Source organism: Misgurnus anguillicaudatus, unplaced genomic scaffold, assembly GCF_027580225.2.
Source record: "Misgurnus anguillicaudatus unplaced genomic scaffold, ASM2758022v2 HiC_scaffold_33, whole genome shotgun sequence".
Taxonomy (NCBI): domain Eukaryota; kingdom Metazoa; phylum Chordata; class Actinopteri; order Cypriniformes; family Cobitidae; genus Misgurnus; species Misgurnus anguillicaudatus.
In genome coordinates this window covers 8,320,306-8,464,484 of record NW_027395283.1, presented here as the reverse complement: position 1 = coordinate 8,464,484, position 144,179 = coordinate 8,320,306, and the positions used below count along the sequence as shown (strand labels likewise).

Here is a 144,179-nt window from a genome sequence, read left to right as displayed (position 1 = left end):
GGACACTGCTACTGTGACAACCATAACATGTCAACACCGTCATCTCTGTATAAAAATATTAGATTAGATCATGAAATAAATGTATAATTTTTCACTATCTAGCTTGCTAAGCAATTACAAGTAGATCAGTAATTTTTATTTTTCTTACAGTATGTAACATTATATACTACAATAATTTAGGGTCACGTTGATTTATATTTTCTCCACATATGACTATAATAGCAAATTGAACAAGACTTACACAGATGGAACTATGAAAGTCAATACTGTGACTGAATAAATCCATAATATATCAAAACAGAAACACAACCCGGTGGCAAAAAATACTTAATAGTTTATAAATGTAAAATAAATAATTGTGTTTTTTAATGTTAAATAGCTCTTCATCCCATCTATGAGATGTCAATCTCAGAAATGTCCCCAAGCCTGTTTGAGTTTGAGACGCCTGCATTACAGCATTTAACACTGACTGACATTCAGGGTCCACTTATATTATTATTAAACTGAGCCTGAAAGTTTGTTTTACTGGACAGTGATATCACTTTTTTGTATGAAAGATAAACACAAATTAAAGGTGAACATTAATATCGTCGCTGCCTGATGAAACTCAAGTATGTCCAAAACGGTAACTTTTCAGAAAGTGAAAAAACATTGTATATCAAAAGCAGTTGAATGTAGCGTTGTCATACTTGGTACGGCATCTTTACATGTAACCATATTCTTGCCAGTGTCATGATATAATCCACATTTGACCAAAATTGAGTTTAAATGGACATGCGTGCATATTTTACAGTAACGGTGGTCGATACGCGTTCTTCCGATCATTAATTAGAATGGCCAAGTCGCGTTTCGTATTGACAGATGAATACGCTCAGTTTATTAAATAGCCTACGTCTTAGTTAAATACGCTTACTTTATTTAATATTAATTATACATTTATTAAATGTCTCTTGCAAACTATGAAGGGACAATGAATCAATACACTGACATGGTAATGCTACACAACAGGGGCGTCAGTTTGTGTTGAAAAGTGGTGGGGACAAAAGATCTGATAAAAACATTACTGCAGGACGGGAAAAACATTGAATAACGGCGCATCAAAAATGGGCATAGCGTAGGCCAGTCAACAACAAGAAAATACTCAGCATAAATTTATAAACCCTCAACAATGACGACTGCACACATGTAACAGTTCCTGCAACACCAGCTCAACCGAACAATGCCAAAGCACCATACCGTAGAAAACAGCAGCTCGTTTAATAAATGATTACAATGAATTTCATTACATATGTACAAGAAAACACACCATAAGCATACAACACAATATATGTGACCCTGGACCACAAAACCAGTCTTAAGCATCGCTTGATTTTTCAGAACATTTTAACCAAATGCTTTCAAAAAGTGGTGGGGAAATCCCCATCGTAAATATCACCAATGCTAGACAGATACTTTGTTTGCACAGTCCTACCGTAATTAAGTCACTCATAGATGTAAGTCTGGCGTCCGGGGGAAAAGTTTACCTCGATGAAGGAAAGTCATTGTCATGTTTATTCGGCTATATCCAGTGCATAGGTTCGATGAAACTTTACGAGACCGTCGAGATGCTTCACAGGCGGAAGATATGCGGCGTGATTGACAGCTTTGACACCAAACGGGTACGTGAAAATCAGATGACATGATTTCACAAGTTTTCATTGGCTATTTAGGTATGTGACGCATACTGTATATGGATATGAACCTGGACATTCAATCTGTCGAAAAATCTCAAAATCGGCAAAATGAACATACGTGAGTTTCATCGGACAGCGACGATATATTTATCCCTTTTTTATTTTAAATATGATATAGTTTTATAGGAGAAGGTTTCATTGGCCAATTTTTTTTAGAGGTTTGTTTTTGGTTCAGAAATCCATTGAAGGCATTCTTGGCAGTTTTTACCGAGGCTTTTTTAATATGCATACCGTTATCGGATTTATACGGTATCGGCCGAAATGGAGAAGTATATCGTGCAAAAAATGTTGGCCATATCGTCCAGCCATATGATAGAGAAACATTGCATTTTATTATTTTAAAATATATAGGGGTGGTTTCCCAGACAGGGATTAGACTAGTCCTAGACTAAAGTAAATGTAATAGCTGTCCAAACTGAAAACAACTTGCACTGACATATTTTAAAATACATCAATGCCATTTGTTTTGCCTTAAAATGCACACAAGTAATGTTTTTAGTAAGGTGTGTTTGTTAAAACAATTTATATTTCATAATTAAACTAAGGCCTAGTCCTGGCTTAAGCTAATCCCTATCTGGGAAACCACCCCATAAAACATTATTTCTGAATGTTCTGTAAAAATATTGCTGTAGAAAACACAATTAACTTATTAGGTTTAGATGTTGATGATTTGTGTCATTTAAAGTCACCATGGTGTTGATTAGTGTTTGTTTTAGTTAGACTCTTGACCCTTGACTTTTTGTTTGCTAGTTATTCCCTGGTTGTGTTAACTTTGTATATAAAGCACATTTGTTATGTTAATGTAAAGTTAGTGTAATTCTGTAGCAGTTGGTATATAAGTTGTTGTTTTAAACATTGTGTGAAAATTAAAACATGAAATTGTCATAACGTTTGAAAATGGTAGAATGTAACATTCATCTAACGTTCAGACAACACAGAAACGTTCTTAGAACGTCAAGAAAACTGGACACTTTTTATATTAGCAGAATGTTGGGAACTTTTTTGAGATTGACTGCTGATTTATGTACAACATTAAGAAAATGAATTTTGTTAGAAAAGATTCTTCCAAAGTAAGAGTTCAAAATAAAATCATAAAATAATTAAATTAATTGTATTAAAGCAACACAATTGCACTGTTGTGCTTTTCAACCTCATGGGGGAGCCGTAAGCCAATCTAACATGGAAAACTACATAGTGTTGCTTTAATATGTAGACAGTCATGTGATTGTTGTTAGTTTTACTTACTGAAGTTTTTTGGTTTCTTTAATCACAAGCTGCAGTCTCACAAGAACTTCATCTGCTGTATTTGCATCTCCAATAAATTTATTTAGATTAAGTTCATCCAAATTCTGCTCAGACGTCAACAACACAAAAACTAAAGCTGCCCACTGTGAAGAGGAGAGTTTGGTCTTTCCTACTGATGAAGATGTCACATAATGTTGAATCTCCTGCAGCAGTGAATCATCACCCAGTTCATTCAGACAGTGAATCAGATTGATGGATTTCTCTGGAGACAGATTCTCATTCATCTTCTCTTTAATGTACTTAACAGTTTTCTCTTTCTTGTAGGAGCATCTTCTCATCTGTGTCAGTAGATCCTGTAAGAGAATCTGATTGGACTCCAGTGAAAGACCCAGAAGAAAACGCAGGAAGAGATCCAGATGTCCATTATTACTCTGTAAAGATTCATATACAGCTCGATGATGTAACTCAAATAATGAATCCTGTTTTAAAGTTATAGAAAACCAAACTGATTTAAACACATTTGTGTTGTTCTTTGTGAAGGAGATGTGAGCATAAAGAGCTGCTAGATGTTCCTGGATGCTGAGATGAACAAAGAGGTAAACTTTCCCCTGATACAAACCAAACTCCTCTCTGAAGATCTGAGTACACAATCCTGAGTACACTGATGCTTCTGCTACATCAATGCCACACTCTCTCAGGTCTTCATCATAGAAGATCAGATTGCCTTTCACAAGCTGCTCAAAAGCCAGTTTCCCCAGTTTGAAGATCATGTCTTCATCTTTCTTCTCATAGTCCTTCTGATGTTTGATGTTTGTCTGAATGATCAGGAAGTGTGTGTACATTTGAGTGAGAGTCTTGGGGATCTCTCTTCTCTCTGCTTCACTCAACATTCTCTCTAGAACAGTGACTGAAATCCAGCAGAAGACTGGGATGTGACACATGATGTAGAGACTCCTGGATGACTTCAGGTGTGAGATGATTTGATCAGACAGACTCTCATCACTGATTCTCTTCCTGAAGTATTCCTCCTTCTGTGGATCAGTGAATCCTCGTACCTCTGTGACTCGATCAACACACTCAGAGGGGATGAGATCAGCTGCTGCTGGTCTGGAGGTGATCCAGATGAGAGCAGAGGGAAACAGATTCCCCTTGATGAGGTTTGTCAGCATCACGTCCACTGAGGTTGATTCACTTACATCACACAACCTCACACTGCTGTGAAAATCCAGAGACAGACGACACTCATCCAAACCATCAAAGATGAACAACACTTTATATTCATCACTGAAGATTTCCATTTCTTTTGTTTGTGGGAAGAAAAGATGAAGAAGATCTAAAAGACTGAGTGTTTTGTTCTTCATCAAATTGATCTCTCTGAAAGGAAGTGGAAATATGAGGTGGACGTCCTGATTCTCTTTCTCTTCAGCCCAGTCCAGAATGAACTTCTGTACAGAGACTGTTTTTCCAATGCCAGCGACTCCCTTTGTCAGCACACTTCTGATGTGTTTGTCTTGTTCAGGTAAAGGTTTAAAGATGTCATTACATTTGATTGGTGTCTCCTCTGTTGTTGTTCTTCTGGATTGTGTCTCAATCTGTCTCACCTCATGTTCATTACTGATCTCTCCACTTTCACTCTCTGTGATGTAGAGCTCTGTGTAGATATCATTCAGTAGTGTTGGGTTTCTCTTATTTGATGTTACCTCATACAAACACTCAAACTTCTTCCTCAGATTTGATCTGAATGTGTTCAGGACTTCAGTAAGATTAGACTCATGACTGTAGATAAAAACATAACTTTGAATAAAAATGTATAGAGCAAAATGTTGTTTTTGCATCACAAAATATGGGACATAAATATGGATGGAAAATGTTTTTTTTTTTAAGTATCATGTGGTCAACCTGTTTTAGTCTCTAAAAATAAATTAAAATCCTATTATTTACCTGAAATGAGGACTCATGTTTTTATTGAAGTCTTGTAGTTTATTCCCAAATTGCTCAATCTTCCTCCCCTTACAGTCGGGTTCTGTTATGATTCGTCTGGATTGTAAGAATGAAAATGAAGAATCACTTAAAGGGCGGTTTATGGAAGTAAAACAGTGCCGTTGGATTTTGAATTCTAATTCTTAGCACTGAATTTTTTTACATCGAATTTTTAACACTGAATTTTATTTTGCATCTAAATCAGACTTTGAATTTTAAAAGCCATCGAATTTCTAGCACTGTTTTTTTGCCTATGACATTTTTTTCAATGTTTTAAAAAAAATTCGGTGAGAAAAAAAATTCAATGTCTAAAAAAATTCAGTGTAAAAAAATTCAATGTCTCAAAAGATTCAGTGTAGAAACATTCAATGTTTCAAAAGATTCGGTGTAAAAAATTCAATGTCTCAGAAAATTCAGTGCAAAATAATTCAACGTCTCAAAAAATTCAGTGTAAAAATATTCAGAGTCAACATCCGGGGAAGCAAGGAGAAGCAATCGATCCCTGTATCAAATCATTCAACATTCAGCCAATCATTTACGCTCCATTGGTCATGTGACGCTGAAACGGGAAGTCGGTGAAGTTCAGGCAAAGGGTTTATTTGCATTAACATAGTAGGAAATCTCACATTTTTCACATCTGGCAGATCGTATCATCAGTATATCAGGACACTGCCCGTTTACATTTATCAGCATCAAAGTGGCTTCTGTATCTGGATGTGTGATCGATCCCGTGCGGGGAGACGCGCTGGATGAATAGCTGTCAATCACAAATGGCTACAACTGGCTTTAACCATATGATTTAGGGTTGTCGCGGTAACCGCACTCCCGTATTGTACAGTTCTACTGAGAAGCAAACAGCAGAAAATAACTAGCAACCCCAACAACCTAAGCTTTATATTTTAAGCTTTAAAGGTTTTATCTTTGTTTATCTGCAGCGTCCGCACCGCAGACTTTAGCTGAACTTGACTTTCACCCACATGCTTTTTATTAACAACAAAATCCAATGTTTTAGTCTGCCTTAATAACGGGCTTTAGGCTCTGTCTGAACTTATACGTTTTTGTTCTGTAGCCTACTTTGTTCACTTACATATTTCTATATCACCCATAAACTGTTGTTACCTATGTTTCCTGATAAGTTTAATATGATTTAAATAAAAGAGCTAACAATTTCCTAAATTTCCTGTTCATGTCTCCCTCTAGTCTAGTGCGTAAGAAGTGAAGTAATGTAATTTACAAACACATTTACTTTGCATAACCAACACTGAACAAATGTATTTGGCCAATGTTATTATGGTTTGTACGTGTTTAACCCAGTCTCCTGAGGTTGCGTATAAATAACACGAAGTGTAAAACTCGTGCAAATTCCACTTTGGCGTGCATATGATACGCAAGTCATTCCCATTCACTTAACCGGGGCATCTTTTTTTGTCATTTTATTTATTGGTTTCTCAAATTTTTTCTGTTTTTTAAACCATTTTCGCTTGGGTTTAGGGTTAGATTTTAGATTTGCTTAATGAGGTTATTTAATATACAGGTTTCTCAATGTAATTTTGTCCATATTTAAGCCATGGTCGCTTGGAGTTGGTGTTAGAGTTGGGATTTGGGTTAGGATGTCATTTTTATATATATAAAAAATTGTTCTAACCCTAAACCCAAGCGAAAATGGTAAAAAATAGCAAAAAAATTAATTCAGAAACCAATAAATAAAACGACAAAAAAGATGCCCCGTTTAAGTGAATGGGAAGGACTTGCGTATCATATGCACGCCAAAGTTAGTGCTATTTATACGCAGTTTCAGGAGACTGGGTGACAAGCGCAACATTCACGTAATGACCCTTGATATGTCGCCATGGAAACTCAAACATTAAAACATTCATTAAATTCTGCTACTAATTATTAATCTCTACAGGAAGAGTTGGAACATAATAAACATGTCCCTGAATAACTTAAAAATACAAGCAGTGTTAAAATGCTTTTGCATATCGATTTATTTCAAGACTTTCAAGCTTAGCTAGCATTGCTCCACAAATATGAATTTATAGAATACATAGGATTTAAATTGCATTTCATTATCTAACTTTTGCGAGTTTGTCCATGGTTTATATTGTTGTAGTTTTATATTGATTAAATTAAACAAATGATTGGTTTGCTTTTTTTAAATCTAAGGATCTTTAGATGTATTTATGTAATAAGGCAGGTAAAATGTTTTCCATTTATTCGTTTTTGTTAAACCTTCTCCTAATATAAGCGAGTCATTTTAGTAATTTGTTGTTGTTCTGTTTTAATAAAAAATAATAATAAACAAATACTAAGCATTCGTAGTAATGGAAAAATATGTCTTTCATTTATTTGTGTTAGAACGCAGATACCATCCGTCGAATTAGTTTTATTAATAAACAAGCTGTTTAGCGAGTTTGTCATTGAACTATTTTATTGGTTTTAAGTTTTTCGTTCATAATAATAATAAAGAAACATTTAAAAAACTATTAAATTCAAGAAATGGAAATATTTAATAATCTGACTTTAAAAGCAAAAGTAATCTAGTACAAATATAGGCTATTTCCTATAAAATATGCGGTTTGTTTAATTCAGAAGGTGAAAAAATCCTTACCTGCATTTCCATAATAATACAAATACAACACATCTATGTAAGAACCTAAATCTCCGTGTTATTTTTACATTATGACTTAAAAGAACAATTTGGAAAATGAGATCAGAAGCGCGTGAATCCGCAATACACTTGCTTTGAAGACAGATTATTTTGCCAGAGAAAGATATGGTAACATTTCTTCAGAAGAATTGCTGAAACCTATTAATTTACTGATGTTTTTATTAGTACTCCAGCTGTTTTATCGGCCTTTGAGATGGGACGTGGCAGTCAAATTCATGCTGAAAGCGGGGTGAATTCCAAATGGCGTTAGCGCCCTTGAAGGGCACTTCAGGAAGGGGATGTCACACAGTCTATCCAAATAAAGAGAAACTGATGTGCGTATTTCATTGCTCTATTCGCCAAGTGTATTTGAATTGACCACACTATGAGACAATTGTGCAACTTTCTCTAGAGTTTATACATCAAGTGTGTTCTGATCTTCGAAGGGAATAGGGATAATAATATTCTATTGGAATACGCCCTTTATCTTTTCGCGGCAGTCGCGTAGGCTTTAACCAATCATTGAACTGATTATTAACCACAAATCATAGAACATTTTACTGACCCTAGTGTTAAAAAGATTGCGGGAAAATGTCTTGGAATTTCTATTAATTCACACATTAAAAATCTCATACTACATATAATTAAGAAATTAAGAACACAGGGCTTTACATAAAATAATAACTAGTAAAAATTGTATATTTTAACGAGTTGTGTATAATGTGTGAATAATATAGATTTAATGGTTTAATATTTTATTACTGGTGGCCATCTACTTTATACTTATCTTTTTTATATATTACGAGTAACACTAGGGGGCAACAGCGACAAGCTAAATGCCTTATAAGAAAGTCACACTGCTTCACAATGCTGCTATGTGTTTCATTGTGTTTGTTAAGTAATACGAGTGATGTATCCTCGAAAATCATGTATAATTATATTAAAATTTAATGTGTACTATAAATACAATTAAATATGAATTTAGTGTGTCTCTGTTATGCTTCACTGTTACAAATAACCGCGTTGGCGATCTTTTTTGTGATTTTAATATAGTAAAAGTGTAGGAATTATGTTTTTAGCAGATTGATAGCCATTTATATAGCCATATTTTTGCTACAAAAATAAAAGATAAACTGTGTTGCTTTAGTTGGTATAGATAACCACAGTTATCTTTGAGTCACCATTCACTGTTTATCTTTATTAACTGATTTACTGTATTTCCATCACTCCCTAGTAAAAAAAAAAACGTTATAAACATAGTAAGTATAGTGATCAATTCACATTCCAAGCTAATATTTACCTAAAATAGCTGAAAACCTATGCAAACAGATTGACAACCCTGCTTGGTTTGGAACTGTAGAACGTTACATGAATCACGTGACCGCGCGGCGGCGAGATCAAAGCGTTTCGTAACTCTATTATTATACGACTCTGCATATGGTTAAAGCCAGTTGTAGCCATTTGTGATTGACAGCTATTCATCCAGCGCGTCTCCCCGCACGGGATCGATCACACATCCAGATACAGAAGCCACTTTGATGCTGATAAATGTAAACGGGCAGTGTCCTGATATACTGATGATACGATCTGCCAGATGTGAAAAATGTGAGATTTCGTACTATGTTAATGCAAATAAACCCTTTGCCTGAACTTCACCGACTTCCCGTTTCAGCGTCACATGACCAATGGAGCGTAAATGATTGGCTGAATGTTGAATGATTTGATACAGGGATCGATTGCTTCTCCTTGCTTCCCCGGATGTTGACTCTGAATATTTTTACACTGAATTTTTTGAGACGTTGAATTATTTTGCACTGAATTTTCTGAGACATTGAATTTTTTACACCGAATCTTTTGAAACATTGAATGTTTCTACACTGAATCTTTTGAGACATTGAATTTTTTTACACTGAATTTTTTTAGACATTGAATTTTTTTTCTCACTGAATTTTTTTTAAAACATTGAAAAAAATGTCATAGGCAAAAAAACAGTGCTAGAAATTCGATGGCTTTTAAAATTCAAAGTCTGATTTAGATGCAAAATAAAATTCAGTGTTAAAAATTCGATGTAAAAAAATTCAGTGCTAAGAATTAGAATTCAAAGTCCAACGGCACTGTTTTACTTCCATAGCGGTTCCCATTATAACTATAAAAAATATAGTTTTAAAAATCTTTTGATTTTAAAGAGAATAGTGGAGTTCACACCACAACTATAACGATAAAGATACAAGTAAAAGTATCGTTGTGATCACTTGCGGAGCGATTTTTTTCTAACCGATGAACAATAAACCAATGACAGCCAATCAAATCTACTTGAATCTAAAGTGAACGCACATTCGAAATGGCACTGTGGGTGTTGAGGATATCTGCTGGCTATAGCCAGTTATAGCAGCATATTTATACATTTCAATGTAAACAATTACAGCAAGTGGAGAGATTTTAATACAAAAACTGTACATTTTATGTGTCTCTTTGCATGAATATGTCTGATAATGAAGAATAATTTCTCATCTCTTTGACAAAATACAGGATTATTGTAGCCCTGAGTGTTTAAATTAGGCAGGTTCTTATTGCCCCCCTCTTTAAATTTTAAACTTGTTATCTCTGTGTGTGAACAGTTTCAGGTTTGTGACATGCTGTATGGTGATTTTGCACTGTTCTAAATGTAGTTGCTCTTGCTGAACTCAGGCTTGTCAGCAGGGGGCGCTCTCACAGACACATGACTGAATCACTCAATGAGGCTCATAGAAGCAGTGTGTTAGTATCAGTGCATGAGCTTCAGTACACGTGAGACGGGGAGTGCTCCTTATTAAATGTGTTTTTTCCTGTATTTTTACAGGTAAGCTGACAAAAACATTAATCTGCTAATGCTAAACAATATGGTGATGTGAAACATTGGTAGTTTTAAGCCGGGGGCATGAAAATGTATAAAGTTTGGCCTTGATTAAGAGTGCTGCATCTAAAATGGCGGATGACAGTGTTAAGGGAAAGTTTGTAACTTTTAGCATGTAAAGATGAATAAGTAGTGCTTAAAATACACGAAATAAGTGTTAATGGATATATTTATCTGAGATGAGACTGGTAAACAAGGGAATTGATGTTAAATAGATGTGGATGAACATGGATTAGTGTTGTGTTGGGTTAAAAGCAGGGCTGTTAACAGGCCTGTGATTGCATGTGAACACATTAAAACATTGAGCAGCAATATTCCTTCATATTTTCAGTTTAAAAGGGCATTTCACAGAATCACAGCTAGACTTTGTGGTTACAATGCTTTAATATGGTACATTGATTGAGATTGTCATGTTAAAAAACAGCATATGAGGTTCAGTACATTTAAATTGTTCATTTGAATGTCAGATTATTTGAGTTATCTTTAGAGGATTACAAAAAGGGATTTAAACATGGAATAACAATTACACTGTGATTTAAAAATATATAAATATAACTGAATACATAAAAATGAATACAAATAGTTAACAATACTGGAGTAAAATGCATACAAAGTGCAGCGGTCATGGCTATGACTATGGAATTTATGTATTACTCACCTGTTTTTGTGTTTAGAGCGTTCTTGTGAGTCTTTAAAGAGGTTTTGTTATAATAACCTTACATATTGGCATTATGATTGTGAGGGCAGAGTGTTTAGTTTTATACAGTAGCAATAATTATTATAATGAGTGAGCACATGTACTATGTGATGTGAAGTGAACTGACTATGACATAAGAGGTAATGTGTTTGGTGCTATGTATATTTTCAGGTGTTTGCACTATGTGACATGTTATTGTTTTATATGATATACTGAATCACTCAATGAGGCTCATAGAAGCAGTGTGTTAGTATCAGTGCATGAGCTTCAGTACACGTGAGACGGGGAGTGCTCCTTATAAAATGTGTTTTTTCCTGTACTTTTACAGAATTAAATGTGTTGCATTGGAATGGACTCCGCTTCGTTCTTAAAAGTGTAACATATTTTGGCGAGCCAGCCAGGAGGGGGCGATAGAGTGACCAATACCATCAACTTCCCTCCCTCTTAACGAGTCGAGCCTTCAGCAAAGCGCAGTGAGATGGACCCGCGTGATAAAGTGAGTGAAACTCTGTGGCAGCAAGGGGGGGAGGCTCTCATGGATGTCTGCAGGCAACTGAAATGTAAAGGCCTGGACAGCGAAGAGTCCCACAGCAAACCACGGAGGGCGCTCATCAAAATGGCGGAAAGTGCACTGGACGAAATTGAGGAAGGTAACGAAAGTGATGTAGTCCGTGAGTACTGCGACAACCTACTAAGTTTCATAACGAGACAAACCAAAGAAAACAGTCAGGATGACAGAGAACCTCAATAAGTAGAGCCACCTCTGAAAAAGAGATCTGATAAATGTTCGGCGCCATACATCCCTCTTATTGAAGCTGCAGATTTCTCACCTAGAAGCCGACCAGTGCCAACCCACCCACTGTCTGAAGTAACATTAAGAAGGGAGTTTAAAATCTGTGGACAAATTGGAGAGAGCGGTCAGAGAGATAAATTATCGTACCTCAGTTTAGTCCGTCAGATTGAGATGGGGCTAGAAAAAGGGCACACAGAGACTGAAGTGGTGGAAGCTGTAATCAGAGCTGTCAGTCCAGGGCTGCCATTGAGGGACATGTTAGAGATTAAACGGGGGCTAACCCTCAGCACACTCCTTACCATCCTTAAAGGTCACTTCAGGGTAGATAGCTCCACAGATCTCTATCACCAGCTGCTTAACATCTCCCAAGATCCCAAAGAAACTGCTCTGAACTTTGTATTCCGTGCAATAGAACTTAGAGAGAAACTGTTATGGAAAACAGCGGATGAAGATACAGATGAGCAATACAGCAAAGCTGTAATCCAACGCAAGTTTCTCCGCTCCATAGAGACTGGACTGCTTAGTGATTCTGTGAAGTTCCAAATCTTACCCTACCTCAGCAATGTGAACATACGAGATGAAGAACTAATTGCGAGGGTGGATGAAGCGGCAAAGGTTGAAAGTGAGAGACAAGAGAAACGGAAGAGGTCCACGGCGGGTAAGACTCCCAAGGTGCAGGAGCTCCAGCTGGACGCTCAAATTAAATCCACACCTACCCAGAGCCACTCTAAACCTAAGGAGTCAGACTCAACAACGACAATCAAAGCAGTAAAAGGGAACGAAACTAAGCCAGACAACATGAATGCACAGCAGATTTTGGAGGAACTTCGCAAGAAGATGAAACAAATGTTTCTGGCCGCAATGGAAGCGAGTCCACGGCCTCATGGACAAAGACAAAGGGGAAAAGGCTGCAAAAAATGCAGGGATGAAGGAACTGGTGAGGACTGTTCACACTGTTTCAAATGCGGCCAAGAAGGACACTTCTCTCGTGGATGCAGAATCACATCGGGAAATGGGCAGGGACTACTGAGGGGGGACCACTAGTAGTCCAAGGCGAAGCGTCCCAAAACGAGCAGCCGTCACCGTCCCTGTTAACACCAATGACCACTAAAGAAAAAGCATCAGACGCCTCAACATTTGGAACTGTGATCAATTACCTACCTTCACAACGACAGCCTCAGTTAGTAAGCCTTGTAGGAAATAGATGTTTGATGGACTGTTTTATCGACGATCACCCAGTCAAAGCCTTGTGGGATACTGGAGCACAGTCCAGCATAGTGAATGACCCCTGGCGAAGGAGCCATCTTCCCCACACCGTTGTCAGGCCAATATCAGAGTTGTTGCAGGATGAGACACTGACAGTTTATGCTGCGAATGACACGCTCATCCCATATATTGGTTGGATTGAAGTCCGCTTTAGACTAGGTAGTGACCCCATCACATTGGATGACCTACAGGTGCCAGTACTTGTGTCGAGCGACCCAGCAGTTGCCAGTGACCCCATAATCGGCTATAACGTCATTGAAGCGCTCATCAATAGAAACGAAGGAAAAACCAAATGTGAAAAAAGACAGTTGGCACACCAAGTGAGTAAAGCCTTCGCCATAACTGTAAAAACTGCTCATTGTGTAGTTAAGTTAGTGCAAAATGATGACACCGATTCGGAGGCTGGTGTGGTTCATACTGGTAAAAATAGAGTTTCCTTACCAGCTAGCCAAGTCACCACTGTTTACTTAAGGGCACATGTGAGTTCACGAGCCAGAGGTCAACACATGTTCTTTTCGCATGACCTGCTCAACCCTCAACCAGAAGGTCTGATCTACAGTGATGTACTGGTGAAGATCCCAGAGAGAAGAGTGCCATACATACCGTTATCTGTGACCAACACAACTAGCCACACCATCTACCTGGACCGTCATCAGATAATTGGACACCTGGAACCTGTCAAAACAGTGTATTCAGCCCCCATTCAGCCTAAACGAAAGGTATCAACATCTGAAATGAAGGAGAGTATACATCTCAAATCTAACATGGCAAGTTGCACACCACAGCCAAACAACAAGCAAAATAGACCTACCTCATGGGACCCACCTGTGGATCTCTGCCATCTCTCAGAGGGACAGCAAGAGGCGGTAAGGAGAGTTCTGCGAGAGGAATGTGAGGCATTTGCTTATGACAGTGATGATGTGGGTTATATACCATCTCTCAAGATGCACATCACCCTCCATGATACAAGCCCAGTGCAAAAGACCTACATGTCCATCCCAAAGCCTCTTCACAATGAAGTTAAAGAATACCTGCAAGACCTGTTGAGTAAAGGGTGGATCACACCTTCACGATCCCCTTATTCATCGCCTGTAGTGTGTGTCCGCAAGAAGGACGGAACCCTCCGCCTCTGTGTTGACTTCAGAGAGCTTAACCGCAAGTCTGTCCCCGACCGCCATCCGATACCGAGGATTCAGGATATGTTGGATGCACTTGGTGGAAGATCGTGGTTTTCAGTCTTAGATCAGGGCAAAGCGTACCACCAGGGTGTCCTGGATGAAGAGAGCCGCCCTCTTACAGCTTTCATCACACCCTGGGGACTCTATGAATGGGTTCGCATACCCTTTGGTCTTAGTTCGGCACCTGCCGAGTTTCAAAGGAGCATGGAACACTGTTTGGCTGGCCTAAGAGACACCATCTGCCTCCCATACCTGGATGACAACCTCGTCCACAGTAGCAACTTTGAGGATCATCTGGAACATATCCGTCTTGTCCTCCAACGATATAAGGAACATGGTGTAAAGTTGACCCCTAAGAAATGTGAACTGTTTAAGTCAAGTGTGAGATTTCTGGGCAAGTTGGTGACTGGAGACGGTTACACAATGGATCCTGCAGAGATGGCTCCAGTAATGGCTCTAAAAGAGAAGATACCTACCACCATTGGTGATGTACGTCAAATGCTGGGGTTCCTCTCCTATTACAGACCCTTCATCCCCAACTTCTCCCATGTGGCATACCCGTTGTACCACCTACTCACTGTACAGAACTCTGAAAATCACCAATTAGACTCAACTGAGAAGAAGCCAAGGAAAGCAGTGAAGAAGAACAAAGGTCACTTACCATCACGCATGCCTGTACAGTGGACCAGCTCTCACCAGGAGGTGTTAAATCAGCTAATTGATGCCCTGATGAAGCCCCCTGTTCTTGGATATCCAGACTTCACCCAGCCTTTTGTTTTACACTGTGACGCATCTTAAATTGGTCTGGGCGCGGTGTTGTATCAGCGACAGCAAGGGAAAATGAGAGTGATAGCTTATGGCTCCCGGACCCTAAGTCCAACAGAGAAGAGGTACCATCTTCACTCGGGAAAACTTGAGTTTTTGGCGTTGAAGTGGGCCATCTGTGAACGGTTCCGTGACTACTTGTATCATGCTCCATCGTTCATAGTGTACACGGACAACAACCCGCTGACATATGTCCTAACCACTGCCAGACTCAATGCCACAGGACACAGATGGGTAGCCGAGCTGGCTGATTACAACTTCACAATACGATACCGCCCCGGCAAGAACAACTCCGATGCAGATGGATTGTCACGGATGCCGCTGGATATTGAAGAGTACATGCACAGCTGTACGGCAGAGACTAGTCAAGAAGTAACCAGGGCATCCCTGGAGGGGATTACTGTAGAGAAAAGGAACTCTAGTCAGGGTGTTGGGTTGATCCAGGTCAGTGCTTTGAGCCTGGTGGCAGACAGTGAGACCAGCCAACCCCTCACGCTGGATCAAATTCGCAAGGCTCAGGAAAACGATGAAATCCTGTCAAGAGTACTTAAGTACAAGTCACAGAACCAGAGGCCAAGCAGAACAGAGATGAAAGCTGAAAAACCTGAGGTTGCTATACTCATGAAACAGTGGCAGAAGATTCATGTGGGCCAAGATGGTGTTCTGCGCCGTAGAACCACCCAAAGAGAACAGTTGTTGCTTCCCAAAACCTACCATCCGCTGGTCTTCAAAGAGCTGCATCAGGACATGGGCCACTTGGGTGTGGAAAGGACTCTTGACTTGATTCGAGATGAGATGAGTAAGGATGTCGAACATTTTGTAACAAGAGTGTGTGAATGCCTTAAGAAGAAGAAGCCAAGTAGGCAAACCTGTGCACCACTGGTACCGATCCAGACCACTTACCCATTCCAGCTTGTCTCGATAGACTTCCTGCATTTGGAGAAATGCAAGCATGGATACGAGTACATATTAGTGGTCATGGACCACTTCACAAGGTTTGCCCAAGCATACGCAACGAGGAATAAGTCGGCGAAAACTGTAGCAGACAAGCTCTTCAATGACTTTGCACTCAAGTTCGGCTTCCCAAGCAGATTGCATCACGATATGGGCAAAGAATTTGAAAACAGATTGATGGCCAGCTTAAAGAAACTCTCTGGCATCCAGGGCTCCCACACAACACCATACCACCCCCAGGGTAATGGGCAGGTGGAGCGGTTCAACCGCACCCTGTTGTCAATGCTGCGTACCCTGGAGGACAAGGAGAAGGAAGACTGGAAAGAATCTCTGGCAAAAGTTGTCCACGCGTACAACTGCACAAAGAATGAGGCCACGGGATACACACCATATTACCTCATCTTTGGACGTTCCCCTCGCCTGCCTATAGACCTGTTATTCAGTCTTGGAAAAGATGAGTCCCATGACACCTATGACGCCTACGTAAGTCACTGGAGAAAAAGGATGCAAGAAGCATATCAAATTGCAGCCAAAACTGCCTCAAAGGGAGCTGCTCGAGGAAAAGCTTTCTATGATAGAAAGATACAGGGAAGAGACCTTCACCCAGGCGACAGAGTTCTCCTCAGGAACCTCACCCCAAGAGGGGGCCCGGGAAAGATCCAGTCTTACTGGGAGGACCAAGTTTATAAGGTGAAAGAGAGGAAAGCTGATGGCAGCCCTGTGTATGAGATCAGTCCAGAGAATGGCAAAGGCAGAGACAGAGTTGTGCACAGAAATCTTTTGCTGCCCTGTGACTCCCTACCCCTTGAACAGCCGCCAACCAAGCCTCTTCAGTCACAGAAAGACTCCCTGAGCTCCCCAAAAGAAAGAGCCAGACCACGACGTCAGCAACAACAACTGCCAGAACAAAGTGATACTTCCAGTGATGAATACAGTGGCACTTACCGGGGACATCTGAGATATAACAGGAAGGAGCAGCAGGAACAGAGTTTGTTGAATCCAATGGCAGAGCCCTTCCAGCCTCAGCAGCATGTACAGCATCACGAAGAGGATGTGCCACTACAAAGCGAAGAGGATGTGCCACTACAAAGCGAAGAGGATGTGCCACTACAAAGCGAAGAGGATGTGCCACTACAAAGCGAAGAGGATGTGCCACTACAAAGCGAAGAGGATGTGCCACTACAATCTCAGAGACCTGATTTAAGCTTTAATAGGCCTGAGAAAGGTGATTTAGAGGTAAACCCTCTGGTCCAAATGCAAGGAAACAGAGAGACTGTAATTCAACGACCCCAAAGACTAAAACGTCAACCTGTTGTACTGAGCTATGATACACTGGGTCAGCCGTCTTTGGTTCAAAGAAACTGTAATGTAACAGAAATTCAGGTAACACAGACTAGGGATTACTGGAGGCCTTGGATGTGTAAAGTGTTCTAAAATTGCACTTATTTACAGAAATGTCAGGAGACATTTAATTTTGTGGGGGAGAGTGTAGCCCTGAGTGTTTAAATTAGGCAGGTTCTTATTGTCCCCCTCTTTAAATTTTAAACTTGTTATCTCTGTGTGTGAACAGTTTCAGGTTTGTGACATGCTGTATGGTGATTTTGCACTGTTCTAAATGTAGTTGCTCTTGCTGAACTCAGGCTTGTCAGCAGGGGGCGCTCTCACAGACACATGACTGAATCACTCAATGAGGCTCATAGAAGCAGTGTGTTAGTATCAGTGCATGAGCTTCAGTACACGTGAGACGGGGAGTGCTCCTTATTAAATGTGTTTTTTCCTGTATTTTTACAGGTAAGCTGACAAAAACATTAATCTGCTAATGCTAAACAATATGGTGATGTGAAACATTGGTAGTTTTAAGCCGGGGGCATGAAAATGTATAAAGTTTGGCCTTGATTAAGAGTGCTGCATCTAAAATGGCGGATGACAGTGTTAAAGTGACACCATGTAATTTTTCAACCTTCATAATACATTTTCAAGACCCTTGTGATAGTACATCGACTTTAAATAGGTTGAATGACATGTCTACCATAGCCTGACGGGGTCTGTATCACTTTTACTCGTATTTTAAAACTTAGGGTTTGTGGTAGTAACCAGAGCACAAAAAAAAAACTACAAAATTCGACTGCTTTACGGCATACGTCACTTCCTCCACACAATTTGTTTTTAACGTGAATTTTGCTGGAGGCTACTTAAGGAGTGTAGAGAGCAGTTTCTATTATGTGACTCTGTGGCACAGTCTTTAGTGTCACGGACCTATGACACGGGCGACCCGGGTTCGATTCCCCTTTAAGGCAATTTTTTATATAAACTGTTGATTCATACATAAATGCGATGTTCTTTATAAATTACGGCGATTATATTGCATATAGTTCCCTGTATTCAGATGCTGTGTTCACGTATTTACCTTTCTTTTTACTGTGTCTATGATATTTACATTACAATCCAGGATGCTATAGCACTCAAACTTGCTCACAGTGTAAAACCAAACCCTATTCATTCACCAATCAGATCCGAGCGTTTCTCTCTTCTCTTTTCCTCATTTGCTGCGTTCCGCTGTCACTCGCGTGACGTATTACAAAGCGGCAGACCTAAACGCATCGGTTTACTTGGATTTGGAGCGATTTTCACACAAAAAAGAGGAATAACGAGCGCCATTGCGGAAAATCCTGGTGGCGAGGGAGAGAGAGAGGATGCAACAATATTTGTTTGGAAAAAGGCAAGGAAATACGTCTGGTCGTTTCTGAATTGGAAGGCTGCAGCCTCCGGAGGTCAAATATGCAGGCTGCACACGTCATCAAGCCTGGGTTATTAAGGTAAACTGAGCATTACATTCGCAAGTCATAAGCATACTGCCACAATTTACGATTAACTAAGTATAATAGTCAACTTTGTAATTGTTAATATTGTGAAATAAGACAGTCTTGATGACGTATTAGAAATACGACATCCGGAGGCTGCAACCTTCAGATTGAGAAATGGCTTCTGCCACGACGAGTTCCTCATCAGAAAGTTGTAACATGACTGCGTTTCTCCCTGTTGTCTCAAAATGTTGATCGTTTAGCATTTTAAATGTTTAGTTTTTAGTTTAGTTTTAAGGTTGGCCAGTTCCTTTCCTTTGCGACAGTGCTGCGGCGCTTGTGGGCTCTAGGGGCGCTAGAAGTGAAAAATACGTGTCTAGCACCCCCTAGTGGCCAAAAGTTTCATGGTGTCCCTTTAAGGGAAAGTTTGTAACTTTTAGCATGTAAAGATGAATAAGTAGTGCTTAAAATACACGAAATAAGTGTTAATGGATATATTTATCTGAGATGAGACTGGTAAACAAGGGAATTGATGTTAAATAGATGTGGATGAACATGGATTAGTATTGTGTTGGGTTAAAAGCAGGGCTGTTAACAGGCCTGTGATTGCATGTGAACACATTAAAACATTGAGCAGCAATATTCCTTCATATTTTCAGTTTAAAAGGGCATTTCACAGAATCACAGCTAGACTTTGTGGTTACAATGCTTTAATATGGTACATTGATTGAGATTGTCATGTTAAAAAACAGCATATGAGGTTCAGTACATTTAAATTGTTCATTTGAATGTCAGATTATTTGAGTTATCTTTAGAGGATTACAAAAAGGGATTTAAACATGGAATAACAATTACACTGTGATTTAAAAATATATAAATATAACTGAATACATAAAAATGAATACAAATAGTTAACAATACTGGAGTAAAATGCATACAAAGTGCAGCGGTCATGGCTATGACTATGGAATTTATGTATTACTCACCTGTTTTTGTGTTTAGAGCGTTCTTGTGAGTCTTTAAAGAGGTTTTGTTATAATAACCTTACATATTGGCATTATGATTGTGAGGGCAGAGTGTTTAGTTTTATACAGTAGCAATAATTATTATAATGAGTGAGCACATGTACTATGTGATGTGAAGTGAACTGACTATGACATAAGAGGTAATGTGTTTGGTGCTATGTATATTTTCAGGTGTTTGCACTATGTGACATGTTATTGTTTTATATGATATACTGAATCACTCAATGAGGCTCATAGAAGCAGTGTGTTAGTATCAGTGCATGAGCTTCAGTACACGTGAGACGGGGAGTGCTCCTTATTAAATGTGTTTTTTCCTGTATTTTTACAGAATTAAATGTGTTGCATTGGAATGGACTCCGCTTCGTTCTTAAAAGTGTAACATTATAAAAAAAAGTTAAACTACAATCATAGTTTTCAAGATATTGTATACCTTTGTGCAGGCTGTGTTTCTTCACTCTTAAATGTTATTGGCAGCTCCATAGACCAATCACTCTTCATAGACACACAGCTGAACTCTGAATCTGATCTCTTCTGATGATCTGAACTATAACACACACCAGATTACAGTTAATCATCTGAACTGATGTACAAAACAAGTTGTAACAGTGCTAAGGATCTGTTCCATGTTCTAAGCTGTAATGTTTCTCCCATCCTCTGGGGGGAGGTAGACAGCTCTCTAAAGGAAGTGGTATCCTTTTTAAGAGAGACAAGTTAGAGTGTTTGGTAGAGGTGCCAGCATGGCTTTGGGTGTTTGCTCAACATGGCCTTATGCCTGAAACTCTATTTTGAGGAACATCATTGTTCTACAACTCAATGTAAGTCTAAGATTGTGTTATTCTATGTTGCTATTTGGTGAAGTGCATATTGTGATTTGTGTGTTTTTGTATATTTGTTCAGAGGGTTTTTGTTTGACCTCATTCATCATCTTATAAGGACTCTTCATTGGACTATGATTTGATCTAATTCTACACCTTTAATTATAACCTGGATGAACTCTTGGATACGGCTTGAGACAATTTATGTTTCACTGTCATTCCTGAACTTCAATTATCAACTGATATTATCTGGACTATTTGGATCACTGGGACATTGCCTATGTCTCTGCATTTAAGCAGGAAGACTGAATTATGCTAATGGACGGTTGTAACTGTTTTCTGTTTATTTTTGTGTAATTGCTTTACCATTGTCATCACTGTTTGTGTATATACATATATTGTTTGGGTTTCACTCTTAAAAACTTTAATACATCACTCTACTCTTAGAAGCAAGAATCTCCTCTTTATTTAATATGTGACCCAAATCTGAGGTGTTACATAAAATGGCGCCCAAACAGGGACCTTCTTGACTTTTGACAATTTTGGGAAGAAGAGTATGAGTTAAGTGCAGTATATTAATTGATTTGTATAACTTGTTTGTGAATTTTATTCACCTGAGCTTAGTTTAAATGATGGATGCATTTCATGCTGGAGATGACAGGAGTGCGGAGCTAGACTTCTCGGCTGAACCTTTTACAATTCGTCGAGAACCGATTCAGGAGATAATACGGTCCTTTGGTAGCCTTTTTTGGAGTCTGAAAAGGAAGCTGCTGTGCAAGAGGAGAAATAAGCTTGGATGATTTACCACCACCACCCCCGGTGGAAGAGGAAGATGAAAGTCTCATCAGTCTTGCTATAGCAGCAAAGGTAAATCAGTTAAGCATGAGAATGGAAAAAATGGAAGAAGACATTATGGAGTGTGTTGGGAGAGTGGAGCGAAATACTCGTGAGCATCTTCAACGACACGACCATAGTTTGAGAACTATAGAAGAACAAGTTAGAGAATTGACCAAACAGATGACAACTCAAGCCCAGTTGGTTGAACAAAACCAGCGGAGTATTGAAGAAAAGCTTACAAACACAATGGAGAAACAATGTAGCCACGTGAAGCAACTATTAGAAGGACAGATGCAAGATATGGGTAAGGCCATGATGGATTGTATGAAGAGGAGAGACATTCAGTTTAAGTCTATGGTTCGTTCTACCCCAAATGCCGTGTCTACTCCCATTGCTTCACAAACCTTCACAACTTCATTACCAGTTGGTCAAACAACATCTACATATAGCACGATTCCTTATAAAGCAGCAGTCAGGCTGGAGTTCCCCATCTTTGGACGCACAGAGGGTGAGGATCCGATGACCTACTTAGAAAGGTGTGAGGAGTATTTATCAGTGCGATCGATGAATGATGGCGAGATCTTGGTGATACTTCCATCCGTATTGATGCATACAGCAAAAGACTGGTGGATGGCTGAAAAAACCCATGTCAAATCTTGGAACCAATTCAAGGCTGCATTTCTGCGTTCCTTTCTACCTGATGACCATGAAGTGGAGGCAGAGAGAAAAATTAGAGAGAGAAAGCAAGGAATAGGTGAAAGCATCCGGACATTTGCTTTTCAGTATAGAGCCATGTGTCTGAGATTAAAGCCAACGATGACAGAAAGGGAAATACTTCAAGCTACATTAAGAAACTGCAATCCTCGAATCGCTAGTATTTTGAGAAGCACAGTCAATACATTTGATGAATTAGTTCGTGTTGGAGTGTTGGTGGAACGAGATATGGCAGAGGAAAGAGCTTATTGGAAACAACGTAATGCTGCCAACCGAAGAGGAGGAACCGACAGATCCGGTAAAGGCAAGAGCGGAAGCCATAACATCGCCATGATATCTGAAGGTAACATTCAGCTATTAACCTTTCCTGTAGTAGTGCAGAAACATACTTGTGATGCTGTTATAGACACTGGTAGCTCGTATTCTCTTATCCAAGAATCTTTGTGGAGAAAATGGAAGGAAGATGCCGAGACTTGGAAATCTAGCAAAGGACTTTCATTTGCTCTTGCCAATGGACAAATACAACAAGCATTAGGAGAAGTGACATGGGAATGTACATTACAAGAAATCACATACCCGGTGAGATTGTTTATAATGAGGAATCAGGACCTTTCATTTCCACTCATTCTCGGACTTGATTTCCTTATGTCAACTGGTTTAAAGCTCGACTTTAACAGTTCTTCTTATTCATTGGCTGGACAAGAGGAATCACCACAATAATTCTCCTGCTATCTTCAACCTACCACCATTAACATTCATTGTGCGCTATCAACAATACAGGTGTCTGAGAGTACAATAACTATCATCAAGAATTTAGTAACCCAAGCTGATATTTCACGCAATGAGAAAAGGCAACTGGAAGGTCTTTTATTAAACTGGCCTACTGTATGTACAGATGACCTAGGACAAACCTCCGTTATCAAGCATCAGATATCCACAAGCGATTCCATCCCGGTGCGCAAAAGACCATATCCTGTGCCAATACACAAACAAAAGTTCATTGATGATGAAGTTGAAATTATGCTGAGCAAAGGCATAATACGACCATCTACTTCACCATGGGCAGCCCCAGTTGTCTTAGTGCCAAAGAAAGATGGGAGTGTACGTTTCTGTGTAGATTATTGACCTCTAAATAGCAAAACCCCATTGGATGGATTCCCAATGCCTCAAATACAAGACATCTTAGAGTCAATGTACGGAGCCTCAGTATTCAGTACTCTAGATCTGAAGAGTGGATACTGGCAAGTTATGATGGATGACTGCAGCATCCAGAAAACTGCATTCATTACCCACAACAACCAATATGAATTCCTTCGTCTAACTTTTGGATTGAAAAATGCAGGAGCAACTTTCCAAAGACTGATGAACCGAGTACTGAAGAATATACTTGGTAAGTGTTGCTTTGTGTACATTGATGACATTGTGGTATACTCCAAAAACATCCAACAACACAGCAAAGATCTCAAAGCAGTGTTTTGCGAAATGGAAGCAAGTAATCTAACTTTAAATCTTAAGAAGTGTAACCTGTGTAGGAAATCAATATCTTTCCTAGGACATGTGATTTCTGAAGAAGGCATCAAAACAGAGGAAGCTAAGGTAGAAGCAGTGAAGAACTTCCCTATTCGAAGGAACTTAAAGGAGGTTCAGCGGTTCCTTGGCCTTGCTGGATGGTACCATCGTTTTATTTCAGGATTTTCAGAGCTTGCCGCGCCTTTACATGCTCTCAAGCGGAAGGATGCAACATGGAATTGGACCGAAGAATGTCAGAATGCTTTTGAGAGGCTGAAGGATGCTTTACAAAAGGCCCCAGTTCTCGTTCCACCAGACCCTAGCAGACCGTTTAAAGTACAGACAGATGCAAGCAACATTGGTCTAGGTGCTGTTCTTACTCAAGAATCGGACCAAGGTGAATGTGTTGTGGCATACGCTTCAAGATTGCTTCATGGAGCGGAGAAATCATACTCTGTATCAAAGAAAGAATGTCTTGCTGTGGTATGGGCGGTGGAGAAGTGGCAGAAGTATTTGGAAGGAAGACGATTTCAAATTATTACAGATCATGCAGCTCTAGTTTGGGTATTCAACCATCCCAAACCGACATCGAAGCTCATGAGATGGGCCATTCGACTTCAGGGATTGGACTTCACTGTGCAATACAGAAAAGGTCGGTGTAATGTTGTTCCTGATTCGTTATCTCGTGCCCTACCTGGAGAAGATATCCCAAGTCCAATAGCAGTCTGTCATGCACAAGATATGGGTAAAGATGTGCCCATAGACTGGGAAGAATTAGGAAGATTCCAGAAGGCTGACCCAGCACTGCAAGAACTATGGGACAAAGCAAAACATTCTACACAAGACACCGATCACATACACTATGTGGTGCAAAACCAAATTTTATTCCGATGTATTCCCGATTCATTGGAAGGAAGTAGTTTACAGGTGATCATTCCCTCAAGCCTTCGACAGAAATTCCTCGAATTTGCCCATGATAACCCATTGAGTGGACATATGGGACGTATGAAGACGTTGCGTCGGTTACTCAATGTGGTGTACTGGCCAGAAATACAACGGGATGTATGGGATCATTGTAAACAATGTCAAGTTTGCCAAAAATATAAGCCTCGCATATCCAAACTCTCTGGACAGTTACAGTCTACGCCCATCAAGGAGCCTGGATATATGTTGGGCTTGGACCTTATGGGACCTTTCCCTAAAAGTTCAAAGTTGAATGAATACCTTTTAGTTATTGTGGATTACTGTAGAAAGTGGGTGGAAGTTTTCCCCTTATGTTCAGCAAAGACCCATGTGATCGCGGACATACTTGTAAAGGAGATTTTTACTCGCTGGGGAACACCAACTTACTTAGTATCAGATCGTGGACCTCAATTCACGTCCCAGCTACTCAATGCCACATGCAAACAATGGGGAGTAGTTCAAAAGCTTACCACAGCGTACCATCCGCAAGCCAACTTGACAGAAAGAGTGAATCGCACTCTCAAGACTATGATCGCATTGTATGTCAAAGACAACCATCGACAATGGGATAGATGGGTTCATGAGTTTCGCTTTGCGATTAATTCGGCGTGGCAAGAGAGCACATCATATACACCAGCTGAGATCGCCATAGGGCGCAAACTGAAAGGACCCATGGATCAGTTCCAACATCGTCATCCAGATCCTGACCACTCAGCCTACAATGTCATTGAACGCCAGCAATCCCTCCTGAGCAAGTTAAAGGAGAATGTCACAAAAGCCCAGGAGCGACAAGGGAAGTACTATAACCAGAAGAGAAGACCGGAGACTTTTGAAGAGGGAAGTCTTGTCTGGGTTCGCACTCATCCGTTGTCTCGAGCAGGGGATGCATTCATGGCAAAGTTAGCGCCTAAGTGGCAAGGACCTGCTAAGGTAATTAAACAAGTGAGTAAAGTCAATTACAAAGTTGAAGTGTCTAAAGACCCTGTGCAGACCGAAACTTATCATGTTGAAAATTTGAAAAGGTTTTACGGTGATGTACAACCTTTCTCTTAAAGGGGGGGGGGGGTGTAACAGTGCTAAGGATCTGTTCCATATTCTAAGCTGTAATGTTTCTCCCAGCCTCCGGGGGGAGGTAGAGAGCTCTCTAAAGGAAGTGGTATTCTTTTTAAGAGAGACAAGTTAGAGTGTTTGGTAGAGGTGCCAGCATGGCTTTGGGTGTTTGCTCAACATGGCCTTATGCCTGAAACCCTATTTTGAGGAACATCATTGTTCTACAACTCAATGTAAGTCTAAGATTGTGTTATTCTATGTTGTTATTTGGTGAAGTGCATATTGTGATTTGTGTGTTTTTGTATATTTGTTCAGAGGGTTTTTGTTTGACCTCATTCATCATCTTATAAGGACTCTTCATTGGACTATGATTTGATCTAATTCTACACCTTTAATTATAACCTGGATGAACTCTTGGATACGGCTTGAGACAATTTATGTTTCACTGTCATTCCTGAACTTCAATTATCAACTGATATTATCTGGACTATTTGGATCACTGGGACATTGCCTATGTGTCTGCATTTAAGCAGGAAGACTGAATTATGCTAATGGACGGTTGTAACTGTTTTCTGTTTATTTTTGTGTAATTGCTTAACCATTGTCATCACTGTTTGTGTATATACATATATTGTTTGGGTTTCACTCTTAAAAACTTTAATACATCACTCTACTCTTAGAAGCAAGAATCTCCTCTTTATTTAATATGTGACCCAAATCTGAGGTGTTACAAAGTAGGTCTAAATGAGTTCATCAGTAGTATAGATACGCATATTTATAAAACTCATTTGTTATTAAAAAGCAAATAATGATCTTTTTATTGGCACTGTTAATACAAAAACTGAGTGCTTGCCTTGCACAGATGTGTCTCTTTGTGTGAATATGTACTGTATAATAATGAAGATAACCAGGGCTTGACATTAACACCCGCCAATCTGCCAAGTGAGGGTAGATTTCTGATACCCCACAAGCCACTTTGGCAGGTCGAATATTTTTTTTAAATGTAGTATGCGAAATTCTAAACGATACACAATGCGATCCTGGGAAACTACAACTCCCATGAGCACTCCCTGCAGCCAACACAACGTACTGAAACCGTTTGTTGAGGCGTGCGTGATCTGTGAATGCACGTGACACAGTCTGAGCGCTTACATGCACACTTCAGGAAAGATAAAACAATTGCATGGAAGTGATTGAAGAGATTTAAAGTGTGTGCACACTATCTGGGCAAGAGTGGAGAAAAATTCATAGCGCATACCTGAATGCACACATCCCAGTTTTGTACGAAATGAAAGGAAACCAGCGAGTGGAGAGGTTCGCACATCATTTTAATGAAGGCTACTTTGTGCAACAATAATGCCCTCTCGACATTTGTCAGTACAAGTCTTAAATCACTTTTAACAGAAACCATGATCAAGCTTATTAAATACAATCTGCATAAACAAGTTGACAGTAAAATTTACAGTATTTACTGCTGTTGTAAATAAATATTTAAAGTGTTGGCGAGGGTTTATGTGTTTATCTTTTCAGTTAATCTTCTACACCCAACTCCACTTTTAATATATTCATTCAAAGTTAATCTATTTATGCCTTAATTTCTAGCATGTTTTTATGCACCTAAATATATGATCTACTGATATACCTGGTTTATACAAGCTTATAAATGTAGTCTGAATTTGGGTGGTCAGTCTGCATTTGAAAGTCAATCTGCATTTAATGTAGCTAAACTAAGTAAAATTACTCAAATTACAGTCATTTTTGGGTGCCAAGTTTAATCATATAAAATGTATTTTACCAGCAACAAAATTGTGGCCAGTGGCTAGTAACTTTGGAAAACAATTAGCCACTTTGACTGGTGAGCAAAGAAGTTAATGTCAAGCCCTGAAGATAACATTTTCTGCCCATAAACATAGACAAGTATAATAGACAAGAAAAATAATCTTATGTTTCAGAGTTTTTTATATACCTTCTATCAGGCCGTGTATCTTCACTCTTAAAGTATATTGGCTCAGGCATAGACACATCACTCTTCATAGACACACAACTGAACTCTGAATCTGATCTCTTCTGATGAACTGAACTATAACACACAACAGATTCAACAATTAAAATAACATTACAAATATTTTTTGTAGATGCTCATTATAAAAATAAGCCATTATAGTAAATAATACCTATAAAAATAATATTTTCATATAAGTTTATTTAAAAGTGTATTAATAATAATAAAGGTTATTTAATTGATTTGTATTATTTTAATAGTTTAAAGTGTTTATATAAAGTACCTGCATCCTGGAGATGTTTGTGTTTGATCCATGATGAAGCTGCAGAGGTGAATCTGATCAATCTGATCTCCACAACTGATACTGAATGAAAATAACATTCAGACACAAAATAAACTTCAAATCAAAGTGAATAAACAGACATTATAATTCAGATAAATGAATCCTGAATGTTGAAGAAACAACTGCGTCAACACAACTACATAACATTTCCTCACATTAACACAATATTAACACAAATTAAATTAAGAATTATGATAAGAAAACCTTCAATAAATGACACTAATATTAAGATAAAAAAGAAATATAAATGAATAAAGGTTTATAGAAACTATGAATGATGAAGTAAAAAGTGTCTGATCTCACCTGAACAACAATGTAAAAGACTGAACTTATGGCAAGAAACATGAAAGATGTCATTAAAAATCTGAGTTATTCATCAAATAGTCATCTTTAAACTCATCCTGAAATATAAATGAAAACATTACTATTGTGTTGATTAAAAATTAATGTCATCTTGATTTATGTTTAAAACATAACATAAATGATGATTTTACTTAAACACAAACCTATAAACAGTAAGTTCAGAAAACTGAAAATAATGTTAAAGTCTCTTAATGTTTTCCTCGACTGTAAATATTGATAGATCAACTTGTTAACAGTAATTTTAAGATAAGAAATGATTGAATTTAAAAGAGTGAATCTGTCCTTTACAGAAACTATGAACGAGGAAGTAAAAAGCGTCTGATCTCACCTGAACACACCTGAACACTCGCTGTCATCACAATCTGACTGGATTCACTTTCTCAAAATACTACAACTTTTACATCAACTACACACACAAAAATACATGTAAAGCTGTTTATACATGTTATATTAATCACTTTGATCATCGATATGTTAAGAAATCAACTCTACCTGTTTTAAATGGCGGAAGATAAACACGAAACAATTTACTTTCACTTTCATCTGTGACGTCACTATTGTATGAGGAAGTGTTTGAGGTGTTTCTCCCTCTGCTGACAGTAAACAAACATTAAACATCTGATTACAAATAATTTAACACATTTAATTTATAAACGAGACTTAATCATTAATGTGAGTCAATATGTTTACATTCACTGCATGAAACAAAGAGCACATCAGCATTAACAATAATTAAACTCAAATCAAATTACTTCTCTTTTGTTTAACTAATGTAAACCTAATAAAGTCATATGAGTTTAATATAGGCCTAATGTAGACTAAGTGATATTTTATTATTTGTGTGAACTACATTTACATTCATGTATTTATCATAGTGTGAACTTTATCAAGTGTTTGATGTAATAAACACAGCAAGGTCTTAAAAAACACACACTTTTAGTTTAAAAGATTAATTGTAGATCAAATATAATTGTGCTAACATAAACATTTCATTGAATAAAAAGACAAAATATCAAGATAATTATCCGACATTAAACATTAAAAGATGTAAAGAAAACTCCGCCTTCACTGCCACCTACAGGACATTTGTGTTATTACAGTTATTATGCAGTGTGTCATAGACAATAGAAACATTATTCACAGTTTCTTTATTTTTTCCACTGAAATCTAAAGTGTGTGTTGAATGTGCAGATGAATGAAATGTATAAGATAACTGATGGTGCTGTTCTCAGATCAGATGCAGGGACACTGAGAAACATCATCAGCAGCACATCCGGCCTGTATCAGTGCACTGCGTCAAACATCATAGGAAAAAGCACCTGTGTCCTTAACCTGCAGGTTGTAGCACGTAAGTGTGTAAGAAGAGACATTACAGACACAAAGACTGTCACATGATCAGATATGAGGTCTGATCACAGCTCTGTCTCGTATCACAGCTCAGACACAGAGTGTGGGTCTGATCACCGGCCGGCACCATCGACACGAGCGTTCTGGCTGTGATCATCTGATGTCTGCTGGTCACACATGTGGATTATACAGGACCCTTGAGAAAGATTTTGATAGATTCTCATTCCAAATGGTTGGAAATTTATCCTGTAACAACTTCACAAACTACCATCATGAAAATGAAAATTCATTCAGTCACTGATTAGGTCACATGACATACACTCTGCAATATGATTGGCTGGCTCACAAAAATAAAAGTTAAATCAAATATAAATGAGAGCACAATACTTATAAATTAACACTCACATTTCTATTTGATCATTTCAACAGAAGAAAATTCATCCAGCAAACATAAATGAGTTAAATGTCATGATGTTTGTTGCTGGTTTTGTTAGTATATCTTCAATCATATCATCAGTTGGACAGTATCTCAGACTAATTCTGTCCTCCTTTATCACAGACCTCACAAAATGACATTTAATGTCCACATGTTTACAGGATTTTTTGCTGACGCTATGACACCCTGATTGTCTTCATAAAGTCTAGATTGATATTTCAGTCCATCAATGTTTTCTAACACTCGTGTACAGTCACAGTTAATGTCATAAACTCAGCTTCACATGTGGACAGTGTAACAGTAGGCTGTCTTTTAGTCTTCATGAGATTAATGGATCATTTTTGTTCATGTTAATGCAGTAACTTGTAGTACTTCTTCTATCAATTATATCAGCTGTCCATACAATGATTTGTTTCAGTTTATACACATCAGTTTTGTATTACTGATGTCTGCACAATTAATATCAATAAAGTTTAGATTATTGAATATGTTTATTTCATGTCACAGAGAGAGAGAGAGAGAGATTTAGAGAAAGATGAAAGAGAGACAGTGAATGACTCGACCTGTTTCACACATAAATTCTGACACCTTGTGTTTACTCTTAGTTTTACATCAACACTAACAGAAATGTTTTACATCAGCAGGGGCTAAATCATCAGTTTATAAATGTATTAAATATTACTTTTGAGTTCAGGTTTGGTCCAGAATGACTCATTTGATGCAATACAATCAAAGTCCACGAGATGTCGCTGGTGTGCAGACTGTACTGACATGAATGAGTGAAGAATGAAAGCACCATGAGATGTAATGCATATGAGATGAATTGTCCTTAAGAAAATCAAGCATGACTTAACTATAGTTAGCATAGTTTAATGTTTATTTTATTTGTAGTAGGTCTTTGTTATCAGTGCTCACATCAAAAGTCTTCATCTCTGTTAGTATGGAGGAGGATTAGCGTCTAAATGAGCAGCTTTCACATCTGGAAAGACCTCATCAATACTGAAAGAGCAACATCTGTTTTCATCTGTCTTTGTCTATTTCAGTAAGACATTGATAAACTTCAATAAAAAATAGTCAAAATTCAAAATTTAAATAGTCAGATTTGGATAAAGTCACAGATCAGATCCTGTACTGAATAATCAACTCATACGGATAAGATGAAGTGATGTCACTATTGTGTCTTCTTATTCACCATTAGATCATACTGAAGATCAGACAGACATCTTTACAGTCTCTGATTATGAGTCCTAAATAAAAATAAAAGAGAAAGTCAATCAGATATGAGATCATCATCAGTGTCAGATGAAGAGATAGAAAAACAAACTATTAGTGCTGTCAGTCAGTGATAGAAATGAAATCTTCAACATAATAAACATGTCAACAATCTGTTTATCACATACACATGAGCTACAACAATACAAAAACACATTTCATCTATTTCCTCTGAATATTTGATGTCAATGTAAGAGATGAATGTATTGATATGTATGTAGTATAATATAATGACACACTGACAGTTTTATGAGTTCACACACAAACAGTAAGAAAATGAAGGTGATGCTTTATTTTAAAAGTCCTGGAGGTTGACAGTCGTGTAAATAAAGAGAAACAGCATCAATGTCAAAGCTCGACAGAGAGTTGTGTGAAGTGTCCATCAGATTTTAAGAGTTGACTTTCTCTTCTTTTTTCTAATCTTCATCTCTATCATTTATCATCTGTACTTTGTGTTTATCTGTTGTGTTTATATTGTGTTTGTGTTGTTATTTCTGTCTGTATTCTGATGATTTGATAAATAATGCTTAAAACATGAAATAAAAACCAAGTTGTTATAAAAAGCGTTAAAGATGAACATCTAGTCAAGTGTGCATAACTATAAAGGTGTCGGCCTATCAAACAAACCCCATTAACAAACATCATATATAAGCACAGAAATAAGCAATTCATTAAAGGAATTAGTCAACAAATGAACTATTTGAGTACTATTTGTTGCACTTACATGTTGATGGTCCTGAAAAGCTTGTTGAATGTGCTGCACATATACTGGTCCTGGGTCAGGGTCATCTTGTGGTGCCCCCACCTCACCAATGGGTGTGCCATGCTTGTGCCCGACATTGTGCAGCACTCCTCAGGCCAGTATGATGTGGGAAACCTTGTCAGGGCCTTATAACAGCCTCCAAATTGCGTCCCGTCCCGTCCCATACAGCTGGCATTGCACTGCTCAAACACGACTGGCTTATTCCTGAGCGGTCTGCCAGTTCTCTTTAGAAAGAACCAGTTACCAGGAAACCAAGTGTAGTAAGCACCTGTAAAGGTACGTGTAATGCGTGGCTCCTCACTGTCTCTATTTCCAAATTCTGACCCAACTCTGAAATCTGAAATAAGCCAGTCATCATCGTGGGCCAGAAATTTATTGTGGTCCCTAAAAATTCATTCTCTCCGGATTCGTCCATTGAAAATGTCCTCTAATTAAGCCAACGCTGCCATTGCTAGACGGGTGGCCATTCGTGCCAGTTTCGCCGGACACATCCTGAACAGGATTTCAAGTGCGTTTTGCGGATACGATCCCATACTTCATCAAAGTTCTCACATTTCAGTTAAAATACATTAGAAAATAAAGATTTATTTCTTTTAAGACATACAATCATTGTAGTTTCATTCTTACCTTGAAATGTAACGGTTGCTTTTTTGAAATTGAACCGAAATATTAAACCTTGATGACGTATGTGGTCGACCAATGCAACTTCCGGAGAATGCACCCGAAAACATGTTCGGGACGTGTCGGGTGAAACTGGCATGAATGGCCACACTAGGCCCCAGATCCGTGGACAATTTGGATTTCTACAGAGACGTGTGTATTTTCTATGAGGACATTCTCTGGTCCTAACAACGCAACGTGTCTTTACATCCCCATCAAACAGCATATACAACACAAAGCTATCAGGGATAATTGCATCCTTATGCTGAAAGTGTATTGTTTGCATGCGTTTTAAAGTTTTGACAGTTTAAACTTTCATTTTCCTCAAAGATGCTGTACAGCCTGTCGTCTAGTGATGGGTCGTCCATGAACGATTCCTTCAATTTGAACGAATCTTTAGTATGACTCAGGAACGAGTTGTCTCGCAGATTGATTCATTCATTTTGTTTGCCTGCGTGACATGTATTGGTTCTGTGCCGGAAAGAGAATTGATTAGTTCACCTGTCGCATCTTCGGGTCCTCCGAGTCATTTGTTCCTTTCACACGGGACAACACAATGCCAGGAGTGCCAGGAGTGGCGAACCTTTTCAGCATGATGAGCCAAAAAAAGGAACATTTACTTCAAAGAGCCACACAACAAATGTCTCTCACAAGGACTTTTACAATTAATTGCTTATTAGAATTTGTAATTACATACACAATAGTTTTCATGGATTTGAATGTTTGTATCAGCCTTTGCCTTTTTACTTGACTCAGTGGGAGACCTGACATTCCTTGTTTTCCACAATCTTTGATTTGTAGTAATTCTTTCACATGTGTGTTAGCAGTGGTGTAGTCTAGATTTTTGTAGTGAGTATACTGTGATTTTTCCCTCTCACCCTTATGCTCACTCGTCCCAGCGTGACACCCCATAAGCACCACCACACTTACAGATGCATACAGTATGGATCTTCATGTTACAGAGCATTCTGAAAGTGTACTCATAAACACATAAACTGAATGTGTTATCAACATGTCAGTTTATTATAAGAAAAAAAGACTTTAACAGTCAATGGGTTTACAGCTGGGGAAACTGGATGGATTTTTAGACTGGTTTAGTGTTAATCAACATCTAACTCAGGGCCAAAAGTTACTCAACTGTTAATTAAAATTAAATAAACTGTTTCCAATCTTCAATCCGTGGCTAACACATGCATTGAAGGAGAAAAAAATATCCACTCTTTCAATAGCTATAATCTGACAACTATTGATAACATTACCATGTGTAATTTAATGGTGTAAATGTTTTTAATTAATACACATTTAAGATGACCATGAATTAACTCTAATTTGCATACTCATTGAAATAAAAGCGTATTTTATGCATATAATACAAGCAGTGTCTAAAAATGAAAATAGGCTTTTACTTAATTATTATTACAAGACCATCATGTAGCCTAATATTAGACACCCAAACCAAAGTGAAGAAAATTATCTTTAATTTGCAAGTCTGAACTGAACATCAACGCAGACATGATTTTCCTCACAAAAGTTTAAGATCATATACATCTTGAACGTGGCTATATAAATTAACACAGAAAAGGAAAGTTTAAGCACAAGCAAACATGCTGAAAGCTAAAACCATCAGGATATAATTACGGGCTTATTTTATTGCATTTGGAGCCTTACCTCCAGATAAAGTAATAAACTGGACTGATGTTTTAAATGTTGTTTACTCACATGTGCGTTGTTAACTCTCCGGATTTTATATTGCAGCACTCGTTCACTTCACATGGTTTGTTTACAGTGTCGCGTGAGCAGCTACACTGCAGGTTCGACTTCATTTGGCGTTAAGCAGACTCTTTGGTGATGTCAAAGTACCGCGAGAGCGATTCAAAGCAGATTTCTCCATGTGATAAATGCAATCGCTCTCGCGGTACTTTGCTGTCACTCGCCTGTGTGTTCTTCTGGTGCCACACCAGTCTGCTCCCCAGTCACTTTCGCGCAGTAATTTGATGGTAATTTGATTTCATACGCGAATCGGATCGCGCAGTTCGGAAGGAATTCATACACACCAAATATATAGCCTAATATATGCAGTTCAACCCGCTAAAATAGCAAGTGTAGCATGCTACTGGTCAGTGCTTTACATCTGAATTATGACTAAAAGTTTGAAATGTCAGAAAACCATGCTGTTACGCATCCTCAAGCTATTTCTAGTGGGTATACGGAAATCCTTGACAATTTCTAGTGGGTATACGGCGTATACCTGCGTATCACGTAGACTACACCACTGTGTGTTAGTCAGGACAGAGCCATGTTTTGATTTCACTTGTTTCGGTGTTGAAAAAAGTGATTCACAGATGTAAGTTGACCCAAACATAGACAATAGTTTTAGTGCTGCCTTTTAACATTGGGATATTTTCAAAACCCCAAAGTTTCTTCCCTTAGAACACTTTAAAGTCTGTCATCCTCAGAAAGTACAATCATTTCAAGCTGAGATGCTGCTTTATCTTCCACTAAAGGGACTTTTAAACAATGATTCAGCAGTGAATGTGTTGATGAGAATCTGTCCTCAAAACTCTGTTCGAGATTTTCAAGCAGTGTTGGATACAGTGCAGTACACTTGTTTACAACCTCTGCTGCTTGTACACTTCAACAAAAATGGAAAATCTGTTAACTCTTTTGTAGATGCATTTTGAGTTTGTTGATAAATGTGAAAACACTGCACCAGGTCAGACACCATCTTTAACTTCCCCTGCAGATTCACATTCAGATAATGCAGTATGTCGACCAAAAAAGACAAATCTGAAATTCACTTGGGATCACATAGCTCGGGATATCATCAATACTGAAAGAGCAACATCTGCTTTCATCTGTCTTTGTCTATTTCAGTAAGACATTGATAAACTTCATACTGCATCTATTACAACAGCATGAGTTTATAGTAGAAGAGTCCTGGGGTCTGTTCTTCGTACGTCGATTAATACATCCACGATCAAATGAGACATCTAAGATGTTTAGATCTCGCTAATTATATCTCGCTTATCCGGTTCTTTGAACACCACTGCTGTTGATGATTAGTATGGCAGGATTTAATTATCTGAGATGACTGCGTGTTTGTGCGCTGCATGAAAAGGCAATGCATATTGATAGCAAAAACACTCTGTGATTGGCCGGTTGTTACAATGGCCATGAACACGCCCATTTTTAACCCCTGCAGTCTGAGAGCTATTGATGGAAGGTTGTGAACTTTTTATGACACTGAATTTAGAATCCCAGTTAAAGCTACTTTTGTACATAAAATCACCATAAATAATGTAAAATATTCTGTAAAAATATCATCTTGATATCTTTATATGCTTGATTTAAACTTTGATGCTCCTAAAGTACTTTAAGTCTCTTTTAAAAAAAAGTTCAATGCTGTTTTATCTGTTTGTAACAGCAACTTAAAAAGCAGAATAAAAACAGGTGATGTGCTGGCAGGAGTGATGTCTCTAAACTGATTGATTGTACAGATCATCTCTGGAGCAGTTGATCTTTCTTAAACCCACATCCAATGCAACACTTTCATTGCTGATTAATACAATTTTAATTGTAGTTTATTATAAGATTGTGTTTTCCTCTCTTTTGTGCAGTTGTAGATAATACACCAACACTTTTAGCAGTTTCCAATAATGTGTTAAATAAAGTATGATATGCAGTAAAGGAATGTAAATGTTATTCTACATCAAAAGATTATAAAGTGCAACTGTTTCTGAGCAATGCACACGACAGTAAAGAAATCCTCTCAGATGACAGTCCTTTAGAGAAACTATATGCAAGTGGTTAAATAAGTTTACTTCAATTGCATTATTCTTATATAACTGATTTCTGACTACAACAATATTAGCAGGAGTCCACATTAACTGAAAGTCCTGCATCTGCTGAGTCTGCACAGAAAAGTGTAGTAAAGAAGATAAATATATGTGAAAATATGTGCAAAAAACTCATTTTGGTTATTGTCATTTTTGTCACAGGAAAGGGACAGGGCAACATCTTTATATTCAGAGTTTATATAACAGATAGAAATGACTAAAAGAACCCTTAAGCCTACTTGACAATCTAAAGACAAAACTAAAATCGGAGATGAGTTTATTCAAAGGAAACTTATTTCACACCAAGTAATATTCTTTATTGTACATATTATAACATATATTAGTGCTGGGTATGATTGATTGCTGTTTTTATTAATGAAAATTTTAATACATTTAAAATGAAAGTGATCAGCATGTTTGTCTTGTCATTCATTCAATGATAATCAAATCTGTTAAACAAAAACAAGTTGCACAAGCACAGAAAAAATATATTTGTTATATTATATATTTGTTAAATAACATCGCTAAAAGATTTAATCTATACTTTTTTATTACGTGTTGAATTTGAAAAGCTCTTCTCGTATTTCTCGTATAATGGAGAATACACAACTGCGTCAGACTTTCCGTATCAAATCCGCTTAAAAAGGTACAAACTAATCTTGTTTACATTAAATAAGTCTACTCGTGAGCAGGTTTCATCTTATGGACCGGTTACTATGACAGCAACTCTAGGATGAGCTTTGAAGAACCAAATAATCCAAGATCAAGCCAAATCATCAACAATCAAATCCAGCTAACCGAGTAATCCACGTACGAAGAACGGACCCCAGAACTAATTTTCTGCTTTATACTCATCTAGTCTTCCTCCTCTCACATACTTTATCATCGTCACCATTTTATGCTGTATATTCACGAGGCAAACAATGATATCAAGCTTGAAAAATACTATAGCGAGTATTGTAGCAACCAAAGCACATAAACGCCTCCAAACCACCTCAAGCGGTCATTTTTAAAACAACACCTGCCGTTCAGACGCCTTTGATGGAGTTCAGGGGCCTCATTTATCAAGTGTGCGTAAAGTATGCGTAGGAACAATTTTACGCAAAGTGTGTAATTTATCAAATTGCACTTATATGTAGAAATGTGTGTAAATATATGCACATCTCTGAGTATCCGTACGTAGAGCATCTAGTGCTAGAATAGCGATACTACACAGAATCATCCCCAGTGTGTAAAGAAGTGTGTATTTATTATCCACAAGCAGGTGCTAAAATGATTTGTGTATAGTAACAGCAAACCATTGTTAAAGTTAATGATTTATTTGTGATTTGTCGTCAAATTGGTGTCTATCACTATAAATGAAGCGCTGACAATGCAGTGCAATGACTTATCTTGCGTTATTGGAAGACTTGGGAAATCATCCATCCGCCGGGAGTGCGTTTCAGATCGCGCCGTTGATGCTGGTTATATGCTGCTGTCCAAGGTGGAAAGTTCTGTCATTGTCTGTCCTCCTCCATTTGCACTGATTTCACGTTGGTGTGCTGTGACGCGTTTTTTAATTGAATGTCAAACCACTTTTTATTTCTAGGAGTGTTCTCATATTGTACCCAACGTAATTAAACTCACTGGTAACATGTTCCCATGCAGATTTGTTTTCTTTTGTTAGTCATTCCTCGCGCATTAAGTGAACCAAACAGTATGTGTTATAAGGAGGATTTAACCTCATCCACCAGTAACTCGATTTCTGTGTCTGTAAAGTTTCTCTTTTACGCGCTCTTTGCCATTATTGCGGTGAGGGAAAAAGCACAACCACGTGACTTATAACGGGAGGTGTTGTCACCATATATGGTTCATTGGAAGCGTTTCGGAATGCAAATGACCATCAACGTGCACGAGCATGGTGCTTAAGAACAAATGGGATTTATCATCAAGGATTACTTACTGATGTGCATACCAACCACGTGCGCACGTTTGATAAATCCCAATTTTTTTGTACTTACGCACATACTAAATTTCATTCGTAGGTACAAATATAGAACATTTTCTACGCAATGTTGATAAATGAGGCCCCAGGATTTTACCTCAAGATTGTACAAATTATAATAATGACCTAATATACTGTTCACTGAGTATGAATTTACTATTTTGTGTTTACATTTATTTTGAATTAGACATAGAATGTGTTGTGTTTTATTGTACATTTATTATAAAGTTTGTGTTTGTCCACTAGATGGTGCAGTTTGACTCTGAGGTTCAGAAAGCGTCTGACAGATAATCAACAGCGATAGATCAAAGCTGAAATGTCAACTTTATCATTTTATAAAACTTTATGATTTTATTTACATTTCATTCAGTGTCTCAACTGTTTTGTAATTGATCAGATAATCATCAAAAAGTCCTGCAGTCAGATCCTGAAGAACACAAAAGCAAAGACGTCCAATATTTGGATTTATAGATAAATGAGCTGCAAGTCTTCAATGTTGTGCTGAACTTGAACACATTTCAGTTTAAGATGAAGTTAAAAACCCCAACAGTGTAGAAGAAGAGGAATCTTGTCAGTATTTACTTCAGTTTATGATCCTATGAGATTTCTTGCTCCTCTTACACTGACTGATAAATCGCTCTTATAGGAAATGTGTAGACAGAAGCTGAGTTAGGATGAAGATTTACCTCCAACACTTCAAAGTCAGATTTAGATAAAGTCACAGATCAGATCCTGTACTGAATAATCAACTCATACGGTTAAGAGGAAGTGATGTCACTATTGTGTCTTCTTATTCACCAGCAGATCATTCTGAAGATCAGACATCTTTACATCTTTACATCTTTACCGTCGTCTGCAAGGCCTAAAAATGAAAGAGAAAGTCAATCAGATATGAGATCATCATCAGTGTCAGATGAAGAGATAGAAAAACAAACTATTAGTGCTGTCAGTCAGTGATAGAAATGAAATCTTCAACATAATAAACATGTCAACAATCTGTTTATCACATACACATGAGCTACAACAATACAAAAACACATTTCATCTATTTCCTCTGAATATTTGATGTCAATGTAAGAGATGAATGTATTGATATGTATGTAGTATAATATAATGACACACTGACAGTTTTATGAGTTCACACACAAACAGTAAGAAAATGAAGGTGATGCTTTATTTTAAAAGTCCTGGAGGTTGACAGTCGTGTAAATAAAGAGAAACAGCATCAATGTCAAAGCTCGACGGAGAGTTGTGTGAAGTGTCCATCAGATTTTAAGAGTTGACTTTCTCTTCTTTTTTCTAATCTTCATCTGTATCATTTATCATCTGTACTTTGTGTTTATCTGTAACGTCCATACAGCCACGCCGCCAGAGGGAGCCCTCGCCGGAGTACTGACGTGGCGCCGCTCTCTGCTTCTCTGACTGTTTCCTGTTTGTCCCTATTTAAGTTTCAAGCTAGCCTAAGGCTAGCGCGAAGTATTGCCAGTTTACCTGCGTACCGAGCGTTATTCTGATTGTGATTTCTGACTGCCTATCGTTGTGACCATTTGTCTGCCTATCTGTTTATCTGCCTTTTGGATTTGCCCCTTTGCTTAGTTTGCCTGGATTGGACTGTCTATCTGTGTTTTGATCTGCCTGCCTGTATACCTGACTACTCTTCTGCCTCACGTTTTGATTTGTTTGCTTGATTGGTTTGTTTTAAATAAACACCGCAAAATGGATCCCAGTATTCCTGAGCATTCCTTACAGAATACTTCGCCCACCATCGATCCAGCGGAAGTAACCAATCTAATGGCTGCTTACAAACAACAAAGGACGCTCCTTCAGGGCTACCAGGAACAGCTTACACGGCTTCAAGCCGTCAACGAACACCTCACTGGCTATATTCAAGCATTACCATCCACCTCTGTGAAACGAATGAGCGTTTCTGAACCTGATAAGTTTGATGGTACAGCGGAACACGTGAGAGGCTTCCTTCGTCAGCTGGATATTTATTTTCAAGATCATGTGAGTGATAAATTATCTGATAATGCGATGTGTTCTAAAGTTTTCTCTTTGTTGACTGGCAAAGCGGTCGAGTGGGCCTCCGCTGTTTGGGACACCGATCCTCGTATCCGCACATCTTACTCCTATTTTGTACAGCAAATTAAAGAAGTGTTTGAATACCCAGAGGGGGGAAGAAGTGCTTCATCGCAGATCATTAATATGTCCCAGAACCATCGTCCTGTCGCAGAGTATGCCATTGAATTTCGCACGCTTGCAGCACAAAGCGGTTGGAATGATAAATCGCTAAAGGATATTTTTCAGAACAGTCTGGACGTTGATCTTCAGGCAGAACTGGCATGTAAAGGTGAGAACCTCTCATTCTCTGAATTTGTGACTTTGTCTGTACACATTGATAACCTGATGAGAAATGTGCCTGCTAGAACGAAACTGAAAACTTCCACTAGGCCTGTATATGCCACCAGTAAAGTGTTCCATACCGCTGTAAATAATGACGACATTGTAGAACCAATGCAGATGGGGTTCGCTCCTTTGACCATGGCAGAACGACAACGACGTCGTGAGCACAACTTATGTTTCTATTGTGGGAAACCTGGACATCGTATCGATAACTGCCCATCCAAGAAACCTCGCAACACCAACACGGTAAACCAATTCTTTAACCTCCCTTCTTGTTATGATATGTGTTCACAACCAGTAACAATCATCCACGATAATATAACCATGTCATTCACAGCATTAATTGACTCTGGCTCTGCACTAAACTTCATTAATGAAGATGTTGTCAATAAATTTCTCATTCCTGTCATCCCATGCCAACCTCCATTAAGCATTTCTGCCGTCAACAATGTACCCATCGGCAAAGGTATTACTCACCAGACTGTTCCCCTCACTCTTCAAGTTGGTCTCCTTCATCTTGAAACTATTACCTTGTATGTGATCTCTTCACCCCGTTATGACATCATATTGGGACACCCCTGGCTAGTCGCACACGATCCTAAGATAAACTGGAGAACGGGAGAGATTCTACAATGGTCATCTCGTTGTATGAAAACCTGCATTAACCATATGAAGCACAAACCCTGTCTGTCTACCAATGTTGAAAGCCCTACTGGTAAGAATGTTATGATTCCTGATGTCTACTCTGAATATGCAGAAGTGTTTAGCAAAGTCAAAGCAACCGAATTACCACCACATAGACCTTGGGATTGTGCTATTGAACTTCTACCTAATGCTATGCCTCCCAAATGTAAAGTTTATCCCCTGTCTCAACCTGAAACCCGAGCCATGGAGGATTACATCACTGAAGCACTACAAAACGGCTTTATTCGGATCTCCACATCCCCTGCTGCAGCTGGCTTCTTTTTCGTAGAGAAGAAGGATGGTGGCCTAAGACCTTGCATCGACTATAGAGGTTTGAACAATATCACTGTTAAATTTCCCTACCCTTTACCTCTTGTACCTTCTGCCCTAGAACAATTGAGGGAAGCAAAAATCTATACCAAACTGGACTTACGTAGTGCCTACAATCTGGTTCGTATCCGTGAAGGTGATGAATGGAAGACTGCATTCCACACCACTAGAGGGCACTATGAATACCTCGTGATGCCGTATGGTCTATCTAACTCTCCCGCCGTCTTCCAGTCATTCATCAATGAAGTGTTCCGGGACCTCCTGAACCAGTATGTTATTGCTTACATTGACGATATCTTGATTTATTCCAATAATATGGAAGACCATGTCTGCCATGTTAAAGAAGTCCTGTCTCGTCTCCTCCAGAACAAGTTATACGTCAAAGCAGAAAAATGTGAGTTTCATGTCATGAAAACTAACTTCCTGGGCTATAATATTAGTTCCCAGGGTGTTGAGATGGACACCACCAAAGTCAAGGCAGTCACCGAATGGCCTCCACCCCGCACTGTTAAGGATTTGCAGCGTTTCCTTGGATTTGCAAACTTCTACCGTCGGTTCATCCGCAACTACAGTACTGTAGCAGCTCCCCTGACATCCCTACTGAAAGGTAAACCCAAAAAACTCCTGTGGAACTCACAAGCTGAGCAAGCCTTTCAGAAACTAAAAACCTGTTTCACCACCGCCCCGATCCTGAAACATCCTGACCCTGAAAAACAGTTCATCGTGGAGGTCGACGCGTCGGATACTGGAGTAGGAGCTGTTCTGTCACAACGTCACGGTCCAGAAAATAAGGTATACCCTTGTGCTTACTATTCCAGAAAACTCACCCAGGCAGAGAGAAACTACGATATAGGCAACAAGGAACTTCTTTCGATAAAGGCAGCCCTGGAGGAATGGAGGCATTGGCTTGAGGGTGCGAAGCATCATATTGTCATTCTGACGGATTATAAAAACCTCGAGTACGTGAAGGGAGCTCAGAGATTGAATGCACGCCAGGCTAGATGGTCACTTTTCTTCACCCGTTTCAATTTTTCAATCACCTACAGACCCGGACACAAGAATGGTAAAGCTGATGCTCTGTCCAGATACCACGAACCCACTCCTGTTGACCGTTCACCTGTCCCTATCATACCACCTTCTCTTATCATTGCTCCTATAGCGTGGGATATCATGCAGGAAATCACCCAAGAACACTTGAATGACCCTGTTCCGCCTGAATGCCCACCTGAGAGAACTTACGTTCCCCTAACACTGCGGCCCCGAATTATGCAATGGGTACACACCTCACTCAGCTCAGGACACCCAGGTATTACCCGCACCACAGCTTTAGTCCAAACATCCTTCTGGTGGCCCACCCTGAATCATGATGTAGCCCAATTTGTGAAATCCTGTAGAGTGTGTGCTCAATCCAAAACTCCTAAAGATTTACCCTCCGGTCTTCTTAAACCATTACCCATACCTCAACGCCCCTGGTCCCATCTCAGCATTGACTTCATCACTGATCTGCCACGTTCTAATAATTATACAGCCATCCTAGTCATTATTGATAGATTTTCTAAATCCTGCCGCCTTATACCCCTCAAAGGCTTACCCACTGCCATGGAGACCGCCGAAGCTATGTTTCACCATGTGTTCAGGAACTATGGAATACCCGAAGACATCGTCTCTGACCGTGGGACCCAGTTCACCTCACAGGTTTGGAAAGCATTTTGTAATAATCTGGACATAAATGTAAGCTTAACATCTGGTTATCATCCCCAGTCTAATGGCCAAGTTGAAAGGTTAAATCAAGAGATTGGACGCTACCTGAGGTCCTATTGTACCCGAGAACAACACCGCTGGTCAGAATTCCTTCCCTGGGCCGAGTATGCACAGAACTCATTGAGACACTCCTCCACCAATCTCACCCCCTTCCAGTGCGTACTCGGCTATCAACCCCCCATGTTCCCTTGGTCAGGAGAGCCTTCGGATGTTCCAGCCGTTGACGACTGGATGAGGAGGAGTGGAGAAGTTTGGGAAAGCGCTCATGTTAGACTCCAGAGGGCGATCCGCAACCAAGAATTCCATGCCAACCGTCACAGACGTCCTCATCCCCCGTACCAGCCTGGTCAGAGGGTCTGGCTCTCCACCCGGGATCTGAAACTCCAGCTCCCGTCTAAGAAACTAAGTCCGAGGTACGTAGGACCTTTCCGAATAATAAGACAAATCAATGATGTTACATACCAGTTAGAGCTGCCTGTTAATTATCGTATTTCTCCCTCTTTTCATGTTTCCCTGCTAAAACCTTACCATGCTGAGTACGACCCCAACGCCGAGCCTCCTGAGCCACCTCCCCCTCTCGATGTTGCCGGGGAACCGGCATACGCCGTGAGGGAGTTGTTGGACTCGAGACGGCGCGGGGGTCGTCTCCAGTATCTGGTCGATTGGGAGGGCTATGGCCCTGAGGAAAGGTCCTGGGTAGCCTCGGACGACATTCTGGATCCCAACCTCATCGAGGAGTTCCACCGAGCCAGACCTGACCGTCCTGCACCACGCCCTAGAGGAAGGCCCCGTAGAGCGCCAGGAGGCGCTCCTAGAGGGGGGGATTCTGTAACGTCCATACAGCCACGCCGCCAGAGGGAGCCCTCGCCGGAGTACTGACGTGGCGCCGCTCTCTGCTTCTCTGACTGTTTCCTGTTTGTCCCTATTTAAGTTTCAAGCTAGCCTAAGGCTAGCGCGAAGTATTGCCAGTTTACCTGCGTACCGAGCGTTATTCTGATTGTGATTTCTGACTGCCTATCGTTGTGACCATTTGTCTGCCTATCTGTTTATCTGCCTTTTGGATTTGCCCCTTTGCTTAGTTTGCCTGGATTGGACTGTCTATCTGTGTTTTGATCTGCCTGCCTGTATACCTGACTACTCTTCTGCCTCACGTTTTGATTTGTTTGCTTGATTGGTTTGTTTTAAATAAACACCGCAAAATGGATCCCAGTATTCCTGAGCATTCCTTACATTATCTTTTGTGTATATATTGTGTTTGTGTTATTTCTGTCTGTATTCTGATGATTTGATAAATAATGCTTAAAACATGAAATAAAAACCAAGTTGTTATAAAAAGAGTTTAAGATGAACATCTAGTCAAGTGTCCATAACTATAGAGGTGTCGGCCTATCAAACAAACCCCATTAACAAACATCATATATAATGTGTAAGAAGAGTAAGATCACAGTATTAAATCCTGGAGTGAACAAACTCAACATCACAGTTAGTAAACAGACTCAGACATTGGATTGAATTCTTATTGTGTTGATCTGACAAAGCATCAAGTGTTGTTCATGTACACTTCATATTTTCTGTTTGTTGGGTTTAAAGGATACACAGCCTATAACAGCAGCAGATCAATTTACATTTATTTCTAATATTTATATTCTAGAATTTAAATGACACTGCATGAGTTTACTTTAAACATTTATTTAAATGAGCTCTACTCACCGTACTGTCTGTAGTTTATAATGTGGATCATCTTTTAGATCAGAGATCAGCTTCACTCCTGAATATGTGAGTTTATTGTCAGACAGATTCAGTTCTCTCAGGTGTGATGGGTTTGATCTTAGAGCTGAAGTCAGAGCAACACAACCTTCATCTGTGATATCACAATCCCTCAACCTGTAGAGAACAGAGAGTTTATGTGAATGATACAAAACTACAAAGTTCGTCCACAAATCTCTAACCTCCATCTCTTCATGTAATGTTCCTCTTTCAATCCCTCAGTAACTGAGACACTGTGTGTTTAAATGTCAAATAAATCCATCACACAGCTGACTATTAGTGTTAGATGTCCTAAACCACATGAACATTTCTTCATAAATCTGTATTGAGTTCATGACTTGTAATTCTCATCAGGTATTTGATGTAAAAATCTTCCTCTATTACAGGAGGAATATCAGCTGGAGATAACATAACTCTGATCTTACATTTAAAGATGTTACAGTGTTTAAAGATCAATTTCACTCAATCTATAAAAACATTATTAATGTGTGTGTCAGTGTCAATGATGGATCAATGTTTTTAATCATCTTTATAAAAACAACACGACGAGGAGAAAAACTCTTCATACACAATAATATCAGCAAAGATTTCATCAAAAAAACCACCAAACTACATTTTCTGACATTTTAACAGAGGAGTTTTGTTGCACGTTGTAAAGGAAATTGAAATGAATTGTAACTAATTATAACTAACATGTCTTTTTCTTACAGGTTTGAACATTTGTACTGTATGCTTTTGACAACAAAATGTGTTGAAATAGAGCAGTGTTTCTCAAACTTTTTCTGTCATTCCCCACTTTGGAGGTAGGGAAGGGTTCCGAGCCCCACCTGTCCCAAATCGCCCCAACAAAATGGCAATCAAGGCTTTAAGTTTAACTTTTTAGTTTAAGTTTATTTTAAAACATAACAGCATTAAACAATTTTAATAGAGAAAATACATTTGTGCAATTGTGCAACTTTGCATGAAAAAAAGACTACATCATATTCATCATACTGATATGATAAATATAAAATATGATAACATCATATTCAGAAACAGAAAATAAAAGTGTGGTAGTTGTGTTTTGCTTCATTGTGTCACTTTGCAAAATGCAAAAAGAACGAACAAAACTTACAAAAATGAATTTTCTTATTCTCTATTTTAGTGGCTGCAATGAGCCTGTTTTGTAGAACACATCTTTTCAAAACGTGGTTGTAGGCTTGATACTGACACTCTCAAGTCATGCTCAATGTTAAGATTAGATCTGTATTTTGTTTTAAGCGAAGCAACAGCTGAAAATCCTATCTCACAAAGATAAGACGTAGCAAAGGGAAGCAGAATGGTCAAACTCCTCTGCCCAATAAGTGGATACTCCAACTCCACTCCAAGCCAGAATTCACTCAGTGTCTGAACTGGAAACCTCAGCCTAAGTGTGGAGTCGCTCGTCATCTCAATGAATTGGTTTACTTCTGCAGAGCTGAAATCTGCAGGTGCTGCAGATAGAATATGAAGAAGTTTAATATGTAGAATAGGGGTATCAAAAATAATTGATTCGGCAATGCATCGCAATGCGCGCATGCACGATTCAGCATCGATGCAGCAAAGTGTCATAATCGATTATGTCACTGTTTATTTTCTGGCCTCAAGTGGAAAATAAAGTTGTGAAGTTTCAATTACTTCCGGGGGCATAACAACAACAAGGATGGCTGAGGCGATCTGGGCACATTTCGGATTCTAAGAAGATAATGGGAAACTAGACAAGACTTACACTGTATCTAAATTCTCATCTCAGGTATATAATTGTCATTGTCTTAAAGCTGCTAAGCTTTCATTTTTGTTGAGAATAGTTCCACTTGACTGATTAAAAATTTGCCTTGTTGTGTACAGTAGAATTCTGATGCATCGCAATGCATCGCAGAATTGAATTTAATTGAATCGTTACCTTGTAAATTGTAATTGAATCGAATTGTGAGGGCAGTGCCAATGCACACCCCTAATGTAGAATATGAAAAACAGCAATCTTTTTAAATAGCATACATTATACAGTAAATAAATGTAGAATACATGCCTACAGTAGAAAACGTTATATAGTAAAATTATAAAACCAACCTGATGTATTGAATGGATCAATAATCCAGTCATACTGGGCGCTGTTGTTTGGAAAGTATTTTTGAAACAATTCTGTCAACTTAGAGATGTGCTGTTTGATACATGGGATCACTGGGGTGGCTCCAGAAGTACTGGTTTCAGAAGTTTCACTCAGATTCTCAAAGGCATCAGTATTTCCTTGATCAAGGTGCCTGCCCCATACCTCAAGCTTTCGGATGAATGCAGTGATCTTGTCTGCTAGGTGAGGTATGTGCTTGTCTTTGAAGTTGAAGATTTAATTCGTTCAGCTTTCCAAATACATCGCTAAGATAGGCCAGTTTCATCAGAAATTGTTCATCACTGAACTTGCCTGCAGCATCATACATGCGTTCCTCTTCCAAAAAGACCCGAATCTCCACTCTAAGCTTAAAGACCTGTGACAACACTTTGCCTTTGGGACCGCCACCTTGCCTCGCTGTGAAATAACACAGCTGTATGATCGGCTCCCATCTCCTCACACAGTGCCGAGAACTTTCGCGCTTTTTGGGGTCGGGTTTTGATGAAATTGACCACGCCCACAACATCCGTCAGGACCTCGTTTAGTTCGGAGCTGAGCTGCTTTGATGCAAGCGCCTCCCTGTGAATAACACAGTGTGTCCATTGCGCTTTTGGAGGGACCCTCTTTGTTAGTGCCTGCAGTCCTTTTCTTCTTCCTGCCATGGTCTGAGCACCATCGGAGCAAGAGCCTAAACAGTTTTCCCATTTCAGATCATGTTCTATGAGGTAACTGTCAAGAATTTTAAACAGTTCGTCAGCCGTCGCCCTAGTTTGAACATATTTGCAAAACAGCAAATCCTCTTTTACTGTCTCCGAATGTATAAAGCGGACATATGAAATGAACAAACAATCTTTATTGCTGACTGTAGCCTCATCAACTTGCAGTGCAAATCGTGTGTCTCTGAGTTTTTCTATGAGTTGGTCCTCAAGATCATCTGAAATGTCGCGTATTCGTCGTGCAACTGTGTCGTTTGACAGGGGTATTGCTTTTCATTTGGCAGCGCTCATCTCATCCAGCATAATTGACACCATATCTATAGCAGAGGGGAGAATGAGCTGCTCAGCTATCGTGTGTGGTTTCTTGCACTGAGCAATTCTGTGCGCAACTTTAAAAGAAGCCATTTGAGCATTTCTGTTAAATGCTGCAGATTTTATCATTTGATTTTCCTGCTGGCGGTATTCAGAGAGTTTTCTTCGGAAGTCAAGCGGCTTATTAATGTGTTTGGGGTGTTTTGTCTCTAGATGTCGTCTTAATTTGTTGGGCCTCATGCTATCTGCTGCTAACGTTTTGAGACAGAGAACACACATAGGTCTCTCATCTGCGCCCACCACACCAACCGTAAATCCAAGACCAAGATATGCCTCATCATATTTTCTTTTCGGCTGGCTTTTTGGTGGATTAGATCCACTGCCTGTGTTGCTTTTCTCTGCTGGTGCCGAATCCACCGTTTTCTTTTCGTTTCGTGTCACAAACTTATCCATTGTCAACCCTTAAAAGTTACCCGCTACAACATATACCGCATCTCCCATTAGGTTTTGTTCCGCTTCAATTAACATTCCGACGTTAACTGATTCTTATAGGCTATGGTTCTGTGTGACATTTTCTTTACAGTCTGATGTTGTTTTAGGGTTTTTTAAAGATTATATTTAAATGGTGTTGTTTTGAGTATATGGTCAATAAATAAAGAAATTAATAGAGATGGGCACAAAAATTTACAAATTTCCTCCCATTTCTCACACCCCACTTGTAATGCTCCTGTTACCCACTAGTGGGGCCCGCCCCACACTTTGAGAAACGCTGAAATAGAGGAAGTATGTGTGGTTAAATGATATCAATTTAAAACCCCATGACTTGTTAAAGCTGAGGTCATCAAGAAAGTTAAATTTGGTTTTGTCTGCATGTTAACAGAGAGGAGTTTCTGAATTGCAGATGTGAAAAATAAATCATATTAGAGATAAATGATGTGACTTTGTCTTGTATCTATCCTATATAAACTCTTGTATTCTTTCTGATGAGGAGGATTCGGTCGTGATTAAATCATATTCAAAGACATTGACTGGAGTCTGTCAGGTTGAACACATGATCTTATTTCCTCAAGTGTTTGTGTTCATTAGGGGTGGGAATCATTTGGACCTTCATGAATCGATTCAGAATCGACATATATAATTTATATGTTTCAGCATATCAATATGTAACTGTAACTGACATATCGTCTAATCATCATCATTATACACAGTGATTTTGGCAGTATTACTGTATTTATTTAATGCAGCGCACCCAGCGCCTCCGTCTGAATAACAAATGATGTGCATATTTTTACAGAAGTATATTCATGTTCTTATCTAGATCTAAATATTTAGCGGCAGGTTTTTGGAAACGCTATTAGCACATCAGATGAGTCCGTAAATGAAAGGCGCTGTTTCTTCCTGACGCTCACTCAACAGAGAAAAGGCAGAGGAAGATCATCCCAACATGTATTTTGTTTTCTTGCAGTTTAGAATTAGTCAAATAGGGTTAGATGTATTAGTTTTTTCTTTCTCTACTACTCGTGTAAGCTCTGCTGTGGGTGCTCATGTGGTGCGCGCTCTCAAGCTGTCCGTGTGCAGCACCCCTCCCGGAGTTGAGTTCCGCCTTTTGGTTCTGATAACGTCACGTTATTATTTTGTAAAATAACTTTTAAGAATCAATTCTTGACATTTGTGAATTGATTCAGAATCGTCCACATCATGAAGCATCAAAGAATAACATTTTTTTTCATAGTTTTCATAATGGACAAAATGTTGTGTGACTCTTCGGTGTTTGTCTTCTGTGGACACCCGGTGAGGATAAATGTCTTGTGTGTGTTGTCTACACAGTTATGTAACTTAAGTCAGTCAGGTGTGTAGGGGAAATCTAACAACACAACATCATAATTATTCATGAGACTGCTGATGTATCTGCTTACTGATCAGGGCCCGGTTCCCCAAAACGTTCTTATCACTTAGTACTTCTTATTTCTTAACCTCTCTCTTAACTCTATGGCACAATTCCCAAAACGTTCGTACGCTAAGTATATCTTCTGTAAGTCACACTTTCGTAAGGTTGGTCTGGACCATTCGTAAGCTCTCTCTTGTTTGCGTTGTTTGAGCACAAAACGCTATCGCCGGCACTGTGCAGCAGTCTTTAGAAATCAGCGCAGCGCAGTACAAGTCAAACTATGGTATGCTGACAATGATTTTATGGTATGGACATTTTAAGACTTAATAAAATATGTTTGCAATTAAAAGCGGAGTTCACGATGTTTGAAAAACGGTTTGGAGAAGGAGACGGGCCGACTACCAAAACACACTTATAGCCAATCAAATCAAATCAAATGCTGGGTTGCGTATGTGTGGGGCGGGTCTATCAACAGAAGGTCCAGATTCTATTGGGGTACGGGCGTGTTTGTTTAGGTGATTTCAAATATCAACATTGGCTTTCAAACATCATGGACTCCGCCTTTAATACAGGACTATTTATGCAGTTGACTTTATTTGGTATCAGAGCTAATGAATCAAAGACGGCGCCGGTGTTTGTTCCTCATTGAAGTCTGTTCCCTCTATGTTTATAGCGTTTTCATCACGTTACATTTATAATTTATTTAGAAAGAATAAAGATTTCAATTGGTTATACTAAAAAGCAATAATATCATGTATTCTATTATACAATTTATTAAATATTTCATATTTGACAGTTTTATGCCTTTTAACATATAGCTCTTTTTTCTCTACTGTTTGTTTTAAAACTGTTATGTTTCCATACATACTAAATATATATTTTACATATAATATGATTCATACTGTAAAAATAATTGACTTACAATCAAAAAAAGTCAAGATACATTACATAAATGCACACATATACATCTCAGTAGCCATTAAAACTTTCAATGTATATAAAGAATAAACGTATAATGTGATAAAAACGCTATAAAAACACTACACTAAAGGGAAACATAGGGAACAGACTTCCACACAACACCGGTAACCCAAAAACAATTTGTTTTATTCTGCAACCCTTAAACCTTTTGACATTTTGCCTGACGTGGCTAAATTAAAAAAAAAATTGCCTCCCAAGACAACTCATTATGGAGCTGCTGGATCTTCTCAGACCATATTCTCTATCTAACTAGGTTGCTTTTTATTGAAAACATTAATGGCAAGCAATACCACATTAAACAGAAGTAACTGCAGCTGCTTGCCAATCAATTCTGATTGTTAAGTACCTTACCATTAGTATAAAAGTGTATAACATCATTTTTAAAGTCGTTAAACTCATGTCAAGAAGCAGCACAAGTGGCACAACGGGATAAGGAGGGTGAATGATTAGCGAGGGATACCAGCTTCGTCTATATTACTGACAATTTGATTATTTAATTATTAGTCTATTTTACGGATAACTTAAACCATGTTAAAATAAATGTTACTGGAATAGTTTGAGTTATGTTCCATTTGTATATAACGTGTTGTCTTTCTTAACATTGTAATGCACCTTTGCGTGAAGTGAAAATCGATCCCTGAGCGATCGATCGCAAATAATTCAGCACCTTCACTTGGGACAGTGACATTGTTACGTCGAACTTAGAGGCAGCGTGTTAAGAAGCTTCCTAAGAGACACTTCGGGGAACACACTTAGGATCATAAACAACTTTGGTAAGATATATCTTTTTGAGTCTTCTTAGCGCGCTAAGAGTGAACGTTATCGGGGAAGCAGGCCCAGATACTTTACATTTTAGTGTGTTTTTTTTCATACAGTTTATGTTTAACTAAACCTCAGTACATGTGTGACTATCAGAGAGATGATCTTACCACAGTATCTTCAGTTTACAGTCAGGATTCTTCAGTACATCACAGATCAGCTTCACTCCTGAATCTCTTAGATTATTACGAGACAGATCTAGAAGTGTCAGGTGTGATGGGTTTGATCTCAGAGCTGAAGTCAGACCAACACAACCTTCATCTGTGATTTTACACTTATTCAACCTGTAGAGAACAGAGACACACAGTTTGTTCACACAGATCAAATCTACAGTGAGTTGAATTTGTTTCTCTTCTGTCATCATTTAGTGTTCATGGACATTTTCATTTTAGTTTCATTTATGTGTGTTTGTGTTTTACTGAAACACATCAGTGAGATTTACAAGGAAATTAACTTCATCATATGTTTATATTAAATGTGTGATTTATCTTTTTTATACAGTAATGAAATCAGATTTCTCTCATCAGACATCACTACATTTTCTCTTATGTTTTTATTTCTGAATGATTTTTGTTTTTTTTACTTTTGTTCATAATTCAATTTTAATGTTTTATGTTTGTGACTTTCAGTAAGAGTTAAAGTGTTGTGATGAATGTTGAATAAAATCAGCTTCAGTTATCAAATACATTACTGAGATTAAATTAAAATTCACCATTCAACATTTAAAGTGGACCAAAACTTTTTATAAATGTTGTCTTTGAATTTTGAACAATACTTGTCTGAGGACATCTTAGGGTGTTTTCAGAACTGAGTTTATGTTTCAGAACCTGCTGCTTTTTCTCCTTGGTTCAGTTTGTTTAGTCATATGTGAACACGGCAGGGGCGGACTGCTTTAGTTTATGGTCACAGCAGCCACAACTACCAGATGAAGATCAATAAAACACTCCCAGGAGGTTCACAACAAGATTACAATATGCCCGGGATATGTTGTGCTGTTGGCGGCAGGGGTGCCGCTAGCAATTTAGGGCCCTATGAAAGAATATGAGGTCGGGCCCCCACCATACCCATTTTGCACCAAACATACAATCCAACCTACTGTAGCTATTCAAAATCTTTGTCTGCAATTTAATAATACAGAACTATTTATTTTGCTTTTGTTTTGACCACAATTAACAGTATTTATAGATACTTACAATGTCTGCAGCTAAGATAATTTATTGTGCAATGTAAATGTAATTGAAAAATACAGTACATTAATCCAATAATCAGAGAAAATGCAACATTATTAAACATAGATTAAAGATAATTGTGACCATGCCTGTGAAAACCCAACTGAAGTATTTCTTTGTGATTTACTGTTTTCCACATAAAATCATCCTACATAATGTAAAGAACATTTTGTGAAAATATGAACTTGATATATTTAATGTTGACTGAGTAATGTCATGTCAGCGATTGAAATCATAGTGAAATTAATGCTTGAAATTAAACTGTGATGCTTTTATCTCACAAAAAGATTTGAGGCTTTAGTCTGATTTTCAGAGACCGTCTCAGTGACATACACTGTAAAAAAATAATTCAGTGGCTTTGTAAATATCACTAAAATAAATGATTAAAATAACTTAATAAAATCTCTTTATGTCACTAAGTTGATTTTTTGAGTTAGACAAACCAAAATAAATGACTAAAAAATAAACATATATTTGTGTGTAAAATGTACAGATATTATTTAGTTGTATACATCAAATAAAATAAGTATTTAACTAACAGATTATTTCTAATAGATATCCTTAATATTTGTTGTAAATTTGAATCAATATATTTGAGAATGTCACACTTATATATTTTAGCTTTCAAAACTATTATAATTGCTCATTTCAAGTTAACATAGGTATTTAACATCAACAAAAAAATTTTAAATTTCATGAATAACTTTAAGTATGATTTATTCAATATTTTTGGTGAAACATTATTAGATTGTATTATTTGAGTAAATGTAGGCAAAAAAATTTATTAAATCAGATGTAAATTTAAAAATCACAAAGCCAACAGATTTGTAATCATCAGCAGAAGAAACTACGCCTCTTGCAGGAAGACAAACAACCTCAAAACTCCTCAAAAATCCTGGTAAGTGTTGAGTTTATTAATATTTACACTTGTTTTTAATGAAATATTTGATGTGTCCTTGCGTAAACAACTTAAGGTGTATTTATCTGAATACTTTCGGAGCCATACCGTAAACTGGGTACAATAACAGCTTTCTGTGCACATACTGCTAGATTAATCATTAATATGTTTATTTTACGTATTTATTCAGGTCACAAAAGTATTAATATAGCTGTGCTACTTGAAATGTGTGTAAAATAATCATTTCTGATCGTTTTATTACTGCATAATGTGGTTGTGTAGACAAACACGTGTAAATCTGTAGTGGGTGATAGTCAGGCAATCCGTAATCCGGTCCTCAGTTTCGCTTCACCCGGACTTATTAGACCTTTCACATGGACGAGGAACACAACAGAGCTTTACAGAGCTCACACGCTTATATATATATTTATATTAATTATCTCTCGACTCCATATGCCTATGCTTTATTTTCCTTTTTTGTGTTAAGGATCTCGCACACCGGTGGAGATGCGCTGCGTCTCGTGTAAGACAACTCACAGTTTCTGACACCGCACCGGACGTTCGCATTAAATAGCGCGAGTTTAGTCAGACAAAGTTTACTTCCAGATATAAAATATGCATTCGTAGCCTTTGTAAATCGTTACAGATTTGAGACAAATGTGTTATTTTAATGTGGCGCTCTGTGGCAGCGTCCAGAGTCACAGCGGACAGCCGTTTAAATAAAGTTATCTTTGTTGCAGGTACAAGTGCTGGTGTTCCACCTGTCTGGGTTCAAGAGGTGTTGATTCTGCATGCTGTGAATTTGAGAGACCTCTCAGAGTTTATTCAGCTGATTGTTTTTGTAACATGTACAACGTTTGCCATTTTCAATAAAATAACGTGTACAAATTGCTTTGTTTATCATTGATAATTGATGGTTCAGTATGAAATAAATTTATAACATTAAGTAAATAAAAATAATTTATTTTAGTTTAATAATATTCACAAAATTTTCAGCTACATCTAAGTAACATTTTTAATGATATCAACTCAATTTTTTAGACTTCACTGGGATTTTTTATTGATTTGCTTTTATATTTTTGATTCCATCTACTCAATTTAATTTGTGATAGGAAATTAATGTAATTACTGAAATCTAATTGATTTCATAGCTTTCAAATTTACTAAATTTTGTTAAGTGTAAAAATGCTTCACCAAAAATATTGAGTAGATAATAGTAATAGTTTTTACAGTGTACTGTGTACCTGAGCTGTTTCACACATCAATAACATTGTAACATTTAAAAATGGCAAACAACAACAATGCATCTTTTCTATACAGTTACCTTATGCCTCAAATAAGACTGAGTCAAAAATGCTTGACCAAAGCTTGTATTATAATTATTAGCATTATTTATAAGGTGAAGAACAGGTTTCACACACCAGCAGCTACACTAAAGCAAAAGTAACAACAGATCATTAACGTGAACTTGAGAAAACAGCTTTACTCTTAACGTAAATGATTCTTCAGACTATTTTTTAATCAACAGGACTCTAAAATGAAATGAAGGACAACTGTAGATAAACGTCTCCATCTCTCTAACAAACTACAACAACTATAATAGATTACAACAGATTGATTTCTTAAAGCTGTTGCAAGGTGAGAAGCTTTAATAACTGGACTAGTTTAGCCTTTGTTGCATTTCTGTTTTATCACAATCAACTCTATTCTCAACTGCCTAAAAATCCTTCCTTGGCATATTGCGTTACAAAACATTGGAGTGTGTAACCGCTAGCATTTCTAGTTTATGTTAATTAGGTTATATGGGCTACGTTAATTAAAACAGCTTATAAGGGCTGACTTCACGTTAGAATCATAACACAAAACAGGGAACGTAAATCACTTTGTGTTTTTTTAAACTGGGGTGAACAGAGTGAAGACTTTACAGTGGAAAGAAAACTGCATTGTATTGCTCCAGCGTCACATTGTGTAAATTTATAGTAAGGAAGCGCACATATGCAGATATCATAGAAATTAGCATCAAATACACACACCTTGTTCTCTTCTGAAGTTCACGCGCATTGTGAGACCGTGGATTAAAGAAGGTGCTAAAACGCAGAGTAAAGACGGGGCATTGCCCCCCCCCAGATTTTCCTTTTGCCCCCCCAAAAATGTCCAGCCAACCTTAAAATAACTGAGTCTCTTTACACAAAAACATCTTCTTTAGGCAAGCGCTAGCATTTACAGTTCCCGCCCACAATCGTCTGATTAGCTTATTCAAACCTTAGGAGGTCTTTTCAGCAGTATTTAAGTCACAGGAAAAGTACTACTGTTCTCTATGATGGTAACTAAAAAAAACGCATCTTTAAAATATATATCAAAAACAATGCAATTTAGTATTACATAAACGTAACCCAACACATATTAAATTAAAACTTTTTTTTATAGTAAAACATGCCCAAAATAGCCCCTTATCCTTTCTTAGACTCACCTCATTATTTATTCATGCAAATACAACAGCCAATGGAAAGTCTCCAGCAGCATTTAATGTGTTTGTTTTAGACGTAGTTCTGTTTATTAAAATTAGAATATGCAGTTTGGTTGTGGCATACTATATAGTAGATATAAATGATATAAGATGGTTATATAGTAAATATACAGTATTGTAACAGCTGAGCATCGCGTGCAGTTTTAAAATCAAATTTTAGCGTTTTTTTCATCGTCATTCATCATCAGCTCATTCAGCTCGCGTTTGAGAAAAACTTCACACGCAAAAATCTACAGACTTTTAAGTTCAAGAGGAGCTTTCACTCCGCAAGGTCATCGTAAGGTAAAACGTTGTATTTTATAATGTTGCGTTGTATTATAATATCTAATTTGCTGTGTTATGAACAAAGCAGTGTGATTTATCTTTGGTCTCGTCGCAAATCACACGTACAGTATTGTAGGGCTTGTGCTTTTGTCTGGTGCTGTTATAGGCAAACAGGATAACCTTTGACGAATTTGTCATGCATGTCAAATTGCTTACATGATGTTTCAATATAGATTATTTAAAGCATTGTGCTTTGTTGTGATATTTGAGGTTGCTGCAGCAGCATGTATGATAGGGTCAGGAATTAATGACAATACAGCTTATCACATATATCACATTGAAAATACATTATTTTAAATGAAGAAAATGTTTGAGAAGTGGAAATAAAGTTCCTAACAAGTGTTTATTTAGAAGGCATATGTTGGGTAGGGTAGGTATAAGAATGGCTTTAATTTATCTATAAGTGAAATAATAGATTAAATGCAGTGTACACATTAATAAAATATAGCAATATATACAGCTTTATATTTATATCACCTGCTTGCCTGATTTCATTAACTGTGACAAAATGTGTCAAACTAGTGTAATCATTATAACATTATAAATCATTAATCTAATTGCATCTACTTTTAAAATTTGAACGTGCAAAATGACATATAAATTGCCTTTTATTATAAGACATGCAAAGTAATATTGGATAATTTTAGTGTATGAATCATTTTAGTCGAGAAATGGCTGCCCACCCAAAAATCCTGACTGCCCCCCCAGTCCAGCAAGCCTAGTACCGGGCCTGCACTCCGCACAGTCGCATGCATCCATGACAAAATAAAAGTTTCATTATCATCAAGTGTTATTTTTCTAGTTGTTCACCTTGCTTTCTGAGTCGTTGATACATCGCTTGTTGTAATTATATCCAAGAAGCACACGAAAGGGCACTTTTCCCGTCATTACCTCAGCTTTAGACCTGTGGCGTACTTACAACAAAGATGCTTATGTTATGAAGACTTCAACCTTCCATTAGAAAATCCGCAACAGTGTTTAGCGTGTAGCGCCTCAGCCAGTCATGATAATGATCAATGATATATGTTGCGGGAGTTCAGAGTGTAACGACAGTCAGTTACAGTTTACATTTAACAGTTTCTTGCCAGAATGTAAGTTTTTCATTTTAATCTGTTTATTAAAAACGGCTTCTGGTCTCCTTCCCTGTGTAAAGCAGCGTTAGCAGCGTTGCTATGCTAATCTTGCAGGCTTCCCTGAAGAGGGTCTTTGCTTTCAGTATACTGTGTTTAGATTTTCGGCAATGGACCCTCTCAGATCCACTGCGGATGCCATTTTGTTGCGATAGCAGCCAGCCTCGTCTCGAACGAGGACAAAAAGCCCAAGTGTGTGTTTGGCATCGAGCATCATTACCCTGTCAACACACCCATGTGGGGCCCATAAGGGATGGATATGGGCTGGTGAGTGGGCCCCATATGGGCTGCCCAGATGGGGCCCAGTTAGTTTTGTCCGGGGGTTCCATGGTGGCCCCACCTGGGTTGCCCACATGAATTTGATATAGAAACTGAGTGGGGCTTATGTGGGGCCCAGCTGGGCAACACACATGGGGCCCATATTGGCCCCACCTAATGAAGCCCACATTATTTACCAGGTCCCAGTATGGGTTTTAATGGGTACTGGACTGGTCCCTTATTATGTAATAATTATACTTTTAATGCTTAATTGTAATTTACTTAAATAATATATTTGTTTTAAATTGAAAACCGATAAAAGCTAAATAATTTCAGTTCGGTAAATATCACTTTTCAGCATAAATATTCAACAGTTCATTCATCTATAACATCACAAAACATGAAGGAGGTGCAATATGAAAAATGAAATAAAAAACTGTAAAGGTTTAATATATAAAAATACTTTATTGTCAATTTATAACACTGTCAATGCTAAAATAATCATCAACATTTCAAAACTGCTAATGCAGGTAATGACTAACAATTTAACATAACACTTAAAATAAGCATTGAAAGAAGTCAAACTCTTAAAATACTTGAGATTTAAAAACAACACAAGTATTGCTCACTGTTCTGGAGATGGTCTTAATTCTGATCATCAATTAATCTTTGCTCAAACGTTTTAGGAAGAACTTCCAAAGCATCCACAGCCGAACTCATTAAATGTCCAATGTTTGCTTTGATTCATCGCTGTGCAGTCCGTGAACTTGTACCGTAGTATTACATTTTCTACAAACACAACTCAGAAAAAATTACAAGTGTAACAGTTGTGAGACACTCCTGCTGCTCCGGTAGAAACCATAGACTGGTAGAAACTGTATCCTTGCACCTGAGTGTGAATTCTTAGTTTAAATGTTTATCATCTTTATAGTTGTAATTTTAAAAGTCTGCCTATTTTAGCAAAGATTATTTAAAATATGAGTTTATATTATGTGAAAAAAATCACAATTAAAAACATTTCAAGCAGGACTACTTTGTCAAGCGTAATGTGTCATAGCAGTGAGTAGATCTCCTTATATGAAACACCTGACTCCACTAATCAGACTCCTTCCAAAATGTTTGAAACATTTCTTTAATTAAACACACTAACAAACTGATGAACTTTCTGACATTTCTTATTTTCACTCATGCTCAGCTGTGCAAATTAAAATTAATAATTGGCAGGTAAACATTATAAATATCACAATTAAATATTAACAATAATGCATTTTTATTTAAAATGTTTTATACTGATCAGATCCTATCTGTGATATTATTTGCTCTTTGTATAAAAGTGACTATCAACCATAAGTAATAATTTTAAGAGTTTAAATGTATATAAAATGTATTTTAAGCATGAAATTATTTTGCCCACATAGGTCCCATATGGGTCCCATATTATCATCCAACATGGGCATACCTATATGGGACCCACATAGTCAACCCACATGGGACCCATATATATTGCCCATGTTAAGCCCATGGCCACATGAAACCCATGTTGCCCATATGGGACCCAAGTGGGACCCACATATCAATGTTAATTAAATGTAAAAAATAATGAATTTTTATTTAAAATGTTTTATACTGATCAAATCATATCTGTTATATTATTTGCTCTCTGTATAAAAGTGACAATCAACCAAAAGTTATTATTTTAAGATTGTAAATGTATAAAGATGTATTTCAAGCATAAAAATGTTTTGCCCACATAGGTGCCATAAGGGCCCCACATTATTATCCCACATGGGCAAACCTATATGGGGCCCACATAGGGAAACCCACATGGGACCCACATATATTGCCCATGTGAAGCCCATGCCCACATGTAACCCATGCTGCCCAGATGGGACCCACGTGGGGCCCACATATCAATGTTGGCTGGGATTGTGATCATGGCTAGTTTAACTTCTTCGCGTTTGGTTAGTTTTTTCACCAGCTGTGTATGTGCTTTGCGCAGGCGCCGGAAACACGTGCTTGCTTTTTCGACAATCGTTAAGTTTTATTGATTTAATTCTTATCGACATCCCTAATTGCCTTCAATCAGAAGTGACCACTAAGATAACATAAATGCTGGCCTAATATTAATGAATATTAACATATAAGTTACAGCTGTCACTTATACTTACAAGCCTACAGTAATGGATTCATACGCCCTAAAACACCTTTTTCCTAAACTTTTCACTTTACACATAACCTTTTTATATACATTTATATACACCAATGGACATTTTGACTTAATTATGAGTGCATGTGATCATCAAAGCCTGAAAGATCAGAGTTCTGCATGTGCATGTTTGTTCCCGCTCAGATGTTATGAACAGCAGACTTTCTTTTGTGTCCCAGCAACTTATTTTCAGGAGCAGATTAACCATATGGGCAAACTGGGCGAGTGCTCAGGGGCACCAAAGTCTTAAAGGCACCAACTGAAACCAGCAATAAAAAAATATTTTATAAAATTACAAAAGTACTTGCTCTTTAAGATGTAAGTTGTTCATCTACTAAGTAAGCGTGACGTGCACAACAGCTTTTTGGAAAATGATCGGCAGCAGCTAAGTGGCATAGCCAAAAAAAAGTACATTATGCCACTTTACACAAAATCCCACAAATATTTTTTTTCACACTGGTGCCGAGTAGTCTGTTAGCAGCACTAACAATGAGGCAAATTTATGATCTGTTGAGTAATCAATTACTAACGAAGACACCACCGATCAAATAAACAGAAGTGCACCTGATGAGACGAAGCATCCAGAAACAATCGACCAACAGCTAGACTTAAACTCCTACACCCAGACTGAGGTGGATGATGAAATGGACAATTGATGGTTTGCTGTTCTGGTGATCTGGTCTTGTGGGGGTTCATCACAGAAAAAGTGAGGGAAAAGTAAACAACATGGAGCTGCAGTCTATCAGAATCAGGCTGCCAAATATCCAGCATCTGTACGCGATTATGGAATGAGGGAAGAACACGTTCTCTTACAAATTAATTATTACAGTCTCGTCCCCAAAACAACTTAATTGTTCCTAAGGAATGGCTACTGTACTCCCCGTCAACTGGATTGGTTTATTTCTATTCATGCAAACTTTTCTCTTCACAAAATCATACATTTATTACAGGCTTCTGTGACTGGAAACATCCTGAGATGATATCTGACTATGAAAAGAGTGCGGATCACCGACGTAACATGCTTGCTTTAATAAACAGAGCAAAACAAATATCGAGGCCAAGACCAGACCTCTCCCATGTTGATCAGTTGACATTTATTTTTAGATTTGTTAATGCTGAGGGAAGAGAAGTTAAAAAGATTCCTTTGATTTGAGCCCATCCATAGTCACACAGGTGCAAGCCTTGCTGAGTGTGTACTAAAAATAGTGTAAGACTTGGGGTTGGACTTGTCAAATTGTCAACTACAATACAATTAGAAAAATGCTTGCAAAAATTGCTGCAGATTGTAATGAAACAGCAGACACAAGACGTGATGCTGCCGCACTCGCTGGTAAACTAAATAATCTGGAAACGACGATAATGACTTCACTGTGGAACCGAGTGCTAAACAGATTTAAGGCAACAAGCGTTCATCTGCAAAAAGGCGACATGGACTTATCCACTGCTGTTGAACTATTGCAGTCATTACACTTTTATGTTGGCACTACGAGAGCAGTTTGTTGAGGTAGATGAATCTGCTCGTGCTCTCTGAGTTACTCAGACTTATCAATATGATGTTTGTAGCAAACGAAAGAGAAAGCAGTTTGTGGATGAGTCATCTGACGAAGATGAAGTATTATTTACTGATGTAAGTCAGAGATTTAAGCTCGAGGGTGTGGGATTTGATTTTATTTTATTAATCGTGCTGTTTATAATCTTAATTCATGTGTATTTTTAAAACAATGATTTCTGTGCTGAGTACAAGAGAGCTGTCTGTGTGTGGAGGGTTATTGGGGGGAGGTAGCTTGAGTGAAGGAATTTCCAGCTGGTGATGGCCGAGATAAGAGCAAAGCTTTAAGGAGAAAACACACAGACAAAGAAGTGCATGCTTTTGATATTAGTTCACTGGCAATCATTCATTTCCAGATTGTTACATGTAGAGGTGTTTGGATTTATAAAATTACATGTTGCTATGAATATTAATGTGTTAAAATATATAAATGATTATGCCTTTGTGCCCATGACTAATGTAGAAGATTGCCCTGTAATAAGACATTGACATGTAGGGATGAAATGCTCGAGGGCACAAAGTGTGTGTGTGTGTGTGTGGGAGCCGGGGGGCTGTAAAAAAGCCCTGAAAGGGAAAACACCCAGAACAGATGGTTTCAATTTTCAATAAACAAGTTGCTTGCTTTATAACTATGTTATATTTAGAGAAAGTGAAAATTAGTATGTTTAACTAATGAATGCATTTAACCAATTCATGAACAATGGAGTATTGTTGTGTTGTTGAATAATTATGTTTTACATATTTACTGCCTACATTTCATGATGATTGCTAAAAGTGCTAAAGTTACAAAGATGTCCAAATAAGGACATAATGCCCCAGGGAACAGAATGGTCTGTGTATGTCTTTCTGTCTGTTTGCTATGCAACCCCCCACAGGTATGTGGTGATGGAATCTGATAAGGAAAACAGCCATCTGGGGGAGGAGAATGTTGAAGAAAGAACGACGATAAATACTCATGTTTTTGTCCTGAGCTGGTAGTCTGTCGAATCCTGCTGTTAGGACGTGAGACGACCCGGCATGCTGTAACTTTTTCATATCTGATCAATAAATATTCAATTTAGATATTTGTGTTTTTCTCCATTGATGAACATGCTTCGGACGCCTTAAAGTCTAACAATTGGTGATCCCCGACGTTGTTGGAGGGAAAAGAAGATTAAGAGAAGTTTCGAATTGCTTAAGATCGAGTAAGGGAGGGCTCCATTTCAACACAAAAAGACCGGTCTTCTAAAACAAAGGTAAGCAGAAGCCTGTTTTATCAAATTCTGCTATTGGACATATACCAAATTAATTGTGTTGATAAGGAGATCCAAACTGAAAGTAATAAATAATTGAATAAAAGATCAGATTGAAAAACTTAAAAGAATAAGAGATATAAGTTTGGGTTAGAGGCTCTTAATGTATTAGACATTATAAATTTATTAGTTTGGGTTAGAGGCCCTTAATGTATTAGACATTATAAATTTATTAGTTTGGGTTAGAGGCCCTTAATGTATTAGACATTATAAAGTAATAAGTTTGGTTAGAGGCCATCGAGTTAGAGTCCCGTAAATGTATTATTTTGGGTTAAAGTCCCTCGAATGAAAGTTCCGTAAATAGTGAATTGGTGTGTCCGGATATTTGTTAATTGTTTTAAGTTTTGCTAATACTCGGGTCAGTAGTCGCGCGGGTGCAAGTCCTGAAAACTACTGGTGTACATATTGTTAATTGTTTTAAGTTTTGCTAATACTCGGGTCAGTAGTCGCGCGGGTGCAAGTCCTGAAAACTACTGGTGTATATATCCTTTTGTTAGATAAGAGTGACGTTTTGTGCTTTTTTTGAAATTTTGAATGCTTGTAAATTGTGTGAAAATGGCTAAATAAAAAAAATGTGATGAGTATGGTTGCCTAACAGTGTATGTGCAATGGAAAAAGGGCAAGTAGTTTGGAAAGGGACCAACTGTAAAAGACTTAGAAACAGATTTGAGAATTTGGACGAGATTAGCTCTGGTTGCTGCTGCCATGCAGGCTATTATATCAAAGAAAAAGGGGAAGTTGACAGTTGTGCTGTGAGCAAGCAAAAGGAAGTAGAACAAGGAAACACTGAGCCAGTACCCTCAGCCCCACCCATGGCTCCTCCTCAAGTGAAGTCACTATACCCCTCACTGCACACACCTCCTCCTTATGAGGAAAAGTCTGTTTCGATCTCAAAGCAACAGCCGGTGTTAACAGTAAACAGTGGTGAACTAGATGTTGAATTTGATGAAATAAAGGCCCTGAAAAGAAAAATGGAAAGATTAGAACAAACAATTATGACACAGGGAGAGATAATCACAACTCTATTAAGATTACAGAGAAATATAAATGATAACAACATGGGAAAGAGATCTTGTGTATTACACAGACAGGGCCATAAACAAATCACACAAACAGAACTTGTAGAGGTAGATAAGATTAAGAATGAGCTTTTGAAACTGCAGCTGGAACAGGCAAACACAAAAAAGAAACAAATGCCCCAGCAGGCTCAACCAACACCAGTAGCTATGACAACTAGTGTCCCGGACAACGTCCAATATCCCAATCAGCCCATAGATCCATATAAAGGCCCACCCTATACAGGAAACCCGTGGGAGGGATATAACGGACAGAGAAGGGGAAGGCCAAGAAGGAGTAGTAGACCAAAACGGGGAGGTTTTGGAGGTTTTGGCAGGAATACATGTTATGTGTGTGGACAGGAGGGTCATTGGGGACGAGAGTGTCCCATGTATTGGTCACAGCCCCAAAATTCAGGTGCGAGCCCACTTAACGGACCACCTGCGGGGGGATGGGGTCCCCGAGGAGGTGGTGCCGGGCGTGGAGCAGGTGGCTATGGCAGGGGGCCACCGAGATCGCACAACCCATCACAACCAGATTTAATGGCGCCTATGCACCCAACATGGGGCCAAAGGGAGTGATGCGGATGAATAAGGGGGCACACAGGAACCCACCATGAAAGGAATGGCTGGGCCTCTCATGGACCACTAAGAGCCCTAGTGGATAATGGGCCTAAATAGTCCACCGTAAAAAAAAAAAAAAAAAAGTTTCAACAACGGTGGGGATAATGGGTTTCTGGTAAAATTGAAAAGTGACTATCAACAAATCACTACCCTATAAGGTAGCAAACCAGTCTAGTTTGCACACATTTCTGTATTCCTCCAACACACTAGTTATTAATAGATAGGGACCTAGAAATTACAATGACCTGTCAATGTTGTAATGTGCCCCCGGACGGATGGGGCACAAATGAATGGCTAATTAAAATATGGAGAGATAGAGCCTTATGTCTGATCCAGGACCAGAGATTTATGTTATTTATTTATTTTTTAATTTTTTGGGCCTTATAAACAACAAACAATAGATAACAAGGTATGTACCAATATATAAAACGGTGTCTTAGATAAAGTTTACCAAAAAATCCTGGCCAGCCAAACCTGAAATTATGTCCATGAGGGTGTAAACATGGCAGATCTAATCACTGAGGGTGAGCCATATGACTGCATACCATTGACTGAAAAAAAAAAGCAAACAAATTGAGAGATGGTTTGTTCCGGTACCACTGACAACTCCCCCGCCGGTAATCACGTTATTTATGGATGGCTTTGTTTTAGAGCATCAGATGGTACGCTAAAGGCAGGGTTTGCTGTGGTTGACCAGGTTGAGGGTGATTTTGTGACTAGACTGAGTGGTAGATTGAAAGGTAAATAGTCAGCACAGAGAGCTGAAATGACAGCTGTTATCAAAACCTTGCACTACACTGGTGAAGAGAGGGTGATTATTTATAGTGACTATGCATATGTGATTGGTGCAGTATATATGGAACTGCCATATGGCAGATAGGTGGGTTAGAAACCAGGAAAGGCCGGCCTATAATAAATAAATGCTAGCGAAGCCTGACATATAATACAGGCTGTGAAGGTACCTAATGAAGTGGTTGTTGTCAACTGCCTAATAAGCCACTTATATCCCCAACCATGGTTTCCCAAGACAAAGTTAGATCTGACAAAATTGACAAACACGCACTGGAATTGACAAATAGTTTCGAGGCTGCTTATCACCCCAATGACAGAGCAAAGCTGAAATAATGAACCTGACTTTGACATTAAAACTTGACTTGACAAAATCTGTGCACAGACAAAAATAACATGGCTTGACGCATTGCCAATTGCATTAATGTCTATTAGCTCTTCTGTTAACAGGATTTCTGGTTTCACACCCTTTGAATTGCTTACAGGTCAACAGTTTCCAGGCCCACGGAACGCCTTGGTGTAGGATCCAATCCTGCCACTAACTAATGATGTTTATCTTTACAAACTAACTGCTATGATTAAACATTTTTCCTGTCAGGCTACACGACACCGGGACAAAGACCAAGCTGTTACAAATGATGATTGAATGAAAGTGAAGGTGTTCAGACGGTGCTGGGCCGAACCGAGACGGTCCAGGCTACCAAGAGTAAAAGCAAGAACCTAACATTGTGTCCAGCTACAGGGCAAAGGCGACAACTGGTTCCATCTCTCCTCTTGTGTTCCTTGTGATCCTCCCTCTAGGTTTCTAACAGACAAAGGTGTGGACCTGAGGACTCAGGTCCAAGAGAGGGAGAGTGTTGAAAGTGAAAGTGAATCAGCTGGAATACAGAGAGAACAAACAGGAAGTGAAACATCAGGGGTAACACTCACACAACACCAACAACAAAGTCAACAAACACTCTTTAAAATTGTTCATAATAAAGCTGACATTTTTTCCTAGCCCAGGAACAGAACCTTTAGCAAACTGCATAAACTGTGCCTACGGAGCAGGTATAGCCGTACAATTCAAGGCCAAGTACGGAATACAAAAGGTTGTAAGTCAAAACAAACACACAGGTGAATGTGCAGTTACTCATGAGGTCGACGGCAGACTGATTTTTCATTTAATAACCAAACAAAACTGTACTGATTTACCAACATATGAGAATTTTACCAACAGCCTCAGATGTATGAGAGAATGGTGTAAAAAAAAAAAAAAGGAATAACAAGTGTATCTACGCCCCGACTGGGGTGTGGGTTAGATAAATTGGATTTCCATAAGGTAGTGGAGATCCTGACAGAAGTGATTGTAAACGTCATATAAGTGTATGTTTTTCCATCGTTTTACTTCTTTTACTATACTCTTACCTGTTATTAAGTTTCAATTTAAGAGTGTTTTTTGAATTAAGCCAATAGGCATAAGTGTATTTTTTCCACAGAGATGAAGCTATATGGAAATTGGAAGGTTCTGTGGGCCCTAGGGGTTATACTGCAATTATAATCACCATAATATTTGGCATAAGCAATGGAGGTAATCTGAAAGTTTGACAAAAGGTCCAAAACAACACCACAAGATTAGTGTGTACAGAGATATGGGGGAATTGAATTAAATTACACAAAAAATTCAACGACGTCATACACCTTTGATTTATGCAGTATGATAGATTGTGGAGGGCAATAGTAACCTCCATAGTAGTGTCCATTGGTGTATTCGTGGCCATCCTAGTGATCCTATGGATGTTGTTGCATTCCCTGTCTTAGATCCTTGTGCAACAGATTAATAGTATCTGCAATAGAGAAAAAAGAGAACAATCCACCCCCATGTAGCATGCCCCTATTAGGCCTACAGAACCTGGATGAGGAGGAATAAGAAAATGTGTGACCTCTTTCAGAGGTCAAGAGAGGGAATTGTGGGATTTGATTTTATTTTATTAATCGTGCTGTTTATAATCTTAATTCATGTGTATTTTTAAAACAATGATTTCTGTGCTGAGTACAAGAGAGCTGTCTGTGTGTGGAGGGTTATTGGGGGGAGGTAGCTTGAGTGAAGGAATTTCCAGCTGGTGATGGCCGAGATAAGAGCAAAGCTTTAAGGAGAAAACACACAGACAAAGAAGTGCATGCTTTTGATATTAGTTCACTGGCAATCATTCATTTCCAGATTGTTACATGTAGAGGTGTTTGGATTTATAAAATTACATGTTGCTATGAATATTAATGTGTTAAAATATATAAATGATTATGCCTTTGTGCCCATGACTAATGTAGAGGATTGCCCTGTAATAAGACATTGACATGTAGGGATGAAATGCTCGAGGGCACAAAGTGTGTGTGTGTGTGTGTGGGAGCCGGGGGGCTGTAAAAAAGCCCTGAAAGGGAAAACACCCAGAACAGATGGTTTCAATTTTCAATAAACAAGTTGCTTGCTTTATAACTATGTTATATTTAGAGAAAGTGAAAATTAGTATGTTTAACTAATGAATGCATTTAACCAATTCATGAACAATGGAGTATTGTTGTGTTGTTGAATAATTATGTTTTACATATTTACTGCCTACATTTCATGATGATTGCTAAAAGTGCTAAAGTTACAAAGATGTCCAAATAAGGACATAATGCCCCAGGGAACAGAATGGTCTGTGTATGTCTTTCTGTCTGTTTCCTATGCAACCCCCCACAGGTATGTGGTGATGGAATCTGATAAGGAAAACAGCCATCTGGGGGAGGAGAATGTTGAAGAAAGAACGACGATAAATACTCATGTTTTTGTCCTGAGCTGGTAGTCTGTCGAATCCTGCTGTTAGGACGTGAGACGACCCGGCATGCTGTAACTTTTTCATATCTGATCAATAAATATTCAATTTAGATATTTGTGTTTTTCTCCATTGATGAACATGCTTCGGACGCCTTAAAGTCCAACAAGGGATATTATGTAATTTTGGACAGACTAAAATCATGCCTGGCCAAACGTATTGATGCTTACAAAGAGGTCTATGATCTTTTTGGTGTTCTCTTTTGTAAGGACTGTACAGAAAGTGAATTGAGCACATAAGGGCTGATAAACTGTCATCACTTATCCAGTGGACCTAGATAAAACTTTGACTGATGAACTGATTCAGTTCAGACATTTTATCAAAGACAAGACCTCACCTGCAGAGCTGCATTGATCAGAATGAACTAAAGACAACATTTCCTAATGTTTTTGTTACACTTATACTGTAACTGAGCCCTGAGCCCTGCCCACAGACCTCGCTACAGCTGGATTGTGAATCAACACCCAAGGACGTTTCTGTTGATAATGACCAGAGGAATGATAACACTCCCTCCCCGCCTTCAGGAACACCAGAATCACAGCTGATGTCATCACACTCTCTCTCCCTCTCTCCAACATCACCACTTCTGGGCTTTTCAGAGAAAATGGAGAAACTGGTATCTGCTGGAACAAAGCTCTCCCACTCTATTGCTGCGAGTCCCCAAATATCAACCAAGAAACGGCGGGCTCCTCAACCACCAAAGCCTTCTGGCTCAGCCCGCCCTCCCCCTCCATCTGAGAGAGCACTCCGACCTCTGCCTCAACGTCAGGGATCACACCAGCCCTCATCTGCAAACAGCACTGGTAACTGATGTGTGTTGGGTTCCCGCTACGTCAGCAGTAACAATCATAAATATTTTAAGAACAAGCGGGTGCCCGATGTCCCTTTAGCTTTCCCTATCTCTGTCCTGACATGTGATAGAAAGATCAAGGCCGTCTCCAGCCGCACAGCAATTCTATCTAATCTACTGCCTATTATACGTCATTCTGAGATTGATACAGTGCCAAAACCAGTTACTGTTAAGTTAGCACTTCTGAACATCCGTTCACTAAAGAACAAATCCTTTTTAGTAAATGATCTTATCACCACTAACAACCTGGACTTTATGTTTCTAAATGAAACTTGGTTAGATGACAGCTGCAGTGCTACAGTCCTCAATGAATCAGCCCCACCCAACTTTACCTTTATAAATGTCTGTAGAGCTGTTAGAAGGGGTGGAGGAATAGCTGCTTTATTTAAAGATGCCTTTCAATGCAAGCAAGTGTTACTTGGTGATTACCAGTCTTTTGAATATTTGTGTATTGCTTTAAAAGGTACACCACGCATTCTGTTTACAATTATTTATAGACCTCCCAAATACACCTCAGCATTTGTTGATGAATTCACAGAACTTTTATCAACAATTTCCTCTGAATTTGATTATTTTGTTATTGCTGGAGATTTTAATATTCATATAGACAATGCAGAAAACAATGCTGCAATTGAACTGTTAAATGTTTTAAACACTTTTGATCTGACCCAGCACGTGCAAGGTCCTACACACAATCGGGGACACACTCTTGATCTGCTCATTAGCAAGGGTCTAAACATTTCATCCACTGTAATCAAGGATGAAGCCCTATCTGACCATTTCTGTGTTTACTTTGATTTATTGATCTGTCCTGCCACTGATGCTAGATTTGTCTATGTTAAAAAAAGGTTCATAAATGAGAACACCTGTGAGGTATTTATGAATGCTATGTCAATGTTGCCAAACATATCGGCAGACTCTGTTGATGTTCTCCTTGAAAACTTTAACATAAAAGTTAAAGATGCTATTGATGGTATAGCTCCAGTAAAGGTCAGGGTGATCACTGGCAGACGTAAAGCACCCTGGAGAAACACAACAGCAGTACAGCACATGAAAAGAACATGCAGAAAAGCTGAACGTATGTGGCGGAAAACAAAACTTGAAGTACATTATAGCATCTATAAGGACAGTCTTCGTGCTTTCAATGTAGAACTAGGCACAGCTAGACAGACCTTCTTTTCAAACATTATAAACAAAAACATAAACAACACTCACACTCTTTTTGCTACTGTAGAGAGACTAACAAACCCCCCAAATCAAGTTCCTAGTGAAATGCTCTCTGACAACAAATGCAATGAGTTTGCAACCTTTTTCTCTGAGAAGATCAGTAATATCAGAATGACGATCAATACGGCCTCATATTGTACTGTGATCAGTCAGATATCATTGCAACAACCTCAGAAATTAGCCATTCTCTCAGAATTTGACATAATTGATATAAAAACCTTGGAAGAAACAGTACAACATCTTAAAGCATCAACTAGCAGCCTTGACACGCTCCCCACATCTTTTCTCAAAAAGGTACTTAACTGCTTAGAAACTGACCTCTTAAAAATAGTAAATACCTCTCTGATCACAGGCACCTTTCCAGAGTCATTAAAAACAGCAGTTGTTAAGCCTCTCCTAAAAAAGAGTAACCTAAACAAAACCATACTTAGCAACTACAGACCAATCTCAAATCTTCCGTTTATAAGCAAGATCGTTGAAAAGGTTGTTTTTAATCAGCTGAACAAATTCTTAAACTCAAATGGCCATCTGGACAATTTTCAATCTGGTTTCCGTCAGCATCACAGCACAGAGACAGTGCTCATAAAGATAATAAATGATATTCGCTTAAACTCTGATTCAGGTAAAATATCAGTGCTGGTGCTACTAGATCTTAGTGCTGCCTTTGACACAGTAGATCACACCATACTCTTACATAGACTGGAAAACTGGGTAGGGCTCTCTGGGATGGTCCTCAAATGGTTTAAAACATACCTACAAGGAAGAGGTTACTATGTGAACATAGGTAACCATAAATCTGAGTGGACATCCATGACATGTGGAGTCCCACAGGGTTCAATTCTTGCACCACTTCTGTTTAATTTGTATATGCTCCCACTTGGTCAAATAATGAAAAAGAACCAAATTGCTTACCACAGCTATGCAGATGACACCCAGATATACTTAGCCCTGTCACCCAATGACTACAGCCCCATTGACTCTCTATGTAAATGCATTGATGAAATTAACTGTTGGATGCGTCAAAACTTCCTCCAGTTAAACAAAGACAAAACTGAAGTCATTGTATTTGGAAATAAAGATGAAACTCTCAAAGTTAACACATACCTTGACTCTAGGGGTCTAAAGACACAAAACAAAGTCAGAAATCTTGGTGTAATTTTAGAGTCTGACCTTAATTTCAGTAGTCACGTGAAAGTGATAAGCAAATCAGCTTACTACCATCTCAGAAATATTGCCAGAATTAGATGTTTTGTCTCAAGACAGGACTTAGAGAAACTTGTTCATGCTTTCATCACCAGCAGGGTGGATTACTGCAATGGACTCCTTACGGGGATCCCCAAAAAGACCATTAGACAGCTGCAGCTCATACAGAACGCTGCTGCCAGAATTCTGACCAGAACCAAAAAATCTGAGCACATTACTCCAGTCCTCAGGTCCTTACACTGGCTTCCTGTTACATTTAGAATAGATTTTAAAGTATTGTTACTCGTTTATAAATCACTTCATGGCTTAGGACCCAAATACATGACAGATATGCTAACTGTATATAAACCTAAAAGATTACTCAGATCATTAGGATCAGGTCAGTTAGAAATCCCAAGGGTTTACTCAAAACAAGGTGCGTCAGCATTTAGTTATTATGCCACCTCTAGCTGGAATCAGCTTCCAGAAGAGATCAGATGTGCTTCAACAGTAAACACTTTTAAATCTAGATTAAAAACACATCTGTTTAACTCTGCATTTACTGAATGAGCACTGTGCTGCTTCACACTGACTGCACTTTTAACTCAAGTCACTTTTACTTCTGTTTTATTCTTTTTAACATTTTAAAGTGTTTTTATTAAAATCACATTTATTTTCTTTAATTGTTATTCTTAATTTTCATGTATCTTTGTTTTTATTGTGATTTTATTGTGTATCTATTATTTTTACATTTTCTTTTTTCTCTTTTATATATTGTTTTCTCATTTCTATGTAAAGCACTTTGAATGACCTCTGTAGTATACAAATAAACTTGCCTTGCCTTGCCTATTTAACTTTGTCAGTATCTAACTGTGAAGGAGAGAGGTCTTTATCTACTCTAAAGCGAATGAAAAATGAACTTAGGACAACAATGACACAGAAACATCTTTCTGCACTTTCCCTGCTTGCCTTTGAATCTGAACTGGTTAGGGACATACATTTTGAAGACATCATATGCCAGTTTGCATGGTCAAAATCCAGAAAAGTGCAATTGTAAATTGTTTGAGAATTTGTGCATAATATTACTGCAATTGTTTTGTTTGTGTTGTTCAGTACAAGCAATGTAGTATTACACCACTGAGTAGTTGCACATTAACTACAGATGTTGTTATATGTTAGATTAAAAAGTTGTTTTTTGTGTTCAATTTTACAAAAGTGACATGTTTATATTGATAGTTTCCTTGTGAAATGTAATAATTGCTAATTCTTACAAAATCGTATAAATTATTAAGTGGATTCTTGCATGATCATTTGTGAGGTGGGTCGGGGGCACCACAAGGTCTTAATACATCACTGCTTATTTTAAAACCTGATAACCTGCGCGAGGGCGTGGATGTACTGAAGAGCTATTTATTTACATAATTTAAATTACTGTTAGTTTAAATGTACTTACATTAAACAACTATACATCATTAAAAAGTGTTTTGATTTAAGATTTAGTTTTTGACCTTTATTTTAATCTGAGAATCCTAGTAACAGTAATTTCTTCATTTTTGTCAGGCGTTATGAAAATGAAAAACGGTACATACCTTTAATTTGAAATATAACCCTCAGCCGCACTCATTGATAAAAATACTCCTCCGTGATCGTCATGAAAGCACTCGATAAAACAACATCTATCGGGGCTTTTAATTCAAAGTATGCATATTTGGAGAAATATTACTTCAGTTTTATAATTTTACTTCAAATTTCTGCAGTGGGGCTAATATTTTACCCATTTTTATTGCAAAAATGGCGATATGAGCAGCTGGAGTCTCTCGGAGTCTGCAGTCATTCACACTCAGTTTGTTTCATTCATACGTGAAGCCGGAGGGCGCTAAAGTCTGAAACTCTTTCATAAACTTTCATAGAAAGAATAAGACGTCAGTGTCAGTCAGCTCAGCAGCAGCTGTCAGTCAGACGTGAACTTGAACAGTGACCTGCAACGAGCGATCGCTGTTTTTATAATAACATGTAAATAAAGATGTTTTGATGTTTTAAAACCATGGAGACAATAAACACGATTAAGATTATATATGGTTTGTCTGTATTTTTAACGCTATGTCTATTATTTTTATAACAGTACTGTATATTATAATGCTATGCTAAGCTAACAGCATAAATAACATAAAATTGTTTATTTTCGGTCTTATTTTATGATCCAAAGCCACATCAGATCACGCATGATTGTTTAAGCACTCGACTTTTGATGTTATAATGTGAGTTTTATTATAAATGCTTTTATTTGTAGTGTTTTGATGGTATGCTAAGCTAACGTACTAGCTGTTCTGTAAACATCTGCTGTCTGGAGATATGAGATATGTGTTTCTAGGAATAATTTTGACTGGTAAAGCTTCTTTAAGGTAAGTTTCTTTTTGTAAGAAAGGACTTTAATAAAAAGAAAGTGAATTGAGACAAAAGGAGGAAATAAAACACTAAATAGAAATTATGAGCAATTATTATATTGTTTATAATAATAAAATAAACATTTAGACAGCCCTATCCCGGATTAAAAGTTGTTAATGACTCATCCGGATGCTTATTTAATGAGTCTGTTTAAAACACGGAGCAATAGGACAATAAACTGAAAGGATGTTGTGAGATATAAATAAACAAACATTAGCTTAGCATTTTTGCTGTTTTCTCTAAATAAATTTACATGACATGGGTCTAAAAAACATTTCATAAAATACAGAGTTTTAGAGGTATCATCTTCAGATTTCAAACAGAACATGGTCAGACCTGTGGCTTTAACTGCAGAGCATTTCTAGATTGCTCCAAGGCCAATTTCATTGAGATTTTCATAACAATATTTCATACATGTTTGGTGGAGTTTATAAAAAAGTATAATTTAAGCTCTCTATAACAACTTTTTTCATTATGACAGTAACTAATGTTCACCTCTTAATAAACTTCCAAGTGTCTGCTTTCAAATGAGACCAAACTTATGCTTTTAGTGCAAAGACTTCATAAACTGTATCTATTTTAGTTTGGCTATGACAGTTTTTGTGGGGGGGTTCAGAAAATGGAATGAGGGCTAACAGGTTAAGGACTACAAAACAATACATTGTAATACATTTTGATATTGTTTCACCAGATCCTTGCATATGAGACAGCAGGTGTGCCAAGCAGGTTTCACGAGGACTTTCATGTGTGTATCGTAATGAAAATAATGCATTATATCTTACCATTAAACTTCATAAATCTAGTAGAGATAATGATTTTATGTGTACTCAGAAGATGTGATTTACTGTTAACTGTGGGGTGCAGGGCTGTTATGGTAACAGGATACAGCGTGCTATGAGAGGGATTGATTATTCACGTTAGTAAATTAAAGCCAAAATATTCACCAAGTTGTCTACTCTATTTATAATGACAGATATTATATTTTATTTATTTTTATGAGACATTTTTAATTTCTGGAAATATTTAATACAGAATATGACAAATAATGCAGAATCACAAAAATTCAACATTTTGTTGATTTTGTTCTCTTATGCGATCGCGAACAACTGTAGAGACTGACTGGCAGCCGACATCTAACTCCAGATTGTAAAATCAGTATTATGTTTCTGGTAGGCCCTCAATTAAACTAATAAATGTGACCATTTAATGCATTAGATATGTGTTCACTGCCAAGACGGACACAAATATGGCGGCGGTCATGGCAGAAGTGACGTCTTTTGTACACATGAATTGCTTAATTAACCATGAACATACCTGATAGCTTTTTGTAGATGAATTCTGGTGAGCACGTCAACGCCATTTAACACGAAAGTGCACCTGTTCCTATTAATAACAGATTTTAATTGCTCTTCTCCACATAGGTTCATGTTAACAATGTTGTCCCACCTAAGTTTTGATTCCTACTTAAACAAATGAAGTAATATAACCACACTTACAAAACACCCACACAATAATCTCGTAAAGCTGCTCTCTGTCCATCCTGACTAGACCCCGAAGCCGCCGCCAGGCGCCGCCATTTCCACCATTTAGAAGTTCAGCTGCCGCCAGCCAATAATTTCCTAAGCCAAATTGAGGTGATAAAGTTTGGCTGAGCCGGCTAGAATTATTTGCATCAAATAATAATTCTATCACATAGAGACATACACACACAAAATATATAAACCAATACACGAGATCTATTTTCCGACTGGTTTCATAACAGCACAGTCTTGTGCTCACTCGTTGCTACGATACACAGAGGCCGTTTCTCAATCCAAAGGTTGCAGCCTGCGGAGGTCGCATATGCAGGCTGCATACGTCATCAAGCCTGGTTTATTTAAGTTAACTGAGCATTACATTCGCAAGCCATACGCATATTACAACAATTTACAATTAACTAAGAATAAGAATAAACTTTATAATTGTTAATATTTTGAAATAAGACAGTCTTGATGATGTATGCAGCGTAAAAATGTGACCTCCGGAGGCTGCAGTCTTCGGATTGAGAAACGGCCAGAGACTCACAGGGATGACGACCAATTAAAATTGCTACAGAAGAAGCGATGCATTTTTTTCTCGCACTGATCTAAATGGCGGAAAGAAGCAAGCAAGGTCATTTTGATCTCACTTCTCACATACTTTCCTAATTCCTACTTACTTTTTTTTAACTTAGACCTACCCAGACTTTTGTTAAATCTTCAGGGCACGGTTGCACAAACCTGAATCAAAGATTGATGTTATGAACCAAATATTCTGGAACGGAGAGATTTTAAGCACTGATATAACTGCAGTAACAAACCATCGTTTCCACATTGCTAATTCACGACGCATGATTCAGTGTACATTGAAGTGAAATGTGCAAAACTTTGTCCAAAATAATACTGATAACAGTGTGTGTTTATATTACAGTTTTTCTCAGTCTCATTTTCTCATTACCTGGAAAGATTGAGATCTAGTTAATCAGTATAACATATACATCTGTAGACATGTAGTGGCAGCTTCAGTCATTTGCAGCTATGAAAAGTTTGGCTGCAGCAGTCATTTAGGTTTTGGCTGAGCCGGCTAGCCAGCCAATAACTTCATCAGCCAGCCATTATTCTCAAAACAAATGGCTTCGGGCTCTAATCCTGACAGACAATTTAAGCAGAACCACAGGAAATAAACAGATGCACTCTGAGCAATAAAAGGAAAGTTTAAACACACATGACTTGAATGAACAAAGTCTGCTTCATTTGGAAATATTGCCTTGTGTATGCGAACTGAACCAACATTGTAGCCATGTAACCCCCGGTTTCAAAACAAAGCAATCGATCTACAGGTCTGAAAACACCCTAAGATTAACTTTTATGATCCACTTTCAATGTTGACTATCCATTACAGATGTTGTGATCTCTATATAGTCTCACTATAATATATATTCGATTTCTGTCTGAGCATCAGATCACAATGTTACCTCAGTAGCTTCAGTTTACAGTCAGGATTCTTCAGTACATCAGAGATCAGCTTCACTCCTGAATCTGTGAGTTTATTATAAGACAGATCCAGATGTGTCAGGTGTGATGGGTTTGATCTCAGAGCTGAAGTCAGAGCAGCACAACCTTCATCTGTGATATCACAACCATACCACCTGTAGAGAACAGAGACTTTATGTGAATTATCCAAAACTACAAACACAAATCTCTAACCTCCATCTCTTCATGTAATGTTCCTCTTTCAAGCCCTCAGTAACTGAGACACTGTGTGTTTAAATGTCAAATAAATCCATCACACAGCTGACTATTAGTGTTAGATGTCCTAAACCACATGAACATTTCTTCATAAATCTGTATTGAGTTCATGACTCACACTGAATACTTGATCTTATTTCCTTAAGTGTTTGTGTTCATAATGGACAAGATATTGTTTAACTCTCAGCTAACAGAGAAAAGTTCTAAGAACGTTTGTCACAGGTCGGGGCGAACCCCTTCCAAGTTCCCACCTCGAGGAGGTCCCAAAGCCACCCCAATGACCAGACACACAAGAGAGGAGTTATACTTAAAATAATCTTTATTCAATTACTTAAAAAGTGATAGGGGAAAGGGGAAGGGCAATTTAAAACAAAATCTCTTCGCGCCTCCAGGCGGGGCTTCACGGGAGCAGGGGAATTGAGCCTTTAGGGTTTTTCTTCTTGAGCCCGTGGCGCGCTCCCCTTCTCCTGGAGGCAAATCAAAAAGAGTGATTACTGTGCTGTATGCGTACTCTGAGGCTGTCCTTCTGCTTTCTTCCCAGGCCTGTGTTGTGAGCAGAGGTGTGTGTCACACAACACTGGGCTTCTCCTTCCTTTCTCTCGGTACGTGCTGCAAGCAAAGGTAAGTGATACACACGACCGAACTTTTCCTTCCTTTTTCTAGGTACGAGCTGTAAGCAAAGGTAAATGTTACACAGGACTAGACTTTTCTTCCTCTTCCAGGGATGTGCTGTAAGCAAAGGTAAGTGATACACAAGACTGGACTTTTCCTTCCTTTTCCTAGGTATGTGCTGTAAGCAAAGGTAAGTGTTACACAGGACTGGACCTTTCTTCCTCTTCCAGATATGTGCTGTGAGCAAGGGTAAGTGATACACAAGACTGGACTTCTCCTTCCTTTTCCTAGGTACGTGCTGTAAGCAAAGGTAAGTGTTACACAGAACTGGACTTTTCTTCCTTTTTCTAGGTACGGGCTGTAAGCAAAGGTGAGTGTTACACAAAGCTGGACTTTTCCTTCCTTTCCAGATACGTGCTGTAAGCAAAGGTGAGTATTACACAAAACTGGACTTTTCCTTCCTTTTTCTAAGTGCGGGCTGTAAGCAAAGGTGAGTGTTGCACAAAACTGGACTTTTTCTCTCCCTCTTTACTCGAAGGCAGTGGGCTTATCAACAAGGAGGTTTTACACAAGATGTTTCGACTTACGGTCTCCAAGGGCAGGGGAAAAGACATAGAGAACAGCAGTGCAGAGCCGAACGCTTCCCTGGTTCTTCCTCCACCCACAGCGTCGGACTTACAGAACAGGGGCGAACCTTTGAAGTGGCTCCACACAAAGGTAGTTATTTCCCACAGCCGTCAGCCCAATCGTCCCCTGGCACAAGTATTGGTCGTAAATCAGTCTACTCACTTCAACTTTCCAGATGCTACACACTCTAGGAAGTCCCACTTTGTAAGATTCTTCAGTCCACACTCCACCGTTTCCCAACAGCTAACTCTCCTCACGACTCCTCTGGCCTCGAATGGCTTCTATCAGTCTAAACACAGCATGACACTGCAAGCTGTAAAGTGTACACACACAAATGAAGACAAAGACTCACCCACGGCACTACACACACACTTCGTGAATTATGGACAAAGCCAAACTCGTCCCGGGCCCGCCGTGTGGTGGGTTGGACGATTTTTCTTGGTGAAGGGGATGAGATGAGTAAAAGAGGAGCGCGAGACTTTCCCCGGCGGCGATTCAGGTGTCCTACGGCTCGCCCACACTTCTCTCTCCGATGGGGCCGAAATGCTACGTAGCAACTCACAGCACAGGGTCAGATGATACCTTTTACATTCACAATATACACCACCGGTTGTAAGATTACTCACGTGTGTCTCTACTTCCAGGACAACTCCCCGGCTCGCCCACACTTCTCTCTTCAATGGGGCCGCAAATCTTCGCAACACTCAGAACACAAGGTCAGGTAATACTTTAATATCCACAATACACATCACAGGCTGAGTTGCTACTCACATATATCGCTGCTTATAGTGACGCTTCCCGGCTCGCCCACGTTTCTCTCTTCAGTGGGGCCGCAACATGTCGGGACACTCACAACACAGCAGCAGGTAATATGTTGACATCCAAAATACACAACATAGGCTGAAATGTTACTCACGTATGTCTTCTACTTCCAGAATGGATTCCCGGCTCGCCCACGTTCTCTCTCTCTCTCCAGTGGGGCCGTAATGCTACGGAGCTTCTCACAACACAGTATCAGGTAATACTTTTGCTTAGTCGTTCCCAATTGGCAGAATTCAGTTTACTCACACTTAATGTGGCTTTCGGCCATCCGCATTGAAAACCACGACCGTCTTCAACTTAGCCGTCCTGGCAATTCGCTTAGCGATCCTCCTTGACTCCGTTCATCCAATTCCAATTCCTCCGTAGTAGCTGCAGCACAACAGCCTAACAGCACAGCACAACACAGCACAGCACAACACAACACAACACAACAGCACAGACGAAACACAGTACAGACAAACTTCACCCCAACTATGTCAATGTCATGTTTTAATGTTCACACAATGTTTAAAACAACAACTGTTTTATAGACTTATTTGCTTGTTATGTAAATGATAGAGTAGGACTGGACAATAATTCAATATCAATATATCTCACAGTATAATATTTTTGATAACAGTGATATGGTTTCTAAACACATTTCCAATATTTCGATACATTACGGCGTCCTGTGGCCGTTCACATGTCACATGTAAAAACGCATGTTAAACACAGGTCAAGGGGCTACTTCCCTCTTTAACGTGTGGTGTCTTGTAGTTAAAGGACAAGTTCTGTATTTTGCACTTAAAGCCCTGTTTTCAGATTGTTTATGATGAAATAGAACGCTTTTGACAGAAATTTGGACATATGATGCTGGCCCGAAAACTTTCGGGTGTTTATTGTATTACCCCCCACCTCTACAATGGCTAAATGTGCACTGAAACAATCCTTCCTAAAATGCATTAAACTTTCGTTTACAAAGACGTGAAACTCACCGAATGGTCAGGGGTGTTCACTGATTTGTTCACACAAAAATCGCTGCAAAAGACGCATTCCAACAGGTGTTTTAGCGTTTGTTGTAAACTTGGGGACCTATTTTTCCAAACGCCTCACACCCGTACATTCTTCCGTTGAGAGCTTGAATAATAGACTCTCCAGACCAGGTGGTGGCGATAATCCACCTTTGCCAATTGCAAGAATAGAAACAACGTTTCCGGCGGCGGAGTAATACCGTACCTCACAGCACATCTAATACAAGTCAATGGAGTTGGACAATAACTACTACACCCCTGACCACTCTGTGAGTTTCACGTCTTTGTAAACGAAAGTTTAATGCATTTTAGGAAGGATTGCTTCAGTGCACCTTTACACACATTGTAGAGGTGGGAGGTGAAACAACAAACACCCGAAAATTCTCGGGCCAGCATCATATGTCCAAATTTCAGTCAAAACCGTTTTATTTCATCATAAACAACCTGAAAACAGGCCTTTAAGTGTAAAATACCCAACTTGTCCTTTAAGCAACCATGAGCTGCAATCTCCGGGACGACAAGCAAATGGAATGCGGATTTAAATTTGCTCATCTGTACCTTGCGTCAAATCATATCATTGACACCACCATGCGATCAATTAAATCTATTCGGGACTTTGTAGTGTTTGCTCAGAGAAGAGCTGTCACTCAGAAGTATGAGAAGGAGGTGTGGGGTTAGTTTGCATCAAGTCACAGCTTCCAATGACGACATCATATATAGAGAGAGAACAGGAGATGTAATGCACACAAACTAAATTACTGGTGAGAAAAAATAGGCTTAAACCATAAGGTGCCAAGGTTAGAAAAGAATAAAGACGAGGAGAAAAGATACAAGTATGTATGCTGCTGTGTCACCTGGTTATGAGTAATATGTATAATATAATTAAATGTCTAGTATCAAATCACTGATTCTTGAAACTTTGGCAAAAACATGTCCCACTAAGAAAAGTGCTAATTCTGTTGGAAATTAATATTATTTTCATGAAGAAAAAGAATCAATGTTATAATCAGGGGGTCCTTTGCACATATGTAAGGTTGTTTTATAGGTTTATTTTTATTTTGTATTAATTTAATGATTATATGCTGGCCCATTGCCTACAAAATCAGCTGTCCTCGGTTAAGAGATAATAATTTCAACTTGATTAAAAAAGCCAAAAGTAATAATTGAATTGAATAATATATTTACCACATGAAAGAGTACATGTATTAAAAACTACAAACAGTGAGTTTGAACAATATTTACTATTATTTTGTGATTGCTTAAAATGTGTCCCACATATTCTTCACCACCGTCAGATATATATAAAAAAACAATAAAATCAGACAACTACAGGGTCAACTGCATTCCTGAGGACCCCATTTTCAAACCTTCAGCTCTGCATGCTTCAAGATCACTCAAGCTCCTGTATGTTTGATATTTTCTCTTAAACTTCTTCATATTTTTGGACACTGCTACTGTGACAACCATAACATGTCAACACCGTCATCTTTGTATAAAAAATATTAGATTAGATTATGAAATAAATGTATAATTTTTTACTATCTAGCTTGCTAAGCAATTACAAGTAGATCAGTAATTTTTATTTTTCTTACTTTATGTAACATTAAATACTACAATAATTTTAGGGTCACGTTGACTTATATTTTCTCCACATGTGACTATAATAGCAAATTAAAAAAACTATAGACTAACACAGATGGAACTATAAAAGTCAATACTATGTCTGAATAAATCCACAATATATCAAAACAGAAACACAACCCGGTGGCCCAAGTTTTTTTCAGAGGTTTGTTTTTGGTTCAGACATCCATTGCAGGCATTCTTGGCAGTTTTTCCTGAGGCTTTTTTTAATATGCATACCGTTATCGTATTTATACCTTACCGACCGAAATGAAGTATATTGTGATAAAAATTTTGGCCATATCGCCCAGCCATATGATAGAGAAACATTGCATTTAATTATTTTAAAATGTATAGAGGTGGTTTCCCAGACAGGGATTAGACTAGTCCTAGACTAAAGTAAATGTAATAGCTGTCCAAACTGAAAACAACTTGCACTGACATATTTTAAAATACATCAATGCCATTTGTTTTGCCTTAAAATGCACACAAGTAATGTTTTTAGTAAGGTGTGTTTGTTAAAACAATTTATATTTCATAACTAAACTAAGGCCTAGTCCTGGCTTAAGCTAATCCCTATCTGGGAAAGCACCCCATAAAACATTATTTCTGAATGTTCTGTAAAAATATTTCTGTAGAAAACACGATTCACTTATTAGGTTTAGATGTTGATGATTGGTTTCATTTAAAGTCACCATGGTGTTGATTAGTGTTTGTTTTAGTTGGACTCTTGACCCTTGACTTTTTGTTTACTAGTTCTTCCCTGGTTGTGTTAACTTTGTGTATATAAAACACATTTGTTATGGTAATGTAAAGTTAGTGTAATTCTGTAGTAGTGATCGACCGATACATCGGCCGGCCGATACATCGGGCCGATTTTAGCAGGTTTTAGGTGTATCGGCATCAGCTGATTCGCGGCTTGCGTTCGCCGATAGTTTTTCCCCGGCATTAATTACAGACAGGCGTCCACAGGCAGTTGTTAGGAACACTGGTCATAGGAGTAAATAATGCTGACGTTGTTCCGTGATTCCGTGGTATTTGTAGGAGTTTTATTCAGCGACCACAAGTCTGACGTTTGGACGCGACGCGTGCTAATAATGCCGCAAGCGAACGCAGGTCATGTGATCAGCCGAACAGCTGATCATAGCTGGACAGGGTGGGTTTTTAATTCTCATCTCCATAAATATATGTAGTAGTAAAAGGCTAAAAATCAATATCCATTGCTGATAGTTCCTCGTCATTGTGGAGAGCGCAGTTCATGGTTGCATACGTTTATAGTTGTTAACGCCAAAGAGTATAGAAGCCCAAGAGGCGAAACTCTGTTGTGTTATGGGTAACGTATTTGAAATACAAAATAGTATTTTGTATTTTGTATTTTAAAGCCTTTGAAAAAAATGAAATGTAATTTGTATTTAAATACATTTAAGATGAGTATTTTTGTATTTTTAAAATACTCAAAATACTTTGAGCCAGTCAACCAGTCAGGGTGCTGTTTTCATGCATCAACTAGTTCAGACCAGACACCAGAGTTCAGGTGAGCAAATATATCTGTGCAGCTTTTAGTGGGCAATAATTGAAATGTTGTAGTGGGAAATAAAGCAAAGGCGATTTAATTATTGGGTGTGATGTGATTTGTGTTATAACTGTCGCAAAAGGAAATTCAAATTCACACTTGCACGTTGCACGACTGAGACAGAAGCCGTTTCTCAATACCAAGTACGCCAAGTTCGGACTTGTGTCCTTCCTAGTTCGGACTTGCAAGTTCAGACTCGGAAGAACGAACTTCTGACGCGAAATGCATTCTGGGAAACTTCGCTGTCATAAGTCCACACAAGTCTCCTCTGATGCATCCTCGATAAAATGGGCGGATCAAGAACACATCCGGGGATTTTATGTGAACTTGGGCTTGATGCGAACTTTGAATTGGAACGGTACTTGGGCCGCGACTGATGACGTTTCACAAGTCCACAAGAACGCAAGTACAGACAAGAACGCATATTGAGAAACGGCTAGAGTGTGGAACGCTGACAAATTGGCCTACACTTTTGACTTAAAGGAAAACCAAATATTTGTTTTATATTTTACTATGTTCTTACCTCAACTTAGACAAATTAATACATAACTATCTTTTTTCAATGCATGGAGAAAGAGCACATAGTTTGCAGCATTTCAACCTCAGCACACAGTAACATCTTTATAGGAGTGATGTTACTGCGCCAGAGGTTGAAGTGCTGCAAACAAAGTGCTCTTCCGCCATACAATATAGTTCTCATTTTTTATTCACTTAAAAATCACATTTTATTTTGTGCCACCATACTTACTTGTGTAACTATGTAACAGTCTTTAAATAGGGAAAACATGGAAGTGTTTGGTGGCTTCTAAATTCATCCCTGTTTGGATCCTAAGGAATAAATGGGACTAGGCTAAATACTAACACATTCATGACATGCTGTGCAAAGATTAAGTGCACATACAGTATTGAAAAAAGATAGGCATGTATTAATTCATCAGGTAAGAACATAGTAAAATATTGAAAAACTGTGTAAACCTAAAAGGCTTTTATGCTTGACGTGCTTTCCATTGTATAATTCTGTAAATGACAGAGGGCGACTCGTGAGTAATTGTTCTCAAAACCATCAAAAAGCAGCAATGAGAGGAAGTAGTTTGCCAAATAATTTGTCTCGTGAGATGTTTGTAAATGCATGGATTTATTAACATATAAACTGATTAGGTTGTGGGTCATTTTGATGACACATGAAAAAGTTTTTATGATGTTTTTATAAAACATCACTTTACTTGAATGGGTGTTCATAAGGCTGACATGACACATTCATAATCATAACATGACACGTGTCATGAATATGAAGGAGATTTTATGGATGTTTATGACAACTGTCATTAAGTGTCATTTGTTCAATTATGTCATTTTTATTGCAAAGATGACATTGTTTGAGATGTCTTTGTTATGACAACTTGACATTAAAGCAACACTATGTAGTTTTTTTACCTTTAAATAATGTCTCTAAAATTATTTCAGTGATAAAACAACTTTTAACTGGACAAATTGTACTGTTGCTGCAACCTGAGCAGCCTCCTAGCTGCTACAAGCACACTCTGAAAGTGGCGGTGGAGGGTAGGAAACACAGCCCCTCCCCTCCCCCTGCCTGCAGAAGAGTGTCTGATACCAGGCACTGTTGCGCTTTTCAACCACATGGGGCAGCTGTAAGTCATTTTTACATGGAAACTACATAGTGTTGCTTTAACCCATACATCATAACTTGCCATGACAACTTGACATTAACCAAGACAACATAACTGACCACTTTTTACCAGTGATACAAATATAATTTGTCATTAAAATGTCATTAAGTGTTAATACTCTGTTAAATAGTTTTTATAACAGCATCATGAATATTCTTCAGTTCATAATGTTTATTTGACCGAGTATTAATAATATTTGACATAGTATTAACACTTAATGACATTTAAATCATGGTTTAATGTAATGTTAACCCACAAAGCTAGGTAGTTTCTTAAGTTTGATAATTATTGTTTATAATTTATAACAAGTTGTGTTGTATTGGTTTATGTGTCAAGTTGTCATAACAAAGATATCTCAAACAATGTCATCTTTGCATTAAAAATTACATAATTGAGTAAATGACACTTAATGGCAGTTGTCATAAATGTGCATAAAATCTTCTTCATGTTCATGACACATGTCATGTTATGATTATGAATGTGTCATGTCGGCCTTATGCACACCCCTTCAAGTAAAGTGTTACCAAGTTTTTTTTTCTAGTTTTTTATTTTTTACAGGGCAGGGGAAAGCAAGAGGTACGTAAAATAAAATGAAAGTTTCTAAGTAGTTGCACACATCTAAATGCTTTTTGGCATTCAGAAATAGACCCAGATAGATTTCAGCCTAATAGGGATACTTGCACAGAATCACCAATTTCACATGTATTTTGTGTATTTTCAAAATTCAAATACTGTATTTGTATTTAAATACATTTTTCCTCACAGTATTTTGTATTTGTATTTAAATACATTTTTCAACACAGTATTTTGTATTTGTATTTGAAATACATTTCCATGTATTTATGCCTGTAAGGGTGGATTCACTACAGTGGTTCAGTCTGTAGGAACGCCGAAATGACTGAGAAATATTAACAGCAAGATATTATAAAACTGTGTATTTCTGGTCAATTATCACCCTTCTGCAACCTATACCAATGACGGAAATAAGTGCAGTTATAATAGCAAAATATGTGGGAGAGCATTGCTAGAATATAAATATATTGAATTGCAATATGTAGCGTTTAAGTATTAACACTAAATCAAAACTAAACAACAGATTTGTAAATGAAAAGGTTTAATAACAGTACTGACTTAAAGTTACAATCGAAATGGTTACACTATAAATGCATAAAATGGTACTTAATACAAACAATTAACTGTTTCCAATGTATGTGAGATATTACCTGATAAGATAGAGAAAGAAATAAAGTTTAGAAGAAAGAGAATCACCATTAAGAACTGTAATCTAGGCCTAAAGGCCTAAACCCAAGAACTCAGGTAAAGAAGAAAAGCAGAGGGCAGAAAGCAAATGGCAAATGCCAAAAGGCAAAAGCCCAGATCTCATGAAAACCAAGACCTATATTCTCTTTCCCTTGACCATGTGACTAAACCTAACATCATACATTCAAACTGACCAATCAGAAGACCACACCTTTAACCCCCACTGTATTGGATAAACAGCTGTGACAATAGTCTGTTATCACTATCAGTAGGCACAGGAATCCAGATGGTACAGTATGGAAATGGGGGTTGTGACAAAGTAATAAATTCCTATATTTTTAATCCTACAAATCCGCCCTTTGGCAGCGTGGGCCACACGTAAGAAGACCCATGATGACACAGTTCATAAGATTATGCTTTCAGTTGTGTGCAGTGGTCATCTTCAGACTTATTGTCCAAACTGGTTGCTGGTTGATGAGACTTGAAGACGTCCTTCTCCTTACAGCCCTGCATGAAAGGCTTCATCGAATGGAATTGCACCTTTCGTAATCATGCAGATTTCCATCGATACTTCACACTTTCACAAGAACAGGCCCTGAAGGGGGTTTCACTTTTGTCCTTCTCTTTGAGGCATCACCCAAGATGTAAAACAGCAGGAATCCTGTGATTCAAGCAAATGGCACAACAACAGCAAAGCATATGGCATTTGTTACTCAAGTTTTAAATGGTCAGATTGGTCTTCAGCCTAAAATCCCTGTCAAATACATTAAAACATGGTCAAGCTGAGAATAAAAGAAAAACTAAAAAAAGCTCTTACATTGGTTTTGGAAACATGTAAATAACACTTTGTCAGTAGGAGTAACAACAACAATATATTCAGTGTAACCAAATACATGATATTTAAAGATCTTAATGTCCCATTATAACCATTATAAATGAAATGAACAAAATGATAACAAAGAACATGATGGTTTTTAAATGTCTTGCATAAAAAGCAAATTAAATGTAAAACATAATAACAAAATTAATGAAATTATTACACATAGAAAATTACTCTTTATCAAGATTTCAATATTTGGGACAAAACTAATCAAACCTTTTGAAAAGAAACCAAAACAGATGCTTAAAACCACATTTTGAAAATGACTAAAGTGAGGCAAATTGTTTGTGATCTGACTCTAATCTTCTCACAGCCGTGTTTTTATTTAGGAAGCATGGTAAAAGTGCTACTGGATCCTGTTGTGAGGTAAAACATTTTCATTAATGCAATTAACACATTGTAGCCACATGGCATTTTTGTGCTCCTTTTTAGGGTCTGACTGCAGCTATACAGGGAATAGCAGAGTTTACCACTTAGGAGACAAATCTTTCAACATAGAAACACATACAACTTGAAACTGGTAGACAATTTCAAGAGCAAAAGTTATTCCATTAACACAAGACAACTGGTCTAGAATACATGTAGATTCAACAACCTCTCACTTAAATGTTTTTTCAAACACTTACAGTGGAAACAGTCAAGTGTTACAAGAAATTAACTTCATTAGCCTATGTGTACATATAGTACAACAAACAACTAGAATTTGTGTTCTATAGAAACAACAATGCATTACGAACAATTACAAATCAGGAAATGCAAACAGGATCATCTATGAGAATGTTAAACACATGCTAACTGGCTGCTAAGCCACTAGCAAGTGAGGTCAACAGCTGGAGTCCTTGCATAAACAATGCAGTTAACTCAGTAATGGTTTTACCTGCAAAACCAGATTGTTTATATCTGCCCTTAGAAAATGATTTCCTACATTTCAAATAATAAGGTGGAGGTCTGCCCCTGCCCAGTGACCAGCATTTCTCCTCTGTATGGCCTATTTTATGACAGGAACTACAAAGCCTGTTCATTTTGCCAACGGGTCTGTAGCTTGGTTCTACTGGAGTTTCAGGAGGTCTGTGACTCTCTAATGCTTCATTCACATCATGCGATTCTGTTCCAGCATGATGATGCATCACCCCAATCAATGAAATAGGAACACTTTTCTGGGTTCTGAAATATACATTCTCTTTAGTACAAGTAGCGCCTTTTTTAGTCCCATCGCTGTTAAGCGTTTGGGGAGACTTAGTGTCTCGTACAATTAGTTTAGCCCTTACATCCGCAATAATGTCTTTATACTTCTCACACTGTTTAGTCAGAGCTAACTGCTCAGATGATAGTTGATCTATCTGAGTTTGAAGATTTTGGATCTTTGCCTCTGACTTTTTTAATTCAGCATTTTTGGTTCTCAATTCATCACTTTTAGCATTTAGGACTGAGTCAAAAATTGCATTATTTTTACGTAGCTGCTTGCACATCATGAAATTCAAAGCCTCAATGATTTCAGCATGTTTGGATTTTCTTTGTTCACTACCAACTGTGTGCCACCATGTGAGAATATCATCAGTGGTAGCGTTGTAATTCAAACCCTTTTTATATAATTTAGAAAGTGTAGGTTCAACTTTCTCGCTCCATAAAGCAAACAATATATCATACCTTAAATTAATCCCTTCCATCCCTGAGGAGATAATCTGAAATAATCTCTACTGTACAATGATAATAGGACTATTTAGGGTCCTTCTAATTTCTGTTTCATACAATTCATGCAAATGGAGATTTTACTAACCATGCCATGAAACAATGAAAACAGACTTACCCACTATGTGGTCAGAAGGTCTTTAACACATTCACAGGATAAACTGTGATAAAGTCCTCATTCAGTTGATCAAACAAAGTACAACTCAGAAAACTCACTGCAAGGGATCCCGGGTTTCGGCACCAAAAACTGTAAGGGTGGATTCACTACAGTGGTTCAGTCTGTAGGAACGCCGAAATGACTGAGAAATATTAACAGCAAGATATTATAAAACTGTGTATTTCTGGTCAATTATCACCCTTCTGCAACCTATACCAATGACGGAAATAAGTGCAGTTATAATAGCAAAATATGTGGGAGAGCATTGCTAGAATATAAATATATTGAATTGCAATATGTAGCGTTTAAGTATTAACACTAAATCAAAACTAAACAACAGATTTGTAAATGAAAAGGTTTAATAACAGTACTGACTTAAAGTTACAATCGAAATGGTTACACTATAAATGCATAAAATGGTACTTAATACAAACAATTAACTGTTTCCAATGTATGTGAGATATTACCTGATAAGATAGAGAAAGAAATAAAGTTTAGAAGAAAGAGAATCACCATTAAGAACTGTAATCTAGGCCTAAAGGCCTAAACCCAAGAACTCAGGTAAAGAAGAAAAGCAGAGGGCAGAAAGCAAATGGCAAATGCCAAAAGGCAAAAGCCCAGATCTCATGAAAACCAAGACCTATATTCTCTTTCCCTTGACCATGTGACTAAACCTAACATCATACATTCAAACTGACCAATCAGAAGACCACACCTTTAACCCCCACTGTATTGGATAAACAGCTGTGACAATAGTCTGTTATCACTATCAGTAGGCACAGGAATCCAGATGGTACAGTATGGAAATGGGGGTTGTGACAAAGTAATAAATTCCTATATTTTTAATCCTACAAATCGATGTAGGACAGGTGGACAAGTTTTGTTTTTGGAGCTGGACCATAAAACAATAAAAAACACATTCTGTGTCTATTTTTGAGAGAACTGTTGTCTCTCTCCACAGGGGTCACAGATACCCAGGAACTGATCTGTATTTCACCCCCTCTCTCTTCTCCTTTAAGGTTTTGGTTACTGGAAATATACTAAACACATGTAACATTGGATATATCATATGTTGTGATGCTACAAAGGTTTCATCTTCATGTTTGGTGTTGTTTTAAAGGTCATGGTGCGATGGTTAAAAAGGTCTAATTTCTATAATGCTAAGAGAAAGTATATCAAAGTTTAAAACTTAAGACATAATCTGTACTTCTGTGATGGGTGTCAACTCATGAGGAGATCTAGATTACAGATGGTTAACAGTCCCATTTGGTGCTCCTTCAGGTCACGAGAACCGACCAACCAAATCCTGTTTTGAGATTTTATTATTCTTTGTCTCATTCTGTGTATATAAGGTGGCTTGGCAAGAGACTCTGGGAAGTATTCTTTAGCAAGAATCTTCCCCACACTTTGTGTGTGTGTATTCAGACATTATGGAAGTATTCTTTAGTAAGAAACTTCCCCACACTTTGTGTGTGTGTATTCAAACATTATGGGAGAAATCTTTAACAGAATCTTCTTACACCATTTTGGGTATATTATATTCATGATGGAAGTACTCTGTAGCCAGAGTGTCTATTGCCAGGTATGACTTTGTAACTTTTGCAACTGTTGATCATTTTAATTAATTGGAATTGAATCAAATTCTGTATGATATTGTTTAATTTATGTTTGAAGCTGAAACCTGCCTGGTATAATAAATTGTTACATTTGATTCATCTGAATTCTTCAGGAATTGTATTGATTTATTTTAATTCTTTCAGAAATTATTATTTCCAGTAGATTAGAAGGAGTCTGATATTACCGCAAAATAAGTATGTCATGATATGTACACACTGGTGTTTTGATGTTGGATGGAGCAGGTAGCACATTCACCAGGACTCTCAGATTTATGTCTATCACCTGCCTTAGCAAGTTGCATGATCGTGACTAAAGTAACTATTTTTATGATCGGAGCAAGCATGGGGCGGCCAGACATAAAAATATTAGTTTACCCGGCAACCTCTGACTAAGATCAGAATTGGCAATTTTGTGTCCGTGAGATGTACGCAAACGGCCGGCGTATATCCTGTGCGATATCGGGTCCCTAATGAACGAATAATTAAGACTATGGGAATATATAAATAATCAAACATCTAAATTATGATCAACAGATAATTGGAATAATGCACAAAATTCTTAATATATTAAATTGGAGTCAGATTATAATTTAAACACAGAGATCAACGAAATTAATTTAATCATGATATGGAATTATTCTTCTAGAAGCGCTGAGGAAGGAACGAACACGAGTCCCCTACACCCACTCCACTTGCATCCGTCGTTGGGCTTGTGGGTGGTACCTTACAGCTTGGTGATCCCGACGTGATGACGTATACCACGGGACGTGATGACGTAGTACACCCGAACAAGTGACGTGGTACTCCAGGAAGCTTTCCAGCGCGACATTTCAACCATAACAGAGTATTCCATTCATCGCAAAATAGGAGGTTTAAACGTCTACTTTTCTGTCTGCAGCTGTGTTGGTAAGTTGATTTTATTTGCCTATTAGAAATGTTGAGGGTGAGCATAAACGCACCCGTATGTTGTAGAATGGGACGTTAAACTCCCATTGAAAGTCCGGAGAAGTCCGGTTAGGCATGAAAATTTGAATAACAACACAGCTGTCAGAGAAATAATAACATTGCGGATAAGGAAATAATATATTTCCTCGCGCTTCGATTCAAACATCATCTCCTGCGTTTACACTCAGTAGGAGTGAATATTACATGGACTAATGACTAAATGTTATCGTGGTACATTACGCAAAGTCGTAAATTTGAGTCTAAAAGTGGAAACATCGCCGTGGCGATTATCTATTTGCTTCGTGGAACGATCTCGCAATTATATCGGAAAACCATAAAGTATTAGAATATCCGTGATTAATAAAAATCCAGTCGGATGACAAAACTCCGTGCCCAAGTCAATGCGTCCATGTATGTAAACAAACCTGCACAAAACAGGCGATATTAACTCTGTTAATGGAAATACACAGCATGACAACAGCAGTGTAGATGAGAATAAATTCCATTTGTTAGCAAATTAAAGATCTTTTGTTGGTTAAAGCACAAAAGATAAATTTAAAATGGATTAACATCTTCCAAATTTTATTCTGGTTCTCAAATAAGGGTTAACATTGAATTAATACAGTAATAACTACATTTAAACTCCCTGTATGAGATTTTATGTTGTTCACAGCACATGTGCAACATTGAAAGGAACAAACTCCTTCAGAGCAAGAATTAATTTAATTAAAGGGATGGTGTTTAAACTACAGTGTAAGTTAAGGTGTTTGCATATGAGAAGTGAATTTCAGGTTTACATGATTGATATGACAAGAGCAAATGTTCGTATTAATCTTTATAGGATCATTTAAATGCAGTAAACTACCGTTTACATACTATACATGATGAGTTAAGGAGATAATTGTAATTATGGAGAAATGAAGGAGAGATGGAAGTGTAAATGATTGAAGGCAGCATTGTTGGGGTTAGAGGTAAAGTGCATGCAGAGTGGAACTAAATGTTGGATATTAAGCAAATAGGGAGATAAGTGTAGATAAAATGGAACTAGGAAGTTTTGTTACAATTCCTTAATTAATGCAGAATTTCTCATTGTGTAAATAAGGTAAATTGAGCTAAAGCTTTGACTTATGCACAGCAAGATAATGATGAAACTGCTAAAATGATCAATAAAACACATGTGATCTTATCTGACTGAGAAAGTTTCACCACTGAGACCCTCTCAGAAAAGATCTGCTGTTTCTCCTTGTTTCAAGGTAAATATTTTAGCTTGGTTGTAACAAATAACATACATCATTATTTTCTGTGAATCAATCAAAGTGATGTAAGGCAATGATTAACAACATGATATACAGTACAGCGGTGTTAAAAGTTCTAGGCTTAGTCCTTTCTTTATGAGGTTATGGGAATTGTCAAATAAACAATTTAGTCCAGTTGTCTAGAGATTGTTGAAGCTGAGTCTTTGTTTCTCTATGAGATTGTGGTAATTGTTAAAGAGCAATTTGTTGTCTAATTGTCTAAAGATTGTGAAAGTCATAAAAATAGAGCTTATAGCTGAGTCCTGACATCACAGCAGGAATATAGAATTCCTGTTTAAAGTGAATCAGTGGGAGCTAGTAAAAGTGTTTTTAGAATTCTGTATGTCTTCAGGCTAAAAGTTTATGACTTTAAAACCTATAACAAAAATTGTGCCTTACGTCCTATTCATTGATTACTTTTCATATCCAAATAGAATAACATCTAAATAAGACTTAATGAGACCTCAGCTAAAAACATGCGAAAATTGTGCCCAATTCCAGAGGGTCACAAAAAACCCCAGCTGAGCAATGAGTTAAGCCCTGTACGTGCTGCGGTGCATTGCATCCTAAAAACAACAAAGAGTTGTTGCTGTTAGTAAACCTGTTAATGCAGCTGCTACTGCAGGGTCAATTCACAGAAATGTGCTCTCAATTTTGCAAAAGTACCATCATTCTAGAAGCCCTTGAGACCAGTTATAACATTTATTTTAATTAATATTATTGTTAATATAATGTAATTTATATTATAATTACATTATAATATATATTATATTATAATGGCCAGACAGGCCTAATATGGTGAAAAATGATGCATTACATGCATTTCAAAATTACATGATTAAAACCCACAAAAAGGCCTAGGGAATATTTAGATTTAGATTTATTTGGTCCACTATCTCGTGCCAAAACGGGGGTATGTGTATGTTTTTGCTTGTGGTTCGTTTTGTTGTTTGTTTGTTGTTTGTTTGTTGTTGTTTATTGTTGTTTGTTTGTTGTTGTTTGGTTTTGTTTTTTGCTTTGCAGGAACACTGATAATATCATGGCACAAGATAGCAAACCAAACAACTCTTTTATAAGTTTGAAACATCAATTTAAACTGAATCTGATCAGTCAATGTACTTTTATAGTTGGTTAAAACTGTGGGAAATGTTAAATCATCAGAAATTACAGTCCTACAGTTCACAGAGATTGAAAAGTTTAATAGTGTGTACCATAAACAGACATCACAGCAGTTAAACATATGAGCTGACGGTACTGAGGACAACTCAGAGTAAAGCCATTTAAGTTTAAGATTAAAATTAAAGTTAATCCAAAAATTTCCCCAGCAAAACTGGGACTTCTTATGCTCATAGTTTAAATGCAAATGCAGTTTATGGTGTTATACACACTCAGACTAAAACAACATAGTCAAATATAACAGAAAATTCCCAACTTAATCTGGCCTCTGAAATTAATTTGCAGAAAGTAATGATACAAATCTTCTTATCAAGAAGAATTTACACCCTAATGCATTGCTGTCATTGACAGCTGTGTGGTAGTGACATCATTTTAAACTTAAGATGATGCCATGTTTTAATGCAAATTGCCCAAAATTTTAGAAATTAATGTTTCTTTGTCTGTTATCTTAACTTTTTTCCTTTCAGGTGGATTACTATGACTCCTTAAGAGTCCTGACACTAGAGACGTGTCTGAGCCCAAATACAGGCACAAACCTAAAATGCAGGAGGTGGGTGTGATAATGCTTTGAGGGGTCATACACATCTCACAGTAATTAACTACTATATTCATTATATGACCTCCCGATGTAGCATCGGAACTAAAATTTTGCAACACAGATTACTTTAGGTTAGAATCCACCCACTTCCAGGCATGAACATGTAATGCACATATTTTCACCATTGCAACAACATAACACTGCGACCTGGTATAAGTTTTAAAACTATCCAGGCTTAAACCATCACACATATGTATGATAAATGACTTAGAATCCAAACTCTAGAGTTTGTCATACATGCAAACCCATTTAGCATCTCACACATAGGAGAGAAAATTAAAGGTCAACTTATGATTTTAATTTCATGGTAAACTATTGGGTCAATTTTCTCTTGAACTACATGAAACATTTCAGTGTGCATGGAACATATGTATGGTTATAGTCACACATCAATTGTTTTGTCTCTGATTGTACAAATACAGGTAAAATAAGAACTATTAATTGATTACATAAGACCTATTTCAGATTAAAATAAGTAAGTGAAGAATGAAATGGCTAGCATGGCTGCAGACATGTCTAAAAATTTCAAACTTTACAAAATGGTTATATTTGAAGTGCTGGCACTTCTACTGATCAATCACATAAATCAGACACCTTACCATTGAATGTGACTAAACCAACATATATGTACAGAATTATTTGACAACATGCAAATAATTATTGACAATGGATAAATAAGAAATTCAGAAATTATTTGATTTAAGTTTAAGTTGTCTGGGTATGTTTTAAGTTACTTCATTGAAATCTTGATTTAAGTTTAAGTTGTCTATGTTTTAAGTTACTTCATTGAATTCTTAGATATACATGGTTAACTTGCATTTCAAGGTTTTGAATAATTCTATTATTATTAAAATTATAAATATATCATATTATATATACTTTAGTATAAATATCTGTATTTTATATACATATAATTTACATTTATTTGTATTATATTTGAATGGTATTGTTATTATATGCTTTAATGATGTATACCACTGGTAAATATGCTAGTTAAAATAACTTTTGCCACTCTCCCTTTAAAATACACAGATTATATCAAAATTCCACTCTATGTTCAATATGCATAGTAGTGAAGAGTTTGGTAATGGGATCACCTTTTGGGACAAATTATTTTGAAAATGGAAAGGAGACCTTATTTACCATTCGCACCAATATCATGAAACATCTAATAATGTCATGTGTTATTGTAATCATTCACAACTATTTCCTTCCAAGGAAAGTCAAGTTCATCAGTGTTCAGTCATTTCATGGTCATGTGTATTATATTCCAATTCCCTCTCATACAGTGGTACATTCTCAGTGTGAGGAATTCCTTCACCTACGGAGGTCTGACTTTTCTATCAAAAAATACCTTCTGCCAATAGGTAACAGAGGACTGTTTAAAAGGTCAGAAAAATATCCAGGGGAGGACCCCATTAGAGACAGATGCTTCTAAATGTTGAGAGGAGACAGCTTCCATGAACAGAGCACATGCGTTTGGCTGACACAATGGACTTTGTACAACAAATTTCAACCAGATCCATTTGGGAGATTATCTTACTACGAGAACCACAGAGATCCTGTGCATCACAGACACCTGTTCAGCACAGTTAAGTTCCTGCTTTGATATCTGCAGGCATTGTTTAACATTACAGGTGTTCATCTTGAAAAGACTGTTACAATTACAGAGGACGTATGGAGACCCAAGAAGTCCACCCAAAATGACCCCTTGGGTACTCTGACAGTTTCCCAATGGTCAGGGGAGGAGATGTAGGACAGGTGGACAAGTTTTGTTTTTGGAGCTGGACCATAAAACAATAAAAAACACATTCTGTGTCTATTTTTGAGAGAACTGTTGTCTCTCTCCACAGGGGTCACAGATACCCAGGAACTGATCTGTATTTCACCCCCTCTCTCTTCTCCTTTAAGGTTTTGGTTACTGGAAATATACTAAACACATGTAACATTGGATATATCATATGTTGTGATGCTACAAAGGTTTCATCTTCATGTTTGGTGTTGTTTTAAAGGTCATGGTGCGATGGTTAAAAAGGTCTAATTTCTATAATGCTAAGAGAAAGTATATCAAAGTTTAAAACTTAAGACATAATTTGTACTTCTGTGATGGGTGTCAACTCATGAGGAGATCTAGATTACAGATGGTTAACAGTCCCATTTGGTGCTCCTTCAGGTCACGAGAACCGACCAACCAAATCCTGTTTTGAGATTTTATTATTCTTTGTCTCATTCTGTGTATATAAGGTGGCTTGGCAAGAGACTCTGGGAAGTATTCTTTAGCAAGAATCTTCCCCACACTTTGTGTGTGTGTATTCAGACATTATGGAAGTATTCTTTAGTAAGAAACTTCCCCACACTTTGTGTGTGTGTATTCAAACATTATGGGAGAAATCTTTAACAGAATCTTCTTACACCATTTTGGGTATATTATATTCATGATGGAAGTACTCTGTAGCCAGAGTGTCTATTGCCAGGTATGACTTTGTAACTTTTGCAACTGTTGATCATTTTAATTAATTGGAATTGAATCAAATTCTGTATGATATTGTTTAATTTATGTTTGAAGCTGAAACCTGCCTGGTATAATAAATTGTTACATTTGATTCATCTGAATTCTTCAGGAATTGTATTGATTTATTTTAATTCTTTCAGAAATTATTATTTCCAGTAGATTAGAAGGAGTCTGATATTACCGCAAAATAAGTATGTCATGATATGTACACACTGGTGTTTTGATGTTGGATGGAGCAGGTAGCACATTCACCAGGACTCTCAGATTTATGTCTATCACCTGCCTTAGCAAGTTGCATGATCGTGACTAAAGTAACTATTTTTATGATCGGAGCAAGCATGGGGCGGCCAGACATAAAAATATTAGTTTACCCGGCAACCTCTGACTAAGATCAGAATTGGCAATTTTGTGTCCGTGAGATGTACGCAAACGGCCGGCGTATATCCTGTGCGATATCGGGTCCCTAATGAACGAATAATTAAGACTATGGGAATATATAAATAATCAAACATCTAAATTATGATCAACAGATAATTGGAATAATGCACAAAATTCTTAATATATTAAATTGGAGTCAGATTATAATTTAAACACAGAGATCAACGAAATTAATTTAATCATGATATGGAATTATTCTTCTAGAAGCGCTGAGGAAGGAACGAACACGAGTCCCCTACACCCACTCCACTTGCATCCGTCGTTGGGCTTGTGGGTGGTACCTTACAATGCCCATCTCTGAGTATTTCTATAGTAGTCTTATCGTACTTTTATAGTAATATTTTGTCCCAAAATACTATTTTCCTAAGCATAATTAGGCCATGCATAACCATGTTGTTTTCGTATTTAGATATGACGACCAGAAAAAAAAAATAAGTTATGCCAAGTATTTGTTATGTGAAGTTGGTTCAGTGCCGTTGACTCTCATTATTTTTTGGCGTTTTCCTTAAGTTTTCAGGCCATAATGGGGGCCGCACCGTCACGTCATGGGGGCAACTGTTGCTATGGAGCGTTCTATTGAGTTTCGCCTCTTGGGCTTCTATACTCTTTGTTAACGCGGAGTTTCGCAGAATTTTCGTCAGCGAAAAAAATTAAGAAATTCGACCCTAAGCACTGAGTTCCCACATGACTTATATGACCGGAGAAGTGTTATTTTGTAAGTTTTGTCAACATTTCCGTTCACTGGGAGCACAAAGATACATGCACTCTCTCATCCATGTCTCTCTCTCTCTCACGTGCACACGCTCTACTATCTGACCGAAGTCCGAACACAAATCCTAATGTATTTGTTCAGTTTTATGCGTTTCAAGCGAGCTGAGGCAAACTAACTATCCCTCACATTTATTATAGGGCCTTAAGGTGTGTGAGGTACAGAAGTGGGGCAATGCGCATGTTATTCACAATTGTTTTTAAGTTGTTTTTTGATCAGTATTGCTGTTTACATTTTCCTTGTCTTCTTATGAAAGACATTTGCTCTACAAGAGATTACTTTAAGTGCACTAAAATTTAGACCTTAGCATTAAATAGGTTGTAAATAGTTGGTTACTTTCATGGATAAAGTGTTCCTCTTGTTATGCTGCTTGGTTGCTGTTACTGTGTGCAATGGTGTAATTATTTTATTTATGTATTTTAAGCAGCACTGGATTTTCTTACTTGTTCTACCTCACCTGTTTTTACTATTTTTTAAATATAGTTCATAAATAAATGTTCCTTTTTTTAAATTAAGAGTTGTAACATTTGGTTTTATCATTGGCCACGTTTACATGCACATCATTAATGCGAGTATTTCCAATAATGCGAGTAAGGTCTTAATCGCAGTAAGATGTTTACATGACTGGAGCTAACCTCTTCACTCCGGTTTACATGCAGTTTTTATTTTCGGATTATTCACACATAGCCCAATGCAGAGCACAAATGATGAACTCACATATATGGTCCAATGTTTTAATTTACTTACGTTAAATGACAAACACGTTGTTATAGATGTATTTCATTACCCGGTGTCGTGATGAAGATATAAATATGACAGTGCCTGTAAAGGGCGTTCACATGATATAAAAATATAGTTTTAAAAATCGTTTTGCATTAAAGATAATAGCAGAGTTCACACAACAACTATTACAATAACGATTTTGGCACATGATGAACGATAAACCATTGACAGCGAATCAAATCTATTTGAACTTGAAGTGCACGCGCACTTAAAATGCAGAAAGCTCATTCATTGCTGAGGTTATAACATAAAATTACCTCAGGTATCCAGAGCTGATGCAGTTGTTGCTGTGAAATTTTTCTACCACACTGACTACGCCAAAAGGTAAGATATTATTACACACTACTACATTCATTGTTCAGTTACGCGAAACGCAGCGAGTTGAGGACATCTGCAGGTTTCCCGCTGTGTAAATGCAACAACAGCATACATTCATATCAGTGACATGTAAACAATTGCAAAAAAGTTTTTATTACAGGAAATATCCAATAGGTAATGGTTGCTGGTTGAGCGAATTAGCATGAAGTTATGATTACGATGTGGTCACTAATATATTTATCGTTATAATTATTGTTATAATGTCCCTTAATGGTTTAATATACTGATGTCGTGTTATTTGAGCTATTTCTGAATGAAGACAGACTGCTGACAGCGAGTCGTGTTGGCAGAGTTCACGTAAAACTTCCTAATGTCAAGTTTAAAACGAATTTGTGCTTAAGGTGCGTGACTAAAACACACGTGCACTTAATTAGTGCGGTATAAATGCGATTTAAGCGTTTACATGGACGCATACTGCGATTATAAATGGCGTACGCCACCTCTTTTAATGTGATTAAACTTACTGCGATTATGAGCTTAATCGCATTATTTTTATCGAATTATTGCGTTTACATGAGGTAAAGTATAATCGCAGTATTGACAAAATCCCATTATAATCGCATTATTAGGGTGCATGTAAACGCGGTCATTGTGTCATTTTTATGATGTAAACTGAATGAGAAAAAGCAGTATCGGCTCCAAATATCGGCTAAAGAAAATCGGCAGCCTGTATCGGTCATTGGCTAAGGCTTATGGAAAAAAAACGGTATCGGCACAAAAAAAAATCCATATCGGTCAATCCCTATTCTGTAGCAGTTGGTAGATAAGTTGTTGTTTTAAACATTTTGTGAAAATTAAAACATGAAATTGTCATAACGTTTGAAAATGGTAGAATGTAACATTCATCTAACGTTCAGACAAAACAGAAACGTTCTTAGAACGTCAAGAAAACTGAACACTTTTTATATTGGCAGAATGTTGGGAACTTTTTTTAGATTGACTGCTGATTTATGTACAACATTAAGAAAATGACTTTTGTTAGAAAAGATTCTTCAAAAGTAAGAGTTCAAAATAAAATCATAAAATAATTAAATTAATTGTATTAAAGCAACACAATTGCGCTGTTGCGCTTTTCAACCTCATGTGGGAGCCGTAAGCCAATCTAACATGGAAAACTACATAGTGTTGCTTTAATATGTAAACAGTCATGTGATTGTTGTTAGTTTTACTTACTTGAGTTTTTTTGTTTCTTTAATCACAAGCTGCAGTCTCACAAGAACTTCATCTGCTGTATTTTTATCTCCAATAAAAGGTTTTAGATCAAGTTCATCCAAATGCTGCTCAGACATCAACAACACAAAAACTAAAGCTGCCCACTGTGAAGAGGAGAGTTTGTTGTTTCCTACTAATGAAGATAACACATAATGTTGAATCTCCTGCAGCAGTGAATCATCACCCAGTTCATTCAGACAGTGAATCAGATTGATGGATTTCTCTGGAGACAGATTCTCATTCATCTTCTGTTTAATGTACTTAACAGTTTTCTCTTTCTTGTAGGAGCATCTTCTCATCTGTGTCAGTAGATCCTGTAAGAGAATCTGATTGGACTCCAGTGAAAGACCCAGAAGAAAACGCAGGAAAAGATCCAGATGTCCATTCTTACTCTGCAAAGATTCATCTACAGCTCGATGATGTAAATCAGCTAATGAATTCCGCTGTAAAGTTATAGAAAACTGACCTGGTTTAAATACATTTCTGTTGTTGTTTGTGAAGGAGATGTGAGCATAAAGAGCAGCTAGATGTTCCTGGATACTGAGATGAACAAAGCAGTAAACTTTCCCCTGATACAAACCAAACTCCTCTCTGAAGATCTGAGTACACAATCCTGAGTACACTGATGCTTCTGCTACATCAATGTCACACTCTCTCAGGTCTTCATCATAGAAGATCAGATTGCCTTTCACAAGCTGCTCAAAAGCCAGTCTCCCCAGTTTGAAGATCATCTCTTCATCTTTCACTTTCTTCTCATAGTCCTTCTGATGTTTGATGTTTGTCTGAATGATCAGGAAGTGTGTGTACATTTGAGTGAGAGTCTTGGGGATCTCTCTTCTCTCTGCTTCACTCAACATTCTCTCTAGAACAGTGACTGAAATCCAGCAGAAGACTGGGATGTGACACATGATGTAGAGACTCCTGGATGACTTCAGGTGTGAGATGATTCTCCTGGCCACTCTCTCATCACTGATTCTCTTCCTGAAGTATTCCTCCTTCTGTGGATCAGTGAAGCCTCGTACCTCTGTGACTCGATCAACACACTCAGAGGGGATGAGATCAGCTGCTGCTGGTCTGGAGGTGATCCAGATGAGAGCAGAGGGAAACAGATTCCCCTTGATGAGGTTTGTCAGCATCACGTCCACTGAGGTTGATTCACTTACATCACACAACCTCACACTGCTGTGAAAATCCAGAGACAGACGACACTCATCCAAACCATCAAAGATGAACAACACTTTATATTCATCACTGAAGATTTCCATTTCTTTTGTTTGTGGGAAGAAAAGATGAAGAAGATCTAAAAGACTGAGTGTTTTGTTCTTCATCAAATTGATCTCTCTGAAAGGAAGTGGAAATATGAGGTGGACGTCCTGATTCTCTTTCTCTTCAGCCCAGTCCAGAATGAACTTCTGTACAGAGACTGTTTTTCCAATGCCAGCGACTCCCTTTGTCAGCACACTTCTGATGTGTTTGTCTTGTTCAGGTAAAGGTTTAAAGATGTCATTACATTTGATTGGTGTCTCCTCTGTTGTTGTTCTTCTGGATTGTGTCTCAATCTGTCTCACTTCATGTTCATTACTGATCTCTCCACTTTCACTCTCTGTGATGTAGAGCTCTGTGTAGATCTCATTCAGTAGTGTTGGGTTTCTCTTATTTGATGTTACCTCATACAAACACTCAAACTTCTTCCTCAGATTTGATCTGAATGTGTTCAGCACTTCAGTAAGATCAGACTCATGACTGTAAATTAATAAATATTAACTCAGATTATTACACAAATACCTGTAAGAGTAAAACTGTACAGAACAAAATGTTTGTATCATAAGACACAGGACTCTTAATGGTTTGTAAAATGTTACATTAATGCAAAACAGAAAAGATCAATATTTTCTAACATTTACTACCAAATAAAGTAAAATCCTATAATTCACCTGAAATGAGGACTCATGTTTTCATTGAAGTCTTGTGGTTGATTATCAGATTGTTCAATCTTCCTCCTCTTACAGTCAGGTTCTGTTATTCGTCTGGATGGCAAGAATGAGAATCAAGAATTTCTTTACACTTTATTATTAGTGGAATTTTCACGTAACTTTATTAGTGGTGCTTGCATTTATGCAAGGCATCACTATTACTATTGCTCATACTTATTATTCTTCTTTTTCTGGACACTTTTTCGGCGCGTAACTCGTCCCGCACGGTTTCACATAGTCCCATGAAAGAGGGCTCAAATCGACCGGATTATTGAGGAGAGGTGTGCTATGACTTTTATAAGCGATCGGGTGCAGGATTTTCGAAAGGGGGGCGAAAAACCACCCGAAAAATCCCATTGACTTAACATTGGGCCCAACTTTGACGAGTCATAGTCATAGAACATACATGACATTGGGGTGTAAGTTGTACCCCTGGGGTGTAAGAGGCACCCGAAAATTCCCATTGACTTATAATGGGGCAGGAAACATGCCCATATAAGGGAATAAAACAGTTCCAGATGGGATATCTTTGCTTTACAGTGTCGTAGAGATAAGAGGGTGGGCTCATTTTACTCGGGCATCCAATCAGTCTCTCAGGATCATCCCAGAGCTATTAAGCCACGCCCCTAGCAACAATTTTGGGCACCCTAGCAACATCTCCCATAGACTGCCATTATAAAATGCCCAGATGGATATCTTTGCACCACAGTGTCATAGAGACATGGGGGTGGACTCATTTTACTCAGGCATCCAATCAGTCTCTCAGGATACTTACATAGGTATTAAGCCACGCCCCTAGCAACCACTTTTGAGCACCCTAGCAACATAAAATTCAAACAGTTATATCTCGGCATCCGAACATCGTAGAGACACGGGGGTTGGACCGTTTGACTCATGACTCAGAGTGTAATCATTATGGGATGCCATTTTTTTCCCTAGCAACCAAATACACTACCCTAGCAACAGAGTAAACAAAGCCTTATATCTCCGCATCAGAACATCGTAGAGACACGGGGGTTGGACCGTTTGACTCGTGACTCAGAGTGTTATCACTATGGGATGCCAATTTTTTCCCTAGCAACCAAATACAGTACCCTAGCAACAGAGTAAACAAAGCCTTATATCTCAGCATCAGAACATCGTAGAGACACGGGGGTTGGACCGTTTGACTCGTGACTCACAGTGTAATCACTATGGGATGCCAATTTTTTCCCTAGCAACCAAATACAGTACCCTAGCAACAGAGTAAACAAAGCCTTATATCTCCGCATCAGAACATCGTAGAGACACGGGGGTTGGACCGTTTGACTTGTGACTTGGCGTGTAATCACCATTGGATGCCAATTTTCCCCCTAGCAACCAAATACAGTACCCTAGCAACAGAGTAAACAAAGCCTTATATCTCCGCATCAGAACATCGTAGAGACACAGGGGTTGGACCATTTTACTTGTGACTCGGTATGTAATCACTAGTGGATGCCAATTTTTTCCCTAGCAACCAAATACAGTACCCTAGCAACAGAGTAAACAAAGCCTTATATCTCCGCATCAGAACATCGTAGAGACACGGGGTTTGGACCGTTTGACTCGTGACTCGGACGGTAATCACTAGTGGATGCCATTTTTTTCCCTAGCAACCAAAAACAGTACCCCAGCAACAGAGTAAACAAAGCCTTATATCTCTGCATCAGAACATCGTAGAGACACGGGGGTTGGACCGTTTGACTTGTGACTCGGAGGGTAATCACTAGTGGATGCCAAGTTTTTCCCTAGCAACCAAATACAGTACCCTAGCAACAGAGTAAACAAAGCCTTATATCTCTGCATCAGAACATCGTAGAGACACGGGGGTTGGACCGTTTGACTTGTGACTTGGAGTGTAATCACCAGTGGATGCAAATTTCCCCCTAGCAACCAAATACAGTACCCTAGCAACAGAGTAAACAAAGCCTTATATCTCCGCATCAGAACATCGTAGAGACACGGGGGTTGGACCATTTTACTTGTGACTTGGAGTGTAATCACTAGTGGATGGCAAATTTTTCCCTAGCAACCAAATACAGTACCCTAGCAACAGAGTAAACAAAGCCTTATATCTCCGCATCAGAACATCGTAGAGACACAGGGGTTGGACCATTTTACTTGTGACTTGGAGTGTAATCACTAGTGGATGGCAAATTTTTCCCTAGCAACCAAATACAGTACCCTAGCAACAGAGTAAACAAAGCCTTATATCTCTGCATCAGAACATCGTAGAGACACGGGGGTTGGACCGTTTGACTTGTGACTTGGAGTGTAATCACCAGTGGATGCAAATTTCCCCCTAGCAACCAAATACAGTACCCTAGCAACAGAGTAAACAAAGCCTTATATCTCCGCATCAGAACATCGTAGAGACACGGGGGTTGGACCATTTTACTTGTGACTTGGAGTGTAATCACTAGTGGATGCCAATTTTTTCCCTAGCAACCAAATACAGTACCCTAGCAACAGAGTAAACAAAGCCTTATATCTCAGCATCAGAACATCGTAGAGACACGGGGGTTGGACCGTTTGACTTGTGACTCGGAGGGTAATCACTAGTGGATGGCAAATTTTTCCCTAGCAACCAAATACAGTACCCTAGCAACAGACTAAACAAAGCCTTATATCTCCGCATCAGAACATCATAGAGACACAGGGGTTGGACTGTTTGACTCGTGACTCAGAGTGTAATCACTATGGGATGCCAATTTTTTCCCTAGGAACCAAATACAGTACCCTAGCAACCGTATAAACATAGCCTTATATCTCCGCATCAGAACATCGTAGAGACACAGGAGTTGGATCGTTTTACTTTTGGCTTGGAGTATAATCATATATGTTACCCAGAATTTTGCCACGGCAAGCACCACTCACATTTTCTTCAGGAAATGTACCTATCTAGTTACCTTTACAGTTTTTACACTGCTGTGAATTAGGGATGTGCATGAATGGTTGAATATTTAATCTGCAATTATAATTTGAATAGAAGAAATGTGACTTGGATGTTTGTTTTTAACTCTTTCGCCATCATTGGCAAGTTAACTCGTCAATAAAGAGAAATCGCGTCCCTGCCAATGGCGAGTTTTTCCGGCAGTCGGCAGTACCGCTATTATCCACCATATCTCTCCTACCCAACTTATGCAACCAGAAAGAACCCCTCCTCCCAAACAGTTCAGATGCAGCCCTTTTTGATGATCGCTCTGAATCTGATCTATTGGAAAATGCAATTATCTCAACTTTTTGCTCAATTTTTTTATTTTTGATGAAACCCACACACACATATTTGAGAGGTGATATAAAGAGAACTAATGGAGGTAGGATGCAACGTTTTATTTTAAAGCAGAGGGTCTGTTCTTTCATTTGATATATTGTATGTTTATATGTTTAAAGAAGAACATTTTCTGGAAGGCATTAAACTTTTGTGAAAATCATTAAAAATGTTGGTGCTGTCTGGCAACTTTTAAAAATCGCTGGCAGGGAAAGGGTTAATGTGGCACCACAGGGCGTTTTCACTTCACCTTTACTGTCTTTTACAGAATTTATGTAAATTATACATGAAAATTATTTTGTATGTATTTCTGATTGTTTTGGCAATAAAGATCGCAGACTAATTGAAGTATTTAGAGTTTTACACCAGGTTGTTTTTGTCAACCGGCTTGCGTGTTATTTAGATTTGCTGCTCCACCACATCACCAGATCATGAGAGATTTGTTAGCTTCCTGTTATATAGCCTAATTTATTTTGTTAATGCAAAGCTAACCAAGACAGACAGGAAGAACTAAACGAATCAGAGAATATTTCTGTGGAAAATGAAGCAAATAACTGCAGATGACCGTTTAACAGCAAACAGTAGCAATAGTTCGTCTTTGTGTAGTGTTGTTAAATTAAGCTCACAACTTTGCACAGTCAGCAATAAGGTATTAAATCTAGTGTTCGACTGGTATATTGCTGTTTTTTTATTATCGGCCATATTCAATAAATCTTTCTGTTCTTTCATTTTTTTTCTAATATTATATTTTTAACTTTAAGAAAGCGAAACAACCTCTTACTGAGTGAAGTAATTTATTTGTTAAAGGATTAGTCCATTTTCTTAAAATCCAGATAATTTACTCACCACCATGTCATCCAAAATGTTGATGTCTTTCTTTGTTCAGTCAAGAAGAATTTTTTTTTTTTAGGAAAACATTCCAGGATTTGTCTCATTTTATTGGACTTCAATGGACCCCAACACTTAACAGTTGTAAAGGGATAGTTCACCCAAAAAAATGAAAACTCTGTCCTCATTTACTCACTCTCATGTTGTTACATACCCGCATAAATTTCTTTGTTCTGATGACCACAAAAGAATATATGTTGAGGAATGTTTGAAACCAAACCGATCATGAGCCCCATTCACTTCCATAGTAGGAAAAAAGAATACAATTGGTTACAAACATTTCTCAAAACAGCTTCCTTTGTGTTCATCAGAACAAAGAAATTTATACAGGTTTGTAACAACATGAGAGTGAGTAAATCCCTTTAATACAGTTTAAAATTGCAGTTTCAAAGGACTTTAAACGATCTCAAACGAGGCATAAGGGTCTTATCTAGCGAAGCGAGTGTCATTTTTGGCAAGAAACATAAAAAATATTCATTTTAAACCACAATTTCTCGTCTTCCTCCGGCTGTGTGACACGCCAGCGCGACCTCACGTAATACATCATCACGTCAAGAGGTCACGGATGACGTATCGAAACACAAATGGTGCTTTTTGTGCATTTTGCGGTTCACGCGAATTTGCGGCTGACGCCCAAGTTGAAAAATTTGAACTTTGGCGGAATTCGCCCCGCTTTAACCAATCAGGAGCCTGCTTGGTGCTGTGGCACTTAAACGCGCGCGCACACAGAAAGAGAGGGCGAATCCCAAACAGCGCAGCATATAAACGTTACGTTGTTTTTCATTGCTTTATTCGGCAAATGTATGTTAATGGACTACAGTATGAGACACATTTGCGCGACTCTCTCTTAAGTTGACACATGAAGAGTTCTGATCTTTGAAGGGCATACTGTGTGATGATCACATCTGGACCGGACACACCCAACCGCATGTGCCTCTGTGCGTACAGACAACTGCTCACTTGAGCGCCTTTTTGCGGTTAAATACATCCACATCGCTTACATGTTGCTTCAGACAAGCACGTGCAGGTCGGGGTTTCTGTTTGCGTCATCACAATGTTTCAGCCGTATTGTTTCGGTGATAAAAGTCTTTCAGCCGAAAACCGAAAATGATCTTTTGGGCCATTTTCAGCCGAATATTTTCGGTGGCCGAATATTCGGTGCATCCCTACTTGATATTGTCCGTAAGCATTCACCCGGAGCTATATGACACAAATTCTTATTTCTATAGAGGAGACAGGAATAAAAAGGACCTCGCTTGGAAGAGTGTCAGTGAGGACTTTGTCCAACCTGGTAAGTTGTAATGTACATTTCACTTTTGAGTCACGTGACGTTTATCGACCTACGCCGTTTATTTTCCCCCTATAGTAAGGTTACCAAATACAAACAGGTAACTCTCTTGATAAATGCACAATCAACATCAGTCATCTTGCAAACAGACAACCACATAGCACTTGCCCCCCCACAAGAAGCGGATTTTGCCTCTGACGCGCGTCAAATGCTTGCTTTTCCGCGCGTCTACTCTGCTCTACACGTGCGAATGCATTCAAACTGTTCAAGCGGAAAACTAGGCGCGGTAGACGCGATTTTGACGCCTGAAACGCGGTTGGTGTAAACGCAGCATAAGAGTGCTCCAGACCAACCTTCCGAACGTATGACTTACAGAAGGGATATTTGTAGTACAGCTGGTATATAATAAACTTTAAGTTTATTTATAAAGAGACACTGTAAAACAATTAAACCTTATGTGGTGTTGTTAACCCAAATTTGACCCTCAGGTTAAACTGGTTACAGACATGAAACTCTTTGTGCTCCTAATCTCTTCATCACAAAGGCTTTTGAGCTGTTAACCTTTAGGCTTATATCACTGGGTATCTGCAGAAATATATGATGTCATTTCACAATCTCATTTCTTATCTAAGTATAAGATAAGATGGATCAAGGTTTTAGAACTTAGTATAGAAAATGCATTTCTTGTGGAGGTGGCGTTTTGCACAGATACTTCTGGCTAGTTTGATCAGGTGCCCCGAAGTATCACTTGCCACAGGTCAAACTGGATTTTGTAGTTTTACGATGTCTTTGTCTCAAGCTGTATATAAAAGGTGGCCTGACTAAATGTTCTGGGAGGCATTGTGTAACCAGAAGCTCCCACACTATGTGTGTATTGAGACATCATGGGAGAAATCTTTAACAGAATCTTCTTACACCATTTTGGGTGTATTATATCCACGATGGAAGTACTCTGCCAGCCAGAGTGTCTATTACCAGGTTTGACTTTGTAACTTTTGCAACTGTTGATAATTTTAATTAATTGGAATTGAATCATATTCTGTATGATATTCTTTAATTGATGTTCTTAAAGCTGGAACCTGCCTGGTATAATAAATTGTTACATTTGTTTCATCTAAATTATTCAGAAATTGTATTGATTTATTTTAATTCTTTCAAAAATTATTATTTCCAATAGATTAGGAGTCTGGTATTACCGCAAAATAAGTATGTCAGGATATGATCACACTGATGTTTTGATGATGAATGGAGCACATCACCTGACTTAACAAGTTGCATGATCGTGACTAAAGTAACTATTTTTATGATCGGGGCAAGTATGGGGCAGCCAGACATAAAAATATTAGTTTACCCGGCAACTTCTGACTAGGATCAGAACGGGCAATTTTGTGTCCTTGAGATATACGCAACGGCCGACATATATCTTGTGCGATATCGGGTCCCTAATGAACAAATAACTAAGACTATGGGAATTTATAAATAATCAGATATCTAAATTATGATCAACAGATAATTGGAATAATACACTAAATTCTTACTATATTAAAATGGAGTCAGATTATAATTTAAACACAGAGGTCAAAGAAATTAATTTAACCCTGATATGGAATTATTCTTCTAGAAGCGCTATGGACTGAAAGAACACGTGATCCCTTCACCACACCATTGGATTCAATCGTTGGGCCAGTGGGTGGGTCCTTACATACGTAACTAAGAACGGTTCGGGAAACACGTATTAATGATAAGGTACATCTTAAGGTACAACTTAAGAACGACGTAGAGCTAAGAAGGTTTCGGGGAACCCAGCCCTGGTTATTTGTAAAATAATGTGAAATTCATTTATTATAGTTAGAAATGTCTGTTGTTAGTTCTTGCTGAATAAGCGCAAAGCAGAGTTTTCCTTGCAGCTGACATTATTGTACAATGAAGAACTTTCACTGGAGCAGGTAGATTAAATATGGTTGTTTTTCTTTACAAAAACATGTCAAACTAAATAATAAAGATATTCATATGCTGACTGTGCAGTCTTTTATGTTTTTTCATTCACCCCAGGCTCTTATTTTGTGTTTGGAGACTGTTTAAATGATGATAGTGTACTTTATGTCAAGTTCTTAAACTTTGAACTTCGCTTGGGGTTTCTGTAAGATCAAACAGAACTGAATTTGTACTAACGACTGACTTGAAACACCAAGGATTTGACTTCGCATTCGCTTTGTGTGAGGTTTTAATGTTATTTTTATGCAGGCCATTTTTTAAAGAATGAAAACAATGTTTTCAACTTTAAAACACATATATTCAGAATATAAGTTTATCTTGTTGTGGATATTTCCTAATTATAAGCCTTCTATGAAATTGTGAAAAAAATATATAATTAAAGGGACACTTCACCGATTTGCATTAAGCTTTGTATCATTAGAACCCCAGTCATGTTTTTAAATGGTCGTGCATCATTCCCTCAGTTTCCCCTGAGACGGGAGAAATACTGATTTCAGTTTTGCACTTCCTTCTTTCAATGTTGTAAAATCGTAATTTTCGCTACAGACCTATTACAGATCAGTGGGTGGGACTTACGAAAATACAGGAACATAACCAAAAAGAAACAATCAGCCGCTATCTTTATGCTAGGCTAAGCTAACAGACGATATGGAGCGAGCCAGACTTCAATACAATACAGCGAAGACCTGCGGCCAGAAGCCCGGGAGGGGGGCGCAGCCTCAGCCTCTTCTGCGTAGAGGAGGCAGGACTGGCGCAAGCTTGGACGGACTAGTAGTGCCAGTACTCTTGCTGTGTGCCTTCTGTACGATATATTTGCATCAGATCAGGATATGAACGTTTGTGCGGTGAATGGTCCCAGGGAAGAGAGGTACTTGTTTTGTTTGTTTCACAGATGCGTTTCGGCTCACGGGCCAGCGCGTCTGTTGAGTAAAATTGTGCGATGGACGCGTTTGTGTGCGTCATTTTCTTCTTTGGGGTTATTACAGGTTTGGCCAAGCACTCTCAAAAATAAATAAGAAACTGAGTGAAGCCTCCTCCTACAACACAATTACTTTATGTGGTAAACCAACCACCCAAGCTTTGTACCGCCTATGGACAGCAGCATCCTGGATTCATATTTTAGAATCCTAAACTGGAACGACAGCCGAAGCCTGCAGGGATAAACAGACGTCTGACTATAAAGTGAGTGTTTCTATTTTCTTTCTTATACTAACATAGTGGCATGTATGTACACAATAGCACACAGTTGAGCAGTGTTCTGGATTAGTGGGAGTGGCTTGCAGTGCTGTGCATTGTGGGAGTTGTAGTTTTTCATACAAATGCAAATACAAATCACATTCTGTCTTTTCTCGTTCATATAGGTACCAAATTGTAACGTGGTGTGCTTTGAAAAAAGCGCTGAAGTAGGTGAATCCATGTGCAAAAGGTTTTATTAGAAAATTCCCAAAAAGGGCCAGCAAACATATCCAGTAAGGGTGATCCAAAAACGTAATCCAAAACAGGCACTAGGTCAAGGCAGGCAGAGTTCACTCAAATCCAAATATACAGGCACAGGTCAAACACAGGCAGATAAACAGGCAGAATACAGATAACAGAATACAGACACAAGGTACAAGGAAACGGGTAGGTTGGGCTAAGCATTAATCAGCAGCTAACAGGTGAACAGGAAGTGACTTATATACAGAAACAAACAGGAAGTGTGAAGCGTGACATGGCATGATGAGTTTCAAAATAAAAGTCCAAACAGAGCAGAGAATCAAAATACAAGAACAAATAACAAAAATACACAAAATACAAGAAAATACAAGACAAAACCTTACAGAAATTCTAAATTTTTGTTGCATTTCAACTACAAATGACCCACTTTCAATAAAGATTAATGTTTCTGCTTGTGAAATGTCATAACCTCAAAATTTGAATTAAAAAAGTTGTATCATCGATACAGCCACGCCCCCATGTCACGTCCGGTCGGCTTGCCAAGCCGAAAAAGAGGAAGATTTATTTTATCAGGTTTATGCGTGTACCGTATGTTTACACTGGCAGCACGACTCTATGGGTTCAAGGTCAGATATTATATTTCATATAAGTTTAGTCCAAAAATGGCATAGCAACCTGTCGAATTGAACTGTCACCTTAGAATCAAAAATGTAATTGAATCGAGGATTTGGAGAATCATGACACCCCTATTAAAAATACATAAAAACGTCATTTAAATATACAAATATACGATTATTATACTGTAAAATGCCCATCCCTACTTTGCATGTATCCTACTAATAAAACTTTCATATGACTTTTTCATTTACACTATTTTAATATAAAGACTGTAACAGTGTTTGTACAGATGTGTCTCTCTATGTGAACATGTGCTGTATAATAATGAAGATAACATTTACTAAACACAATCACAAGAATAATGTATCATCTCTTTTATAAAACACATCATCATTTAAAAGCTATAATTACATGTTTCAGAGTGTTTTATACCTGACAGCAGGAGATGTTGATTCATTCTTAAAGTTTATTGGCTCAGGCATAGACACATCACTCTTCATAGACACACAACTGAACTCTGAATCTGATCTCTTCTGATGATCTGAACTATAACACACAACAGATTTAATTCTTTAATTTACATTACTAATATGTTTTGAAGATGATCATAATTAAAAATAGCACTTAAGTATTTTTCTATAATATAAATGTTGTGTAATAAAGTGTTTCTATAAAGTACCTGCATCCTGGAGAAAAATCTTCATGTGTTGATGTTTGTGTTTGATCCATGATGGAGCTGCAGAGGTGAATCTGATCAATCTGATCTCCACAACTGATACTGAATGAAAATAACATTCAGACACAAACTTAAAATCAAAGTGAATAAACAGACATTATAATTCAGATAAATGAATCCTGAGTGTTGAAGAAACAACTGCATCATCAACAGACACGGGCAGTATTTCAATTAAATGTATTTTAAATATGTATTTAATTACTTTAGTGTATTTTGTAATTTGTATTTTGCAGCTGTGGAAAAAATAAAATGTAGTTTGTGACATAATATTTTGAGGGAGTGTGTTGGAGAAAATGTATTTTCTTATTACATATTATGTATTTCTTATTACATATTTGAATGTTTTATGTTATCATTTATGAATGTATAATCCTTGGTTTAGATCATATTAAGTCTGTCTAGCTACTTAGAAGACTGCCAAGGTAAAATAGTGCGTACAATGTTCTTTTGTTATCATATGACCTTTGGTAAACTGCATCATCAAACTGCATCATCAAGTTACTATCTTGTTTTTGGTAAAATGTAGTCAATACTATTTCTCTAGACTTAGCAAAATGTGTGATGTTGTTGCAATTATGAAAGTCTGTGAGGTTCGACCTTCGGAATGAACCGGGGTGGACCAAGTGATTACATTTCAAATAAAAACTCTCCTGCAGGAAGACCAATTCGAGAGACAGTTGAGATGTTTCCTGATGAAACGTCTCAATCTGGGTTCTCCCTGCAGAATATTGTAACCACATTCGTGGTCTGAGTTTGTCTTGTTTTTGTTAAGGTTCGTAAATATTTTAAACCTGACATTTTGGTCCTTCGAGCCGGATTCCAACACATCCAGTGATCAACAGTGGAGGAGACATGCCGAAGCCCGTCGACGGCCGAGTTCTAGGAATTCGAAGAAAGTCCTGGGTGGTGAAAATTCCTCGCCAGGCCGGCATTTAGGTCTCCTCGGCTGGTGATCTTGGGATTGACGGAATCTGAAGCTAAGAAGACGACTCAGACGCAGTGAATCGGGTGAGTTTCTGATTGGTAATTTGATTTGTTATTTACCATAAGAAAAGGGGACAGCTGAATCGGTTTGAGTCCTACAGTGTCGCCCAAGAACAGAATTGTGGGTTCGAGTCCCCAATGTCTGTTGGACAGTTGAATTGAGTGGGTTCGAGTCCCCCAACAACTGTCAGTCAGCCGAATGGAGGGTTCGAGTCCCCCAGTAGCTGAAGGGGATCCTGGGGATCGCCCGAAAGATTTTACTATATTTGTGTAGAAACCAAAAATTTATTCGGTGTATGCTTTGTATATTATGCGGGGTTTTTGTATTTGATGTGCTGAAGCAGTTGTTTTGTTGTGTTATACTGTGGTGTGTATATGAAAATGTATATATATATGTCACGGCTAGGGGCTGGCTGTTAATGGCTAAGGCCACGCCCCTTCTCAACTTCCACCTCGAGGAGGTCCCCAAAGCCAACCCAATGACCAGACAACACGAGAACAGGTAAGTATTAAAACAAACTTTATTTAAATATTTAAAATAACTTGGGAAATAGGGAACGGGCAATTAAAACTAAGCTTCCTCTCTCTGCCTTCCAGGCAGACCACGGCACAGGGAGGTGGCAAGAAGGGGAAGAGGGCAACGGGGGTTCCAGGGGGCTGGTGACCCAAGGTATAGTGACCCAAACTCCGCTATCCGTGGCGCCCTCCTCTTCTTTCCTGGAGGCAAAGACAAAATAGTGTGATTTAAGGGTTTAACTCTCTCTTCGCCCGGTGTACCTGTGTCGCGATAGGCAGATGCTTCACTGCTCACTCTCCTTTCTTCCTCTTTCCACAGGCAGCGACTGGGACACAAACACACGTTTAATCTGGACTTGGGTCGTCCTCACCTGTCTGCTGCTTACAGCTCTCGGTAAGTGTGGTTTTCACAGTTTGCTCTCCTGACGTTTACTCCTGTTTTCTCTTTCTCCACAGGTAGCTTAGACACAACCACACGGTTAGTTCCACTTGGATGCTGCTCACCTCTCCGCTGTTTACAGCTCTGGGTACGTATGACTGTCCGCAGTTCGTTCTCCTGACGTTCACTTTCGTTCTCTCTTTCTCCACAGGCAGCTTGGACACAACAACACGGTTAGTTCAACTTGGATGCTTCTCACCTCTCCGCTGTTTACAGCTCTGGGTACGTATGACTGTCCGCAGGTCGTTCTCCTGACGTTCACTCCTGTTCTCTCTTTCTCCACAGGTAGCTTAGACACAACAACACGGTTAATTCAACTTGGATGCTTCTCACCTCTCCGCTGTTTACAGCTCTGGGTACGTATGACTGTCCGCAGTTCGTTCTCCTGACGTTCACTTTCGTTCTCTCTTTCTCCACAGGCAGCTTGGACACAACAACACGGTTAGTTCAACTTGGATGCTTCTCACCTCTCCGCTGTTTACAGCTCTGGGTACGTATGACTGTCCACAGTTCGTTCTCCTGACGTTCACTTTCGTTCTCTCTTTCTCCACAGGCAGCTTGGACACAACAACATGGTTAGTTCAACTTGGATGCTTCTCACCTCTCCGCTGTTTACAGCTCTGGGTACGTATGACTGTCCACAGTTCGTTCTCCTGACGTTCACTTTCGTTCTCTCTTTCTCCACAGGCAGCTTGGACACAACAACACGGTTAGTTCAACTTGGATGCTTCTCACCTCTCCGCTGTTTACAGCTCTGGGTACGTATGACTGTCCACAGTTCGTTCTCCTGACGTTCACTTTCGTTCTCTCTTTCTCCACAGGCAGCTTGGACACAACAACACGGTTAGTTCAACTTGGATGCTTCTCACCTCTCCGCTGTTTACAGCTCTGGGTACGTATGACTGTCCACAGTTCGTTCTCCTGACGTTCACTTTCGTTCTCTCTTTCTCCACAGGCAGCTTGGACACAACAACACAGTTAATTCCACTTGAATGCTTCTCACCTCTCCGCTGTAGGCAGCTCTCAGTAAGTGCAGCTTTTCCTTAGCTCGCTATACGGCGTTTTGATCGACAATGCACGGGGGCGGGCTTACAACGGCTGGCCTGCACAGAAGAGCAAACGGCGATGATTTCCCCAGAAGGCGCCGGGGGCGAAACCCTCTCGGCGAGTTCGCTGGTCAGCAGGGGGGCGACTGTCACACCGTCTCACCGGGCCGAGCGCTGCCCTATCCTCAATGCCCGTAGAGCGATCGAATACCGGACAGGGGCGCCCTTTTGTAGAGACCACGGGGCGGCGGAACTCCTTCGCCTCTCACTCTGCCACAAGGGAAAACACACAGGTAAAGTAGCTATGCAGAAGCCCGTAGTTGTACTCACACACACACTGCCAGCTTTCAAGTCTTCACCGCCACACTCCGAAACCTGTCGGCATACAGACGGGGGCGGCTTCCAGAGGCCCACACCGTCGCTTCACACTCAAACCGCACACAGCGTATAATAGATGATGTTACTCGCGACCGTCAGCCTCTCCGTCTCTTCCTCAGTAAAAGAGATGCTGCAGGGTAAGTCTGACAAGACACACAGCACTTGCACAGCAACCCACAGCAAATACACAGCACCACTTCAACGTGAAAGGTTTTCAAATTACATGGACTCACCCACCACACTACAGGTGTACACAAGAGACGCCCGACGTCCTACACTTCGCTGAGGTCGGATGGGGGCGATGACAATACGGCCGGGATGTTTAGTTCTGCTGCTGTGGCTACTGAATCCAACTATTCCTGCGGCTCACCTTCCGCGCTGGACCAGGGGTAGGGCCGCCCTCCTCTTCCTGGAGGTATTCGGTAAATGCACAGGTTAGTTGTTATACTTCATTGAAATCCAGAAGTCAATACTCACAGCGGTCCTCTTGGTTAATGTTTTGCTTTGGTTGATTACAGCCCTCGCGATGCTACCGGATGTCCGGTGTTTCCTCTTCCCGGTCTGGGCGGAAACATCCGGGCGGAACCAAAGTTTCCCAACTTTTGGTTCCGCCCAAAAAGATCGTCACCTTGTGACATCCTCCCCCGCCAATGCATTCTAGTCCCTGGAATGCCTCGGAGTTGTCCACTCACCGTAACGGGCAGGGGGGCGGCCTCGGTTCTCCCGTTGGGAGCGTCTCACGGGTGAATCAGGTTCAGCTGGCTCGTGTGCTAGCTCTGGTTGTCTCGGGGGTTCAGCTGGCTCGGGTGCTAACTCTCGCTGCCTTTGGGCGGCCGGGGGTCCAGCTGGCTCGGGTGCCAACTCTCGCTCTCTTGGGGCAGCCGGGGGCAACGCCAACACGGGTCGGCCTGGTACCACAGCCCATCCTCCCATCCAGGGGGCCGCCGGCTCCGGCTCCACAACCTTTTCCTCTGCTGTTTTGGGATAGTTGGGGCAGGGGCGAATCATGTTCCGGTGTACCACACGTTCGGGGCCGGGCTTTCCCTCCGGCCGGATGGTGTACACCGGCTGTCCCGGTCTCTGCTGCCTACAAATTACATACGGAATGGTCTCCCAGCGGTCACTTAACTTTCCCTTGCCTTGCCGCCTATTGTCCCTCGCCAAGACCCTCTCTCCTGGTAACAGGGGGGCGTCCCGGGCCGTCCGGTCATACAACCGCTTGTTTCTCTCCCCTGTTGTCTGTATCTTCCTTGATACCTGCTCGTAGGCGAAGTGTAGCCGCTGGTGATGGCGCCCCACCCACTCTGTCACACTCACTTCCTCCTGGCCGGCTGCCACTCCTAAGACCAGGTCCGTGGGCATCCGCACATGTCTGCCGAACATCAGGTAAGTAGGGGCATACCCCGTCGTACTATGTACACTGTTATTATATGCTTGTAGTAGGTTCGGTAAAGCACTCACCCAGTCGCTCTGCTGCCGTTGATCCAAGGTCCCCAGTAGCCCCAACAGGGTCTGATTGAACCTCTCGCAGCTGCCATTCCCTTGGGGGTGGTACGACGTCGTGTGGGTCTTGGTACATCCATACAGCTGGCATAACTCTCGGATCACCTTCGACTCGAAGTTGGCCCCTTGATCCGAGTGCAAGAACTCCGGGCATCCGAATGTCTGGAAGACGTTCCGCCATAAGACAGTCGCGGTGGTATTTGCTGTCTGGTCAAGGGTGGGAACTGCCCATGCATACTTAGTGAACAGGTCGGTGATCACCAAGATATTTTGGTAGCGATCTTGTGGCCGGCCCAGTGTCAGGAAGTCCATCGCCATAATGTGAAGGGGGGCTTTGGCATGGATGGGCACCATCGGCGCTCGAGCCTCTCGTCGGGATTTAAACAGCATACACCTGGGACAAGCCTGGATCAAACTACGTACTGTGGCTTCCAGCCCTGGCCAGTAGAAAAATCTGCGCAGCAGCGATATGGTCCTTTCTTGTCCCTGGTGCCCCAGCTGATCATGGTAGGCTGAGACTAACGCTGTCGTCTGATCAGCGGGCACCACGATCTGGCGCACCTCCTCGCCCAGCTTCGGGTCACTAACCTTTCTGCAAAGCACTCCTTCCTGTAGCTCCAGCTTGTCCCACTGCCCCAGTAGCCTTCTCCCCGTCTCTGTCTGGGCTAGTCTTTCTGGCGACGTTGGCCGTCGGCCCTGCTCCACCCACGTCTTTACCTGACACACATCCTGATCCCGGGCCTGCCTCTCTATCCACCGACGGGGGTCCCACCCCCAGTTCCCAGGCGCGGCCTCCTGTTGACCTCCTGGGGCGTCCACGGCCCCTATCATATAGCCCTCCCTCGGGCTATCCTCTTCTTGGCCCCCCCGGCACCCGGGGTCGTCCACCTCCGGCAGTCTTGAAAGGACATCGGCGTTTGTGTGCTCTCGCCCAGGTCGATACTGCAAGTGATAGTCAAAGTTGGCCAGCTGGACTACCCACCGCTGTTCCACGGCCCCCAACTTCGCCGTCTGCAAATGTACCAGAGGATTGTTATCCGTGATTACTGTTACCTTGGCACCCCAGAGGTAGTCTTTAAACTTCTCACTCAGGGCCCATTTCAGGGCCAGCAGCTCCAGTTTAAACGAGCTGTAATTTGCATCGTTCCTCTCAGCTGGGTGGAGGCTTCGGCTTGCGTAGGCGATCACCCGCTCCGTTCCTTCTTGTCGCTGGGCCAATACGGCCCCCAGCCCCAGGTTGCTTGCGTCTGTGTACAAAACAAATGGTTTAGTGAAGTCTGCGTATGCCAAAATGGGTGCCTGTAACAGTTCCTGTTTTAGCCTCCGAAACGCAGCCTCACAAGGGTCGTCCCAGTTGATGGAGGGTGACCCACGTCCCCGGCTTCGCCCTGTACCAACCAGCAACTGGTTAAGAGGTTTAGCAATCTTCAAAAAGTCTTTTATGAATCGTCTGTAATATCCCACGAATCCCAGAAATGATCGTACTTGCCTCACGGTTTTGGGTGCATTCCAGTCTCTTACTGCAGAGACTTTTCCGGGATCTACGGACACCCCCGCGGCGCTGACCACGTGACCCAGGAAATGGACTTCTCGCCTCAGCAGATGGCATTTATCGGGTTGCAGTTTCAGCCCATATTTCTCCATGGCCTGGAAGACCTCTTCGAGGTGCCGAAGGTGGGAATCAAAATCTGGGGAATACACAATCACATCATCCAAATACACTAAGACTGACTCCATCAACTGACCTCCAAGGCAGCGCTGCATCAGACGCTGGAACGTGGCCGGAGCGTTACAAAGCCCGAAGGGCATCCGTTCCCATTCAAATAGTCCAAACGGGGTCGTAAAGGCGGTCTTCTCTCGATCTGCCTTGGCCACCTGCACCTGCCAATACCCACTGGCCAGATCTAGAGTGGAGTACCATGCGGACCGCGTGAGACTGGCAAGGGAGTCTTCGATCCGCGGTAGGGGAAAAGCATCTTTCTTGGTTACCAGGTTGAGCTTACGATAGATAATCCACACAGAACCTCCAAGCCCCTGACTTCTTCTGTACAAGCACGATAGGGGCCGCCCACGGGCTACTGCTCTCCCGGACGATGCCCCGCTCCAGCAGGCCCTGCAAGAGTGTGCGTACCTCGGTGTATAGGGTAGGTGGAATCGGCCGATATCTCTCCGTGCTTGGTCCTGCGTCCCGAGTCGGGATGTGGTGTTCCACCACTCTGGTGCACCCATAGTCTTCCTCATGACTCGCAAATACATGTTGCCATTTCCGAAGGAGTGCCTGGAGTTTCTGTGTCTGTACCTGTTCCAGCTTTTCCCCCTGTAGTGACTCACCCGCAAGGTGTTTCGGCATACCACTCTCCCTGTCGTTTGAAGGGGCATCCATCTGCGTCAGGGCCACCTCAATAACAGTGGGGCACACCTGACGGAAACTGACGTCTCTCTCCTCTCTCACCTGGTGGGGTGCGACCGCCGTTAGTCGGGCCAGTCGTTGGTGTCGATGTAAGTGGACTGCGTAAGGGTGTTCATTACGTACTTTCACAGGGACCCTTCCCCGGCGGACCGCCGCTAGGCCCCGTGCCACTTCTACTTGGGGACAGTCTGCATGAGGCTCAACCAACACCCACTCCTCAGGGTTGACTTCTCGAGGGGGCACTCTCGCCCACACAATGGCCTCACTTCTAGGAGGAATGGACAAAGCAAATCGACACATCACTCTTCCTACCTCTTCTCGGTCTCTACGGACCTGGGCCATCTGGACTCGCCGACAGTCGGCGACTACACGCTCCCATTTGGGCCTCTCGGCAGGCGAGATCCTGGGGCCAGGCTTAGCCTGAAATAACTCCTCCCAGCATTCAGAGAGGACGTTCATGCCCAATAGGGCTCGATGGGCACCCAAACACCTGTCTTCGACAATGATCACACCTTTTTGGGGAACTAACACCCCTTGGACTTCTAAGTCTGTTAGTCGGTAACCGACGTAAGGGATCTCTAGGCCATTTGCACCCCGCAACGTCAGCCAGGGGGCCTCTGCTCCTTGTGTTCCTTGCTTTCCAAATACTTCCCGTGAAAGGCTTTCTGCAAACAGCGTTACCTGAGAGCCCGTATCTACCAGGCACTGTACTGTCTTGCCACACACTTTTACGTCCGCTATTGGGCTATGCCCGATCATCTGGTGCCTAGGGTTATCGCTTCTTCTTGGGTCTTCCCAAGGGTTCCCGGCCACACGACCCACTGTGGCCGGCCGATCTAAAAACCCCCTTCCGATGTCCTACGAGGCCCACACTGATGACTGATATGCCCTGGTTCACCACAGCGATTGCAGATGGGCCGCCCCTGGTCATCCCATTCGAAGCGGGGTCGGTTAAAGCAGTTCGGGCGTCCGGATGGCTCTCGGCCTCGCTCCGAGTAAGCTCGCTCTCGGGGGGCCGGCCTTTGTTCCTCCCGCGCCCTTCCTTGGCGCAACTCTCCCAGGAGGGCCTTAGAAAACTCCGATATCTGTTCCTGGACGTCCTTCAACAGTTCCGCTTTCAGGGCCTGCTTCCAATCCGCCCGCTCAGGTTGTGTGGGTGTGGTTTCACTCACAGCCGCGCATACTGGGGCCTCACCGACTTCGACCTCATCACCCTCCAAGGCCAGTGCCTCTTTCTTAAGATCTTCGAAAGTGAGCCCGGGGTCCCCCCGAAACTGGACCCTCAGACTCTGTCTTATGGGGCCCTCTTTCATCCCCAGGAGGAACTGGTCGCGTAATAGGGTCTCCCCGTCTCCCAGCCCATGATCACGTCGGGCCTGTAGCCGAGTGAACTGCTCTCGCAGCCTCAGGGCAAACGCTCTAATGGGTTGTCGGGGGCCTTGTTTAAAATTAAAAAACTGGGAACGGAGGACAGCTACGGGGGTATGGTCACCATATTGCTCAGTGAGAAACTGGAATACGGTCTGGGCGGTGGCTCTAACTGCTTCGGGGGCGGCTTGCACCTCTCGCCGGGCTTCTCCCTCTAGGGAGTTTAATACAAACTGGAGTCGCTGGGCGCACTAAGGCCCTGTAGGTCGGCCAAGTACTCTAATTGGGCCTTCCATTCGGTCAGTCGGACCTCCGACTCTGCTCCTCCATATTTTGGCATCCATGGGCTACCCATGATGATGGACGTGGCACGGGGTGGGGCTGCGGGCCCCGCGTTGTCGGTCATTGGGCGACCCTGGTTACTCAACTCGAGGTGGAATCCTGCCCACTACGCCAAAATCTGTCACGGCTAGGGGCTGGCTGTTAATGGCTAAGGCCACGCCCCTTCTCAACTTCCACCTCGAGGAGGTCCCCAAAGCCAACCCAATGACCAGACAACACGAGAACAGGTAAGTATTAAAACAAACTTTATTTAAATATTTAAAATAACTTGGGAAATGGGGAACGGGCTAAAACTAAGCTTCCTCTCTCTGCCTTCCAGGCAGACCACGGCACAGGGAGGTGGCAAGAAGGGGAAGAGGGCAACGGGGGTTCCAGGGGGCTGGTGACCCAAGGTATAGGGGGGGGGGAGACGGGAAACACAGGCTCCTGCCAAACTCCGCTATCCGTGGCGCCCTCCTCTTCTTTCCTGGAGGCAAAGACAAAATAGTGTGATTTAAGGGTTTAACTCTCTCTTCGCCTGGTGTACCTGTGTGGCGATAGGCAGATGCTTCACTGCTCACTCTCCTTTCTTCCTCTTTCCACAGGCAGCGACTGGGACACAAAGACACATTTAATCTGGACTTGGGTCGTCCTCACCTGTCTGCTGCTTACAGCTCTCGGTAAGTGTGGTTTTCACAGTTCGCTCTCCTGACGTTCACTCCTGTTCTCTCTTTCTCCACAGGTAGCTTAGACACAACCACACGGTTAGTTCCACTTGGATGCTGCTCACCTCTCCGCTGTTTACAGCTCTGGGTACGTATGACTGTCCGCAGGTCGTTCTCCTGACGTTCACTCCTGTTCTCTCTTTCTCCACAGGTAGCTTAGACACAACAACACGGTTAATTCAACTTGGATGCTTCTCACCTCTCCGCTGTTTACAGCTCTGGGTACGTATGACTGTCCGCAGTTCGTTCTCCTGACGTTCACTTTCGTTCTCTCTTTCTCCACAGGCAGCTTGGACACAACAACACGGTTAGTTCAACTTGGATGCTTCTCACCTCTCCGCTGTTTACAGCTCTGGGTACGTATGACTGTCCACAGTTCGTTCTCCTGACGTTCACTTTCGTTCTCTCTTTCTCCACAGGCAGCTTGGACACAACAACACGGTTAGTTCAACTTGGATGCTTCTCACCTCTCCGCTGTTTACAGCTCTGGGTACGTATGACTGTCCACAGTTCGTTCTCCTGACGTTCACTTTCGTTCTCTCTTTCTCCACAGGCAGCTTGGACACAACAACACGGTTAGTTCAACTTGGATGCTTCTCACCTCTCCGCTGTTTACAGCTCTGGGTACGTATGACTGTCCACAGTTCGTTCTCCTGACGTTCACTTTCGTTCTCTCTTTCTCCACAGGCAGCTTGGACACAACAACACAGTTAATTCCACTTGAATGCTTCTCACCTCTCCGCTGTAGGCAGCTCTCAGTAAGTGCAGCTTTTCCTTAGCTCGCTATACGGCGTTTTGATCGACAATGCACGGGGGCGGGCTTACAACGGCTGGCCTGCACAGAAGAGCAAACGGCGATGATTTCCCCAGAAGGCGCCGGGGGCGAAACCCTCTCGGCGAGTTCGCTGGTCAGCAGGGGGGCGACTGTCACACCGTCTCACCGGGCCGAGCGCTGCCCTATCCTCAATGCCCGTAGAGCGATCGAATACCGGACAGGGGCGCCCTTTTGTAGAGACCACGGGGCGGCGGAACTCCTTCGCCTCTCACTCTGCCACAAGGGAAAACACACAGGTAAAGTAGCTATGCAGAAGCCCGTAGTTGTACTCACACACACACTGCCAGCTTTCAAGTCTTCACCGCCACACTCCGAAACCTGTCGGCATACAGACGGGGGCGGCTTCCAGAGGCCCACACCGTCGCTTCACACTCAAACCGCACACAGCGTATAATAGATGATGTTACTCGCGACCAACAGCCTCTCCGTCTCTTCCTCAGTAAAAGGGATGATGCGGGGTACGTCTGACAAGACACACAGCACTTGCACAGCAACCCACAGCAAATACACAGCACCACTTCAACGTGAAAGGTTTTCAAATTACATGGACTCACCCACCACACTACAGGTGTACACAAGAGACGCCCGACGTCCTCCACTTCGCTGAGGTCGGATGGGGGCGATGACAATACGGCCGGGATGTTTAGTTCTGCTGCTGTGGCTACTGAATCCAACTATTCCTGCGGCTCACCTACCGCGCTGGACCAGGGGTAGGGCCGCCCTCCTCTTCCTGGAGGTATTCGGTAAATGCACAGGTTAGTTGTTATACTTCATTGAAATCCAGAAGTCAGTACTCACAGCGGTCCTCTTGGTTAATGTTTTGCAAAACTGTTTTGTTTCCTTCTTCCTTGGTTTCTCTAAATGTGTCACGTATACCGATGTTTCTTCTACCCACAGGGTTTTCTCTTACTCCAACATCCACTGCGAACTACGAGAGAGAGAGAGAGAGAAAGTACAACCAGCTTCCAATGCGTATCGGACGAGCACAGCTCCGCACCTCAACTCACACACTAAGCACCCAAACTGTGATTTACACTGTTCTTAAATACTCCTCTGTGTGCTGCAATCTTCCAATCAACCGGCGTTCCTCTTAACCATGCACAGCTGCGCTTGATTTGGTTGATTACAGCCCTCGCGATGCTACCGGATGTCCGGTGTTTCCTCTTCCCGGTCTGGGCGGAAACATCCGGGCGGAACCAAAGTTTCCCAACTTTTGGTTCCGCCCAAAAAGATCGTCACCTTGTGACATATACTGTGAATTTACCCGGTGTACTGAAACAGCGACAGGGAGAGAAACCCTGAAGGTCCAAAACAACCAATCAGTTAAACGCTGAAGTAAGCATGCTGTGTAAACAAACAGAAGGTGGTGTTTAGAATTCCCCGGGGAAAGAAAAGTTGGAAAAATTGAAATAGAAGAAACAGAAAGAAATTGTTGAATTTTTGTTGTTGAATTTTTTGTTTTTATTTGAAGTGTTTGTGCTAAGAAGAATTTAGAAGGAGATGAAAAGTATATGTATGGTAAAGAAAGTGAAAATGTGAAAGAAAGTGAAAACGTGAAATGCTAAGAAATGGAAAAAGAAATATCAGTCAGAGAAGAGAATGTTTTGATGAAAGTGTGAGAGGGAAACAAGGAAGGTAGAAAAGAGAGGAAAAGAAAGAAGGAGAAATAATGAATACAATGAAACTACTCTAGGAGCAAGGCCAACCCCTCCCTTACCTGCCACTCCTTTACTTCCCCTGCCACAAAACGAAAGTTAAGAATTAATTCCTGTAGTTCCCATAGCAGCCTCTAATGTCCCTGTAGCAGCCCCTGATATTAATGCCCATATCACTGCCCAAACCCCATATCATGGTCAATATGACCCTGCCAGAGAAACACTTAATCCATCGATTTTTGAGCCTTTGACTTTGTCAATGTCTCAAACAGCGGGGATGTTTAATATTTAGTTAATAGAAGAGTATTTCATTGCCTATGGATTCAATATGTACTTAAAAAAAAAAAAAATTGTAGCAAATGTACCATTTGTATAAAACATATCCAGCTAAATTACTTGGTTTGTCTGAAGCAATTCCAAACAGCCACGTCTGTGACTGTTTAGATATTATACAAACATTAAGTGTTGATGAATACTTAGACAATCTGTCACTTAAAAATTCCAATTTGATTGTTACAATGATGTTTATCTTTTGTGGACAAAAAGGGAAATGAAAGGCAAAATCACAAAAAAACATGTGAATTGGCTAGTAACAAAACTAACATTTATATTTATTTTTTGTTATGTCTGGGGAGCTGTGCTTAACTCTTGAGCAGGTTGGCAGCAGAGAGGTTTCCTGAGATGTCCCAGGAACAGGTTGCGGTAAAAGCCCACCTGAAGGGAGATACCAGTGAGGTAAAAGGAATACCCTTGCTGACCAGGCAGCTACGGTTGCCAGCCGCATGAACGGCAGAGAGAAACTTACTGCTCAAATGTGTCATCTATGGTGACAAATTACTCAGAGCTCACAGACATAGCTGATTTTCAAATTCAATGCTCCAGAAAGGAGAAATGAGAACGGATTGAAAATAGTAATTTTAACACTGATTTATAACTCCAAAAGCCTTTTCCTTATTTGGTCACACAGATACACAGTGTTGGACATTTAAACGTTTTTCAAATGTGTTTACATTTTAATGCAAATTGGTGGGCGAGGGCAAGCAAAAGAAATTGTTTGCAGAGATACGTAACTTGTAAAAAATACAATTTGGCACCCCCAAATTCTATCAATTTTAAGCAGAACACCTCAGGGCGGTTTTCTGAATTGCAGTATGACTTTATAACCTTTCATCTAAATACAAGGGTTATTAAGATGTTTTAACTAATAGATTTTTTCATTTGGTGTAAAGTTTTTCCCCACAAAGAAAGGTTTTGTTGCCTTTATGGCTAATATGACAACATAATATTGTGACCAGGGCAAATGGTTAATATAAAAGTTATTTTTATAGAACACTATTTTATATAACATTTTCTGATGTTTTGGTCACCTAATGGTTTCTATAGTTTCTATGGGAGTCAAAACTAGTTATTTCCTAGCAATAGTCAAAACAAGATATTTCCTAACAAATCTGTTTATACAAAGTTGTTTTTTTGCCATGTAGCTCTTTTGTTTTGTTTTCTTTTGTTTTTATGTTTTTGCAGAGATATATGACGGCGGCCTTCAAGAAATTCACTGAAAATTCAGGCCAATGGTCATTTTTAATTATTACACTGAAGGGTATGAGCAAAATTAATACAAAACGAAATGTTATTTGCTGTGTTGATTTTCTATTCTGATTCACAATTCAGATCCATTATTCCATCCATGATAAGAAATCACAGTAATCTTAATTCGGCAGTAACTCTAGCACATACATACGATAAGATGCCTAATATTTCCAATTGTTGGGTATGTATGTAAATCTTTTCTTAAAATATCTGCATATACACCAGGACTTCTGAACGCCAGTTTAAAAGCAATGACATGGAAAAAGACTATGTTACAACCGAGGATATGGTTGTTTGGAGGGTCTTGGTGGGAAAAACTGTTGAAAATATTTGTTCCAATATTATCTGATATTTTTTGTGATATGTATGTGTTTGACTTGTGTGATACAATGTATTTCAAGAATGACAAAAGAAAATGATTCAATATGTATTTACTGATGCATACTTTATGGGTATTATTGCAGACAGAGAAGACTATAAATTTGTTGTTTAGAAAAACTACTAAAGCCTATGATGATACTATGTAGAAAAATTTCACTTTGTCTATTGATGAAGGTTTAATCCTAAAGTGCCTAAGCAGGTAACGGGTTACAACCCGAAGTAAAGACATTATAAATGATAAACAGGAGGGAATGTTGGAGAAAATGTATTTTCTTATTACATATTATGTATTTCTTATTACATATTTGAATGTTTTATGTTATCATTTATGAATGTATAATCCTTGGTTTAGATCATATTAAGTCTGTCTAGCTACTTAGAAGACTGCCAAGGTAAAATAGTGCGTACAATGTTCTTTTGTTATCATATGACCTTTGGTAAACTGCATCATCAAACTGCATCATCAAGTTACTATCTTGTTTTTGGTAAAATGTAGTCAATACTATTTCTCTAGACTTAGCAAAATGTGTGATGTTGTTGCAATTATAAAAGTCTGTGAGGTTCGACCTTCGGAATGAACCGGGGTGGACCAAGTGATTACATTTCAAATAAAAACTCTCCTGCAGGAAGACCAATTCGAGAGACAGTTGAGATGTTTCCTGATGAAACGTCTCAATCTGGGTTCTCCCTGCAGAATATTGTAACCACATTCGTGGTCTGAGTTTGTCTTGTTTTTGTTAAGGTTCGTAAATATTTTAAACCTGACAGAGTGTATTTAGAGTATTTCAAAAACTTAAATATTTAAGCAAAATCATGCTTATCACCATAGTAAATGATTTTGCCATACTTTCGGTCTGATGTTGGCAATGGCAATGTCCATGTTAGATGCATGAAAATCACGTGACACCCTGTTGACCGAGCTCCCCCCAAGAAGTAAACACAGGAGAAGAAGTGGCGCTGCTTCTCTTAAAGCCATTTGTGAGGAAATGTCTCTCTATGTTTATTCAAGCCTTTAAAGCACGAGTAGAGTAACAGTGATACGATGACACGTTTTGTGGTATCACACAATTGATGTGAACTTAGATAAACATGCCATTTACGTAAGAAGCTATTTCAGGCCCTGTAGAGATTTAGTGTAATTTCCATGCTTTTTTATTTAGCTACTTCGCCATTTTAAATGTAGCCTACACATCTCTCATATTTGTGTTATTGACCTTTCAGTAATAAAAAAAGTCTTAAGATTATTGTGAGAGTATTTTTGTATTTTCAAAATACGAATTAGTTGTATTTTATTTAAATACATTTTTCACCTCAGTATTTTGTATTTTATTTTGTTACATTTCATGCGCCAGTATGTAGTTTGTAACGAAATAGATTTTGATGCTCTTAAACACAACTACACAACATTACCTCACATTAACAAAATATTAACACAAATTAAGTTAAGAGTCACAAACAGCGCAAAACATTCAATAAACAACGCTAATATTAAGATGTGTTATACATTTATGAAAACTGTCAATTAAATAATAAATCTAGCAACTGAAAAGGAATAAGTGAAAAGCGTCTCGTGACAACTGAACTTACAATCTGACTGAATTCACATTCTCATAAATCCTCCAACTTTAACATCAACTACGCAAGCGACAATAACTGGTAATCCGTTAGATGATCGGTGTGGTGAGGAATCAACTCAGCCCATCCCTATAAGATGGAGAATGGAAAAGTTAAACGCGAAACTTTTTACTTTCACTTTAAACCTATGACGTCACCGACAAGACTTTTTATTGAATATTAACAAGAACACAATATAGTGTACAAACAGGAGTACATATAACCATAGGCTATATTTCAGGGGTAATATGAAAACAAAATAAAAAACAAGAGAGGAAGAGAAAAATACAAATAAAAAGGAAAGCAATTAACATGAAAAAAAATATATTTTTTAAACAACCGAATAGTCTTTCTTCCTTTCAATTTTTAGCTTTTTGATATTGTCTCTAAATATATTTTAATTTCTATTTTAAATTCTTCAAATATTGGCATTTTTTCATTCCATTTGACTTTGTGAATATAATAACGGGCAATTATAATCAAATCAAGCATAAACAGAATATTATTATCACCATCAAACGAAAAACATTTTAGCATAATATCAATTTCTTCAAAGCTAACAGGCTTCATAACTTTTCTTTGTGAGTAAATACGCTCTTTCCAAAATAAAAAGGTTTGACAATCCCAAAATAAATGATATGGGGAAATTTTACAAAAGACACAAATATCTTCTATATTCACTTTAAAACGCTGTACCATAAGTGACTTAACTGGGTAAACTTAAAGAAAAATTGTATATGAAACTTCTTACACTTTATTTGTGATGCATGTGGTGTCATCCCAATTTTATTCCAATCAAGACATTTTTTAAATAGGCTAAAGAATTCCAACGAGTATTAACCATACCTGTCAAGTATCCCGTTTTGGCCGGGAAAGTCCCGTATTTTACCCTTCTTTCCCGCCGTCCTCCCGTATTAGTATTTTCCCGTAAATCTCCCGTATTTTAACCTGCGTTATTACAAAAATAATAATGCCCGGGCGGAGTAATAAAAAAACATTCCCAATCCCAAATCGCTAAAGATCCACTGATTCCGCTAATCCACCTCGTGTTTTCCCACCCGCTCCGCAGCATCTCTGTGTGCACTCTCTGCCTGGAGAGCTATGGAATTATATTTGTGTCAAATTAAATGAACGCAACTTTTGCAAAAACAAACAAAAATATACATTGATAAAAGAAAAAAACACTCTGAAAATAAAAACAATCAACTAACTAGCAAAGAAATTAACATCATCTTTAAATATACTGCATTCTTTGTTTATGGTTTTCTAAGTTTCACTTTCACTAAACATAGTTTTGAATGTGCTGCAAGTGTTTTCGTTTTTGCTTTCCAAGTTTTCGTTTGCGCTTCGCAAATTTACGTTCCCCATTTTGACACAAACCTCTCGTGAGGGGCGGGCTTAACAGCAGTTCGCTCTTATTGGCTTTTGAGATTTTGATTGACAGCTCATTGAACCGGAACCCCGGAACAGAAGGTGGCGGTAGTGCACCAATAAGCTGGATGCCAACCGCTGTTAAAAATAACAAGAAGAAGACGACGATCGGACGCTGTTTTTCAACGGAGCTGCAAGTTGTCTAAACAAACGGTAATAAGAATATATTAAAGAACATTATGAATAAAACACGGATATTTTACACATCAGCAGAAGAATAACAATAGTTCAAGATGAGTAATCGGGAGGCTCACGGTCCGGAGCAATAACACCATCCTCCTCGCAGCCTGAGGTAAGTTTGTAATAACTATCAAAATAAATAGAATAACCCCACTACTAAGTTTTATTAATGTGAAGACTGCAACAGTTGTGTTAAACTGTATATGAATGGAATTGCGTTTCTCAAAGCAGAGCAAAGATCGTTACGTAACAGGCCATTTGTTCCATAGTCTACTTTGGCACATATGTTAGGCTTACAATGGATATGTGAAACGCAAAGATAATGATCTTTATTTAATTGTGGTTAGGAAAACAATTCTATCTTTGTTATTGTCCATACAAAAACAAATGTAAGATTTTAGCCTAATTCCGCTTTTCATTTTATATTACTTATCAGGACCAAAGAGTGTCATTTCTCCAGGTAGGCACTGAACCAGTTCATGTAGTTCTCTGTATATAAAATACCACTTTAAAGGGGCTTTGGTATATTTTGTAGGTGTTTTTAGTTGATGTTTTTATAACATTTGAAATGTAACAAGTTCAGCATAGAATTCATGTTAGCTATTCCTACAAGAACAAGTGTGAGAACATATTTTGCAGCGTATGTTAAGTTTAAATCAATTTTAATTCAAATCAATTAATCTTTAATGCACGTTTACAAAACCACCGTGCTACATAAGGTTAAAATGAAGCCTTGAAAGTGGTAGTCATGTTTGCTGTTACTGGTGGGACAGAAAGCTCTCTTTGAAAAGATAAAGATCTTTACTTGTGTTCAGAAGATGAACAAAAGTCTTAAGGGTTTGGAACGACTTGATGGTGAGTAAATGACGACAGAATTGTCTTATTTAGGTGCATATTTGCACCACATCTGGTGGTATTCAGCCTACCTGCCCTTAATGTTGAAATGCCACTAATTTGGTTTCCATAATACTTCACATGATGATTTACTATGGACAAACATTTTTTAAATAAGCTACGATTTGACCATACTTCTCTCTTTTTTTTTTAGAATTGAGCCTCTATGGTGTGATGTTTGGTCAGCTGTCTCTTGTACTATGAAGAACTGCAATGGAAGAAGAGACAGTGCTTGATTCGGCAGGTGATCTGCACCTATTTTGTAAGACCAGATTTAATTTTAGAATATTTATAAAGAATAAATGTTTTATTTTTCATCTTTTATTTTTATTCATAATTCTAGCTGGGTAGATGGCATGACATTAAACTATAAACAACAACAAAAACACTGTAATACATCCTTCTCCCGACACTTTTTTGCAAAGTCATTACTCATTATCATAGTAAGTAGTGTGCTGTCCCCTTCCCCTTAAAGCAAATGTGGTCTCAAGACTCATCCAATGCCATGTGTAAATAGGGCCTATGTTACATGAGATTGGAATGACATAAAGTAAATATCAGGATTTTATTCTTGACATTCATGTACTTGCATATAGTTACTTTGGCATTATGTAATTATGTGTCCTTAGAAATTTATCAAACTAAATTTGGTTAGCATTATAACACATTGTTTCTTTTTCAGATGGTGGAGCAACTTTTTCAAGAGGAAATTGTTGCCATTGTCACAGAGGATGATGGTGTGGTCGTGGTGCCAGAGATCTATTGTCCTTTGTCAGACCAAAAGCCTTTGATATCACCATTGAATGTCCAGGAGTTATACCAACAGACACTCAATGTCATCCAAAGACTGTGCTCCATTTAAATTGTAAAAGTCATTTTCAGGTTTGAAAGATGCAGAAGTTGGTTCACAGCTGTACTTTTCCTTTAAAACTATTTCCCACCTCTATGGAGACTATTCTCTGACTGCTGGGCTTCCCCTCTTATTGTGTTCAGATTCATATGCATCTGCAGGGTTATTCATGCCAACACTTTATAGCGTTGTGCTGATAATTTATCTTTATATATCATGCCTTCTCACTGCGTCTGTCATTTTTGTGTGAACTATCCCTTTAAGACTCTGTAAGCCACTCAGATGCATGTAAAATCATTAACAACTGTTAAACAGCATCTATAAATTATAAAAAAAGACATTACTATTGGGAGAAACATTTTGTCTAGACATTTGAGTTTATTTCAACCGACACCTGTAAAAGTAAGCATCATGTTGCACTGCTGTTTCCATTCTTTCTTTAAATTCATTTGCTTGGCCTTCGGTGCATGCATGTGTGATCAAACTCAGTTTTTTGAAGGCGTTTTTCTCTGACAGAAGCAGGTGCCTGTCAACCACTGCATGGAACAGAAAGTGCTGCCTCGTCCTGAGTTTCGCCGTCTAGGGCAGTAAAATAAACAATAAGCATTTAATGACATCACTACATATAGCACAATAATCATTCAACACAAATACTTTAAAATGTATAACTTGTTTGTAACTAATTGTTGCTTTAGAAAACCAGTTTACAAGGTTGACATTAGAACCAACACATCCTCACTCCCAACTCGTAACATATTGACGCTTGGTCAGGAGCCCTTTGCGTCAATACTATACGCACAGGGTACCCCTTTAGCGTTATTTTTTGACGTCCTGGGTTTCCCAATGACTTCTATAGGAACGCCTGCGGCGTTGACATTTGACGTGTTAAGCACGGGTAAAATGAGAACAAAAATAGGAATAAAATAAGCATAAAAATAAAGAATTTGCTACAATAAATTAGTTATGGCAGGGATTGTCATACTGTTTTTAATGTGCTGCGATTATGTTTGGTTATTCAATGATTAATCATTGCAAACGCAATGCAATGCAATTAACATTTTACATTATATTTATTTAATTGTTTGTTTGTTTATTTATTTATTGGTTGGTTGGTTGGTTTATTGATAGATTTTTATTTTATTTTTTTTATTAATAAATCCAACAATTACTACCGCTGACGTCACTGTAAGGCGCGATCCATTGCGATTTTACACTTGGTAAGTAGAACAGACATCAATATAGACGGGAACAATCCTTAAATTTGCGTAGTAATAATCGTTCAATCACGGTAAAATTTTGTGTTTAGAACCTTTAGAAGTGTCTCACGGCATTTCGTGATTTGGTCACGAAATGTAATCTATTTATTCGTGGCAGGAACACGTTTATTTCGTTATTTTCGTAATTCCAGCACGTTTTTTAAACTAATGTATTTCAATTGGATGGATCTTTCGTGCATATAGCACGATTTTTTCTGCCAGTCGGGCTGCAGTAGGGAAGCTAAACATTTATTCACAAGATCTTATCAAGACTGCAATATATAAGAATAAATAGGAATCGGCAACAATTAACGATCTATGCCAGCGCAAGTCAATATTTATCTGGTCATTTTCAACTGGTTTTTAATGTTAAAAGTCCCTCGCAGTCAACAGCTGTTTCCGGTGAGTTCTCAACTGCAGGATCAATAGCATTCAGCAGTGAGTTTAACAACGCTCAAATGTGGGTAAAATAACATTCAGAGAGGAGTTTTATTAAAACAGCGTTCAACTGCATGTAAGACAACCTTTTAGAGGTGAGTTTAACAACGCTCCACGGCGCGTGAGATTAAGTATTTTAAGCGTTTTCTGATCATGTATTGCTTATTAGACGTGATGCATGCTGGGTGTTAAATAATTTTTATCAAATGATCGTTGATGTTAATAAATATAGATCTAAATATACATTTTACTTGTGTTCGATTAATTAATAAGTTGTTTAATTATTAATTTGTTTATTTAAAGTCCTGTAATAACTGTGACGTCATCGAATGAGACGAAGGTCCATGGCTGTTTCAACTCGGAAGTTGAGATGAAGGTAATTCTTACATTTACAGAGCAAAAAAATTTTAATCGTAACAATAAGTTGTGTTTGGAACATTATAATGTATACGGTAGCAATCTTAGGATGGTAAATAATAGAAGTCATTAAAAATAACTTCGTTGCACCACATATGCAGTAGGCTAATAGCAAAATAGCTATAATTCATTCTGTCGCAAATAAGGTAACTAATCATGCAAGATTCAGGGAAATGCAAGATTTCAGTAGTGATATGTTACCTATATTACACTAGCTCGCAACTATTAAGCCAATTTTAGTCAACATAATCAGACGAAGAACAGTGTTGCCAGATTGGTTTGTTTTCCAGCCCAGTAATTATTTAAAATCCACACAAAATTATACAATAAACGGTCAGATATGATCTATAATAAAACAATACAACTTAATTCATAACAGCACCAATTGGGAATCATGTTTTAATATGAAATTATGAATAATTTAATTGCTCTTTCAGAGATTACATAGGAGCCTACAATTTACATTGCAACTGTAAAATTATTTTCCATTTCTGTCCTCTCCCTAATAATTTAAAAATTCCACCTGCCCAAACCCTTTTTATTGCACATAGTAGCCTACAACCCAAAACCAACCAAATGGGTGCAAAACTTCCCGTTTTACCAGACTGATGAAGAATACTGGTGAAAATGTAATATGTATTAATCTAAAAAGTTTTTTTCTCTCTCATCAGGTCCTTTTAGTATGTTTACCTTTGTATTTGTTTTGTCTGGTCATCTTTGTCTATCTGTTTGTATTTGTGCATATTTAGTCATGACAAGGCCCATATCTGGTAAGCAGGAAAACTTTCCATGTCTGCTTTGCAAGCTTGTCCACCAAAAAAAGTCAGGTCACTGGATAGCCAGTGGGGGAAATCTGTCCTTAAAAGCAGAAATGCTGGGCGTATAATTAATTCTGCCTGTATTGCAGTAAGTGAAAGTGTTCATATTTCAAATGAAGTGCGCATGTTTTTCACATAATATAAGACTAGCACTAGGGATGCACCGATACCACTTTTTAGGAATATGAGTACGAGTATTTGCATTTTAGTACTTGCTGATACCGATACCGAGTACTTAATAATAATAATAATAAAAAACATGATTTAAATTTACAGGTAACAGCTTTAGTCATGTACTTTAACAAAAAAAACAAGGGACTAGTTTTACAGTTTGTTGTAAACTCTGCCTCTTTGGACAACACAAGAGGCATTAACCCCTTACACGCTGCTCAAACATAGACATTTCTCAGACCGTGGTATCGATCCATGGTATGGGGGGACTTTTAACGAGTACTTTAGAAAATGTGGTATTGAGGCCGATACCAGTATTGGTATCGGTGCATCCCTAACCAATATGGTCTGGCTTTTACAAACATAGGCTTATTTCATACATGGAAGAATCCATATTTAGCTAAATTGTGTTGAAGAGTATCAATAAGTTGTGTTCGCTGTCAAGTATTAAGAAAGTTATAATGTCAATGGGAGAATGAGTCTGGAATTAACCATTGATTGTATCCACCTTATTTTTGATGTAAATGTTTGTGCCGCCATCTTTATGGTATCGTATTGCAAGGGACACGAGTGTGCTGTTTTGACTGTCTTTTTAATGTTTATTATGAAATTCAGGAAGACCGGTATAATTTTTACAGTTAGGGGTTGCCATAAAAGCTGATACAAACACAGTAAATCTCTACAAAACATAATATGTTGTGTATGTATGTGGCACACGTGCACTCATGATCTTTATCCACACATCCATCCAGTAAAACCTTTCATAGTGCTAGTGAACAATAAACACAATAATTGTTCAAAAACAACTTCGAAAATAAGGTTACAGTTCAAAAGTCATATGTTTTATAAAAGAATCTTTTATGGTTACAGCTCATTTACTTTTTCATTTCAGGTGCGGAAACTTGAGGCTGTCGGATACAAGTCAATTGTATTTACTGGGAAACGGGATAAAAAGGACCTGCCGGAGAGCCTCGCCGTGGAGCTGCCAGAGAGCATCGTCATGGAACGGCCGGAGAATCTCAACAAGGAGTCTGAGGCTGTATTTGCATTAAATCTTGTTCCTCTGTCCTCTAGACTCTCTCCAACCTCTCTTGCTCCTATTACTTTTACAACTATTTTCCTCCACTTTCTTTCCCACCTCCTCTGACATGCTCACTATCACGTCTTTGCCTTTTCAAACTATACCATAAAGGGTTCCCCAAATCTAACCCTGGAGGGCCGGAGCACTGCAGAGTTAAGCTCCAACCCTGATCAAACACACCTGATCAAGGTCTTCATGATCACTAGAAAATCACAGGTGGGTAAAATTTATTAGGGCTGGACCTAAACTCTGTAGTGCTCCGGCCCTCCAGGGTAAGATTTTGGGAACCCTGGAATAAAGGGTAACTTTTTTCCTATTACATCTTACTCCACAATTTGCTCCTAGTCAAATCTATCTTCATGTATATTGAATTCATTTACCTAACCAGGTAATTGTTAGCCAGTTCACAGTGTTTTAGAGGCCATTGTCCAAGGGCTGTGGTCAATATAAATTCCTGACTTAAGCTAAGAGGTCTTTGGGAATACCAACCCAATACATTTTGGTTGATTGACAAAAACAAGCACAAATTCATTTGACACTACTGGAAAGAACTGTATATCACTTGACATAAATAGGGACTCATGTGATTGTTACAAAGCATGGCATTCATGTCTTATTAAAATGTACTTTTTCTCTTCATCATTTCAGGTTGTCGATAAAATAACTGGGGAATTGATAAATAAGGTAAAATATTATTTATTAAGCTGAGTGCTGCTTGTCTCAGTGACTGATTCTGACCTTTCAAAGATAATGTCCAGTAATTGCTTAAAGAGTTAAAATAATCTGTGTGTGTGTGTGTGTGTGTGTGTGTGTGTGTGTGTGTGTGTGTGTGTGTGTGTGTGTGTGTGTGTGTGTGTGTGTGTGTGTGTGTGTGTGTGTGTGTGTAGGGGAAAGCTGAATTGGAAGTTCACTGGTGACCGTGCTCTGTGTGGTAAGTTATGTTTTATTATCTTGTTACGTTTATTCCATTGCAATGCAGATTAGTGTGGAATGTGGAATGCTTGAAAGACTATTCCAGAATTTTGTAGATAAATGAGAGATTGATCTACCTTATATCTATTTAGAATATTCTTTTAACATCTTGGAATTTGTGATTGAAGTGGATACACTCAGGGTTCTCACGGTTCATGGAATTTCTGGAATATTATGGAATTTTATAAGTCTTTTACAGACATTGAAAGTCAGTCATGGAATATCAGAGATTTTTGTTTGTTGCTTTAAATTTCAGTTTCCATTCATGAAAATGTACTTCGCTTGTTAACTTGTGACGTAAGGAATAACATTTTTCAGGTCCAAGCCTCAGCTGACTACAATTTATTCTGATCATACATTTTGTTATTTATTAACCTAGCAGGACATCCACCCAATGCATTACAATAGTAGGAGTGATTAATAGGATCAAAATGCAGACACTATCCCGAACTGCCAGATCTGGAACACATGAAAACATGCAGTAATTGTTTAACTTACTCCACTTATATAAAATAGCTTAGTTACCTTAACAAATAGGATAATATCCTTAACTCACTAATGACAACTTAATAATTCAGTTATCAACCACATTTTTGGAGTCATCACTACATTTGGAGGTGCATCCCAGCAAGACCCACATATGTTTTGTTTTGGTGCTGGTTTGCTGGTGACCACCAGCATAGACCAGCATGGAAATGATGCTTGTCTATGCTGTTTTTTTTTCAGCAGTGATGGCTTTCAATATAAAAGAACTGTATGGATATTTTAATTAAAAGTAACTACTACTTTAACAACAGACACCAGAAAATGTGGAGAAAAATCTGCCAGTTAAGTACAAGTACCTCACATTTGTACTATGTGTTCTTATGACATTATCTGCACTTTGATATTACAGTGGCAAAACCTGGGATGACACATGGGAGACTGCCAGCGAATTCCAACACAAGTCCCACATCCCAACCAGCTTTCAGCATGACGGCCTACACCTTTTTATTATCAAGCACCTTTCAATTCTTTTTGATTGTCTTTGCTTGCTGTTCTTTATTAAAGTTTTTGCACAGTACCCAGTCTCTTTTAGTGTTTTTTGTTTTTATGTTTTGAATTTTGTATTTTAAAAACTCTGTATTTGTCATGAACTACACAGCAGACAAGAGGTGTCCCATGCAAGATCATAAGGTAGAGAGTTAGTGCTGTTTGTCATAATGAAATTCCCAAAGGCTTTATATTTAAAGAGTTTTGGAGTGCAGTTTTAGTACAGGTAAGTCTACTTGAACTATGATATGCCAGCCAGGAATAAGTACCACAAAAACTATTTAGCTATTTAAATCCCCCTTAAATTTGTAGTCCTGATTGAAATGTCCAATTACAATATTAGATAAGAGTAACTTTAACATTTATAATTGTTATTAAAAATTTGTTATTTACTTACATTTATTCAGAGTAAAATAATAAAATTTAGTCATATTCAAACATATTTTATATTTGGCTATACAAAAAGCATCTTTTTTATATCAGCCTGCATGCTACAATAACTTAATTTTATTTTCTAAACAAACGTGAAACATTTTGAAATATTGTATTATTTATTTCATATACAGTATATAGATCTGCAACAATTATATCATATTATTTACCTTCAATTTTATATCAATGAAACCAATTATTTGCTTAGATTACTGAGAAAACTTTTTGTTGTGTGTGTTTGTGCGTGTATAATAAATATACACATTCATAATCGTACCTACAGTGATTTACAGCCGTGCTGATCATTACATCCAGGAAGGACGTGCACGTGATTACCATATATAGACATGTGTGACGTTTCATTGGCGTTAGCAGTACACGCTGTGATTGGACTAACTATAATTCAAAATTAATAAGTGATCCGTTTTGCAAACTTTGTTTTGCTGTGGTTATGACGTTAGTTATACTGTCAGTTGTTGTTAGGTATTGCTATGTTAAAAGAGATTACCCGTTTATCGAGATCCCAACCCTAACCCTATAGTGTACTACACCCTTCTATGAACTACAATTAACAGCGCCATGTTTCCCCGTCCCATCGATAGAATGACAATGGCTTATGGGCAATGTAGTTTAAACACGTTTAGTAATGAAACTAAATAAATACAATCTTTAATGAACAAAATGGCATGTAAATGTGTTCATCATACAAACCCCTATGGCATATTTAAGAGTTAGAATGAAATTTGGTATTTTATTGTGATTACTTTTTAAAATGCTTTTTTAACAGCTTTCCGTGCATGTCAGGAATCTCTGTTCAACATTATTTAGTAAACATATCAAAAAAAGTTGTCCTAACAACTTTTCTCTTTAATAAACTAATCAGACTTTGCTTTACAGCCATTTGAAATTTGCATTATTTTTACATTTCCATGGGCTGTTACTGGGCCCCTGGGAGAGGGAGGATAGTAAAACCTACACAGATCTACCCTCTTCATCATGGATAACAATCTGTGCTGAGTAACATTTTTATCTGAACAATATTTTTATTTCCCACATTTTCCAAATTCATATCTTGATTGTGTTAACTTTTGCTGATAATGTCATTAACATAGGAATTGTTGTAACATCATGTGACAAAGATACATTTAATAAATAACACAGAAAGCAAATTTAATTCTAATTTTGAAAATAATGAGTCCATATCATAATGATTTTCAGGATGAAATTTTTATACAGCACACTACAGTTCAACCCAAACACACAACCCAAAAATATATACCTTGATAAAAGCTGTGAACAGTTGAAATTTTTTTTATAAATATTTATTTATAAAAAAAATAAATGTTTGAACATGACTTTGCATGCAGATGACTTAAATTATCAGCAAATTAGTCAATTCCTTTATTTCTCCCAATCAAATAGTTTCTTCCGAGGCATTTTGTTTATATCAATATTTTATAAGCTTTCGCATGTGAAGTTTTTCCCAATCTTAATGGCAGTGGAATATTAATAGAAAGTCGGATGAGAAGAAATACCTAAAATCTCTAATGTAATACAGTGGTTGAGAGTTGGGGACATCCAAGCACTTTTGGCTTTATCATTTAAAAGATATTAAAAGTTAGATTAATCATTTCTTTGCACATTTAACACACACATCTCTTGTTACCCCATAGGTGGTGTTTATTTTATCAAACAGAGGGTTTGATGTAACACCTGCTAAAAATAGTTTAAACAAATAATAAAATACAATTCTGTCTATATACTAAAGGTGGATGTTGTTTATATATATGCCTATAATAGATGAATGTGTGGATATCTATCCATCCATGATCCTTCATCTAACCATAATTGTATTATGCATCAATGCAAATAGATTTTTTAAAAGGGCTGCACAATTAAGACAAAAAATTATAATTGTGAGTTATTTCCCCTGATATTGTATTAACAGTTATCACTTTGATTAATAGTATTTACATTGTTTTCATTTAATTATCATTGTATACCTGACTTTGTTACAACTAACCCCGCTGTGTAAAAATGTTTTCAATCCCAGCTATCAGTTACTAGGAGTTGCTAAAATGTTTTAGTGATTCAAATAATATAAGGTTGGATTTGGTGACTTACACACCCAACTCAGAAATTGAAAAACCATAAAACACTTACTTCCATGCCTCCAAAACACTCTTTGTTCAATATATTAAACAAATTCATGTTCTGTTAGAAAAAGACCAGAAGCACAGATTGTCTGGCCCTGTATAAAAATATGTAACTGTGTTACAATCAATCCCATGTTTGTTTGTGCCCCGCTCACTTTAATTGTTGCACTTAATTTCCACCACTGACTAGTTGTAGAAGCATATTGTACATGTATACAGTACATGTCTATTATGTGAATAAAGAGGCTACATAAGGTTATGAAAAGTAGATTTTATTAATTGCTTTATATTGACAGTTAGAAATCTTTGTCCAGAATAATGGAAGGTATCACAGTCTTGTGGATTACAGACTATCACCAGAATTGTCAAAGTCACTGTCGTACTCATCAACTTCTATACAAGAAGTTGATGTTCTCGGCTCCCGACAAAACTTGTAGGTAACAGTCTCTTGCTTGGCGAATCTTAAAAGAGGAACACAATAACTTTAATCAGAAACTTAATAAACAGACATCATTGTTGTGTACAGTATATTTATTAGGGCTGCCCCTATAAGACAACAAAATGTTTGCTGGTCAGAAGAGTCATTGTTTGTCATCAATTAGACAATCACAGATAGCAAGAAACAAAAAACAAATGTTTAATGCACAGCTTCAAACACTGCTAACACACAATTTAAAACATCTAAAACAAACTCTACTGACGTCATTACCTTCTGATATCGGCGAGTATTTGAGATGGCTAAATTGTTAAACGTTTGCTGATGTCAGTGCATGGCCATGAGAGTCAGCATGTCTGCGCGTCCTGCAAACAGAAAATATGATGTCAACATATTCCCCCTATTTATTATATAACTAGTGGAGTATTACACCTGCTAGTGCAGTTGTTTTACCTGCTTTTGAAATGTGTTTTGTGGTCACTGGAATCCTAGAGAGGAAGACATTGCACTGTTCCACCTCCTCTCCTAGTGTTAATCCACAACCATCCTGATATGCCATACTCCATTTCACCTGGTTAAAATAAATAAAAAGATCCAGATGTTTGCCGATGTTCAATTAGTTTTCTATTGCATAGCAACGTTTTCTTACCTCACATTTAAAATCATGGGCTTTGGCATGAAATACTTCATGTTAAAGGAATGGCTTCATGTTAAAGGAACTTGGGGGGTGTGATTGCTCGCAGCACCTGAGAAGCCCCATGGTGAGGAGCAGCGAGTTCGCTCGCCATACATTCACACGAGACAGAAGCGTTAACACTTGACGAAAAGCTTGTTTGAAACGTGGCCAAGACAATCACCGTGGCCGCAACACATGCTCCGGTCTACCATAAACTTAATTGGCTGGCTCTGCCTAGGATATTTGCATAAGACAATCTGATTGGCTGACGCACACTTTGCCGCTTGAAAAGTTGAGAAATGTTCAACTTCTACAGCGAGCATCGTCACCCATTAAAAGTGAATGGTAAGCGTAAACTCTTCTGCCCTGTGTGAATGTAAAGTCAGATTGAGCTAATCACTCTGCCCAAGTAGCAGTGCTTCGTCTTCTGAGAATATAGTTCCCAGTATGAATATGGTTAAAAGAACGCTGTGTCTCATATGACCTTGTTATTTGTACACGCTGTAACTATACATATCACAACATATAAATAGGAAAACGTTGGCGATATTTTGTCACTTATTGGGAGCAGTATGCTAGCTGGAGCCATTTCCTTCCAGTCTTTGTGCTAAGCTAAGCTAGCGGTGGGTGCATCAGACAGAGTTACAGCATGCACAGAAATGAAAAGGGTATGTATGGACTTATCTAACTCTGGGGGATACAGTGAATAAGCTAAAATCCCAAAAAGTCTGTGTGTTCCTTTCAAAAAGTGCTGGAGCTCTGAACAGTTTTTTGCAACTCTTTGAAGGTAGGGCCAATATTTGCAGGTTACATCCATAAAAAAGTCATATGTCTTCTGGCAATCTTTCTTGCAGGTATAGGGGATGG

At 38.8% G+C, this 144,179-nt stretch overlaps 2 protein-coding genes and 1 long non-coding RNA gene across 14 annotated transcripts in view; 1 reads left to right on the top strand and 2 right to left on the bottom strand.

Moving 5' to 3' along the window:
* Window positions 1-29,139, bottom strand: part of LOC141363221 (NLR family CARD domain-containing protein 3-like) — a 460,117-nt gene extending 430,978 nt beyond the window's left edge. For both annotated transcript variants that reach the window (XM_073865813.1, XM_073865814.1), the window contains exons 1-7: window positions 28,965-29,139; window positions 28,577-28,674; window positions 28,214-28,294; window positions 27,895-28,008; window positions 20,471-20,584; window positions 4,920-5,015; window positions 2,979-4,754 (exon numbers count right to left, since the gene is read on the bottom strand). In XM_073865813.1, coding sequence (XP_073721914.1) covers window positions 2,979-4,754; window positions 4,920-5,015; window positions 20,471-20,584; window positions 27,895-28,008; window positions 28,214-28,245 — 2,132 coding nt within the window. In that variant the 5' untranslated portion in view covers window positions 28,246-28,294; window positions 28,577-28,674; window positions 28,965-29,139. The remainder of the gene's footprint in view (window positions 1-2,978; window positions 4,755-4,919; window positions 5,016-20,470; window positions 20,585-27,894; window positions 28,009-28,213; window positions 28,295-28,576; window positions 28,675-28,964) is intronic.
* Window positions 29,140-36,680: 7,541 nt separating this feature from the next.
* LOC129439017 (protein NLRC3) lies at window positions 36,681-130,190 on the bottom strand. The gene is made up of 9 exons (XM_073865815.1): window positions 130,046-130,190; window positions 114,254-114,352; window positions 114,007-114,120; window positions 104,018-104,110; window positions 102,045-103,826; window positions 78,150-78,323; window positions 52,831-53,004; window positions 45,823-45,996; window positions 36,681-39,796 (listed from the first exon to the last, which is right to left on the bottom strand). The coding sequence occupies exons 2-9, from the start codon at window positions 114,301-114,303 to the stop codon at window positions 39,778-39,780; spliced, it is 2,580 nt and encodes an 859-aa protein (XP_073721916.1). The 5' UTR covers window positions 114,304-114,352; window positions 130,046-130,190; the 3' UTR covers window positions 36,681-39,777.
* Window positions 130,191-131,186: 996 nt separating this feature from the next.
* LOC129444342 (uncharacterized) lies at window positions 131,187-139,643 on the top strand. Of its 11 annotated transcripts, none has more exons than XR_012368660.1 (8): window positions 131,187-131,795; window positions 132,732-132,839; window positions 133,260-134,644; window positions 135,425-135,497; window positions 137,420-137,566; window positions 138,257-138,292; window positions 138,496-138,539; window positions 139,476-139,643. It is a non-coding gene; the product is annotated as an uncharacterized lncRNA (long non-coding RNA). The 11 variants fall into 11 exon arrangements; XR_012368661.1 differs by lacking the exon at window positions 131,187-131,795 and adding an exon at window positions 131,870-132,143 and having other exon boundaries at window positions 132,732-132,821; XR_012368658.1 differs by lacking the exon at window positions 131,187-131,795 and adding an exon at window positions 131,871-132,143.
* The last annotated feature ends 4,536 nt before the right edge of the window (window positions 139,644-144,179 follow it).

Excerpts from the sequence above, each read along its gene's own strand:
- LOC129439017 (XM_073865815.1), bottom strand. The coding sequence starts at position 114,303 with ATGGATCAAACACAAACATCAACACATGAAGATTTTTCTCCAGGATGC. Across the intron at positions 53,005-78,149 it reads TGTAAACTGAAGCTACTGAG|GTTGAATAAGTGTAAAATCA; the intron begins GTAACATTGTGA and ends TGTTCTCTACAG. Across the intron at positions 45,997-52,830 it reads TGTAAACTGAAGATACTGTG|GTTGAGGGATTGTGATATCA; the intron begins GTAAGATCATCT and ends TGTTCTCTACAG.